At 57.2% G+C, this 121,896-nt stretch overlaps 5 protein-coding genes across 11 annotated transcripts; 1 reads left to right on the top strand and 4 right to left on the bottom strand.

The window, feature by feature from the left end:
* Positions 1–5,747: 5,747 nt before the first annotated feature.
* GPR142 (G protein-coupled receptor 142) lies at positions 5,748–11,642 on the bottom strand. Its single transcript, XM_036079034.2, has 3 exons — positions 11,510–11,642; positions 7,339–7,497; positions 5,748–6,708 (listed from the first exon to the last, which is right to left on the bottom strand). Exons 2-3 carry the CDS (start codon positions 7,472–7,474, stop codon positions 5,837–5,839), a joined length of 1,008 nt encoding a protein of 335 aa, XP_035934927.2. The 5' UTR covers positions 7,475–7,497; positions 11,510–11,642; the 3' UTR covers positions 5,748–5,836.
* Positions 11,547–18,719, top strand: BTBD17 (BTB domain containing 17). Of its 2 annotated transcripts, XM_036079030.2 has the most exons (4): positions 11,547–12,041; positions 12,195–12,295; positions 14,802–15,078; positions 16,609–18,719. In XM_036079030.2, exons 2-4 carry the CDS (start codon positions 12,205–12,207, stop codon positions 17,681–17,683), a joined length of 1,443 nt encoding a protein of 480 aa, XP_035934923.1. In that variant the 5' UTR covers positions 11,547–12,041; positions 12,195–12,204; the 3' UTR covers positions 17,684–18,719. The 2 variants fall into 2 exon arrangements, with proteins under 2 accessions (XP_035934923.1, XP_035934924.1); XM_036079031.2 differs by lacking the exons at positions 11,547–12,041; positions 12,195–12,295 and adding an exon at positions 13,146–13,345.
* Positions 18,645–44,680, bottom strand: KIF19 (kinesin family member 19). 5 transcript variants are annotated; one of them, XM_036079028.2, is made up of 20 exons: positions 44,396–44,680; positions 42,448–42,528; positions 31,635–31,745; positions 30,903–30,990; positions 30,437–30,573; positions 29,278–29,403; positions 28,756–28,950; positions 27,316–27,462; positions 25,671–25,793; positions 24,020–24,185; positions 23,199–23,373; positions 22,884–23,082; positions 22,016–22,271; positions 21,801–21,922; positions 21,313–21,446; positions 20,949–21,054; positions 20,660–20,756; positions 19,723–20,120; positions 19,368–19,527; positions 18,645–19,130 (listed from the first exon to the last, which is right to left on the bottom strand). In XM_036079028.2, exons 1-20 carry the CDS (start codon positions 44,432–44,434, stop codon positions 19,000–19,002), a joined length of 2,991 nt encoding a protein of 996 aa, XP_035934921.1. In that variant the 5' UTR covers positions 44,435–44,680; the 3' UTR covers positions 18,645–18,999. The 5 variants fall into 5 exon arrangements, with proteins under 5 accessions (XP_035934921.1, XP_077922152.1, XP_035934920.1 ...); XM_078066026.1 differs by having other exon boundaries at positions 19,368–20,120; XM_036079027.2 differs by having other exon boundaries at positions 18,645–19,527.
* Positions 44,681–49,810: 5,130 nt separating this feature from the next.
* DNAI2 (dynein axonemal intermediate chain 2) lies at positions 49,811–71,313 on the bottom strand. The gene is made up of 12 exons (XM_036079039.2): positions 71,019–71,313; positions 69,392–69,553; positions 68,278–68,399; positions 65,389–65,531; positions 64,310–64,423; positions 60,371–60,510; positions 59,195–59,317; positions 56,769–56,992; positions 53,278–53,413; positions 52,645–52,791; positions 51,637–51,864; positions 49,811–50,545 (listed from the first exon to the last, which is right to left on the bottom strand). The coding sequence occupies exons 1-12, from the start codon at positions 71,199–71,201 to the stop codon at positions 50,459–50,461; spliced, it is 1,809 nt and encodes a 602-aa protein (XP_035934932.1). The 5' UTR covers positions 71,202–71,313; the 3' UTR covers positions 49,811–50,458.
* Positions 71,314–81,786: 10,473 nt separating this feature from the next.
* Positions 81,787–118,499, bottom strand: TTYH2 (tweety family member 2). 2 transcript variants are annotated; one of them, XM_036079040.2, is made up of 14 exons: positions 118,294–118,498; positions 110,588–110,760; positions 106,301–106,412; positions 101,285–101,505; positions 97,216–97,311; positions 96,593–96,665; positions 92,004–92,073; positions 91,687–91,742; positions 91,317–91,409; positions 90,997–91,089; positions 89,247–89,389; positions 88,382–88,567; positions 87,860–87,938; positions 81,787–83,430 (listed from the first exon to the last, which is right to left on the bottom strand). In XM_036079040.2, exons 1-14 carry the CDS (start codon positions 118,420–118,422, stop codon positions 83,350–83,352), a joined length of 1,605 nt encoding a protein of 534 aa, XP_035934933.1. In that variant the 5' UTR covers positions 118,423–118,498; the 3' UTR covers positions 81,787–83,349. The 2 variants fall into 2 exon arrangements, with proteins under 2 accessions (XP_035934933.1, XP_035934934.1); XM_036079041.2 differs by lacking the exon at positions 91,317–91,409 and having other exon boundaries at positions 118,294–118,499.
* Positions 118,500–121,896: the final 3,397 nt, after the last annotated feature.

Here is a 121,896-nt window from a genome sequence, read left to right as displayed (position 1 = left end):
GCTGAGGAGCTTGCCCGTGGGCGTGACCACAGGCCCCACCTAGTCCAACCTCCACACCCTGAGGTTGGAAATGACTTTCCCAAGGTCATGCAGTGCACTGGTGTCAGAGAAGGGTTAGCTGTCTTCATTGTCTGTAGAGAGGGCACTCTGGGGAAGGGGTTTGGTTCGTTGCCTCCATGAGAGTTTGTGACACAGAAAATTCTAGACGGGTGCTACCCCCTGGTCAGGAGAACCAAGACAGACTAAAACCAGTAACAACTGGCATGTCTTGGTGGCAGGCAATCCCTGGATCTTTTCGAGCCTGCTGCTCACTCCGGCAAAGTGAGAGCCCATCCTCTGCTGGCAGGGGATGCCCCACTGGGAGGGAGCCCTTAGAACCACTCTTCCGCCCCAGCCCCGCCATATCTGCACGTCCCAGAGTGACAGTGCAGCACCCAGCAAGGCGCTCACTAGCCGTCTCGCCTCTGGCCACCTCCAGCCAGCCGGGGCGGGGTGGGGGTGGGGTGGGGGTGGGAGTGGGGAGGGGCACCCAAACCAGGATGTACTCTGGGGCAGATACTCAGTTCCCACTTCCCCAGGCCTGGGGCCATTTCAGCAGGTGGTCGAAGGAGCTCTCTCCCTGCAGCCCTGTTCCATCGCCCCTCACCGGGAAGCCCTCTGATCCCAGACCTGTTCTCCAGCAATCCTCCCACGTCCCTGGGAGACTGGGTCACCCGGGTCCTTCTCCCACAGAAAAAGAGCAACACCCTCCCCTCCTCCCCACCTGGGCCTGGATGCCCCGTGAGACCACAGCCTTCCTTCCAAGCCCACTCGCACATCCCTGCCCCCGTCGTCCAGTGGACCCTCTCCCCTTCCACCATCCCACCCCCATGGCGCCCGCCCCCCTCCTCCCACCGCACTGCCCTCCCCCCAGCCTCCGAGGGGTGTTGTGGCGAATCAGGGGCTGCCGTGCCAGGGCATCTTGGCATTCCTAGCTTTAGCTGGGCCTGCTAAATATACATCTAGGCGAGTCCGGGAAGGAAACACAACAGACCAGTTAACTCTTTCACCTCCAGCAGCCACCAGAGGGCAGCCAAGGGGGGGGCGGTGCCCAAGGAGCCTCTGCCCAGGCTGAGCAGGAGGGCAGGTGGACCGGCCCCTCACAGCAGGCCAGAGGGATGGGGTCTTGGGGCCAGGACTCCAGGGCGTTGGAGGGGGGAAACTGTGGGTAAGAGGCCAGCTGTGCCCTCATGCCCCTGGCCCCCAGCAACACTCCTGCCCAGTAGGAGGGCAGGTGGGGCTCCCTTGCTCAAACCTCATGGTGGCCTGGGCCTAAGTCAAGCTCTAACCCACTTAGCTCTCTTTTTACAGAGAAGGTGAGGGAGTGCCAGGCAAGCGGCCTACCTTCTTCCGGGCAGGGGGCGTGGGGGGGGGAGGTCCCCTTTCCAGGCTACTTGGACAGAGGTGTGGAGGCCTGGGAGGAGCCTCCAACAGGAGGCGGTGGGAGTCTCATGGTTGGCTGGCCCTGGATCAGCCTCCACCTTCCCTTCTTCCCTAAACGGTGGGCGAGCGCCCCAGCATGGCAGCCCCAGCCTAGGCCTGCTACCCATGCTCCCAGAGGCCCCCCAGGCCGTCCTAGCTAGGAATGGGGGGCTGCAGGCTGGTGAGGTCAGTAGGGCTGGCAGGGGTGGGGCGGGCAAAAGACACTCCCTCCTGCTTTGTGATCAGAAGGAGGAACTCAGCGGGCTCCAGGGAAGGTTCCAACCACCCTGGGTCCCACCTCTGCTCATGACTCACTGCAGGGTTTGGCATTCTCCCTCCTTCCACACCTCCCCGGCCCCTTTCCCTCCATCTTTGTCATGTGGGGCCGCTGCCAAGGCTCAAACTCCCTTGGATGCCCAAGTGGCTGCCATGGCCAGGACCCTCTGGCCAGGGGGTGGGGCCAGGTGGAGCTGGACTACGGTGGGGTGAGCGGGGACCCCAGAGGCACTGATCGCGGGGCAAGCTCCCCACCGTGGGGAAGGCAGTTCCCCTGACTGGGAGGCCAGTGGGAGGGGCTGGCTGGACCCTGCCATGGGTGGAGGGAGGAGGCCAATGAAAGGGCCCTTTACACAGTGACACGCACAGGAAACCATTCTAACCACCAGAATGATCTGGGAAAACTGCAGTGACCAGTGGGCCCTCTGGGCTCACCAACCCCAACGTGGCAGCTGGCTCGGCTTCAGGGTGGAGGAGAGTGACAGGGAGAATGGCTGATCCCTCCCACCCAGCCACTCCCCAGGCTGGCTGGGGGCCCCAGGACAAGCACACTCTCTGCAGTATCTTGGATCTTTCTACAAATCTGGCTTAAAGCCCTGCCAGTCGGTTTCTGTGCTGCCAGTCCTGCAGCGCCCCCTGCTGTCTGAGCCCATAGCCACAGGCAAAAGGAGGGGGTGGGCCCCAAGACCCTCTGGGGAGCTCAAGCTTCATGGTTGACAAAGGAGGTGGGCGTGGGGAAGGCCAAGAGCCCCAAGACTCCCGTGTCAAAGACCGTCCCATTGTCCCTGCCACCACATCTATCATCTGGCTGACCAAAGGGCTCAATGTTTAATTCAGTAAGTCCTGCTCAGGGTGGGTGGGGGACGGACCCCTCCCCAGCGTGGTTGCTGAAAACAGCAGGTCCTCCTAGAAGCCTTTCCCTTTGTCCCCATCTTGCCCGCTCCCACTCCCCACCCCAGCAGGACGAGGACAGCCGTGGGCCCCTTTTACCCAACCCGTGTGTCCCTTTTTGTGGACAAAAAGAAAAAGGGGAAAGAGCGGTGGAGCCCCTCAAGGGGAAAGCTGGACGGAGCTGGAAGTAAACCAGCAGAGGCGGCACCAGGGCCGGGGCGGGGGGTGGGGGGCGGTGAGCACGCTCTGGAAGCCCCGAGTGCTGACCCCCACTTGGGAGAACGCAGGACGTGGCTGCAGGAAGCAGGGAAGCGCGGGCAATACTGGAAAGCGGGGCGAGCCTCTGAGCCCCAACTGGAGACGCTCTGGGGACGGTGGACTTGACAGAGGGGACCCGGGAAGCCTGGCCAACAGCACATTTGCTCTCCTGCCGGAGCACAAGGGAAAAGGGGGGCCAGCATCCCAATCAGGAGTCGGAACATAAGGAAAACTCTTCTGAACTAAAAACTACGCTCAGTGTGGAACTGAGGCCATCTGTAGTAGGCTCTGCGGATGGGCTGGCCAAGGAGAGAAGGGTGAGCCACGCCACCGCCACCGCAGTCTTGTCCTCCTTCCCGAAGCCGTTGAGAGTTAATAATAAAAATGCACGAAGGCAGCTGCAGGAGCAGTTTTAATAATACTTTGCACGTCAGTGATCTGCTTATCAAAGCGATGAGCTCTTCATTTTGTTAAAGGTTACAAAGACTTTTAAATGAACTGTTGCTCCATGGAACACTACATCAAAACTAATGATGTAATGTATGGTGATTAACATAATAATAATAAAAAATGAAGTTGCTCAATCCATCTTATTGGGAAACTATGATCGTGGTTTCCGAATCTAGTAAGTCCAGGACCAAAAAGTTGTAAGTGACACAAAGCATCCCCGAAGCGCCTCTTCCCCCAATCTGCTGCCCCTGAGAGCCCCTGAGAGGCACTCGGAGAAGCAGGATCCGGCAGACTCACTCCTCACCAGCGGAAGGCCATGTGCTCAGCATGTCACCTCTTTAGGCTCCCGTGTCCCTGGTGTAAAATGGTGACTATACTCAGGACACAGGGTTGTTTGGAAAAACTGATGTCGCTCCAGCTTGTGGGTCCGCGTGAGGTCACATTTATATTAACACCCTGGTTCTGGTGGCTCCACGCCCCTACCCGTACAAAGCCCTATCTGCCTCCACGGAGCCTCCCCACCTGTTTCTGGAAGTTCTTGGTTTCCCCAGTGCTCAGGAACCGGTGAGTGAATGGGTCTTCTCGAGGACAGCCCACTGGCCAGGTACCGCCTTCCACGACAATGCTCTTTTCTGATACTGGAGGGCTCTCGGAGGTTTCTTAGAGTGGGAAGAAGGTCTCTCCTCCATGGTGTTCCATTTGGTTCTGCATCAGAAAGCCAATTTCTTCCCAGTGCCTCCCTCTGTAGGGCAGACTTGGCCCCTCCAGTGGGCTGGGAAGCATTGCCCCAACCTATAGGACCTGCTCTTCCCCGGGATACCTGTCCTTGCATGCCCTCCTCCTTAAGCAAGGTAGGAAGCCCCGGCGCATCCACTCCTGCCCACGGGCGCATCCATGTGCACATGGGGGGACCCTCTGCGCCCCTGGCACACTCAGGGTCAGCCTGGACCCCGCACCACCAGCAGTGGTGGTGCCTGGGGGTCCCCCTTCCTCTCTCTGAACTTGGGACCAGATGGGTCCCAGAATTCAGAACTTTTCAGAACAGAGAAGGGTCACGCATGGCCTGTCCCACGCGCTCGATCTTGGTTCCAGCAGCCACGCCCGCAGAGAGTCGGCAGGGAACCACTGTGTCCACACTCCCTCGTCCTGCCTCAGGTCGGGTCAGGTTTTGCCACTAAATGTGACCGTGGCAAACCTGGGACAAATGTTTTGGTTTTCAGAGCTCTTTAGAATTACGGATAAAGTTTAGAATTACGGATAAAGGATGGAGGGCCTGCCTTTTCCCCTTTTGGGTATGGCTGAAAGTCCCCTCCTGGACACCCCTGTTCTGGGGAGAAGAAGAAAGCCGAGCATTTATTTTGCACTGACGGTGTGCCCCGTGCATTTCTGGCTCTTTCTGCTAGGCCATCCCACTAAGGGGTTGGGTGCTGGTGGGCCCCGGCCTGGACCTCCCAGTCAGGGGGAAAGGTCAGCTCAGCCTGACTGACTGGGAAGCAGAAAGCGGCGGCTAATGTGTTTACCCAAAGCCCAGAGCAGGTGGGAGGTCCATCTGCTAATCTCTCCCAGCTGCCTCTCTGGGCTGGCACCCTGGCGGAGAGAGGGGCCCAGGAGAGGCTGGGAGGGGCCGGGCAGAGCCCCGGGGACCTGATCTGCTGGGCCTTCCCTTTCCGTGGTGGAGAAAGAGGCCCTCCCCCAAGTGGAGTGGGCTGAGTCCTCCCTTCCCATCCCCCACCCCCCCCCCCCACCCCGTCCAGGGCTGAGAGGCACTTCCTGTCTCCTCAGCGGCAACAATGAAAACCCTAGGGCTATTCTGGGTCCCTGAACCTGGCCTCAGGGCAGGGAGTTAACTGGAATGGAAGCAGGATGCTTGAGACTCAAGGGGTGGTGTCTCCCCAGGGCTGGGACACCTAATCTGCTTTAAGATCACCCCTTTTCCCAAGAAGCCCCCCTCCCCTTACTCATGGCTTCCCCCAGCCTCGAATATACCTGAGATCCTACTGATGGCTTCCTTTCATCCTGGCCTTGCCACTGGAAGCCAGAGAAGTGATGACTCAGGGAGTGAGAGGTAGGCTCTGGGGGACTGGGGGCGGGGTGGTGGCTGGAGATAATTCCTATCCCTCTGTCCACCCATCCATTCATCCATCCACCCATCCATCTTGCCTTTCATTCATTCATCCAACTCACGTTAATCCAGCCTTCATAACGTGCCAGGTGAAATGTCCCCCCCAGAGGAATGCCCGGAGCCGCTGACTTTATTAGCCTGTGCCTCGCAGAGCCCTCTCCTTGGGCCAGGAAGTCGGAACTGCTGGTGAAGCTAATGTGAGAGTTGGATAAATTGGACGCCCCCGCACCTGGGGAGCCGCCCCCACAGGAAGGAGCCTTCCCCGCCCCACCCTCAGATGGCGAAGTAGGGTGTTGATAAAGTCTTGCGGGCACACCACAAAGGCAGCAGTAAGTCCGGCCCCGAGCCGCCCCCAAGCACCCTGGCTGGGCCCTGCCTCTACCGTTCTGCCCCTTTGGGAAGTCCTGGAGGCTTTAGCGCAGGGTCCACCACCGTACCCTCTGGCCGTGACCCCAGCGTGCAGGGCAGGTGGGCATCGTGGACGACCTCTCGGATGGTGGCCCGGAAAGTCTTGCTGACAAAGCAGTAGAGGCCAAAGTTGACTGCCGTGGTGAGCATGGCGGCCATGTTGGCCACGTCCAAGGCCAGGTGGACCCTCCAGTCGCGGTGGACGGGGGCCACATACAGGTGGTAGAGCATGACAAAGATCCGGGGTGCCCAAAGGAGGGCGAAGAGGGTGGTGACGCCCAGGAGGATGGCTGTACTCTTGCCCACCCGGGGCCGCAGCCCACTCTGGCTCTTCCTCCGCAGCCGGCAGACAATGGCCAAGTTGGTGACCAGGAAGATGCCACAAGGGATAAAATAGACCGTGAGGCAGTGAGCCCACTTGAGGACCTCGTCCAGCATGCTGGGGGGGTCCGCGTCCCTCCACACATCCAGCCACCAGTAGAAGGGGATGCCCGTCAACAGGGCGGCGCCGAGGACAGTGGCGATGGCCCGGCGGGTCCGGCCTGGGGACGAGGCGGCCCGGTGACGCAGCGGGTGGCACAGGGCGCTGTAGCGGTCCACCGTGAGCAGGACAGCAATCCAGACTGAGGCATGGTTGGTGGCAAACTCCAGGATGTTAGCTGAGCGCACCACAGCCTGGGGCACCTGCCGGGCCAGCATGGCCCCCTGCAGGAGGAAACCCACGAACACGATGACCACCTGGGTGACGATATCCGAGGCCGTGAGAGCCAGAAGGTAATAGTAGGACGGCTTCCTGGTTCTGGTGGCCAGCCGGGTCAAGGCCACTGTGGTCAGGAGGTTGACTGATGGCGACAGAGGTCACAGAGGGCAGAGGCATTAGAAGGGCTGCTTAGACTATGTTTCCAAGGTCTTCTCTTCATCCCTCTCCTCTCCCTGGCTTCTCTTTTCCTCTTTCCAGACCCTTCTTAAAGCTCACTTTATCAGGGAGACTAACCAGGTCAGCCCTGCCCTGTCCATCCGTCCACCACAGGCCATTGACTTCACCCGGGGGCAAGGCCCTACACACGGGCAGGGGTGGGTAATTCCCCAAGGCTGAGACCATCTGTCCTTTCCTGCCTCCACTTCCCCACCTGTCCCCTAGCTCTGCTGCTCTCAGAAGCAGTGGACCGTAGCGGAAGATTTCAACCGAGCTGAAGGCAGTCCTACATGAACTTAGCCTAGCACAGTGCCCACTGCCAGGGGGGTGGAGGGGGCTGTCCCTTTTGGTGAAACCTTGGCTTTAGCCATGAGCACCCCAAATCCTGGCCCCTCACTTTTACTCCCCACGATGCTTTGCTCCCCAATGACCCAGATCACCCTATAAAGTCAAAGAGTGTCCTGGAGTCTAAGATTCTGGGTCTCAGGGGCACCCATCGAAGGAGGACCCCCATTTCCGCCTATCCCCAACTCCCAGACCCCAGCTTCCCACTCACCAGGCAGCCCCAGGCCCAGCAGGATGCTGTAGTAGATGACAGGGATGACACCAGCCACACACGGGGACCGCTCTGGGATTTCTGGCCAATGGCCTTCCAACTCCTGGCTTGGCCCACTGCCGTTGGCTGTGGGCATCAGGGTCGCTCGTGGTGGACCATCTAGGGAGGAAGCAAGGGTCGGGTTAGAGTTTTAGGTCTCTCTCCAGCCTGCCCCTGCCCCTGAGATCATTATTCCCCCCTATTCTCTGCACATCCCCTGGTCAGGCCCAGCAAATGGCAATCCCCATTGCCAGGTCCACCCCACCCCACCCCTGACTCCCCCATTAAAGGGAAGAAGTCCTCCGTGGCATTTCTTGCTGCCATGGACACTATTTCTCCATTGCATTGCTCGAGGTGCATCTTCTGCCTGGAAGGCAGGGCCCTGAAACAGGCTGGACGGCATAGTCAGGGGGCTGGGGGGCGCCCATTTGAGCATGCAGATTCCTGGGCCTCGCCGCAGGCAGTCTGAGCCGGGGTCCGGAGTGGGGCTTGGGCAGCTGTGTTTTTAGCGAGCAGCCTGGGTGATTCTCACCCCCGGTGCTTCACAGGAGCCCCTCGGCTCTACTCAACAGCCAACTCGTCTCTAAGGGGTGACACTACTAGGTTTCCTGCTCTTCTTCCCTAAAGAGCAGCCCTCTTTCTAAGGTTAGCACTACTGGAGCTGGGATGGCCCTGGTTTTCAGATGGGGAAACTGAGTCCAGAGAAGTAAGGTGACCACATACTCTGGTCCTTGCTCCTCTCAGCCCACACTTTATTTTATTTATTTTTTTTTAAAGATTTTATTTATTTATTTGACAGAGAGAGAGACACAGCGAGAGAGGGAACACAAGCGGGGTGGGGGGGTGGGAGAGGGAGAAGTAGGCTCAGGGAGCCTGATGCGGGGCTCGATCCCAGGACCCTGGGACCATGACCTGAGCTAAAGGCAGACACTTAGCAACTGAGCCACCCAGGCACCCCTCAGCCCACACTTTAGATCTTTAGGTTTCAGGGTCCAGCTTTTGATTTCCTGCTGAAGTCCCACCCCCCAGTCATCTCTGCCCTCCCCCCCCCCCCGCATGTTGTCCCCCTCCCCCACCCCAGCTAAGCCTAGTTTCCCCGCCCACCTCTCACTGGTGATCAGCTTCAAAATTCTGAATTCCTCGCCTGTCCCTCACCTGCCTGCCACTGTCCTCTCCCCTCCCACCTTGTTCTGGATACTTTACCTGCCTCCCGCCCCTCAAGCGTCATGCTCCTGGGTCCTGAGTCCTAGGTCACCTCGTGGCTTTTCTGGGAGTCCCTGCAGCTCCCTCCCAGCATCACCAGCTCTCCAAGGGTTGGTTTGCCCTACGATTCTTCCCGCAGCACTGAGACTGAGCCGGTCGAGACTGAGCCTGAGCCGGTCAGTGCAGAGAGGTGGGGTGGTGGGAGGAGGGAGGAGGAGGAAGGAAAGGGTGGGGCCGAGGCTCAGGGGAATGAATCTCCACAGTGGATGCTGCCTGGAGCAAACCAGGATCCCCCGAGGCTGCACAGGCAGGGGTCAGGCCCAGAGGGAGGCCTGGAGGAGGGGACTGGACTGGGGCTGTGGATAGGCTGCGTTGTGCTCCAGGGCACTCTGGGGACTGGTCTGGGCTCAGCCAGGGCATTTACATCCTGAGGATGAGGACTTCTGGACAAGGCAGAAGGATCCCATCTGTGGCGTCAGACAGGAGGGCATAAGGGGAGTAGGGGGGAACCAGTGCAGGGCAGGGGTGAGGCCGCCATGGGCAGGGCTCACATCTAGAGGGAGGCCGCATGGGCCAGGTTTGAAAGCAGCGGCGGCAGGCAGTGGGACAAGGAGGCTCCCCGGGGGGCTGTGGGGGTGGAAGGCAGGCAGCCGTGCGCAGTGGTGGCAGTGACCACCCGGACAAGCCTGACCAGGCCACCAGCAGCTCTGGGAATCGAAGACCCAGTGGCCCCACGAGCTGTTGTTTTCCTAGCCTTGGTGAAATGGACCATCCCCCCGGGAATATTAGTCACTGGCAGATAAACAGCTGCAGGTGCAGTGGGCACTCTGGAGAGACTGGAATCTGTGCCCACTGGCTCCCCCCACCCCCTTGGGGACGTGACCAATGCAGCCCACAGTGGGCACCAGGGACAAACGTGTGGCCTGACTCCGGAGGAGAGCCGAGGTCCAGCCTGGAATCACTTCCCATGCCCATCTCTGGGCATGTAACAGAGCTGGCTTCTGGGCTCCCTAAGATAGATCCCACATCTGGGGCTGGGGCTACCTGGACCCTCAGCCCCACTCCCACCTTCACACCCACCTGGGCTATCACAGAGGACTTGCTGCCCCCTGGTGGCCTTGTTCTGACCCTGCAGGCCTCCAGGGAGTCCACGGGCTTTGGCCAGGTCCTCTGGGTGGTAGAGCAGGACCAGAACAGGCACGACCCACTCAGATCCCCAGGCCGTGTTCCAGGACCCCAGCCCCAGAGAATGCAAGAAGCACAGATAATTCTGCTTCTGAGGGCACCACCTCCCTGCACCACGAGGCTATGGGGCAACGAGGAGCTGCTTACAGTCAGGTTGAAAAGACCAAGCATGTGTGAGGGGCTCCGGCAACATTTCCTGAGCTCTTACTCTTGTTCCTACACTTGTCACCCTCAAGGCAGCTCCACAAGCTAACTCTGGTGACCTCCATTTCACACAAGAGGGGACGGAAGCTCAGAGAATTTCAGCAACCAGGCTAGGGCCGCAGAGCCACCCTGTGGCATGGGAATTTGAACCCCAGAGCTGTTCACTTGTCACCCCCTCACACAACCTGCCCCCGAAGAACAGATGCACAGGCAGGAAGAGGCCACTGTGAGCTCAGGCTTTAGGGAGGAAGGGGATGTGGGTCAGACAGAACACTCAGATAGGGAGGGGCATTGCTGTGGGGGGTGGATATCACCGTAGCGGGTGCCGGGGCAGGAGAGTGGATCTGCCACTGTGACGGCGCAGCCTGGCTTCCCGGAAGCTTCCAGTAGCCTGTGACTTCCTTCAGGGAAAGATTCCTTCTTGTTTATTATTAGTGTGCCCCCCCTGAGTACACTGGCCTGGAACCTAAACTCAGGATCCCCTATTCCCCAATCTAAGCGTCTGAAGGCACCCTCGCTCAGGAAGGGAGATGTTACAGATCTAAGGGAGTCCACACTCTAGGTAGGGCTGGGTCTGGGGACCCACCACTCTGGGGTGGGTATTACCCCCATCCAGCGTCTCATCACCCATTCTGCAGATACAGAAAACTATCCTGCCCCAAGCCTGCAAGAATTTTCAGTGGCTTTTACAGCACTAGAGATTCCTTGCCCAACGGGGATCGTATCTGTCTGAAATAGCTTCCCATGTAGGGACCCAGTGTAGGGTCATGGGAAGAAAGTCAAGCAGAAAAGTGGCATTTGAATCCTGGCTGCCGTGAGAGCTCAGACAAGTCACTTAGGTTATAAACACTCTTTGTCTCAGGCAGGAAGTAGCACTCCTCTCTGGGAATTGTTCTAGCTTGTGAGCTCATCAGACTTGCTCTCAAGGAATGATGGAGCTTCCAGATCCACAGGGCAAAATAAAATGGAGTGTCTCAGATCCTCTATCTCAATGGCCGTGCAGGGCAAATGCCCTCCTTTCTCTCTCCTGCTCCAAGACTCTCGCACACGACACTCATGCACGTATGTGCATACACACACACACACACACACACACCACACACACACATGCACGCACTCCAACAACTCTCAGACTAAGAAACCGAGAAAAGAGAATGCCTATTTCTGGAAAGTCAGCTTCTAAATCGTTAGAGGAGTTTCAGGGACAATGAAGTTAGCAATTGTAGGAGGTGGGGCCTCTCAGAGATGGGGGGGTCAGAGGCGACCCTTCCGAGTCTTCTTGGTCATCTGGGTCCTCCCGATCCCTGCACACTCGGAATGGCATCCATCTTACTCCGGGGGGTAAATCTTAGCTTGTGCGTACATGACAATCACCCAGCGTGCTTAGAAAATACTGGTGTCCTGGCTTCTAAGTAGAGCACGGGAGATTCCAACACAGATGGACTCTACCTTCTAGAAAAGCAGATACAGCCCCAAGGAGGCTGGAGTTAAGAAAAGAGTTTACGGAAGGCCGGGTTTCTGAGTAAGTGGGTTCTCTTACCAACGTCTCTTTATCATCAGATAACGCTCCTCCTGAAAAGGATTGCACATGGAAACAGGGGTGCTCTCGGAGGCCCGGAACCCCATCACACTGAGGCTCTGTCTTGCTGGTCCGGGCCGGGGAGGTGGTACAGTCCATGGGAAGGGCAGGCAGGCAGCCAAGGGATGGTGGATCTGGACGAGGGGAGCCAGGCGTGAAGGTCAGGGCACCCGGGAGGGGTTTCCGCTGCGCTGGATTGCTCCGTCTCTGCCAACCCGGACGAGGCAGGTGCCAGACCCAATTCTTGCTCTCTCTGCAGCTCTGGAGAGGGGGTGGAGCTGTGGTGTGTCTGTGCGAGCCCAGAGCAGCAGAAATCAATGCATGGAGCTCGTGCCTGGGACCCAGAGAGCAAGGGAGGGCAGGCTCCATCCCCAGTCAAGGACCCAGCCTCGGGGGAAACGGAGCTGGATCTCTCAGTCCATCGGTTCGTCGAGCTTAAAGCAGAGTCCGTCCCAGGAAGAGCTGGGCCAGGCCCCACTTGCTCCCCAAAAAGGTGAGGCCTCAGCAGAACACACGGACCCACCCACTCCCCTTGGGCTCTAGACCCCACCCTCCTCTCTCTATTCATTTGGATTTAGAAGAACACTCCTCCGCACTGACCCAACTGAGACTGTGACCTAGCTCTCTGCCTCGATTTCTCCTACAGTTGAGGCGGGATGCCGGGTCTGCTGTGTGTCTCCTTGGAACTCTGGGAAGGGGAACATTACATCTGGAAGTTAGAAGCTGGTAAAAGAAGCCTTCCAAGAGGTAAGCCTAGAGACCTGAGGCATTCAGGAAGGCGAGTTAAAGGAAGCGACAGGGCAGCCAGGTGCCCACTTCAGCATCTCCAGTCCCCGAGCCCAGATTTGTGCTGGTTGGGCAGGGGCGGTGGGCTGTCTGCTGAGGGCCAGCCTCTTGCAAGGGGGCCAGCCCTGCTCTGGGCAGAGGGCCTCCCACGCAGAGGGGCACGGTGCAGTGTGTAACTGCTCCGGGCCCAGCCCTGCCATCTTGGTTCACCTTGATCCTGGGGGATGATGGTCATAGTCCCCAGGGGACCTCCCTAAAGGCCCATCACCCTCCCCAGAGCAGGCCAGGAACATGCTCGACAGGGAAGAGGAAATGATACCAGTTGTCCCATGGGCCCCTATTCGAGACCCTTGCCCTGCTCTCTGAAGAGCTAGCCCACCCCAAAATGGAAGAAGGGGAGGGATGGGGGCCTGAGCTGCTCCTCCTCTCCCCTCTTCCAGACCCTTCCTTTGTAGCCTGCTCACCATCGCACTTTAGCCAAGATGCTGCCAAGAGCGCTCTGTGCCAGGACGGACACTGGGCCAGGGGGCTGGGGCTGGGGACTGGGGACCCTCTGGGCCAGCAGCTGCCAGAGGTCCTGGAGTCCCTGGCCTGCCCTGTGGAGAGCCTAAATCCTCCCAGGAGAGAAACGACTAGTTCTGCTGGGTGGTGGAAGACGTGGGGGAGGGTGCCGGATCTGTCCCCCTCGGGGGCCTGCGGGCAGCACAATAGCCCCAGGCTGCCACTCTCTGGCTTAAGTGGTTGCCTGGGCAACAGCTGGGGCCAGTTTCCACCAATCCTCAGCAGAGGCAGGGTGGGGGGAGGGAAGCTGGCCGGGAAGGGGGGTGCCATCCCCTTGTGCTGAATCCTATATAAGGAGGAGGGATGTGAGCACAGTGGTCTGGGCTTCACTGTCCCTCCAGGGAGCTCAGGGGCGGGGCACAAAGATGCCTCGCTTGGGCTCTGCCAAGCCTGGGTCCTGGGCCAGCTTCTGGGCCATCCTGACCTTGGTGGGGCTGGCCACTCGAGCAGGTGAGTGGGCAGTGGGTGGGGTGGGAGTGGAGGGCAGGGGAGAGAGGCAGGACCTTTCGGCCCTAGCTGCACGAGGCCGGGAGGGGGCGGTGTCCGGCTCCACGGAGGAGGGCCGCCTGCCTGGGGGAAGGGCTGGGGAGGCAGGCGGGGCTCTTACAGACAAGACCTTTCTACCGTCCATTGTCCATTGTCCCAGACAGGTGGGCCCAGGCACCCAGGCCGCGGCAGCCGGGTGGAATGCCACCCGTCAAGTGACAGTTTCGGGAGGGGAGGGCTGGGAAATTAACTGCCCACCCACCTCTCACCCTCCCCTTCTCCCTCAGTCTCCCTGTCTCTTATACACAGATGCTCTGCTCTCGTGTGAGCCTTCTCTCTGGTAGTCCACATGGCCTGTGCGTGCGTGCGTGCGTGTGTGTGTGCGTGTGCGCGTCGGGGCAGGTGCTCGTGGTTTGCTCTCAGACACCCACCTTGTCTCCCTCCGAGGCTCCTCACACTGTTCTCTGTTTGGGGAAGCTGTTGGCAGCCTTTTCGGTCCCTGAGTTTTCTGTAACAGAGTGCATGTCCCCATCTGACCCTCACGGCATTCCCTGGAAACACGAGAGAAGGGCCCAGGGTGGCCAGCCTGGCAGGCTCGACACACAGGTGCCCTGAGAGTCCCCTTCCAGCACCAGCTCACCCTCTGTGTTTTCTCTGGTCCCCCACCAGCCACCTGCTGCCAGTGGACTTCAGTCTCAGAGGTCAGGACCCAGGAGGGCAGCTGGGCCAGGAAACAGCTTCTCCTCCTGCCCGCAGCCCTCTTCTCACGCTCGGCCTCGCCCCTCCCACTCAGTGCTCTGGCCCCCCTGACCCTCTCGCTGCTCCCAGCACCGCCAGTCCATCCTTTTCAAGGGCTGGCGCCTGTCCTCTGGCTGGCTCCTTCTCGTCACTTCCTCAGGGAGCCATCCCTGATTTCTGCCCCTCAAGTAGCCCTATCCTGACTCTCACTTCCCTTATTCATCACAGTCCCAAACTAGAGTGCTTATTTGTGCACTTAATGCCCGTCAAAGGAGCTGGTTGGTGCTTGTCTCAGAAGGTGAGAGGGGTGGGGTGCCTCAACCCTTGCCTGGCTCTCTGGCGTCATGGACACCGGTTCTGGGGCATTCTGTCCCACACTGGTTCATGATCTCTCCTCGCCAGGAATCTAGCCCCCTTGCAAGAGCATCCTCTCGGGGGCCTGCTCAGGGTCAGGCTGACAAGCTTCCCCACCCGGGAAGTGCTTGTGCATGCACGCGCGCGCACACACACACACATACACGCATGCATCTGCGTGCTCCACGGGCACACACAGGAATGCACGCGGCCTCCGCCCGCACCCAAGCGCACGCGTCTCCAGCTGGTCCCTCCGCATCCCTGGCTGGCACCCCCGCCCCGGGCCCAGGGGGCCTTCTCAGCCGTGCCGCGTTCCCTCCTGCTGCAGCTCAGAGAGCCGATGTGGGCGGCGAGGCCACGGGCACCCCCATCAACCACTCCCAGACGCTGCTCCAGCGCTTGCAGGAGCTGCTAAGGCAGGGCAACGCCAGCGACGTGGTTCTGCGGGTGCAGGCGGCGGGCACCGACGAGGTCCGCGTCTTCCACACGCACCGCCTGCTGCTCGGCCTGCACAGCGAGCTGTTCCGGGAGCTGCTGAGGAACCAGAGCGAGGTGGCGCTGCAGGAGCCCCGGGACTGCGCTGCCGTCTTTGACAAGTTCATCAGGTGGGCAAGGATTAGGGGGCGCCTCCCTCCCTTTCCCAGGCCCTGGCTCCTCGGCTCCCAGGCTCCCAGAAGCGCTGGCGCCTCAGAGGACACGGTGTCCCTCCCTCCACCCACCCAGGTCATCAGGATGAAGGCGCCACCGCCTGATACTCATCCCTTCTCCCGCTGCCCTCTCGCGTGACCCCTGCCCTTGCCCGCAAGCTCTGTTTCCAGACCTGGTCTTGAGGGCTTTGCAAAACTGCAGATTCCTGAACCCCGCTCTGGATCGTCCGCTTCGGGTCTGGGGTTGGGCCCAGCAGTGATTTTTTATTTTAAAGCCTCCATGTGGCTTTAGTGTCTGGCCAGGTTTCTGAGCCTCCGGGCCTGGGGGGAGTAAGGCAGCTCTCTCTCCCATCCCCTGCTCCCGGCCCACCGCCTGGGGCACCATTCACACTATCGTTGGAGAGAGGAACCCGGTTTTCACAGTTTATTTGTTTATTAAAGATTTTTATATGTTTATTTGAGAGAGAGCAGAGCCGGAGGGAGGGGCAGAAAGAGAAGCAGGCTCCCCACTGAGCAGGGAGCAGGACATGGGCTCCATCCCAGGACCCTGGGATCGTGACCTGAGCCGAAGGCAGACGCTTAGCTGACTGAGCCACCCAGGCGCCCCTGTTTTAATGGAGTAGACAAGATGGCTGCAGAATACCAGGCAGTAGGAAGAGGGTTAACACAGAAGGGCACAGGGTCTTCTGCCCAGGAGTCAGATCTATCAAAGCAGCCTTCCCCCAACCCCATCCGGTGCCTCTGCTGACATCTGATTGGCTAGAATTTAGTCACATGGCCATGCCCACTCTAAGGGAGGCCGAGAACCATCTTTATTCCCAGAAGCAAATAGTGGGGCTAAAATGCAGGGGAAAGGGGAGACCTGGGTGTTGGTGCAGCTATGGGCAGCTCCTGCCACACTCCCATGGAGCGTGTGCCCGTAGGGGCCTGGCAGGAAGGGTGAGCCGAGGGATGGGAGCAGATGGGGACAGGGAGTGAGTGAGCAAGACCCACAATAGAAAAGATCCAGTGAGAAAGATGAGCTGGCGAGAAGGGGAGGAGGGTGGAAGGAATTAACCTGTTTCGATGGCCTGCTTCCTAGCAAGTCCAGTTCACTCTCCCCCAGCTGTCACAGTGACCTTGGTACCCCCTTTCTCCGATGATTGGCATAAGGTTCAGTGCAGTTAAATGACTTGCCCACTTCCAAGTACGGTATGGATCTGAGGCCGGGGTTATAAAGCCCACAATGGCAGGAGCCTCGTTTGTCTTGTAGCCTAAACCTCGGCGCCTAGTAGATGCTCAGTAACTACGTGCTGTTTCCACGTCCCCACAAGAAACGGTCCTTGAGACGAAGACAGGAAGCCTCGGGGCCCACTGCGCCGCTTGCACCCCTGACCACAATGCTCTCCACCCAAGGCCGGGCGCCCCTTGGGGTGTGTGAGTGTGTGGGGTGGGGGCAGAGCGGGCCCCGCCCTGACCCTGCCCCATCTCTGCGCGCCCCTCCCGCAGGTACCTCTACTGCGGGGAGCTGACCGTGCTGCTGGCCCAGGCCATCCCCCTGCACAGGCTGGCCACCAAGTACGGCGTGGCCTCCCTGCAGCGCGGCGTGGCCGACTACATGCGCGCGCACCTGGCGGGCGGCGCGGGCCCGGCGGTGGGCTGGTACCACTACGCGGTGAGCACCGGGGACGAGGCCCTGCGCCAGAGCTGCTTGCAGTTCCTGGCCTGGAACCTGTCGGCCGTGGCGGCGAGCGCAGAGTGGGGCGCCGTGAGCCCCGAGCTGCTGGCGCAGCTGCTGCCGCGCTCGGACCTGGTGCTGCAGGACGAGCTGGAGCTGTTCCACGCGCTCGAGGCGTGGCTGGGCCGCACCCGGCCGCCCCCCGCCGTGGCCGAGCGCGCGCTGCGGGCCATCCGCTACCCCATGATCCCGCCGGCGCAGCTGTTCCAGCTGCAGGCGCGCTCGGCGGCCCTGGCGCGCCACGGCGAGGCGGTGGCCGACCTGCTCCTGCAGGCCTACCAGTTCCACGCCGCCTCGCCGCTGCACTTCGCCAAGTTCTTCGACGTCAACGGCAGCGCCTTCCTGCCCCGCAACTACCTCGCGCCCGCCTGGGGCGCCCCGTGGGTCATCAACAACCCGGCCCGCGACGACCGCAGCACCAGCTTCCAGACGCAGCTGGGCCCGAGCGGCCACGACGCGGGCCGCCGGGTCACGTGGAACGTGCTCTTCTCGCCGCGCTGGCTGCCCGTCAGCCTGCGGCCCGTCTACGCGGACACTGCGGGCACCGCGCTGCCCGCCGCGCGCCCGGAGGACGGCCGGCCGCGCCTGGTGGTCACGCCGGCCAGCAGCGGCGGCGACGCGGCGGGCGTGAGCTTCCAGAAGACCGTGCTGGTCGGGGCGCGTCAGCACGGCCGCCTGCTGGTCCGCCACGCCTACAGCTTCCACCAGAGCAGCGAGGAGGCGGGCGACTTCCTGGCGCACGCCGACCTGCAGCGGCGCAACTCCGAGTACCTGGTGGAGAACGCCCTGCACTTGCACCTCATCGTCAAGCCCGTCTACCACACCCTCATCCGGACCCCCAAGTAGCCAAGCGGGGCCGGGGCGGGGACGCCTCCGGAGTGGGAAACAGAGGGCTGGCATGGGTGGCCCCCCGGGGTCTGGGGGGGGGGGTGGCGAATGGAGGTGTCTACACTGGCCCCCTGGGTGGCCAGGTGCCATTGGCCTTGGAGCTGGGGTGGAGGCCAGGTGAGGGGTGGTAGAGCAGGTGCCCGGTTTCAGGAGCTGAGTTCGCCACTGTCTTGAAGGCCGCGCTCTTGGTTGAATAAACCGATGCTCAGAGAGCTGAGGGGATGATTGAACCACCCAGCTCCCAGGTAGAAACAGTCCCAGGAGGGTCCCAAAGGTGTGGGGGTCCTTTATCTTTCATTAGCTTTTCCCCAGGGTCCCCCACCCCCACATGGAACAGGGCAGGTAAGAGCAACCTAATGGACCAGCCTGGGAAAACTGGGGGGACTCCAGGACCCCTTGCTGGAGTTTTCCCACCTTGAAGCCAAGAGGCTTACTTAGCTGGGCAATTTCTGAGCCCTGACTTCCAGAGGGTATCACCCTCCAACCCCCATTCGGGTAATTAGGCTTTTTATGGTCTGAGCCACTCCAAGTCTCTGACCTCCCATGGGAGGGAGCCCAGGCAGGTGTGAAGGCGGGTGGGATGGGGCATGAACAGACCTTGCCGGGCCCACCCTTCCTGGGGACAGTCTAGAGAAAAACCCCTTTCCCCCAGGTATTTGTAGGTTGCTTCAGTGTAACCAGAGGGAGATGGGGTGTCGGGGAGGGAAGAGGAAGGCGTCGGCTTGCCTCTTAATCAGTCTTGGCCACCCCACATTCCAGACAAGGTCTAGTTTCCAACATAACCATCAAGACCCAAATGGGATTTTATTGTTACACTGCCAAGTAACAAAACCAGATTCCCTCCTCTGCCCCAACCATAGGATGTGAAGTGACTGTTGGCTCCTTCCCCAACCATCCGGGATGCCCTTGCCCCAGATGTAGGCCCAGGGGCCCAGTCCTATGAACAGCTCCCTTCCCCCTCCCATCTCCAAGGCCGAGTCCGGCCACAGGTCTCTATAGGGTTTTGGCAACAGGGTTCTATCCAGGGCTGGGAGGCCAGGAAGTCCTGTCATCCTGGCCATGCCTCCTGAGTTCACCTACCTTCCCCAGTGGCACTGAAAGCATGGAGGTGCTGGGCAGGCACCCTCATAATTTCTGGGTCTCAGGGACCCCAGCCTTCTGAGATCCTGAGCTCCTGCTCGCAGATGACCCCCCTCTGCCCAGCCTCTGTCTCCCATTTTCTGCTACACCCCATCCAGTCTTGGGGGCAGGAGGGCTGTTCCAGGCAGGGCCCCTCAGGTATGCCCGAAGCGTATGTCTTTGCCATGGGTGCTTGTGCTGTGAGCCAGGCGGGGCCCACGGGCAGCCCGTCGGGAAATACCAGCTGGGTTGGACGGAACAGCGAGGTGTGAGGAGTCCCCAGGGCCTGCAACAGGGGAAGGGCCAGGAGCAGGGGTTTAGGAATTCCTCCCACTCCCTCTCTGTTCACCCAGTGGCCTTGAACTCCCTAGGGGCACAGCCCCAAGATGCCAGTCCCACGAATATTCTGTGAGAACCCGGTTTCCAGCAGTGGGTAGCCCTAGGTGAAGGGAGCTCAACATGCCTCCTCCCTGGGCTGGCCAAGGGCCCCCCCCTTCCCATTCCCTCCCTTGCTGGTACTGACCTGTGCTCTGGCTTGGAGGGAGTTTGACCTTGGCCAAAGGCAGCATGACCTTCCCCAGATGGCGGATACCAGGTGCTGGGTGTCCACACAATGGCACCCTATGGTCCGAGATGCTCTCCATAGGACGGGGCCCCAGGAGGTGTGTCTTGGGGCGGGAGAGCTGTGTTGGTTGGAGAACAGTGAGGTGAGTCAGAGCTGTATGGGATCTGCTACAGGGATCTGTCCTATATGCCAGTCCTGTGTGCCCCCTATGCCAGCCCGGGGGACAGAGGCATGGAGGGTGGTGCAGGAGCCCCCCAGACCCCCATCCATAATGAAGGAGCGCAGACACCCCATCCCCTGTCTTCTGCCTCACCCCTTGCCCCGTGACCTCAAAGGAACGGGACCGCCGCTTCCTCTTCTTGGCCTCTAGTGACTCTTCTCGTTTCTTGCCTGGGTTTTTCTTCTGGCCACGCATCCAGGGCCCGGTGCCATCGCCCCCGTGCCCGACTGCCTGGGATGGGGCCTCGCCTGTGCTGCTAGACAGGTTATCCTCACTGGCAGCATGCTGCAGCGTGGGGCTGGGCGGCCGCTTGCAGGCCAGAGGGCCCAGTGGCTGCGAATTGTCAGCCTTGGTCGGCAAGTGCAGAGACAGGCTGCTGCGCTCCCCGGGAGGTGCCAGCAGGTGGCGCCCCTCGGTGCCCAGAGCCTGCGAGCGCCGCCGAGCAGCCTTCACCGAGATGCACTTGGTGCCGGTAAGGATCTCCTTCTTCTCTGTAGAGCACCCAATGTAGGGGTCAAGACCATATATTCCTCCCCCTCCCTTACCTCCCACACCCACTCTCCTGCCAAGGCAGGGAAATGAGCAGAGCCAGAAGGCCTGGGTCCCAATTCCAGCCCTCCCGCTTGCCTGCTATTTAAGAAACTTGGGGCAAGTTTTTGAGCCTTACCTTCCTCTGTAAATTGGGAATGGTGAAACTAACCCCATAGGGTTATTGTGAGGATTAATTGAGAAAATGGGCTTAGGGGGTAGGGATGCCGTCTGTATTTGCTCTTAGAATTATTACTGGGTGGGAAGGGGGAACAGGATCCTAAGTGTCATGTGGTCCCCATTCTGACTTCTGATTGTGTCCTCAGCTCTCTGTGTGTCCTTGAGCAGGTGGTTAATCCTCTCTGGGCACTGGAGTCTCTTTATAGAATGGGTAGCACCAAAGGTGTGGGTGCACTCAGCAGTGCAGGAGGGCATGGACTGGGTGACCCGGAACAGTTTAGATGATGCCGGGCTCACGCTGACAGGGCTGGCAGGGGCACACCTTTGTAGGACAAGGAGATCTCTGACAGATTCTCGCTGCTGTCAGGGGAAGAGTTGATCCGGCTGCTCAGGCTGACCAGGCTGTCCTGAGCGGGGGCCTGCGGGGGGAAGTGGTTGAGAAGACAAAGGCATTAGACCCAGCACTAGACCCCATGTCTTACTCAGCAGAGACAGCGGGGCCTCAGGGGTGAGGGCCATTTGGGGAAGGCTCCATCCCAACCCCTGGGTGTCTACCCTGTGCTCTCGCCCCCCAGCAGTGGAACCCAGGGCAAGCGGTGCTCAGTGCTCACCTCCTGGGTCACCAGGCCGCCGATCTGGATGGGGGGTGGGGTGGGCACAGAGGAGCTCTTCACCTGCCAGGCTCGGGGACTGGCTTTAAACACGCGGTTGGCTTCACTGAGGTTGGCAGAGGAGGATGGATGGCTACTGACCTGGCTGGTCCCACTGAGGTCCCAGCCCCACCCCAGGGGAGAGCTATTTGTGTGAAGGGAGAAGCCAGGCATCCTGGCTCCAGACTCGTGCCGTCTCCTCCCTTTCTCATTCCTGCCCCATCTTCCCCAAGCAACCCTCATCTGGGTTGGCATCCCTGGGACATGGCGGAGCAGGTGGCGGCTCAGGCTGGCAGGACTGGCTGGAGGTGGTCTCTGGCCTCACCTCTCCGTGCTGAGGGGAGGGAGGACACTGCTCTGCAGACGCTGCACTTCGGAGCTCAGCGTCTTCACACTCTCCGGCTCAGACTCCGGTGTCAGCGTGGTTCCTGCTGGGGTAATTTTGGGCAAGGAGCTGTCCTGGGGAGGGAAGGGTGCGGGGGGGGGGGAGGGCAGTCAGAAGATTTGTCCTGGACCAGGGGACAGCACAGGGTGACAGGCACACAAGGTGGCCAGGGCTGTAGCCTGGCTTAGGAGTTTGGGGAGAGCAGTGGGTTTGTGTTCTGGCTCACACGGGATACACAAGTGCCAGAGAAGAATGCCCTGGGACGGGAGCCTTCCTCGGGTGGGTAAGAAGGACGGGAAGCTGACTCCCTGGGGCGCCGGCCTGCCTGGTCCCATCCCCCCCAGCTCCCCGCAGGCATTGCCTAGGGCATCAGCCCCTCCATCAGTACAGGTGCTCAGGCCCAGGCCCAGGCTTGCCCACGCTCCCACCTGCAGGGCCCTCGAGGCCACCCGGTCCATGATGGTGGCCTGCTCCAGGCTGCCCTCCTCCAGCTCCCGCAGGTACACTTCATACAGCTCCTCCAGGTGCTGCGGGACGGCCAGGTTGTAGTCTGCGGGGGGGAAGGGGCAGGGCTCAGCGCGTGCCCTGGGACCCTCCGCGGGTCGAGGAGGGCCCCTGGGTGGCTCGGCTGCGGGGGGCCTACCGTCGATGATCTGCCGCTGGCCTTGGATGATCTGGTCGCAGAGGCTGCGGTGCTGCTCCTCGCGGCGGTGGCGGAGCGCGCCGTCCCGGAGCAGCGCGTGCGACTGCATCTCGGTGTTCTCCACCTCGAGCTCGTGCACGCGGCACAGCAGGCTGAGCACCTCGCGCTGCTCCTCGGAGCCGATGCGCCGCGGCAGCGTCTCCTCCAGGCGCCGGCCCCGCGCGCGCAGCTCTCGGCAGCGCTGCTCCAGCGCTAGCTGGAGGCGGCTGGGGGTCAGCGCCAGGCTGCGGGCGTGCGAGGGGGGCTGGTCCCCCCCCACCCCGAAGCCCTCCGCCGAGCCTGTCCGCGCCCCTCCAGCCCCCGAGCTCCCCATTCTGAGGCTAACCCTCGAAGCTGTGTCTTGGGCCTTGCAACCAGGGGCTGCTCCGAAATGGCCCCTCTGTGCCCACCTTCTTGCCACCCGGACCACAGCCTGCCCCTGGAATCCGCCCCATGGATATCTGCCCCACCCCAGCCCATCTGATGCCCTCAGAGCTCATCATGGCGCCCCGAAGCCCTTGGTTTGGGTATGCTCCAGAAGAAGGAAAAGATCCTGTTATCTGGAAAGCCCGAATTAAAATACTGACTACCATTTTTTGAGTCCTTGGTATGCAAAAGGCATTGATTTAATCTCCCCTACAACCCCACTAGGGCCGCACCATGACTACTCCCATTTTATAGATGAGTAAGCGAGGCACAAGAAGGAATTTAGCAAGGTCACAGAGGATCTGAGGCCTGAGCTCCCAGGTCTGAGTCCCCCTGCACCCCACCCCCAGCCCCTTCTGGCTTGGGCCTCCAAAACCATTCCCCTGCCCCCAGCCCCAGGCACCTTCTGCTTCCGCAGCTTCTTCTGCTCCCCCACCAGGCTGGCAATGCTCTCCCGGGCTGAGGCCACCTCTGGGGGCTCCAGGGTGTCTGGCTGGTCATCGCCCGTGTCCGAGTCCTTCTCGCTGTCATCCTTGGTGTAGGATTCCTTCCGCTGCTCCTCCCGCCATTTGAGCGCCCTGCGGGACTTCTCGTGCTCCCAGCTGCCGCCGTCCCACCCCAGGGAGACAGGGGAGTCAGACCATAGTGGGCATAGTGTGCGGCTACTGTCCCAGGCCCGGGGTGGGACCTGAACAGCCCCGGAGCAGGGGCTGCTTACCCGGCAATGGTGAGCAGGTGGCGGGAGGTGTCGATCTGGACCTCCATGGCATGGTTCTCCAGCTCCAGCAGGCGTCTCCGCACGTCCATCTGCTCCTGGAAAGCGCTGATAAGCTGCTCCCGCAGCTGCCCCATCTCGGCCTGCTCACCCTGCCCACTGTGCAGTTGGACCTCGGCTGCCCAGCGGGTGGGGGGGTAGAGGAAGTCAGTGGAGGAAGCAGGCTCAGGCCAGGAAAATCTGGGCCTACGTGGGGCCCTCCTTCATCCCTTTCTTCCCAAACCACTTCCTGTCCAACCACCTCCTCCCAAAAGACCTCCTAGATTACTACCTCCTCCCACACCCACTTCCACACTGTCTTCCAGCTGTGGTCCGAAGGTGATTTCCAGCTCCTCTGTATGAACTGGGCTTCCACTAGCCCATAGGTTCCCCTTAGACACTTTACTGCCATCTGTTGGGAAACCATCCATAGCAAATACACAAATCTACAAGAGAATGGTACCCATTCCAGTGATGCTGGGCACAGCCTCACAGCCCGGAGCGGGCCCCCCCCCCCCCCGCAGCTAAATGCTCACATGTCTCTCACTTGTGTGATCTCACATAATCTTAATTAATGTTAAGTCTCTGAAACAGAGATCACCGTTCTATTTGACACTTGAAAAGAAGCCTCAGAGCAGTTGAATGATTAGCCCAAGGTTACCTGCCCAGAAAAAGCCTGAGTCTGGATCTGAACCCAGCACCATCTGACCCCTGAGCAATGTGATACAGGCTGGGAGGGCTGCCTGAGATGGGCTCCCACGAACACAGGGCTCCCACGCACACACCTTGGATGTGGCGGATGTCACCCCGCTCCAACCGGCCCTGGGCCTGGCCCCGCCCACCCTGCTCATCGATCTTGCACTTGAGCCTCTGGATCTCGCCCCGCAGGTCCGCAATGATGCTGGTGTACTGGGCGATGTGGTAGGAGACGTTGAGCAGGTTCTGCTTCACCTGTGGGGAGCACAGCACGGGGGCAGGGCAGGTACAGTCATCCCAGGTGCTGGGGCCAGCCTGCTGGGTCTTCTTTCTCTTTCTGCCCCCTAGTCATTCTGGATGACGGTCATGGCCCCCCTGGCTTCCGACCCCCAAACCTATCACACTCCATGCCTCTGCCGGACCCATACTCCTAAAATGCTGCTTCCTCTGCTCATCAACCTTCAGTGGCTCCCTACTGCTCAGGAGAAATGCTCTAATTCCTTCACCTGGGCCCACCACTATCTCAATTTTCATTTTCTAAAAAAAGATTTTATTTTATTTATTTTAGAGATAGAGAGTGCATGAGTGAGGGGAGGAGCAGAAGGAGAGGGAGAGAGAATCTCAAGCGACTCCATGCTGAGCGCGGAGCCCAATGCAGGGCTTGATCCCACAACCCTGAGATCATGACCTGAGCTGAAATCAAGAGTCAGATGCTTAACCGAATGAGCCACCCAGGCATCCCTCTCAATTTTCATTTGATCACTGCTCCACCGGGAACATTCTGCTCTGGTTGAGGAACCGTCCTGTTGTCCCCATCCTTATCACAGATACCATCTCCTTCCTGCCCTTGAAACCTCTACGTTTACTGCTACCGCCCCCCCTTTCTAGAGTGTCCTCCCCATCCTTCAGAGTCCCACTGACAGTCCCCAAAGAGCTCTACTAGATCCTGCCAGCCCACCCCCACTTCCTGTTTCCTCGCTGCCTCAGCACCTACCGTTGGCATCACTTGCCAGCTATTAATAATATTCTGAACTATCAATATTCAAGGACATGTCTCCTCCTCCCATTAAGTTCCTGGAGGGTTGGAATAGCACACAAAGCCCCCTGGGACAGTGGCTAGCAAAGTGCAGTGTTGCGGGAGTGTTCGTAAGTCCTATCTGGCGAGTGTCCATTCCCACCCTTCCATGCACACGGGTCCAGAGAGGCTTCCTACAGCAGGCCGCGGGGATTCTAACGCCTTTGCCCAAGGGTGACAACGTGGGCTTGGAAGCTAGGCAGGGCCACTTCTAGTCTCAGGGCCATCCATCACTGGCCAGCTGGGAAGTCACTTAACTTCCTTCAGCCTCACTTCTCTAAACCGCAAGATGGGAGCATAGGAAGTCTGGCCTCGCTGGAGGAGTGAAGGAGGGGATGCATGAAAGTGCTCAGAATTGGCTGCCGCTGGCCTGACAGATTGGGGGCTTTGAAAATGTCAACATCTGAATGGGCATCTGATAATGAAAAGTGGGGCTGGGAGGGCATGAGGCACGGGGCGCATGACCTTGAACAAGGGGGAGGGTGCCCTTCGGAGCAGTGGGCTTCCTGGCAGGTGCACAGGTGTTGAAGGTGCGGGGAAGGGCACAGGGTGACGTGGGTCTGGGGATGGAGGCCAGTGCCACAGTGGCCAGCTCCAGAGAGAGTGGAGTGGGGTGGCAGGGATCCCTCCAGGGGCTTCAGTCTTGGCCCAGGAAGGGCCCTCACCCTGGTCTTGATGTTCTTGGCCCGGCCGGCGTAGGTCAGGGTGTTCCGGGACTCCTCAAAGGCACTGCTGGCGGGACTGATGTGGGCGATCATCACGGTGCGGCTGTTCCCGCCCAGGGAATCCTGGATGGCGGGGAGGGTGGGCTGCGCTCAGCAGGGGACCACCTCCCTGGGACCCTGCTCCTACCAGGCTGTGCGCTCTCGCTCGCTCTGTCACACACACACACTCACAGACACACTCACTCACAGGTGCTGGGGTTGAGCATCACATGGACCCCCCTGGGTCCAGATATCCCCCCCTCCTTCTGTTCCTCCTTCGCACTTGTGGTTTCTTTTCCAAATTTCCATTTGAAAATTTCAAGTATCTGATCCAGGTCAGGGCCTCCTGGCTTCCCCTTTCCCTCCCCTCATATGAGAGAATGAGGAAAGGCGGCAGCCACGGTGGCTGGGAACCAGAGTGGGAAGGTGCCCTTTGGGCTCCCCCTCCGTCCCATCCCCTCTGGCCTCTCAAGTGACCCCCCAGATCCCCCATTTCTGACTGCTGATGGCACTGCTGTTTCGGCTGGAGTGAGAGATGGGGGGACGGGGACCACTGTATGAAGGATGAATGTGGCCTATGGCCAGCCCCTCCCTTGTTCCATGTGAACAGCCCTGGGTGCGGGGTTGGGGGGTAGCAGGGAGAAAGCTCCAGGTCCCACAATTAGCAGCAGGGTGATCTCAGGCATGCTCTTCATCTCCCTAATCCTTGGCTTCCTTGCTCTTAAAAAACGGCAGCAATCATGCCACTGTCCCCCCTCCCAGCTTGTGGGCACACTGATGGCGGCAGGCTGGGGGTGGGCTCGGGTGACACCGCACTTATACTGGACCACAGACTCTGTCTTCCAGCACTTACTACCGTGGGCCCTCGGGAAGGCTACTTGGCCTCTTTGTGCATAGTTTTCTCATCTGCAAATGGAAATAGTATTCCCCCGATGCCTAGGGTTGCTTCAGGAAGAAAGGAGCTAGTCGGGTGAGGCCCAGCCAGGGGTGGGCCCCCAAACAGCAGACACTGTGAGCCATGAGGCTGATGTCCACCAGAACCCCCAATCCAGGCAGCTCTTAGTTCCCTCAGACCTGCAGCCCGGCGGGGGGTGGGGGGGGAGGGTGTCAGGTGCAGCGCCTTTCCCTCCCTGCTGCCCACTCTTTGGTTAGGGTCACCAGGTAAAATACAGGACACTCAGTTAAATCTGAATGTCAGATAAACAAAGAATGATTTTTTTTTTTTAGTATAAGTATGTCCCAAATGTTGTATGGGACACACTTATACTAGAACAAATTTTGTTGTTTATCTGAAATTCAAATGTAGCTGGGTGGCCTATATTTGTTTTTAAAGACTTTATGTATTTATTTGAGAGAGAGAGAGAGGGAGAGAGAGGGCACGAGTGGGGAGGGAGGGGCAGAGGGAGAGGGAGACGCAGACTCCCCGCGGAGCAGGGAGCCCGATGCGGGGCTCGATCCCAGGACCCCGAGAGATCATGAGCTGAGCCGAAGGCAGATGCTTAACGACTGAGCCACCCGGGCGCCCTTGGGTGGCCTGTATTTTCATCTGCTAAGTCTGGCAGCCCTCCTGTGGGTGCCCAGCGCCCGGGCCCGGCTGCAGCGCTACCTTCAGGAGCCGGGTGAGCTTGCTGTCGCGATAGTTGATGTACTTGTTGCTGCTCTTGTCGCTCAGCGCGTTGATGCAATTGCCCAGAGCCAGCAGGGAGCGGTTGATGTGGGCGCCCTCCTTCATGCGCTGCCCACGGTTCTGCGTCTGGGGGGGAGCAGTGGGCAGAAACGCGGCCTCGTGGGCCAGGGGACAGGCTCCCCCACCGCCCTGGGCCGTCCTGGGCCGCAAGCCCCTCCCGCTCCCTCAGGGCTCTGAAATGTGCAGGCGACCGAGGGCCTGGTCTCGCCCTCTTCCCAAGGGTCGTGGAGGGCATTCGAGAAGGTGAGAGAACCCGAAGGCCTCTGAAGACAGTGACGGACTGAGGGCTTCTGAGGAGGGCTGAGAGTCTGGCTCTTTGTCTCCCCCAGGGGCTGGGCCCACGGCGCCAAGAATGACACGGAAGGAGGTCGAGGCTTCCCTGGTGGCTCAGCTAAGAGCTGGCATGACCACGGGCACGTGGCTCCAGAGGGTGCCCCGGGCTTCAGGGGAAGGCGGGAAGTCTGTGTGTGTGTGTGTGTGTGTGTGAGGGAGAATGTGAGGGATGTGTGTGTATGTGTGAGAGAGACTATAAGGGAGAGAGTGTGTGTGCGTGTGTGGAAGAAAGAACGTGTGTATGTGTGAGAGTGTGTAGGGAAGAGTGCACGTGTGTGATGTGCTGGGTTCCTCTCCGTTCCCTGGGCCTGCAGGGACACCATCAAGGCCAGGGAGGCTCTGCTCAAAGCTGCCTGGCCCTCCAAGGCTGGGGCCTCGGGGCACCCCCCCCCCCGGCTGCTCAGGCCTTCCTGGGACAGAGGGGTGTACTTCTTGAATCCCCCCTGTTTAAACCCGATCCCACATGTTCTAACATGAAACCCTGTTAATTCTCCCTGGCTGCTGTCCTGTCCCTTGCATTTGCTAGCAGTGACATCACCTGGCCTCATCCCTTGGGGGATCGTGAAACCTCCCAGTTTGCCTGAAGGAGGGGGGACCTGGGCCTACCCAGTTGGGCAGAGGCTGCAGAGCCAGGTGAGCAGGGCTTAGTGTCGGGGACAAATGCTCTGAGATGGTGATGGGTCTTCCTCTGTCCTCGATGTGGTAGACAGGGCCTCCTGAGTCAGGGGGGCGTTTGTCTCCCCCCTCCCAGCTCCTCATCTGGGCCTACTCACTCTCATTCCCACTGACCCTCCTCGAGGGCGGCCAGTCTCCTTCCTGGAGAAACCCAAGCCCTTTCCCATAGATAGCCTTCCCGTCATGCTCCTCTGTGACATTCCTCAGTCCCTTACCCAGGCGGCCCCCTCACCCCACCCTGCCTAGGATGGCCTCCCCCTGATCTCCTGGGGAAGCTGGGAGGTCATCATCCCTGCCCTCTCCCCAGCCCCCCAAAACCATTCTCCCCAGTGCTGGGGGAGCTGACCTCACCTGGGAGGCACGCTCAGAGCCAGCCAGGTCAATCATGAAGAGGCGGCCCTGCCGCACCTCCTGCAGGATGTTCTTGACCCGGCTGCGCTGGCGCACGGCCACCTGGAGCACGGCGTGGGAGCGGGACGACGTCTGGTTGGCAGCTGTAGGCTCCTGGGTCCTCTGCCGGTTGCCCTTCATCAGCAGCTGCATGATCTAGGTGGGTGGGTGGGAAGGACACCTCTCTGGGGGATCCGTCGGGTTGCCCCCACGTCCTGCATCTTGGAGGTTGGGAAGGGGCCCAGGTTGGGGGGGGGCCATCTGGAGGCTGGTGGCCTCATTCGTCCCCCAGGGTTAGCGCAGCCAGGGGGCATGGAGGCAGGTGAGAGCCCCCTGCTTGGATACAGGACTCTCTGTGTCTGCCCCAGCCCCAGCCCCAGCTGAGCGGGCAGCGCCGCCTTAGCTGCAGTCCTGTGTCCCCTCCTGCCCCCCAGGAGGGGTGAATGGCCCTCTCCACCACCCCGCTGGCAGCACAAGACTTGCCTCTTTGGCATTGATGGTGGAGACCTCGGTGATTCCAGCCACCTGGATCACCCCTTTGGAGTCCTCCCTCAGCTCTAGGTACCCCAGGGCGGGGTTCAGCAGGTCCCGGATCATCTCATTGTAGATCTGATGGGGCCAGTGGGGGAGGGGCAGGGGACAGGTGTTAATGGGAGACTAAGGGCAGGAGGTCCAGACAAGGACCAGATGCCCCATCTTTCCCGAGCACAAAGGGGACAGGAGCTCCCACATTCTGAGCCCCAGCCTGGGAGCTCCAATCTCCTCTCTGGGAAACTCTGGTTAAGGAGAAAGACCCCTTCCTTTCTATGGGGTGGGGGTAAAGGGGGCTTCAACATCCACAGGGAAACATTGGGCTGCCAGAACCTGGGATGCAGAAAGCTTCAGAACCAAGTGGGATCCCCTTTGCAGCCGGGCTGGGCCCTGGGCAGAAGATGGGGACCTGACCGATGGCCAGCCCTACTTGTTGCTAGGCAACCCTTACGCTACTTCTCCCTGCACCACCCCCCACAAGTGCATCTTGCTGGCTGAGTGAACGCCATGCTGGCTGGAGGAGTGTGGCTGGCAGCAACGCCTCACTGCCCTTCCTGAGCTGTCACCCCGGAGATTATCAGCTCCCGGAGGGAGCCGGGGCAGCTGGGAGCCAGGTGGAGTGCAGCCCACTCTCTTCTGGCCTCTGCACGCTCCCACCGCTGATGTCTCCTCGCTGCCCGGCGCGAGCACTCCCACGGGGTGGGCACTGGGGGCTGAGGCCGGGTATCGAAGGCTGGCAGGTTCAAGCCTGTGCATGCATGCGGGTCCCACCGGTACCCATGCACACGGAGTGCCTGGAGGCGGCGTGGCAGGGCAGACATGGCTTTTCAGGAAGGAGCCCTTGATGATAGCTAGGTGCTGAGCCGTCTGGGAGGGTGGCTGAGGTCTTTGCTCAGGGTCAAGGCTACTTTGAAGTGTGGCAAAATAGGCAGGGCTTGGCTTTCAAGGTCTAGGATCTCAAGTTTGAATCCCTGCCCCCTCATTTACTGTTTGATGTTGACCTAGTTGTGTAACCTCTCTGAACCTCAGATTTTTGCAGAGTGGGACCAACAACATGCGTGTGGCTGTCCTAGGGGCTGCTCACCTAAGCTGCGGTCAGGGGAGGGCTCACCTCCAGGTAGGACATGGACACCTCATATTCCATGTCATTGCTGGTCTCCTCAATGGCACGGAAGAGGTCATTGAGGGTCCGAACGTAGATGCCAGGCTCATGGTCTGTGCCCAGCATGGTGTAGGTTTTCCCACAGCCTGGGGCAGAACAAGGTGGTGGGTGAGCAGGGTGGGGGCCAGAAGCGCGGCTTTGCTGGACAGGGGCTCCTGGCACACCCGGGTCTGTCCTCAAGGCTGGGCACCCCCTAAATGGCCAAGGATGTAGGGGGCAGGGAGGATGGCGTTCTTGGCTGGGGATGGGGCCTCTGGGGCCAGAGGGCCCTGTGGGCGTTTGGATCAGCTACATCCTTGATTCCAGCCTCAGCTGGGGCCAGAGTAATTCTCTGATGGAGGGTGAGGGGGCTTATTCCTCCAGGGGGACAAATGGGGCATACTGTCCTGTCCCACGGTCTTGGCCCCTCCCTCACCTGTGGGGCCATAAGCGAAGACAGTGGCATTGTAGCCTGAGATGACACCATCAATGAGGCTCTTGGTAGTGGCCTGATACACCATCTCCTGCCGGGAAGAGCAGACCCATCAGGGGCCTCGGGTACACGCAGGGCAGAGCACACATGCCCACTGGCCGTCCAGGCCCCCAGCATGAGCAGTTTCCGTTTCTGGGGCTCTCGGCCCAAGGAGTAGGGGCGGGGAGTCGGGGGTTGGGGGGTCTCTGCTTTCACCCCATGGGGGACACCAGCTTGAAAAAGAGCTCAGGACACCTGAGACGCCTGCCCCCACGACTGGCTCCCCGCCCCGAGGACGCATTACATCTGCTCCCGGGAGCGTCCCCCAGATGGGCAAGACAGGGGTCCCCGGGAGGGTGTCAGCTTCCCCGCGACTCCTCCCTGCACCAGATGGGCTTCACACGCCCTCCTCCAGCTCCCGTGGCGAGCGGCCTGGGGGTGTGCTTTGGGGGTGCCTATGTCAGGCGGCGTCCACGCACTGACTTGGGGGTGTCCGTGCGGGAGGCTGGGCACGAGCCATGAAGGTGTGCGCACATTTGCACGCATGGGGACGCGGTAGAGGGGAAAGCCAGAGAGCTAACGGTGGAGGGAGGGCTGCGGGTCAGTGGCAGGGTCCCCTGAGGGCTCCCTCCTGGGGGGGCAGGCAAAGGTTGGAGAGGGGCTCCTGCATGTCCCTAGGCCCAGGCCCTCCCTCACCTGGGTGGCAGTGAAGTCAAAGGCCACGTCAAACAGGTAGGACTTCTCCCGGGAACGGTGTGCCCGCAGGACGTCGTCAGGGTCCTCCATCGGGTCCATGAGAACCACCATCTGCAAGAGTCCCCGAGGGGGGTCTGGCAGTCACCAGGGAGCTGCAGGCCCACACCGATGTCAACGCTGGCCTCAGCTCTCCTCACCCAGGACGCGGGGCAAGCAGTGGGGTGGGTTTTGCTGGAGGCTCTGGAGCTGAGCAGCCCCGGGCCCCCAAGCCCCAGGCGCAGCCCTGCCCCATCAGCTCTGGGGTGTCTGATCTGGGTGCTTGGCTCTGGATACCCAAGGGGAAGCCTCTCTAACCACTGACAATGCCCCAAAGGAGCTGAGAGTGCCACGGTGCCCCAGGCCACGTGGGCCCCAGACCCGGGGGGGCCTTCCTCTAAGGACAACACCACGCCCCGTGTGCCTCTACCAAAGAGGGAGGAACAGTAACAATGGCTTGCATTTATGACACATTTATGGTGTGTCAGGACCTGCTTTAAGTTCTCTAGACACATGGACTCACTTAACCCCCCGCTCCAAGGCCAGGTGTTGAGGCCCATAATTATTCCCACTCGACAGATGAGGAAATTGAGGCCCAAAGAAGTCACTTGTCCAAGCTCACATACTAGCAAATGGGGGATCTGGGACTCAAAACCTGGGATCTGAGTTCAAAGTCTGCAGCCCCTGCCCTCCTCACCCCCTGTCCCCTGGCCTCAGCCAGGGGGTAGACCCAGGGGTAGAGCACTGACTGTGGGGTGACAGGGGTGAGGAAAGTGGGCTGGGCTTGGGGACTGTCCATCGGTGTCAGAGAGGGGGGCTTGGGGTGACTTATCAAGGCCCCTGCAGCCTTGAGCCTGAGCTGGGGGTGGAAGGAGGGGCCCAGGGTTGGAAGGTAGGATGATGGTACAGGTTGGCCATGCTGGCCTCCCCTCCCTGCAGGGTAGGGGTCTCTGTGCTCTGTATGCATGTGTGTGGGGCTGGGAGGATACACACGGGACCTCACCAGGCTCTTCCTCTGCTCCAGAGGTGATCAAGGGACCCATTTTCCAGAACAAACTCCAAGCCTGCTCCACATCCAGCTCCACTCTGCCCCTTGAACCAGGTGTCCTGGGTGTGCTAAGCCTGGTCCTGGACTGAGGGAAGGTGCAGAGGAAGGAGGCTGGGTCTTGGCCAGAGGTTCTTGGCCTAGGGAAGTTGTGGGGAGAGACAGTGCCCAGACTGATGAAAATGCAGAAGACATTCAAAGGTGCATGGGAGGGCTGGAGTCAGGAGGGATTTAGGACAAGGCAGGAGAGGTAAGTCAGGGCAAGGTCCGCATGCCCATCCTACTCTTAGCAGAGCGGACTTGTGTGAGCACTTTAACCTGCCTGGGCCTGGGTCTCCTCCTTGGCCGGATGGGACAGGAGTATTATCTGCCTGCCAGACTATGAAGGTCCCCTGAGCTAATGTGTACGGCGTGTGGGGGCAGAGCACCAGGCATATTCTAAGTGCTCAAGGGTCTTCATTCCAGGGGAAGTGAGGAGGGACAGCGGGGGTGATGCAGGTGATGGGCCACCCCACCCTCACCGAGGAGGGGGCCACCAGGTTGCCACGGGCTCTGCGCCTGCCTGAGTCCCCTCGGGAGCTGAGCCTCCAGGTTGGGTCCCTGTCCTCCGCCCCAGCTGCCCCATCAGGGTGCCCCGTGAGAGTGGGAGCACCTGTTGCTCATGCTGGACAGCGAGGGCAAAACAAGTCTCGGCTGTGCTCCAGGGCTGGACAGCGGTCGCAGCCAGCGTGGCAGCCTCATGGCACCCTCCACTCCCAGTCGGAGCGCAGGTGGTAAAGACGAGGGAGTGGGCGCCCTCACACCCAGCCCCTCCTCCCAGTATGTAATAACGGTAGCTCATCTTCACTGAGCCCTTTCCCATGAACTCATTACCCTCAGATGGGAACCTCGAGGCCCAAAGTCGCATAGCTAAGGAACGGTGGGGCCAGGACTGGAGCCCTGGCGGTCTGGCTCCTGGGCCCCCTGTCCACCATTGTGAACCTGCTCCCACGCATGCCCTCTGCTGGAGTGGGGTGTGGCGGTGGGAGGGTGTCCCCCAGCCAAGTGAGGCCCCAGCACCCACTGTGCGCACTGGCCCTACCTAATCTGACTCTGTGATGAGATGCTGACCAAGGAGGTAAACTGAGTCCTAACAAAGGCCCAGGCACTGAGGAGGACGGGCTGTCCTAGTGCCGTCCCAGGGTGCACAGATAGTGACTGAGCTCCCTTCCTGGGCCAGCAGGGAAGCTGGGGCCAGTGACAGCCCTGAAAAGGCATGAGTGGCAGTCACCCCGAGGGACAGAGGGGGCCGACAGCGAGGCAGCAGGAAGCCAGCCTGGAGCCCAGCCCAGCTCTGCGGGATTGGGAGATCCACAGTGGGTCCCTCTGGGTGTGCCCCCTTCGAGCACCAGGATTTAAGAGGTGCACTCCTGGGGGGGCCACTGTGTGGGACTCCCACCAGACTTCTCTCAGCACTTAGGTGTGTGCTGAAGTCAAGCCCTGCTCCTTCACTCCCTGGACGCGTGCAGTAGGTACACACCTGTGCTCACGGCATGTAGACTGGTCTAAGACCCCCGGGGTCCCAGCAGGGCCCTCTCCGCGGATTCTCATGGAGCAGGGAGGACGGGGGCGCGGGGGTAAGGCAACCCTCCCCCCTGGAGGCCTGGCCCCAGGAGTTTCACCTGGAAGTCTCATCCAACCAGGGAATTTCAGGTAAGCCAGTTAGGGGGGACAGCTCCAGACAGGCTGGGTAGGGGCTTTGTGCAGGGAAAGAATGAGGCCACTGACTTGGTCCCCTCACAGCTTGCCAGAGGCTGGGTGGCCACGGTGAGCTGAGTGCTGGGCATCTGGGCCTGCAGCTGTTACCTGGGGTGCCCACCTGTCCCCAGCCATCTCCCCAGGGCTTCAGCGCCAATGCCCTATCAGCCTCCTCCAGGATCCAGTTCCCGTCTCAGGCCCTAAAGCCAGCAGCATAAGCCCTGATCAAGTTTCAGACCCAAATGAAGATAACGCTGCCTACGAGTCCCCTGGCACGGGCCCCAGTGGGAGGCAACAGGAACCCGGCCAGCCGATCCCACTCTCACCCCTCGGGCACCAGCCCTCCTGCTGACGCGGGCAGGGCCGGCAGCCGGAGGGGCACCCTCTGGGGGCCTTCGGTGCAGGGGAGGGTGAGCAGCACACACTGATGCTCATCACCCACTGATCACCTTCAAACAACCTCCGGGCACTGCCAAGTTCATGGCACCCTGGACGTTTGGTTCCTTTGATATCCGGGCTCCTGAATCAGTATATTGTCAGCACAGCTGCCGTGACCCCTCTTAAAGAGGTCTTTGTCTGGGTCCCCATCTACCTGGGTCCCCAGCCCACGCCCCACCTCCCGAGCATCACCCCCATCCCTGTCCACCCTGGCATACAAGGAAGGCCTTGTGCCCCTCAGCCAGGTGAACTGGGGCTGAGCCGGGGAGGGGTGGGGAGGGGGGGGGCTCTGGGTTGCTGTCCCAGACAGTGGCACAGGGCATGCAGGGCAGGGGAAGCTTCTATGTCCCAGGCAGTAGGCGAGGCCCAGGGAGAGAGGAAGTGAGGTGTGGTTTCCCCAGGTCTGACTCTGCAGGAGGCGGTCAGAGTGTAGGGAGGGGCACTGATCCACAGTACCACTCCAGGAAGGCTTCCTGGAGGAGGTGGTGCCAGCACTGAGTCTTAAAGGATCAGCAGGAGTTGGCAGAGATGTGAGGTGAGGGGAGCATTCTAGAGAAAAGCGTGAGCAAGGCCATGGGGTGAGAGGCAGGCTGTGGGCAGCGGTTCTCGGCTCAGAATCCCCGGCGGGAGGGCGGTTCCTGTGAGAAATGCAGGGTTGGGAGCAGAGCTCTGGGAATTTCCCACCTGTCCTCGCTCCCCGGATCTCCAGAGCTCGGGCCCAAGATGGCCATAGAGGTGAGCCGTCTGGGCCCCCTCTGTGAGCACATGCTGTCCCCGGCCCCTGCGCAGCCTCCAATCACCCCCTAAACGTCATCCTGGCTGGCGCCCAGCGTACGCCTGAGCAATGTTTGCTGAATAAAGCTGCCTTTGGGGGAGCTCTGTGCGTACCAGGCGTGGTGCTAAGTGCTTTGCACACATTTTCCCAGACACTCCTAGGATCCCTCCGTCGTAATGAGGACTCATATTGGTAATGTCCCAAAGCTGCGCAGCCAAGGACAGAGCTGGCTGGCCTGGGAGCTGTCTGGTCCCAGAACCCAAGCTCCTGACCACCCCTGCCTCCCGAGTGAATGAGCGGACCAAAAGCAGCCTGGCTGGGCCAATGCCCACCTGGTATGGGCTGGACTGTGTCCTCCCCAAATTCAAATGTTGAAGTCCTAACCCCCCAGAACCTCAGAACGTGACTTTGTTTGGGAGCAGGGTCATTGCAGAGGTACCTAGTTAAAATGAGGTCACACCGGAGTAGGGTGGGCCTTAAATCTGGTATGACCGGTATCCTTCTGGAAAGGCGAAGTTTGGACATAGACACACATCAAAGGAAGAGGACCTCAAGAGCCACAGGGACCAGAGAGCCATCTGCAAGCTGAGGAGAGAGGCCTGGACGGACCCTTCCCTTGGGACCCTCCAGACTTCTGGCCTCCAGGATGGTGGAAGAATCGATGTCTGTGGTTAAAGTCGCCTAGTCTGTGATACTTCATTACTTCAGCCTTGCAAACCCTACACCACCCAAGGCAGTCTCACTTGCTGCGGGGAGGGGAGGGGGATGGGGCTTGTAAAGGTGGGTAGCCTCAGCCCCTCCCTCAGCCCCCGAGGTGGTGGGCTCAGCATGGGGGCCCTCTCTTTCACAATCCCTGGGTCATAAATGTTCCCGCCCATGGCACACTGGCCACCTGCCCCTAGGAGGCTTCAGTGGGGACGTGGATTGCACCGTATACACAGGGGCCTCCCCACTCTGGCGAGAGGGCAGGAGGCAGGGCCAGGAGCAGGGAAGGTGGGCTCTGCCCCCGCAGAGCCAGGCCTCCTGACTCAGCAGAGGCCCCCACTGCCTCCCTCTCAGACCTGCTCTTCATTCAGTGCAGATTTTGACCGTTCCATAGTTCCAGACTTTGAGCCCGGACACCCAGGATCCATAGGGAAGTAGGGGGCCTCAGGCTAGGGGGACAGTGTCTGTAAACTCTGTGCCCGTGAAGAACCGGGCTCCTCCCCAGCATCTCCTAGGTGAGAAATACCCCGAACAAAGCGTAGCAGTTCTTCCTGCCACACACCACTGAAGCTGCTGGAGCTCTGATCCGCTTTGCAGTTTTAACTGGCTCCTTCCTGGCTTCCAAAGGGCGAGACGTAGGCCAGGATTGCTCAGTCTTGGCACTACTGACCCTCTGGGCTGGGTCACTGTTAGGGGACCTGTCCTGCGCCCCGCAAGTAACACATGCCAGTAACACAACACCCTCCCAGCTGTGGCATTCCCAGATGTCCCCTGGAGGACAAAATCGCCCCCGGTTGAAAACCTCCGACCTAGATCCTTCCTCTTTGAGCCTCCAAGACTGGCAGTGAAGATCTTCAAGGGAAGGGGTGCCCTAAATTGGGTTTAGGGTCAACACTGCTGTGTGACCTTGAGGAAACGGCATCGCCTCTCTGGGCCCAAGTTCTTCCCGGTTGGAAGTCAGGGAGGGCCAACGGGGCCGCAGCCTTTAAAGAAGAAATCATACCAACACACCCAGCCTACTCAGGATTGCCGGCAGAGAATCGGAATCTGGGAAGGCCCCAGTCTCAGAGACTCCATCTCCTGTCCAGGGAACCTGCATGCAGCCCATTTATTCTCGGGGTGTAAACAAGGCAGAGCCAAACGAAAGCCTGACTCCAGGTGGGTATCACCCCTGTGAGGCTGCTTCTGGATTTTTGTTTGCTTTTTCTTTAAGAAGGAGAATTTGTTGCTGGTCATATTTCTAGTTGTAAATGTACGGTGCTGTTAGTGCTCAAGAATGGAGTCTTTGATCCCAAGAAGGGTGTCTCCTTCAGGCTAGCCGGAAAGGACCAGAGAGGAGCCCGCTGAGCTCATGAACCCACCGAGGCCCAGCGGGCTGCTCAGCACTGAGCCACACCTGGCCAGCCCCCCCCCCTCCCCGGGGCTACAGGACTCTGAGGGCCCTGAGGCTCAGGAGGAGGGGAGGCATGACCTCGAGGATGCAGAGCATCTCTGGGGGAAGTGAGGCTGCATATATCCGCCTTTTGAACTGGAACCTGCCTCGCACCCACCCAGTCACGAGGTGTGAGGATCCTTACATCCTGGCAGCCTTATTCACAATAGCCAAGAAGTGGGGACCACCCTTGAAAGCATGATGCTCAGTGACAGAAGCCAGACGCAAAGGACCACAGAGTGCAAGATTCCATTTATATGAAGTATCCAGAATAGGCGGATCCACAGAGACGGAAAGGAGATGAGCTGTTGGGCGGGGAGGGGAGGGGCTGGGGAGAGGGCTGGGGAGAGGGCTGTGGGGGGCAGCGCACGGGGGAGAACTCGCGGATCCCTTCCCAGTCACTCCCCACAGGGCTCAGCTCTTTGGGGCAATGGGCGGGCTGAGAAGCATCCGGAGGGTGGGTGTGTAGGGAAGCGGGCTGGAGGCGGGCTGCCCCCCGCAGCACTCATGTCTGACCCTCGGCCCCTGTCACCCTAGTGGGAGCTGTGTGTGTGGCTGGGGCTCTCCCTCACACCATCTCCTGTAAGCCTCTCAACAGCCCTTTGGCGGGGGTGGGTGAGGGCAGAGGAGCAGGTTCTTAATACCCTGTCTTCTGATGAGGACAAAGAGGCTGGAGGCCGGCCAGGGCCCCAAGGGCCTGGGTGTGGCTCCTCTGACAGGACCCCAGGAGCCCAGGGGTGACAGTGGGACTTGGAGCTGATAAAGGCCAATTATGGGATTACACATATTGTCAGGTGACTTAAATCCTGTAGGTAAATAGCCTGGAAAGCTGGGAGGAGGCTCAGCAGGCTGGGGTCTTGGTTGGGGGCGGGGAATAGAGGGGAGGAGATAGAGCTGCTTCCATCCGGGAACTTCGGGGCCCCAGCAGCCTCTCGGCCTGCACCTGCCCTCCCTTTGTGGTCATCGATGGCATCCCGGAGAGCTCCGCTGTCAGGGTCCAGCCCCACCTCAGGTGCTAGCAGCAGTCCTCCCGGGACACATCGGTGGGGAGGTGACCATTCAGGGACCACTGGGCTGAGAGCTGACACAGGAGGCGGGAAGGCGGGAGGTGGGCCGAGTGTCACTCACCTCTAGGCTCGAAACCATCCTGTATTTCAGTCCTTACGTAAACTAACATCTATTAAACCCCTACTGGATGCCAGGCACTTGGAAGCACTGTGCATACATTAGCCTCCAAAAACCTCCGAAGGTCTTACGATTTTGGTCCTGGATTGAAAGGGGGCCTTCAGACCACAAGCCTGCCAAGGCACCCAGACCATCCCCTTTACAAATCTACACCCTCACTCCAGCTTCCCCAGAATCCAGGCGCACCGGCCTCCTATCCCCGGAGTGCACCTTGCCTGTGGGAGTGTCCAGCTCTGCAGAGTCTTGTCGCCACACACTTGTGCGTCTCCAGAACGATGCCTAGCTCTAGGGGAGGCTGTCCTAGGACCCTTCCAGTGGCCCATGCCAGTGGGTGACCGAGTCCTCGGTCTACCTCTCCCAGCTCAGAACCCACTGATGGTGGGCTGTGGCAGCGTCCGCCTTCCCGCTGACCACCAGGAGGCCGGGCTCTCAACAGTGACCTCTGGGCTTCCAGAGGCTTGACCATGCAGCGGCTTCTCTCACCCCCAGGCCCGCAACGGCACCAGCAGGGGAAAAGTAACCCACCCAACACAGAGGAGAGGCACAGCCCGAGCCCCAGGCCAGAAGCTGGGTTGGGGAGCCCCTCTGTGGCACCAGGCCACACAGGCCATGATGGTCACAGGCAAGGGAGCGAAGGAAAGAGGTGGGTACAGGGCAACTCTTCATTCCAAGCACACGTCTGCTTCAGAGGATGCAGGGCACTGTGAGGCTGCTTGGACCCTCCTGCATGTCCGCCAGGAAGAGACTCCATGGCCATGGTGTCCTGGGGATGCTCCCAAAGTCACCCCGCAGGCCCTCCAGGCTCCAGACCTCAGGGGAAGGAGCAAAGCTATAACCCACCAGCTGGCGCATCAATGAAGCTGGCCGAGCCTGCATCCCCGAACCTCCCTCAGGTCGCTGGGGAAGGACAGAGGTCTGGGGGTGGGAGACAGGTCAGAGTGGGAGGCAAGGGAAGTGGGCTGTCCATTCTGTTTCTTGGACTCCTGTGTCTCACCTCCTACTTGCGAGGGCCTTCTCTGTCAGCTGAGGGATGGCAGGGTTTTAGGAGGTTCCCAGCCTGCCAATTGCTGCAGCTATTCCAAAAATGCAGGCCAGGCAAGCCATCTTTGGAGGCAGTGGGGACAGAAGGTGCCCGAGGGCACAAGCCCAGAGCTTTCCCTGCAGGCCCCGGAGTCTGTGCTGACAGCCCTGAGCCCACGCTGCTCAGGGGACCCTCCCTGCATCTCTCAGCTGACAAAGGAGCAGCCCTGTTCGGACTGCCCAGCCCAGAACCTTCTCAGAGACACAGCTCGGCCAGATCAGGCCGGACCCTCCCTCTCCACTTGCAGGGACAGAAAGGAGCCAGTGTTTGACGCGTGTGGGCACGCAGTGGGCTCTACCCTAGACCAGAGCGTTTCCATCAACATCAGTTAATATCTCTCAGCCCCCACGCCGGCCAGGAGCCAGGAGCCGCCAAGAAAGAGAGCCATCATTGTCCCAGCCCTGAGGACCTGATATTCTTGGGGACAAGCTGGATAAATAGGGAGTGGTCCTTGCCGGGAAGGAGGTTTCTGGCTCATCAGGCTGGCCCCTCTCGTCGGCAAACCCAGCAGCTCTGGGGAGCTTTCAGTCACTAGTTAATGATGTCCACTCACAACTATTAAACTCCTACTGTATGCCGGGCACTGGGGAAGCACTGAGCATACATTAACCCGCAGAGACCCTCTCGAGAGAGCATTATGGTGGCCGTCCCCACTTACAGATGAGGCGGCTGAGGCTCCGAGAAGCAACCTGTCCAAGGCCACAGTTGGCAACAGCAGAACCCACCCTGCATGACTGTCAGGTGTATTCACCCTACTCCCACCTGGCCTACCCAGACACATAGGGTCCACCCAGTTATCCCCTGTATTTCCGAGGTCTTTGAGGAAGGCTACCCTTTCCCAAGAGTGAACAGAGGAGGGGCGCCTGGGCGGCTCAGTCGGTTAAGCATCCGACTCTTGGTTCGGCTCAGGTCATGATCTCAGGGTCCTGAGATTGAGCCCGGCATCGGGCACGGAGTCTGCTTGTCCCTCTCCTTCTGCTCCTCCTCTCTCTCTCTCAAATAAAAAAATCTTAAAAAAAAAAAGAGAGAGAGAGAGAAATCAGGAGGCTGGTGCCACCGGGCTCTGCTGTGCCCACCAGAGCTGAGGAGAGGCTGGAGGGGCACCTGTCCCTAGGGGAGCCCAGAGGGAGGTGGGCACTGTGGGCTGGACGGTCTGCCTCCAGTTCACTTCTCATGGCCCTTGGGCTTCCTGAGTCCAGCCCGCCGGCCCCAGGCCCGGGCCAAGCAGGTGCCCACGTGTGCCCTTCTCTGAATGGGGCAATGCCACTGGACTTCTCAGACTCGCCAGTGTATATTGCCATCTTGATGAGCCCTGACACTCAGGAGAAGCCAGCAGAGGCAGCCACCGAGCCGTCCTCACCACTGTGCCCACCCAGACCCAGACCACACCACCCCCACCCCAGCACCTGCGTCCTCACCTGCCCACCCAGACATCCTGGCCATGGTCTAAGAGCGTGCGGTCGGGCCCCTGCCACGTCCCCCACCTCACCTCATGCCTCTCCGCCCTCTCGCTCCTACTGGAGCCACACAGGCCTTTTCTGTTACCCTTTGCCTTTGCACCTGCTAGTCCCTCTGGTTGAAGCGTCTCCCTTCACGCACGTCCAAAGTACCCTCCTCCTCTCTTGTTTTAGCTCAAGCACCATCTCCTAAGGGAGCCCTCCCTGACCTCTGCGCTGGCTCAAGCCCCCCTCACAGCACCACGCATTTCTCTGCAGCCCTTGTTGGGGTTAATTCTCTGATTAGCGCTTTGTCTCCCTGTGAGGGACTGGAAGGTACTGGAGCGAGGGCAGGGTCTGCTCACTGTGGTTTCCAGCTCTGAGCACTGCCCCAGTGTGTTGTGGCTACTTGGTAAATATTTGCCTCCTGTGCAGATGGGGGTGGGACTTACCCTGCCCACCTCATCACAGTGACATGAGGACCAAGAGAGCAACCAGATACCCCAAGACTTTACAAAACACGAACAGCCTTTGCAAAACATGAACCGGAGGTAGGCTCTAGCTCTAGACCATGTAGATCCGTGCTCCGTGAGCAGCAGACATGCTCCACGTGTAGCGGACCTGCTGAGCGGGGGAAGTCATGTCACAGGCACACGGAAGGTATGTGACAATTTTACGGCTGGACTGGGGAGCTCAGGGCCCAGCCCCACGAGGGAAGCTTTCAGCTCTCCTTGGATCAATCTGGGAAGGCTTCTTGGAATAAGAATCCTGGCTTCCTTGACAATGTCATCAATGACATAACCAAGAGTTTGGTGGATGGAGGAAGGGTGATGCTGCACTGCAAGCCACAGGGAGCCTTCCTGCCCCACCCAGTGAGCAGGTGCCTGCCCTGCCACGTGTGAGCACCTCTGCCCTGCGGCTCCTGGCCACAGCCCCGGGGTACCTGCTCGTCCACCTTATGGGCGATGAGCGTGGCTCCTTCCTCCAGCTCTGCCACGCTGATGGGCCGGACCCGGAGTGCCACCTACGAGGAAAGGCCAGACCCCTGAGATTAGAAGGAGAGGACCTGGCTGGACAGACAGAAGGATGAGAGGACCCCAGGATTCCCCTGGGCAAGCCCCCTGGGTTCTCTCCCCTGTGTGGCCATCCCAGGCCTCCTTGGTCTTAAGGAAAACTCAGTGGTTCAAGGCCACCGCCAGGGTGGAGGGGAGCAGGTCCACGGCATGCAGGCTACCTCGGAGTCTGAATTTCCCCGGGGAGCCCGGGGCTCAGGGAGAGCCCCAGGGGAAAGAGCGGTCTGCTCCTCCAGCCTGCATCAGTCACACGCCCAAATTAAGCACCTGCAGCTCCCCAGGGCTTTGAACTTGGAGCCTTGGCACTGGAGTAGCCTGTGTGTGCATCTGTGAATGAGGCAGGTGCAGGCCTGGCTGACGGCAGGACGGGGCCGGATCCCCGGAGCTTCACCTTGACGTCCTAACAGCCCCTGACCACATTCCTACCCAGCACAGTACCATGGGGTGCTCCCTTCTCTCTCGATTCTCCAGCCAGTAGGAGCTGATGGGTCTTCATCCTGTGCATGGGGCTCCCCAGACAACAAGGGGGTGCATTTCTTCTGCTGACCAAGGGGAAATGCCTGCTGAACGTGTCGGTATCGCTGACGGACCCTCATGCTGAGTGAGAACATCACTCTCCGAGGGACCTCTGCTGTCTGTCAGATCATCTTTACCGGCCTCCTCGGCCCAACCCCATGGGTGGGAGAGGGAGGACCCTCCATCCCTGTCCTGGGGGCACACCACTCAGGCCAAAGTAGCCATTTTCAAGAGACACATTATAAACTGCCAAAGAGAATATTCCAGAGCCTGAGGTTTTCCTGGAGCTGCGGTCAAGCTCCTCTTTGGAGCCCCGGGCTCAGCCTATAGAGGTAGGGTTCCTGGGGGCGGCATTATCCTCCCATTCCATTATGACCCACCTGCTGGTGACGAAGCCTTCCCTTCCCAGGCCTCAGAAGTTAGGGGATGGGGAGAGGGGTGGAAGGGGCAGTGGCTTTGGGGCCACTGAGCCTGCCCCTTAGTGCTTTGACATGGCACTACTGATAATCAGGGGCCTTTTTTTTTTAAGTAGGCTCCACACCCAGCATGGAGCCCAGCGTGGGGCTTGAGCTCCTGACCCTGAGATCCAGACCTAGGCTGAGATCAAGAGTCAGACGCTTAAACTGAGCGAGCCACCCAGACGCCCCCAGGGGTCTGTCGTGAGTCTCTACTTGCCCCGGAGACCCCCACTCACACCACTTCATCTGTCCCAGCCCCCAGGGCTCAGGGAGGGGGTACATCTTGGTTGCTTCCAACACTTGTCTGAAATATTGGACAGCATCTGTGTTGTAACCCAGTAACCAGCCACTCTCAACCCCATGCCAGCAACTCTGGCTCCCGGGGCTCCTGTCTACCCACCTGTGATTCCCAATCCCTTTAAACTCCTGACCCCACAGCGCCAGGGTAACTCTGGCTCACCGGGAGACTCCCACTTTCCTTCTCTGGGCAGGTAAGTCAAGCCCGCCCTGCCCCCGGCTTTTCTAGATCAGAGAGCAGTCCCGCCCCAGAGACCCATCTGCACAAGCTTTGGGGATGGGGGTGGGGGGCAGGCTCCCCTGGTGGGAAGGTGTAAGGGGGAGTGAGGTTGAAGCTAGGCTGACTTCAGGCCTCAGCAGCATGGCCACGAGACCTTCCTTCTTGATATCCAGGACTTGTGGCAAGTTTCTCTGACAGTCCCATCCCTGACCCTCAGTGTCCTCTTAGTGGGGTGAGGGGACAGGACAGCTGTGACCGCGGCCAAGTCAGAGGCTGGGTTTCCGGGACTATGAATGGGGGGCGAGGAGGAGGCTGTCGGGGTCTCACCGTGAGCTGTTGGTCCTTGGAGTCCCCGCTGTCCTTCATGCTTGCGGCGGGTGGAGGGGCTCAGGCCGCGACAGCGGGCATGGCCGAGCCGCACCCCCACCGCCGCCGGGTCCCTCGCAGCCTCCCTGCGCCGCCGCTGCCTGACAACCCGAAACCAACAACGCGCCCGCGGCCAAGGGCGCCGACCGGGGGGCGGGGCAAGGGGAGGGCCCCGACGGCGCCGCCCGCCTCTGCGCCCCCGCCCCTCCCGCGCTGCGGGCGAGAGTTGGCCGCCTCCGCCGGGGAGGCGCCCGAGCCTGCGCCGCTTTCCGGGCGACTGCCCGCCTGTGCGTCCCTCCGGCCCTCTGCGCGGCCCTGCGTCCGCCCGGCGCAGCCGCTTCCGTTTGGGAGTTTCTGGGCGCCTCCCCGCGCCCCCCCCCCGGCTCGCGCCCAGGGCCCCTCTCCTACTGCCCTCCAGGGGGCGCCCGGCCGGCTGCGTGGCCCGCGGGCAGCCGCGCTCCCAGTGCCTCCGGCCGCGCGCACCTGCGGCCTGTCTGCCCGTGTCTGTCTGGGCGTCTGCGGGCGGCGGCGGGCTGCCTGGTGTTCCCAAGGGCACAGCGTGCATCGTGGCTGTGGCTGGGGTCTCTGGCGCCGTGTCTCCAGCCACTGTCCGATGGCAGAAGGGTACAGAGTTGTCTCTGCCCAGGCCGTCCCCCGGAGTGGTGCAGGGGAGCACCTCTGTAGGACTTGGGGTGTTTCACATTAGAGCCTGCCTCAGTGTACCCCACTAGCAAACAAGGCCTTATAGGTAAACCAGAATCTAGGTCAAGACGGTTGGGTCTGTGTGCCCTGCTGACTCCCTGCCGGCTGAAAGAGCCACAGCCCCGAGCCGGAAAGTGCAGGTTGAACGCGGCGGTCTATACTGCTGGGAGCCAGACAGCAATTACACACTGGAGGAGCACGGTGGATGGGTTCCTGGCCTCAGGAGGCCCTAGGAAAACAGGGCTCAGGGCTCGAATGTGCATCCAACTTGCTGAACCACCGAGAGCCAGTGTTTCCAGTCCCTGCTCTGGGCCTTGATTTCCCCATGGTGGTGGTGGAGCTCCTCCTGGTCCTGGTGGTCCGTCTTCCTTGTGTTGTCCTGCACCCGCCAGGGGGGAAGCTGAGCCAGGCAGGCCCCCTGCAAGGACTTCGAGAGGGAAGCACACGGGCGATCTCTTCCCATGGAAGGAGCTGGGTAAAGAAGAGCCAGCCGTTCATTCCCCCAGGGCTGTCTCAGACAGCCTGGCACACATCCAGGGGCAGAGCATGATGCCAGCCTGGGACTGGCTTCCCCGGCTGCCCCTGAGGAGCTAGTGTTAGGTGTAGTTATTAATAAACAGTGGCAGGAAGCCACCCGTGGCCTTGGATTGGATACATAGATAAACCAAGTGAAGCTTGGTGGAAACCAAACACTCCTGCGTTGGGGTGGGGGTGGGGGGGAATGGTCCCCTAAGGTTTTGTCCTGTTCTCTGGCCCAGGCTGCCCCCAAGGCTGCACACCAAGGCTGGCTGGCTTGCAAATGGGCGTGCTGCAGCAAAAATCAGGTTAAGTCTGAAGATGCTTTCTGTGGATAGAAACCACCCTCCTGGCTTGCGTACCAGACCCTGAATCTAATCTATTTGGATCAGCCACAGGAGACCCCCAGTCATTTGGCCTATAGCTCTTTTTTCTTTCTTTTCTGTTCCTTCACTTGCATGAATCCCACCCAGGATGGCTCATGGAGGTGTAAAAATAGGAGAAGCTTCTGAGCAGGAGGTCACAGCCCATCTTACTTAGAGACTCGTCACAACGTTGTCTCTGTTCTCAAACTGAGTCCTCCGCTTGCCTTCTGTGTTTCTGCTAAGCCACCATTCACGCCCCCTTTCCCCTCATCCTCTCTATTCAGATCCTGGGGACTCCGCTTCTGCAGGTGTTTCTCCTCTCCAACCACACCCCCGGCTCCTGCTTTTACCTCTCCTCACCTGAGCAGCACACGGCCCCTTGCTGTGCCCCCTGCCCGCGGTCTTCCCCGCTCTCTAATGCATAAGCAAATACAACTACCTCTCTCTCTACAGCTCCTCCCTCCTGCTCCCAGCCTCATCACCCTGATCCGCTCCACACACGCAGGTTCCCACCCGCGCTGACTGCTTGTTTGTTCCCAAACTCACGCTGGTGCTGGGTCCTCCTTTGCGCACAGGGGTCCCTCTGCCCAGTGCACCCTTTCCGACTCCGTCAAATTTCTGTTCGTCCTCCATATCCGACCCCTCTTCTCCTCCACAAAGCTCCGACTTAAGCCCTTAAAGACCCATCAGAGGAAGCTCCACGAGGACAGGGGCCAGGCCCTTGGTGAGAGCTCAGTACGTACCCTCCACACACTAAGTATTGGCCCGATCTGATGACTCATCCACTCCCGTTGCTTCTGTCCCTCCTCTGCATCCCCTCTGCCACTGCCCACAGGCTGGCACCTCCCAGTGTCCCCTCTGGATGGCCATAGCAGCCTGCATGGTCTCTCTGCCTTCCAATCCACCATCATCGTTCTAAAGGATAGATTGGCGTCATTACCTCACTTGAGATCCCACCATGGCTCCCCAAGGCCTTCCACACGGAGCATGCCCCTTCGCCTGGAGTCCTGACCTTCCCTGGCTCATCTTTGGCCCGTCCCCTCGTCCCACCCCTGTTCTGGCCATGCTCAATCTTGGACAGCCTTCTGGATGGGCTGCTCCCTTCAATCGTCCCTGGCTTTGTTCCCGTCTGTCTGTCTGTCCTGGAGGTCTGTCTTTCACTTGCTTGTCCGGCTGGCAGCACAGACAAACGGCTTCTTCAAAACTCATATGTCCTTTCCCCCTTTTCTGGCTTTTCTGAGCTTTTGAGATCTTCATTCATATACCTGAAGCTTCCAGCGGGCAAAAGCTCCCCTCTGAGGGGGCCATTGCTGCTCTCTCGAATGGTGATGTCATCCATGGCCATTATTTCCACGAAGCAACCGTATTTTCAATCAGAGATCTGTGACATTCTCCTCCTCCCTCCAAACCCTCCCGCAGCTGGAATCCACTGGTTTCGATGAGCCCTGAGCACTTTCTAAAGCCCTGTGACCCTCTGGGGCCCAAGGGACCGAAGTCCACCAGTGCTTGTGAGGGGCCGTGGCTACTTCTAGCTCGGGAGGGGAAATGAAAGGGCCCCTGGGAAACAAGACATCCACCGAGGGTTTTCCTCTTAAGAAGCCCTTCCTGCTCTCATCCCCCTCAGAGCACCCTGTACTTCCCGGAAGATGTCACTCTGTGCAACCATGTTTCTATATTTCCCTGTGTACCTGTCCGCTCTTGTCTCTCCCGTGGACATACAGGCTCCCGGAGAGCAGAGTCGGCATCGGCTTGCTCGCCGCTCTGTGGTTGGTACCCAGCACGGTGCTGGACGCAGACCTCGGAGCCCAGCCCTCTCCGCCTGCCGGTGAGCTCCATAGAGCCCTGCCTCTGTCCACCGTGTTGTTTCCATCCCGTAGGCCCTTAGCACATGGAGGTGCCAGCTGCTGGGTCTCTGGTTCTGAGAGCCAGGGAAGAGCCAAAGGGGGTGCTGGTCTGACCCTGGGGGTGACCGGTAGTCACCTTTGCCTTGCCTGACAGTCAGTGTCACCCCAGGGGCCTCTAATGAAGGGTGAGGGGGCCCATCATACCCCATAGTAGCCAGAAGTGAATGTGGGACAGTGCCGTCCCCTGTAGCCTGCTGGGCTGTCACAGCTGCGGGCCGGAGCATCATCAGCTAAGCGGTGTATCTATCAATCACATCAGCTGGGCAGAACAGGACCCAGAGAAGGAGCACAAGTGTGCACCGACTGACGGGAGGGACTTCACTGTGCCATGGACCCCGGGGTCTGGCCGCCCTTCCCCACTTCCTGCACCCGGGCCCGTCAACGACGTTTTGCATTCCGTGCCCATGGAGGTGGGTTTTTCCAGCAGCCTCTGGTTGTCCAGTGATGCTTTGTGGTTTCGTGTTGCTCCCCTTGCAAGAGACTAAGCAATGGGTTCTGGGTGAGGCTGGTTTACGAGGAGGTGAAGTTCATGGCCGTGAGGACGGGCAGGGCTGGGCATCACCTCCACAAAGTTCCCACTGCCCTCTGCCCAGTGATGTTGGTGGCTGTCCTGTCCTCGGCCATGCCCACTCCCCAAATACCATCGTTGCCTCAGGGTGCTCTCTGTACCCACAGCTAAGGTGTTTTTAGGCCCCAGGAGGTGGTCCACCTTTGCAAGCACATGCCAAAGGCCCAAATCCTATTACATAAAAGAATGTTCTCCCTTGGAGCTCCTTGTCCCAGCCACTCATCAAGGGGTTGGCAGTGTGCCTGGGCTGTTGTGACAGGGAGTTGTGACTTTCTCCCTGGACATTTCATTTGGATAAATTTTTTTCCTCTAAGTCAGGGTTTCTCAAACTCAGCACTATTGACATTTGGGCCGGATCATTCTCTGCAGTGAGGCCTGTCCTGTGCACAGCAGGATGTTGGAAAACATCCCTGGCCTCTGTCTACCCACCGGAAGCCAGGCGCACCCCTCCACCAGTTACGTCAGTCCGAAATGTGCCCAGACATTGCCAAATGTCCTGTCGGGGGCAAAATCACCCCCAGTTGAAACCACTGCTCTCCGGGCTTCCCGTGTCCTCACACAGTGAGGCACCTGTCACAGGAGACAGTACAGAGTGAGACACGAGGCGTGTGGGCGCCCTCTGCTCGGATGGCAATGCTGGGCAGGGGGCAGAAACCCAGCCGGCCCACTCTTCTTCCTGGGATTTGGGCATTGCTCCCTCTCTGTGCCTCACCTGGCGCCTTGGTAACTTGGGGATTGAAGATGGGGACAGCGCTCCTTCTGGGGCTGTTGCGAAGATCAGGCATTCGATAAATATGTCCCACAAGGATTATTCTACCAGGGTCTGGCCACAGTGGCAACTTAATGTTTGTTTTTCCTTTGGTCACAAAGGGTGGCTGGCCCTGCGTCCCTCCCCAGTAAGATTCTTAACAAGGGCAGTTTTTTACAGGGCACTTTGGGTCCCTGTTAGCACCATCCCACACCCACAGAATGAATGGTGGTTGGGGGACTTCAGGTGCAAAGCTGGTTCTGAGGTGCCCTCCTGGCTACGGACGTCTCTGGTAATGGTCGCGGAGTGCTCTGCTGCACCACAGTTCCTGGTGTCCCCAGGGGCCCTGCAGGTGCCCGCTGTGCTGGGCGGAGACGGAGCTGTCTGGACTCCTGTCCCCGCTCCGCCCTGTGCTAGCTCTGTGACCCGGGCCAGTCCCCACATTTCTCCCGGAACCCGACTGTTCCTCTGGAGAGTAAGGACAATCAGAGAACAAACCTTCCAGGGATTCTGCACAAAGAATTAGATAACACGGAAAGCTCTCGGCACAGGATGTACAATAAGCACTCAGGGTTAGCACCATTGTTATTAATTTAATTTTGTAAGAATTAAGAGAGCAGAAAGCTTGCAGGCGTACAAGAATAATCAACCTCGTTCGTGCATCTCCTCTCAGAGGTAAAAGTGCCTGGGGGTCGGGGTGGGGGTTTGCCCAGAGACATTTTAGAAGCGGACGGACTGTGTTTCCGAGGTGTATGTGGAGGGGAGGTCAGGATGGGAGGAGGAGAAGCCCCTCTCCCCGCGCACCGGTCTTTCTGAGGCCCCGCCAAGGCTGAGGCAAGGCCAGCTGGAAGCTCTGCAGGCTTTGCAAGAAAATGATTGCCCGAAAAGCCCTGGGGAAGCTGAGCCCAAGGGAACACGCAGGGCCAGGCTGAATGGCGGGGTGTGCTCAGCTGGCTGAGAGGAGGGGTCCCCAGCTGGGGCATGAGCCCTGCCCCTTCCCTCCCTCCAATGGGTCCCTTGGGACTGGGCTCAGTGAGTCATGGGGGCCAGCCCTTTGTGGGGCATCGGGTCGGGTCAGGGACCCTCTGCTTGCCCAGCCCTACCTCTGCTGACACTTTAAGGGGGGGCTCAGTGCCCACTTGTGAAGCCAGCGCCATACCAGGAGGTGGGAAACAGAGGCGCAGAGCAAGTGGGTCTGCGGGCAAGGCCGACCTGACCCTTCTAGGTCGGAGTCTCGGCATGGTCACCTTCTTCCTCCCCTTGGTCTTCTCCTTCCACCTCCTCATCTGTCTCCAGATCCTGATGTTTCTGCAGAAACAGTACAGAATCATTGACGGGGGGCAGGCCTCCCCTGCACCCTGGGAAGTTAATCCCCTGAGGCCAAAGCAGCCCGCTGGTGGAGGCCTGGGTTGCCAGGTACTCGGGAGACCGCTACCAGCTCCTGGCCTCGAGGATCTAGTCGGTGCTCAGAGCCAGCGGGTGCGGATGGCGGGCACGGCCTAGGGCATCTGACAGACTCGGGTACAAGTCCTACTTCTGTCACTTTGCTGCCCGGGTGACCTCGGGCTAGCTCCTCCTGAGTCTCTTTGGTCCCCTCACAGGGGACCTGATTCCTCGCAGGGCTGTGACCCGGATTACAAATAATGGGCATAAGGACCCCACACTGCTTTCTCAGCCCTGAACCCAGAATTTCTGGCCAGCTGCAGAAAACTTAAGAGAAAGGCAGGCAGAAGCGAGGTTGTTCTGTGCACCGCACTGCCTTCTGAGGCCCAGCTTCTCCAAGTGCAGTGTTCGAGCAGCGGGAGGAGCACCTTTGGGGACCCCCAGCACCAAGCCTGCTGTCTGCCAGGTGCACTGCGCCACAGAAAGTGGCCATTGTCAGCACTGCCTTCTGGAGGCGGGGAGGGTCCGAAAGCTGGGACTCCAGTCTCGCCTCGGCCATAAGCGGAGGGGGGTCTGTGCCCCCGCCTTGCCACACAGACAGTGTGAGAATAAAGCCTCTCATATCCAAGCGCTTCCAAATGCAAAAGAAGCTGCAGACATCACAGCCGGGCCCCAGCCCCAGTGGAGGGAGATGGAGCGGGGAGAGCTCATGAGATGGGACAAGTTTATCCCCTCCATGGGCTGGGCTGTCTTCCACCAGCCCGTCCGCTCTGTCGGCACCCAGGAGCCCACCACCCACTTCTCGAAAGCGGGGCAGTCCCCCTGGACACTTAAGATTCCTCAGGAGGAAGGGAGTCACTCCTCCCACTTGCTGGATGGACAAGTTAAGGTCCACCTGCTAAGGCCACTTGCCCGAGGTCACCCAGGAGGTCAGAGAGCAGGAAGAATCCAGGCCTGGGGCTTCCCCACCCCCTGACTCCCCCTCCCCAGCCGGTGCCCCCTGCTTGGGGCCCTACAGGCTTCGGCTTCTTCTTCATGGCTTCCGCCTCCTTCTTCTTCAGCTCTGAAAAGATGATGTCGAAGAACTCCTCTTCGGCCTTGGTGACCAGCTCCTCAAGGTTGAGGGTGGTCTCCTCCTCCCTCTGGTCATCGTCCTTGCCCTCCACCTTGCCCTTCTCCTTCAGCCGCATCTCCCGGTGCCTGGCCTCCAGAATCTTCTCCCGCCGGGTCTCCCGCTCAAATATCTGGGGCACACGGGGACAGGGAGGCTGTGGGAGGAGGGCGGCGGCCGGCGGCCCCAGCGTGGGGCTGGGCTGACGTCTCTTTGCTCAGTACAGCCCCAAAGGGGTCTGTTCTCAGCGCTAACGGCAAGAAAGGAGGGCTGGACATTGAGGTCGGGAGGCAGGAGCGGAGCTGCCCAGTCACCCAGTTCCGAGGGGTTCCCAGAACAGAGACAACAGCCTGAAGAACGCCCGTACAGCTGCGCACTGTGGGGCCCTGGGCCCAGGGGCGCACCTGCCCGGGGGCCGGCCCACAATCCCAGCGGAGCCAGGGGGCTGGCCCAGGGCCTCAGCAGCAGGCCTTCAGTTCCCTGGTGTGCTCACGGTGCTGGGGAGATGCAGCAGGGGTCCGCCGGGGGCGCGGGCTGGGGGGGTGTAGGGACGGATCTCAGCCTCCCAGCCCCCTTCCCCAGGATCTCCGCCTTCCCTCTATCTTCTCTAATGGCATCTCTGAGCCTTTGTTTGACAGGGTCTGCTTCAAAGAGATGTCATCTGTGAAGCCAGACAAACTGACCTATCAAACCACTTTGACCGTGACAAGCCCAGGGGGTGAGGTGACTTGCCCAAGGCAGCTGCACCACCGCGTGGGTAAGCCAGGGTGGGTTCAGACACTCCTGACCCCACTAACCTGCTCATTTTGGGGACACCACGCCACCTCCCCAAAAGTCCATGCATTTCCCAGGAGGCAAAAGGGAGGGCCTGACGTTTCTCTCTGGCTAGCGTGCTCTGCCCCGGGACACTTACTGAAGAAGCTGTGTTCTTCTCGTTCCTCTGGAGCGTGCACAGCCCATTGGAGACCTCCAGCAGCGTGGTGGTCCCCAGCTGAGAACCACAGGCGATGAAACACCCGTTGTCCTGCACCCGGAGGCAGAACAGGGCCTCGTCACACACCTGTTGGACCCGGTTGGGGAGAAGAAACTTGTTGACGATCTGGCCCCCGGGGAGGTGGGCACTTCGCCAAACTCTGTGTTCAAACACCCTCGGTGACTCCCCTGACCCACAAAATGAAGGTCACACTCTGAGATTGGCTGTCGACACCCTTTGCCCCCTTCGTTCATCTTCCACCCCCTCAATCCATCCCCCACCCTCCACCCCCTCAGTCCAGCTCCCCCGGGCCATCCTGCTGTGTCCCAAACTCCATGCCCTTCCATGGCCCAAGCCAGCAGGGCTCGGCTCCAGCCATGCAAATATGACCTTAGCTTAGGCTGGAAGGGTCAGCTGCCAGGAACCCACGCCAGGGCTGCCGGAGGAGTAGGTCTGGCAGGAGGAGAGACCAGGCTTTCTGCTTCTCTTTTCTTTCTAAATTTCCCCCAGGTGATTCTGCTGGGCCACCAGACCCTGAGGGCCAGGATGCGTGGGGAGGGGGATATATATGACCTTCAGGCTGAGGGCAGGGTCACACTGCTTGAACACAAAGTCCCAGATGTCCAGGGTCCCGTCCATTTTGGTGGTGAAGAAAACCGCCGGCCTCACTGGGCTCCAGGCACCGTCGGTGAGGTAAGCCATGTGGTACCTGTGGGGCACCAGGGGGTCACTGGTCAAGGACCACTGTGGTTGAGAAGGACAGAGAAGCCGCTGAGCCACGGCTCTGCTCATCCAGGCCCGCCGGACTCCAGGGTCTCATTGCTGGGCAGGAAGTTCTTTCTTGTGTCTGACTTCTAGCCATGCCAACTTGCTTACCAGCAGTTCACAGTCTGCATTTTATTTTATTATTATTTTTTTAAATTTATTTATTTGACAGAGAGAGACACAGCGAGAGAGGGAACACAAGCAGGGGGAGTGGGAGAGGGAGAAGCAGGCTTCCTGCGGAGCAGGGAGCCCGATGCAGGGCTCGATCCCAGGACTCTGGGATCACGACCCAAGCCGAAGGCAGACGCTTAACTAACTGAGCCACCCAGGGGCCCCACGGTCTGCATTTTAAAGGCTCTGGTCCTGGGGGCCTGGGTGGCTCAGTTGGTTAAGCATCCGACTCTTGATTTCGGCTCAGGTTATGATCTCAGGGTACTGGGATTGAGCCCCATGTTGGACTCTGCGTTCAGCAGGGAGTCTGCTTGTCTCCCGCTCCCTCTGCCCCTCCCCCGGCTTGCACTCTCTCTCAAATAAATAAATAAATAAATCTTAAAAAAAAAAAAAAAAAAGGCTCTGGTCCTTCTGAGGGGCTGGCCCCTGGTGTTTTCCCACAGCAGGCTCCAGGGAACAGGTGCATGCCGCTGGATCTGGGCCCAGTCTTCCAGCCGTGGGACTCACTAAAAGGAGTCGGAGGAAGTGTGCCCAGAAAAGTTCCTAGTATTGACATTGGAAGAGTGCTATACTTCCTACTTGGTGGGATCTAGATTTTCGAAGATTTCTGCTGTGAGGAATGAAATCAGACCCTTATCTTCCACCATATGAAAATATCAACTCAAAATGAGTTAAAGACCTAAACATAAGACCTGAAATCATAAAATTCCTGGAAAGAAACAGAGGGGGAAAGCTCCTTGACATTGGATTTGGCAGCCATTTCTTGGATATCACTCCAGAAGCACAAGCAACAGAAGCAAAAATAAACAAGTGGGGTATATCAACGTAAAGAGCTTCTGCACAGCAAAGCCAAAAAAAATGACAAAGCAACTTATGGAATGGGAGAAAATATTTGCAAATCATATATGCAATAAAGGGTTAATATCCCAAATATATAAGGAACTCATGCCAAAAAACTTAATAGAAAAAAACCCAAATAACCCAATTAAAAAATGGGCAATGAGCTTGAAAAGATAATTCTCCAAAGAAGACATACAGATGACCAATGGGTTATTGAAAAGGTGCTCACCACCACTCATTATCAGGGAAATGCAAATCAAAAGCACAATGAGATTTAAAAAAAGAAAAACAAAACCATACACACAAGGAGACAGCTCCTCACACCTGTTAGAATGGCCATCATCAAAAAAACAAGAAACAGTGTTGGTGAGAAAAGCGAATCCTCGTGCACGGTTGGTGGGAACGCAAACTAGTGCAGCCACTGTGGAAAACAGTATGGAGGTGCCTCAAAAAATTAACAGTAGAACTACCCTATGATCCAGCAATCCCACTTCTGGGTATTTATCCAAAGAAATTAAAATCAGAATCTCAAAGAGATACCTGCACCCCCATGTTCACTGCATCATTACTGACAATAGCCAAGAGATGGAAACAACCTAAATGTCCATCAGCAGGTGAATGAATAAAGGAAATATGGTCTGTAGGGTCCATGGGATATTATTCAGCCTTAAAAAAGGAGATCCTGCCATTTGCAGCAATGTGGATGGACCTGGAGGATGTTAGGCTGAGTGAAATGAGCCAGACCCAGAAAGACTAATACTGCATGATCTCACTTACATGTGGAATCTAAAAAAGTCAAACTCACGGTAGCAGAGAGTAGAACACTGGTTGCCAAGGGCTGGGGGGAGGGGAAAAACAGGAAGGGGATGGTCCAAGGGTACAAACTTTCATTTATGCAAAATAAATAAGTTCTGGAGATCTAGTATGATCTAGTAGGGCCTCTAGCTAACAAAACTGTACCAAATAGTAAAATTTGCTAAGAGGGTAGATCTCATGTTAAGTGTTCTTAACCCCCCCCCCACCACACAAGAATAATTATAATAAAGGGGGTAGGAGAGAGGTGATGGGTATGTTTATGGCTTTGATGGCAGTCATGGTTTCACAGGTGTAACTTACCCCCAAACTCATAGAGCTGTATGCATTAAGTATGTACAGCCTTTTCCATGTCAATGACACCTCGATAAAATGGTTGAATATATATATATATATATATATATATATATATGACAAAAGAGTCAGAACCTGGGTAGGTGGTGTGGAGCCCTCTAAGTCACCATGGGACCTGGAACAAAGCGCTACCCTCTGGGCCTCCCTCTCTACCCTGTAGAATAGGGAAATTGGACCAGATTTCTGCTCCAAAAGCAAAGACAGGCTGAATCATAAAGCCCCCGGGGAAATCCTTAACATGCCCCTTCCTGGGTCAAATGCAAGATCCAATACAGCAGCCCTGGAGTCTGGATTAAAAAAAACAAAAACAAAAACAAAAAAACAAACAACTCCTCCCAGGAGATCCTGATGCGCCCAGATTTGGGAACCACTGGAAGAGAAGATGCCCGTTCGGGTCCATAGTGGCTCCAAGACCACAGGACCTGTGACTGTGTGAGCTGGAAAGGAACCCCAGATCGACACACATGAAGACTGAGGGGGCACCTGTCCCCCCACCTCATGCCTCTGTTCTGGTCTCCTGGCCCTGCCTACATTGCGACATGTCTATGGATGTGGCTCTTCCCGGCTCACCCAGGGGCAGTGGGACCACGCTGAGGGTCTGTCTCACGCACCCCTTGGGCTCTCCTCTGGGCAGACTGGGTGAATCCACAAGCTTCTCTGATCCAACGACAGAGCTCACAGCTCTGTCCCTCTCTGCTCCTACATGTCCACCCTCACAGGAGAGGAGACCCACCAAGCCGTCCTGCCAAGGTGCCCGGATTCTTAATCCAAGCTTCCTGGGTTCAAATCCCACCTCAGCTCCTTACCAGCTGAGGGACCAGGAGCAAATGGCTTTGCTTCCTCGTGGCCCTGTCCCCCGACACAGACAATGAGGGACAAGAGGCTCAATGTTACCTCCTTGTAGGGTTGTCCTGAGGTCATGAAAATTAACCCAAGCCTGTTATTCTTACCAGCCCAAGCTGTTTGAAGCACATTCCTTCGTGAAGTGGCTGGATTAGGCGGCTCCTAGCACAAGCTCAGGTGGGTGTGGAGGGGTGTTCTCTCCATTTTATGGGTGGACACATGGAGGCTCAGGGCACTCCTGGGCTGGCCCCCTCTGTCCCTCCCACTCTCCTTCTTACTTGGTCCACATGATGGACGACTCCCGGCTGTCCTCGGACCAGATGCGGGTGGTCCAGTCACCGACGGTCAGGAAGTTCTTCGGGTAGAACGGATTTCTCTGCAGGGCATAGATGGGGCCATGGTGGCCTGGGAAGGTGCACACGATCTTCTCAGCTGACGTCTTGGCCTTGCGGTTGCAAGAGATGACAATGCCCTGCTCGGTGCCCACCATGAACTTGGTTGGCTGTGGAGGGGGTGACACAGGAGTGGAAGGTGTCATGAAACATCAGCTCAGGGCTTCACTGTCATGGCGAGCAGCCTTCTGGGGCCAGGGCGGAGGGGTCCGAAGGTGCTGGGAGGGCCTTTGGTTTAAGCCTCCGCTCAGGCTGTTCCCCAGCCCTTCCTAAGGAGCTGCCCCCGCCCGTCCTGGCTTCATCAGACCCCACCCGCCTCTAGAACCTGCTCAAGGGCCCCATCTTAATGAAGCACTCTTGACTCTTCTAGTCCCTGGAGAGACTCAGCAGCAGCCTCATGATGAACACCTCTTCACGTAGCACCATTGTGTCCACTAGACATTTAGCCATAAAGATCCTGAATGTCTGTTTATTCACAGATAAAGTGAATGACTGAAAGAATAAATAGTGTAAAGCATGAGTCTAGAAAGCCCCTCACCCAGCCTCCAGCCACTCTCTGCAAAACTGGGCCGTGCTGTACACCCCTGTTCGTGGCAGCTTTATTCACAGCAGCGAAGAGGTAAAAGCAACTCAAGTGTCCCAACCCCAGTGACATTGGAGGGATGCACAAAATGTGCTCTGTACATACAGTGGAATATCATTTGGCTTTAGAAAGGAAAGAAATCCATGGCTTTACAAAAGAAGCACAGGGGCGCCCGGGGGGCTCAGTCAGTTAAGTGTCCAACTCTTGATTTCGGCTCCGGTCATGATCTCAGGGTCTTGAGATCGAGTCCCGCATGGGGCTCCGTGCTCAGCGGGGAGTCTGCTTGAGATTCTCTCTCTCCCTCTCCCTTTGCTTCTTCTTCCACTCACGCACATGCGCGCACTCTCTCTCTCTCTCCCTCTCAAATAAATAAATAAATAAAATCTTAAAAAAAAAAAGAAGAAAGAAAAGAAACAACTGGACTCCAGGTCGGGGGTCAAAGAAAAGTGAAGAGACACAGCTTGAAAGGCCCAGAAGAGTGGGTGAGTGACGAAGTAAACCGCAGGGCTCCTGCAAGCTAGTAACAGGCGGAAATACCCAGATCTGGAGGGCCCGCCATGCCTCCAGCCTCCTCCAGCCTCAGACTTCTTGGTGGGGTTGGCCTGGCGAGCCTGGGCCTGGAGTCGGAGTCCTGGGTGTGAGCCCCGTGTTCTACAGAGCACGACTTACCACACTAAGATTGATCTGTTTAGCTGGAAAGTAGGGATAATAACATCACCTCACAAGATGGTCGTGTGTGATTACGCAAGCTCATCACGCAAGACAGTTACTAGCGTCCGGCACCCCGCCTGCGCTCAGTCACGGGTGTGGGAGAGCCGGGGGCTAGTGGCGGCACGGTGACCACACCCCGCACCTGCCCTAGTCGTCCTCTCCACCCTGACTACCACGCCCAGGGGTGAGGGTCAGTTCGATTGTCTTCCACCTCACGTCACCAGCATTGGTTCCCCAGCGTTCAGTGAGGACTCCCAGCGCAGGGGTGAGGCCAGGGCACCTCCACCTCCCAAGGGCCCGGGAATGATGTCACATGACCTGAAAGCAAACAAGGGATAATTCCCCAGGGAGGGGTGGGGGGGTGGAGGGGAGAGGAGTCAGGCCTGGGCTTCAGCGAGACATAAACCAGGAACCAGCCCAAGGCAAGAGTCATCTGGGAAAGTTGTTTTCTTGCTTTGGAGGGAGGGTGTCTTCATTTGCTGCTTCTAGAAGCTTCCGTCCTCTGGTACATTCACATTACTGCTCAGCTTCGATATTTCTTTACTGTTCCTTCCCATCGCTAAATTCTCTAACTGTGCCTGTGCTCTGGGTTTTCCAAGGAGCCTCCTCTGACCTCATTTTCTTCTCCAACATCTCTTCCTGCCCTTCAGAAAGCGAAGCGACCCACACGAGGCAGGGACAGAGCCTGGCCTCTCCATGTTGGTCCTGGGCAGGGCTCTTCCCACAGAATGGGGCCTTTCCGGAATCCTGTCCTCTGCAAAAGCTTGCCTTCTGCTCAGTGCAGCCACTAGCCAAGCGGTGACTGTGGGAAGGAGATGGCGCGGCTTCTTTCTGCAAGCAGCTCTGCTGCCCCCTGCTGGAGGGTCCTTGGAAACACCACACACGTCCAGGAGGACCGCAGTGGGGCTGGCCCTCCATGGAGCTGCCTGGTGCACACTGTAGTCCTGGCCTGCCCTGCCCTCAGCTCTGGCTGCCCCAGCGATGGAAAGCTGGCAAAGGGAGAGCTGGGGACACTCACCAAAGTAGACTCGAACTCCAGGGAGATGGCCCCCAAGGCGCTCTCCAACTGCTCCTTTCTGGTAATGTCCAGGATCACCACCTCGGTGGGTTCGCTCATCTTTCGGATATCCCACCACATGACCTGATGGTAGGACGGGGCAACTGTGAGACTGGAGGTCCTTCGATTCTCCTGGCTTTTGCCTTCCTTACCCCCACCGCCCTCCTGGGGCCAATCACTGGAGCCAAAGGGGTGGGTGTTAGAGGTGCCCAGTGACCTGCACGACAAACACACTTTGGAGAACCACTGCTCTGGCCCACAGTCTCAAACCTGGCCGATCACTAGGGTTATGGGCAAGCTTCATAAAATCCAGATGCTGGGGCCTCGCTCCAGACCTACTGCATGAAAATCGCCAAATGTGGGCTCTGGAATCTGAACTCTTAAAGCCTCCCCACAATATGGCAATATATCGCAGTGTTATATATGCCCCATATGCTTTGATCCAGAAATCCCACCGTATGGTATAGGCGTGCCTTCACACGTGTGCAAAAACCCATATACAAATACACTGCTTGCAACATTATTCTTAGAATGACAACATATTGAGATCCATTTAAATAAATTATGGCTTACCCAATGCATTTCTTTCTTTTTTTTTTTTTTTAAGTAGGCTCCATGCCCAGTGTGGAGCCCCACGCAGGGCTCAAACTCATGACCCTGAGATCAAGACCTGAACTGAGATCAAGAGTCGGACGCTTAAGCGACTGAGCCACCCAGGCGCCCCCCTAATGCAGTTCTTGACAGGCACAGGGCAGTGTTTTATGAAATATGAAACCATCTTCAAGATATACTAAATGAAAATATCAAGTGCAGATATTTACCTAGGTGTAAGGTGTGCAGAAAGGGAGTGAAGAAGGCGGATGTATTTGCTCCTGTATACGGAGACTATCCCTGAAGGCAGCCGTAAGAAGCTGATGCAGGTGGGCGCCTATGGGGAGGGGGGCAGATGTGGGAGGAAGGTGTTTCCCTGTCTGCCTTTGTGTACCTTTTGGATTTTGTTCCATGTGCACGTATTACCTACTCCTCAATTTTAAAATAAAATGCAAAAAGGAAACGTTCTCCCGGGGATTCTGAAGGGGAACCAGGGAAGTGTCACTGTTCCCCACAACCCTGCCCTCCACAGTGGCTGGCCGGTACCTGCCCGTCTGTGGATGCCGAGAAGCACTCAGTGCCCGTCTTCGATTGCAGCCAGATGGAACCATACACAGGGTCTCGATGGCTGAACTCAATGGTGGACAGCTCCGCCACCAGGCTGCCCTTGCGGGTGTCCCAACAGGCTAGCGGGGGGGGGGGGGGAATAAGGGAAAGGTGAATGGAAGTCCAGGCTCCCTTCCCTGGTGCAGGGAGCAGGCGACGGAGGGATGCTGCTTCTCTTGGTTTGGCAGGTGTGTGGTTTTTTAGAATCAGGGCTCGTTCCCAACCTGCCTGAGTTTCCTACCGACCCCTGAAGTTCCCACACAATCTCTGTGGGAAGACTCCCAGAGTGCAGGCTTCACTCATTTCTGTTGAGCCCCTACCATGTGTTGAGCACTACACTAGACCCTCGGGAAGCCTCTGGGAATAAGAGCGTCCGTGTCCCTGAGAGGCAGGAAGGGGGATGGGCAAGCAGAGCTCGTGCTGGGATTGCTCTGGTGAGGGACACGTGGGGCTGGTCAGGGCAAGCTTCCTGGAAGGAGTGAGAAGGAGCACGGACTGAAGATGAGCCTAGGATGGGGGTGGTGGGCCAGCCAGAGAGAAGAGTGTCTCCACCCCAGAGAAAGGCTCCTGAAAGTAAGAACACTGAGGCAAATCTCTCCTGCTACATAAACTCCTTCCCTTTTATCCTCTGCACCTTGGCTGTCCCCGCTGGGAGATGGGAATGCAGCTCACAGACCCTTTACTCACACTCATTACTGGGGCTTCAGCTCTGCTGCTTTACCAAGAAAGCCTCAAAACTTCTCTAGTTCCTGTCTTGACAGATTTCGTTCTTACTTTGCCACGAGTGTGCAGCAAGGACCCACTCTCTTACACAGAGCTATTTCTAGGAAAGCAACAAAAAACATGATCCATGTTTTGATTTCGGGAATCGAAGTCCAAAGCATTTGCCCCTGGGCTGGCCTGGCCCAGATATGGGCTTTCTTAGCTAAGCTTGCTCTGCCTGGGCAGAGCAGCGCTCGGGAGGGGGGCTCCCCCAGCAGCCGAGCCCCAGAGCTGCTCTCATCTAGTGTGAAAAGCCCTGAAAGGGGTCATGAATAATGAGCAAGGCAAGACTCCTGAATAAATCATGCACAGTGGCTCCGCTCATCTTCTAGAGCCCTGGCACCAGGTAATTTGGCAGGAGACTTGTGGGAACCCGTGTCTGTTCCCGGGGAGGAGGCGGCAGGTCTGAGAGAGGGGGTCAGAGGCCTTAGAAGAGTGTCTAAGAAGTTTCCCTGCCATCCTGCTCCTACTCTGAGAGGAAGAAGGGGAAGGAAGAGAACATGTGAAGGTAGGAGGGTAGGGGGCCCTTTTCAAGCCCAAGGTCAAGTCAGGCCTGGGGTGCAGCCACGGAGGCTGAGTGTCTGCTGCCTGGGGGCCAGAGGTGGAGGACGGGCAGGCGAGCAGGGCCCATGTGGGCAGCTTCCTTCCAGGCTCTCCAGGGATCCAAAAACCAGTTTTCTAGGTGTTCCATCAGCAAAATCAGCAGACTAAGGACCTCTGAAAATCTCCTCCATAAAAGCAATGAGAAAACCAGCAACAATCGTCAGTCAACTTTTTCAGAACAAATTAGCCAAAATCTTGCCATCATCCAGAGTGTTTAGGAGAAAGCTGAATGTTAGTAAGGACACTGAGTTTTGTGGCTTTTTTAACTTGCCTTAGTTAAGACCCCACACTCTCCAAGTCCCACGGCAGCCTCAAAAAAAAATAATAATAATAATAATATTTTATCTTCCTGGTGAAAACCTGCAGCCTGGCAGCCACAGGAGGGGTAATGTGGCCGGAGCTCATTCAGAGTCTCCTGTCCAAAGAACGGTGACTATCTGACCTGTTTGATGGTTCCCCTGCAAGTTGTCTGTATTCGACCTGACTTGGAGCTTGCTGAGTGAAAAAAAAAGTCTTATTACGGAGGCAACTCTTGAAAATGATGATAATTACAGGCAACTGATTAACTGTGCAGCTTCCTGAAGTGGTGGGTAACAGGTGGGCAAATAGCAAACTAACCACAAAGCTTAAAAGGCAAACCTGGAGAACAAGATGTCCATCAGGGCTTTGAAAAGCTCCGACATATTCCACCTGCCTGGGTGGGGCTGTGTGCGTGCCCAGAGCCGTGCACACGCTCAGGAAAGAGTAGAGGAGGTCCTAAGCCCCTGCCTCTGGCTGACCCCGAGGCTCTGCGCAGAGGCTCAGGTGGGGCTGACAGCTGCCTGGCTGAGTGTTGCAGGCATGCTCAAACAGGCACCCATGGGTTCTCAGCAAAGACTGGTTGGCTGCAGGTGCTTAAGGAAATCCCTGTCCAGCCACTAAGCGAACCAAGCAGAGACTGTGGCGGCCACACACGATAGGGTACAGACTTCACAGAATTGGTTCAGGAAATTCACTGAAGAAATGAACCACTCCAACAAATAGCAATGAAAACAAACCCTGTGCAAGTATAAGCATCTGATTTCCAAAGCTGTCACTTTATATTATGTAAAGAGAGCAATTTCCAACAAAAAAAAGTTACAAGATACACAAAGAAATGAGAAAATATGGCCTATACACAGGCTAAAAGGCAATAAACAGAGACTGACCCCAAGGAAGCCCAGCTGTTGGACTTACTGGACAAAGACTTTACGTCACTGATTTTAAAGATGTTCAAAGAACTACAGGAAACCGTATCTAAAGAAGTAAAGTATGAGAGTGATATCTTGTTAAATAAAAAATATCAATAAGGAGACAGGAATTATAATTATTATTATTATTATCAGAGAGAGAGAGCATGAGCAGGGGAGGGGCAGAGGGAGAGAGAGAATCCAAGAAGACTCCACGCTCAGCATGGAGCCTAATGTGGGGCTCAATCCTACGACACTGAGATCATGACCTGAGCTGAAATCAAGAGTTGGACACTTCACTGACTGAGCCGCCCAGGCGCCCCAAGAGACAGGAATTATTTTTAAAAGGAAGAACAAAATAGAAATTCTGGAGTTGAAAAATATGTTCACTGAAATGAAAATTCAGTGCAGGGCAACGTACTTGAGCAGGCAGAAGACCCCCTGAGCTGGAGGTAGGTCATTGAGATGATCTGTCTGAGAAACAGAAAGAGAGGGGAATGGAACTACCAAAACTGATTCAAGAAGACATAGAAAGTATGAAGCAATCTAGAACAAATAAAGAGGTTGCATTAGAGGGGCACTTGGGTGGCTCAGTCAACTTAGCCTCCGACTCTTGATTTCGGCTCAGGTCATGATCTCAGGGTCGTGAGATCAAGCCCTGGGTTGGCCCTGTGCTCGGTGCAGAGTCTCCTTGAGATTCTCTCTCTCCCTCTCCCTCTGCCCCTGTCCCAGCTCGTGCTCTCTAAATAAATAAAATTTTTTAAAAAAGAGGTTGCATTAGCAATTTTTAACTTCCAATAGGGAAGGACCAGATGGCCTCCCTGGTGAATTCTACTGAACATTTAAAGAATTAGTACCAAATGCTCCCGATCATCAAAGGAGGAGGGAACACGTCCCCACTCATTGCGCATGGCAGGGATCGCTCACATCCATCTCCGTACAGGAGTCTCCACCTGCCTCTCCGGAGACGGAGCTCCTTACGGGTCTCATTATCCCTTTGCCCCCAGGTACTCTATCCCAGCTGGAGGCAGGTGGGCAGTAAATGCTTCTTGACTTTATACTTGACCTATAATTTTCTTAAAACTTTTTATTCTGAACTGGTTTCAGACTGACTTGAACTATTACAACTGGAGACGCAGCTGAGCTATCAGCAAAATCCGACTTGCCCGGATGTCTGGAGTTCATCCGCTGTGGGAAGTCCCCACCTCCCTTTGTGCCCCGCGGGAGGCCCGGGCAGGCATGTGGGCCTGGTGGACAGCGGCGGGGGCTGGGCGGGCTCCCGCTGAAGCACCGGGCCCCTGCTTACCAAGCTGCCCATTGTAGCAGCCTCCCAGAAGCACGTGGGAATCTTTGGGGTTGTACTCCAAGGTGACAAGAGAAGAAGATGGCTTCAGGACAATTTCAGGCCTGTTGGGGTTTTCTATAAAACAAACAAACAAAAAATGGTCCCACTGGGTCTAGAAAGCAAAGGACAGGGTCAAACAGTTTAACCCTTCTAGAGGTAGGCAGTGGGAAGTGGCGGGGGTTGGGGGTCGGGGGAAGCCTGGAAGCCCCTCCTGTCTTTCTCCAGGCTGCAACCTCTAGGCCTTGGTGACCAGAATCTGGCACTCTTTACCCTAGGGACTCTTCTAGTGGTTTTATTTCTGGTAATCAGGAATGTGTGTGTGTGTGTGTGTGTGTGTGTGTGTGTGTGTGTCCATTTTTCGGGTTTGGTAGGAAACCAGGTTAGACCACAAGGTTTTTACATAAAGCCAACTCTCCCTGACTTCCCCAAGTCAGTTTCTTTGTCTGTATAGGGGGGCTAATGATGGAGTCCACCCCCCAGGGTTGCTGTAAGCATTTGTTGGGCTGCTCAAGAGCATCATGTGCTCAGTTCTGAGCTGGGCACATACACCTACTCGTAATGGCTAATGTTTATTTTCACACTGGTGACAGTGAAGGGACATCTGACAGCATGCAGTCCCATCGCCAGCTCCCTGCCAGGCTCTCGCTCTTAGAGTGAGTGCTTCTGTCAACAAGGGTGTGTGCTCCCAAGTAGACACACTGCCCCTCCGGGCCATGGGTGAAGGACAAATGCCAGGAAAGTTGGGACAGCGGTGAGTCTGTCTGAACTGGGATTTGGTGGGGTCTGGTCTTGAATGCCCTGATCAAGGATCTGGAAATGAAGGGAATTTCCTGCTTCTGATATGGTTCCCATTTGGCTGTGCTTGAACCCAGACAGGGAAGGGATGAGAGGCTTCCTGGGGTCCCTGGTCCCTCCCTATGAGGGACCAGCCCTGTGAGAATCCCCCCCACCCGTGGCTTCTACCTTCCACTCCTGTGCTCTGCAAGCCTCTCCCCTGCCCCCTCAGCTTTCCCGGCCACCCGGACCGCTCTGCTCCTCACCCAGGTCCCAGATGTACGATTCGTGGCTCATGCCCTCAGGCGCCCGTTGAAAATTCAAGCAAGAATACGCCACCGCCAACTTTCTGTTGCCATCAGGGTGCCAGGAGAGGTGTGTGGCTGACCGCTTGATCTCCTGGGGATCCCTTCACCGGAGAGCAAGAGGGCAGAAGACTGGAATGGAGTGGAAGTCTCCCCACACCTCTTCACCCCTTATTTACTCAATTATTTCTTTATGAAAACTTTCTTTTCTTTCTTTTTAGAGAGAGAGAGAGAGCAGGGGACGGGGGAGAGGGAGAGAGAGAGAATCCTAAGCAGGCTCCATGCTCAGTGCAGAGCCCGACATGGGGCTTGATCTCGCAACCCTGAGATCACGACCGGAGCCGAAACCAAGAGTCGGATGCTCAATCAACTGAGCCACCCAGACACCCCACAGAGAAATTTATTTTAAGAACAAAGTTTAGAGGACTCCCTTAATCAAAAATCCACTCTAGCCAGCCATAAACAGAAGGCAATGATAAACACTAAACCCATGGAAATAAAAAATATTAAATTCCCGTCCGATATTTTCATTTGCTGAAAGTTTTGAGCCTGAGGCCTGATTTCCTATTGCTATTGAAATTAAAGGGAAAGTGGAGAATTCCAGAAATCCTGCTGCTTGGCATTTGCCCAAAAGAATTGCAAACTCTTGTCTGCACAACATATTGCACATGAATGTTCCCAGCAGCTTTGTTCATAATCGTCCAGACTTGGAACCAACCAAGACATCCTTCAGCAGGTGAATGGATAAATAAGCTGGGGTCCATCCAGACATGGGAATATTATTCAGCATTAAAAAGAAATGAGCTATCAAGCCACGGAAAGACAGGGTGGAAACGCAACACACATCATTAAGCAAAGGAAACCGGTCTGTAAAAGGCCACATACTGTATGATTCCAACTATGTGACATTCTGGAAAAGGCAAAAGCATGGAGACAGTAAAGAGATCAAGCGTTGGCCGAGGGTCTGGGGGTAGGGAGGGATGAAAAGGTGGAGCACGGGACTTTGAGGGCAGTGAAACTATTCTGTATGATACATTTGTCAAAACCCACGGAGTGTACAACACACGGAGTGAGCCCCAATGTAAACTGTGGATTTGGGAGCGCCATAGGCTGACCGTTGTGTCCCCCAGATTCATATGTTGAAATCTCATCTCCAATGTGATGGTATTAGGGGGTGGCTGTGGGAGGTGATTCGGTCCTGAGCCATTCAGATGGGATTAGCGCCTGATAGAGGGCTCCAGAGAGCTCCCTCACCCCTTCAGCTTTGTGAGTTCACAGTGAGAAAATGGACGCCTGTGAACCAGAAAGTGGGTCTTCACTGGACGCAGAACCCAACCACCCTGAGCTGGGACTTCTGGCCTCCAGAACTGTGAGAAAGAAACTTCTGTTGTCTATAAGCCTCCCAGGTTATGGTGCAGTATCAGAACGCTGGCTCACGACGGTATGACAAAGGCCCCACCCTGGGCCGGGGCGTGGATGGTGGGGAGGCTGTGGGGGTGTGGGGTGGAGGAGGCGTGTGGGAACTCTCTGTACTTTCTAATCAGTTTCGCTGTGGGCCTCAAACTGCTCTGAAAAATAAACTCTTAATTAAAAAAAAAAAAAAAGAGAGAGAGAAAGGGGAATGAGCAAGAAGTAGAAAAGGCCCAAACTGAGACTTTGTCCTTGAAGTAATCAGAAGGAATGCAGGAAAGTGGGAAGCCACGTAACTTTCTCACCCCCTGATTCTTCCACTTCACTCCTCCCCTGGGAGCACTGTTAGAGTGAGAAGAGTGCAGGCTGGGATCCAGAAGACCAGAGTCCCATCCTTGATTGGGTCGCCCACCCACTGTGTGTCCTGAGCACCATCCCCTCCCTGGGGTCAGTCCCCTCATCTGTCAAACGTAGAGGTTGGACAGGATGATGTCCAACCCATCATCCTGCTAAGGTATCCCTACGGAAGATCAGACCTCAGCAGGGAGGGCAGTCCCCCCACCCCGCCCTGGCCCCTTCTCTTCGAAGCCCTTGGTCCTGCTCTGCACACCACGACTCAGCCCTGGATCACAAAAGGGTCCTTCCTGGTTGTGCTGGGACGCGGTCAAGTACTTCCCAGGACCCTCAGTGGGTCATGGTAGCACAATGAATCCCCCAGGGTTGGCATTTGAGGCTAACCACTTCCAAAATCATAGGTACATATATATATTATTTTTAAACAAAAAATAGTGCTACCCTACATACTGTTCTGCACCTTGTTTGTTGTGGTTTGGTTTCACAAAGTAAATCTTGTCCCAGAAGGGGCTGTCTCCTCCTTCATTCTGACAGCTGCGTGGTATTCCACTGTGTGGGCCTACCAGAATTGCTAGAAGCAGTCCCCTACGGATGGATTCATCTTGCTTCCGGTCTTTGGCTAGCCCATGCCCTGCTGCAGTGAATGTCCACACACACAGTGATTCCACACACACATGTATCTATGGGAGAAAGTCCTGTGGTCAAACTCTGTCCTTGGAGGTTATTACCAGGTACACTCCCGTGAGTGTGGATGGGGGTCCTGTTTGCCCACAGTGCTGCTGGGTCACGGATGTCCCGTACTTTGTACTCATTGTGCCCTGCATGAATTGACCCGGCTTGCACACAGCTTCACAAATTCCCTTAGTCTTTCCCTTGAGTCTGTCCTCCTCTTCCATCAACCAGACCACCCCCAAGGTAAGGACCAGTTGGCTGCTGGGTGTTCTATTGCTCTGCTCCTTACCAAGTTTGGAGCACAGAGGACTTTGTACCCACGGCATGGGGTGATCAGCAAGGAGTGACCTTTGGAAGCACCCACCCAGAGGGGTGACAGAGATCGGCCAGACACCTGCCTAGCTAGAGAGGTACCTGAAAACATTGATGGTTTTAGCTGAAGGGGCCTCCTCTGTCACCTCCACCGCATCCTCGTCATCAAAATACTCCTGGTAGATGTCAATGGCATTATTCTGCTTGATGCAGTGCTCCATGATCTGAGGGAGACACGTCGGGAGTTCTTAGGGAGGTCCCTGCAGCCTGACTAGGACTGAGATGGAGGCTGGCAGGGACAAGACATATCCAGTGGTCTCTCCCATCCTTCCAGCCCACGCATTCTCCATGGGGGCACCTTCACCTCCAAGGGGGTGAAAATTGGTTTTGGGGGGTAAAATAATATTACTTTTTATGTATAAAGCACAGATATATATATATACATACATGTCATGGGGAAGGCAATTAGGAAAAAATGTCTAAAAAGGCTCATTGAGGGACAACAATGAAAAAAAAGGTGAAGAAACACTGCTCCAGTCAAACAGAACTAGTAATCACTCCATATATAGCACCCATCTTCTGGTTCTGCTACCCAGAGGGCCCTCCCCATTTTTCCAGATGTCCAACAAGGAAAAGCCCAAGCTCAAGGGCTTCCTTTTCCAGGAAGCCTTCCCTGATCCCTTCAACAGGAAATCAAGTCTCCCTCTTTATGGAGCAAAATAGCAAGTCATCCCTCCTCTTACAGCATGTCTTTCTACATTATACAGAGTTATCTCTGTATTTGTCTTTGACCTCCAGCGGACTATAAACTCTTTGGGTCAGGATGTATGTGAATTTTTGCAATTTTTTTTGCAATTCATTTTTGCAATCTCTGCTGTGCCTGGCAGAGGCTAGCAGCTCAGTCCAAATGTGCTGAATGAATGAATGATCCCTACTGGCAGGTGGTTGCTGGGAGGGTTCTTTGGGGTCCTCTTTGCTCAAGGGGAGCACTTGTCAGAGTCCTCCTAAAGCCTGCCTAGCACTTGTACCCTCCCGTCTTCCCCTATGGTCTGCTGTTATGGACTGGGTCTGCCTGCTCCCAGATAGAAGGTTCCTGAAGGTAGTCAGTGCTCTTGCCCCAAGTAGCCACAGAAGCCGAGCACAGGGCCAGGCACACCCAGGGCTTCACATGCAGGCGGGGAACCCGAGTGATGGCTGGGGCTGAATGAAGCCTCACCGAGCCAAGCTGCATGATGGCGTTGATGTAGTTCTCATCCTTCTCCACCTTCTTCCGGAACCGGATCGTCTGCTCCAGCTCCAGGGGGTTCACATCCTTGGGCCAGCCGCCCTCAACATGGTTAATCCCCCGGGTCTCCATCTCAAACCGCTCTGTGTTGGCCTGAACAAAGAGCCGCGGGTGAGAACATGCCTGCCCCAGGTGTAAACATGAGGACATTTCCGCCAACCAGGATCGGGGGCCCCCTGCCCCTCCGGGGCCCCGAACACACAGGGATGGACCGATGAGGTGCTTCTGGCCAAAGCCATAATTCTGTCAGGTTCCAGCAAGGAACTTTCTGGTCCTCAGATGGTCACTGGTAGCCACGGAAGTGCTGCCCTACAGAGCTAGCCGCTTTGCGGCCGATGCCGCTGGCCGTGGGAAATCCAATTTTGACTCTATGTAAACCCTAATGACCAGAGGAGTCCACCCATCTGTTCTGTGCGGCCCCAAAGGAAAAGAAGCAAATGAGCCTGCTCTGCCTTACCATTAACAATGTCACGGGTATTGAAACAGGGAAATGATGTAAAGGTGGGGATTGCTCTGCCCGTTCTCTGTGGCAGGAAGGATGGTAGATACAGATGTAGTTTATCCCTTAAACTTGTCACTTTGCCTCCTTTCTATTCCCACCCCCATTTTAAAAATTGTGGTAAAATACATATAAAATGTACTATTTTAACCATTTAAAAGTGTACGATTCTGCGGCATTAAGGACCTCCCCGATGTTGTGCCACCATTGCCTCCATCTAGTTCTAGAACTTTCTCATCACCCCAAATGGAGAGCCCAAACCCAGTAAGCAGTCACTCCCTTTCTTTCCTTTCTAAGCCAGGGCTCACAAAAGCAACAAGTCTTCACGGGCTGGAGACCCTAAGGCCATCCTGTTTAGTTGGCTACTCCGTGGAAAGCATCACCCCGGTCCCTGTGACAGCAATCAGCTCTGGGAGAGCAAGGAACTCAGTGCGTTTGAACCGTGAGTTACTGGAACCACCCACGAAGTGTTTTTGGCCAAACAAGTGTGATTTTCACTGGGTTGATTTGGGACATGACCAAGTGGCTTCTCTCCTTCAAACTAGTTTTCTCTGAGCGGCGCTTAGCGTGATCGAGGCGGCTCACCCACCCGCTTTAGACAGGCAGGGAGCTCGAACTGCAACATGACGCTCCGCTCTCCTATCATGGAGGCCCCTTTGACCAGAACTTTCCGTGGCACCCTTTCCTTTTCATAAGCGGGACAGGTGCCTGTAGATCCGAGTCCCCACTCCCTCAGTTTACCTCTCCCAGCTGCACCACATGCCTCAGACAACTCTAGTAAGAGTCTTAGAGGGTAAGACCAGAGCCCACGGGAGAGAGAGCATCCTGAGTCACATTCACCTGGCCTGGGGAATGGCTGGCTCAGGGTCTTTTCCTGCCCCTGGGCACCGTGGTGGGTCATGGGGTCATTCTGCCCTCATACTTCCAGCATCTGCACTGGGCCACTCTAACTGGCTACCAGTCACCCAGATGGAGCCACCCTGTCCTCCTTACCACCCTGGCTGGCCACCCTGCCCAACTACAGCTCCACCGGCCCAGTGCCCCAGGGCAGGGCCCCACCTCGTGTTCTGACATGCTAGTGGAGCACTGGATGCCCGTGTCCACCGGGTTCCTCTCCACAAACTGCTCGGCCAGCTCGGGGTTGGGCGGGATGTCGATGTTCAGCTCCGCCTGGCGGTCGGAGAAGTTGCATTGCTTCCCGAACTCGCTTCGCTTCTTGACGTACACGTACACGATCTCCATGGTTCCGGCAGCTGCAGGGGGACAGAGGGAGGGTGTGCAGTAAGGAGCCCCACCTGGCTGCTTCCCCGTCCCCACGGGCCTCACCAGGGTTGGCTCCAGATTCCCAGTCTGGTTGAGGGGACGGGTCCTAGGGGATTTGTTCAGAAGCCACAGCTGCATTAAAAAAAAAAATCATTTATTGAGTAATGACTACGTGCATTATCTGGTTCCGTTCTTGCATTTGCCCTCTGAGGTGGACAATAGCATCACCATTCTACTTTGGAGGAATCTCATACTTAGAGATGCTCTGAGTCCCCTGCCCAGGACCACATGGCTAATAAGGGGTCCAGCCACTCTGCCTGACTCCGTGGGTCTTACTCACTAAATGATAGTGTTTACTGAGCTAATATGGTTATTGGGGGGAAGGAAGAAATATTGAGGCGATTATGTTGGACTAAATCCCCTGCCACACACTGGACCTGGTCATACAGCACACGGATTTGAGAGCCCCAGGCCCCTCTGGAAACTCCCACCCAACCACCTGATTGTCCACAACTCCCTTCCCAGAGTTCTAGGTTACTGGACTCTACCCTCCGCCACGCCCGGGGGCCCCACTGGAGCCTCTTCCCTCTACATCACTCCAACCATGACGGGGCTGGGAGTCCTCCGGAGAAGGGGAGAGAGCCAGCCCACTTCCCAACAGGCAGAATAGTTGAGCCTTTGAAAGACTGGTCACAAAGGGTACAGTGGGGAATTGGAAAGCAGGCTGGGCTGGGCGCTGACCTCAAGGTCTGGTCCTGTCGCTCCCTAGCTGCTTGACCGTGGCTAGACCACTCAGTCACTCCGACACCTGACGCACTCAGGCTGCAGCACTGCTGGAACGCAAGGTTCCGCCGCACGGATGCTAACCGGAAGTCTTCGAAACGCAGTGGGCAGTTCCCACAGATGGCTCTTCTCTTCACTGACCCCTGTCACACCAGGAGACTCTGTGGGGTCTGAGAGCTCCTTGGTGACTTCCATGGCTGGCCAGCTGATGAGTCTATAATACCGTACTGTGGAGGTAAACACAGTCACCCTTTGTGGCCACACCTAACTCTTAGAAAGCGTGTCTTTGATGGCAAGTTCCCCAGAGCTCAGACTGTGGGTCTGTGAGGCTCCTGGGATTGCACAGAGCCCTTGGATGAGTGGGTGGGAGCCATGGGAGGACAGCTGGGCAAGAGCCTTGCCATGATCGGATTTACAACAGAAGGTCTTTGGTCACCCAGAGTTTAGGTTTTTGCCTGTGAGCAGGTGTTGCTAACTTCGAACTGAATGGGGACCTTGTGGGAAGGTACTTGGAGGACATGGGTCCTGCTTTCAGTAAAACCCACAGACAAATGTCCAAACTTAGGAAACAGATGAATAATGCAAGAGATGCTAGGGGAGTCCCTCATTTTACCAAACAACGTTGTACTGGAGTTTTTGCCCAAGAATGTTTTTTTTTAAAAAAGAAATCTAATTACACAGACTTTTCTAGGAATTTATAGGTTTTGTGAATGCCAGACTTCATGCCTTATATATAGTTTCCATTCTTTCACTTACTCATTCAGCAAACATTTGCTTAAAGCTGAATAATCAAGAAAGCTTGGTACTGGCATAAGGATGGACATATGTATCAATGGAAAGGCATCGAGAGTTCAGAAATAAACCTTTATATTTATGGCCAACTGATTTTTGTAAAAGGTACTAAGGCAGCTCAAAGGAGAAATGATGGTCTCTTCAACAAATGGTGCTGGGCCAACTGGGTGTTCACACGGGACAGAATGACATTGGACCCCCTACCTCACACCACACACACACAAATTAACGCAAAATGGATCGCAGGCCTTAACATAAGAGCTAAAACTATAAAACTAAGGGGGAAGAACACAGAGGGAAATCTTCATGACCCTGATAGACCAGATTCCTTAGATAATGGCATCAGAAGTATGGTCCATAAAAGCAAACACAAGGGGCGCCTGAGTGGCTCAGTCGGTTAAGCGGCTGCCTTCAGCTCGGGTCATGATCCCAGGGTCCTGGGATCGAGCCCCGCATCGGGCTCCCTGCTCGGCGGAGAGCCTGCTTCTCCCTCTCCCTCTGTCTGTCGCTCTGCCTACTTGTGCTCTCTCTCTATCTCTGTTAAATAAATAAATAAATCAATCTTTAAAAAAAAAAAAAAGCAAACACAATAATAAATTGGACTTCATTCAAATTAAAAACTCTGCACCTCAAAAGATAACATTGGAGCTCAGTTGGTTAAGCCTCCCACTCTTGGTCTTGGCTCAGGTCTTGCTCTCTAGGTCATGAGATTAAGTCCCGTGTTGGGTTGCACACTGGGCGTGGAGTCTGCTTAAGATTCTGTCTCTGCACCTCCCACTCCCACCTCACATACACATGCTCTCTCTCTCTAAAAAAAAAAAACCCAAAAAACATAACATTAAGAAAATGAAAAGCCACAGACTTGGAGAAAATACCTGTAAATCGTATCTGATAAAGGACTTGCATCCGGAATATATTGATATATGCGGGTCCCGAGTGCTGTGAACAGCAGTTTGCAGGTACCCTCACTGCTTGCCCCCCACAGCCCCCCAGATACAATTCTCATTTTGCATATGAAGAAACCAATGCCCAGAGAACTTAAACACCTTGTCAAAGGTCACAGTTCTTTTTTTTTTTTTTTTAATTTATTTATTTGAGAGAGAGAATGAGAGAGAGCAAGCACATGAGAGGGGGGAGGGTCAGAGGGAGAAGCAGACTCCCTGCCGAGCAGGGAGCCCGATGCGGGACTCGATCCAGGGACTCCAGGATCATGACCTGAGCCGAAGGCAGTCGCTTAACCAACTGAGCCACCCAGGCGCCCAAAGGTCACAGTTCTTAAGTTGAGGCAGAGCCAGGGCCCAGGGCCGTCTGGCTCTAAAGCAGTGATTCTTAACCTTGGCTATAGGTTTAGAAACTCCTGGAGGGCTTTATAAAATCACAATGCAGGTTAAACTGCAGACAAATGAAATCAGAGTCTCTCCATGGGATGTTTCAAACTCCCTAGGTAACTCCAGCGTGCAGCCTGGGTTGAGAACCACCGACTTAAAGTGAGGGTTCTTAATCTCTCAGCCAGCATGTCTCAAACCTGGGATGTTTGTTTACAATATGGAGATTCCCAGGCCCCCTCTTGCAAATGCTGACCCTGTGTCTGGGGCGGGGCCTGGCAATTTGTTTTTTCTCAATTTCCCCAGATGAATATTATGACCAGAGATATGTCTAATCTGCCTCCCCTCACCTCCAAGGCTGCAAGGAACCCGACCAATGGGTCCTGGCTGCTGGCCCCTGCAATATAGGGCCATGAGCTGTGTGACAACCCAGGAGCATGTGCCTGGGGTGGCCTTGGCCTTGGAGCAGCTGAGGCAGGGGCGAGGGGGTGAGAGTGGGAGGGTTAACTTCTAGGTCCCTTTCCATCCACATCCATTGTTGCTCCAAGACAGCGCCGCCCAACCCACTCCCAGCCCCAGAATGGCTGGACCTGAATCAGACTTGCAGAAAACAGGATTTCCCCGCTCTTTCTCACGGTTTGGAAACTCTCCTATACCAGGACAGGTAGAAGCGACGGCTTGGACAGCAGAGGGTGGGAAGAGAAACACGACTTGCAGGAGGTGGCCCTAATGTGTTCATTCTACACGGGCAAGTGTTGAAGGGCCACAGGGCGGCTCCGGGGTCCCCAGAGTCATGGGCTGCCTGGCTCTCCCTCTGTGAAAAGACAATTGCTGAAAAAGCCAGCTCTTTGGAGACACAAGGAGGTTTAAGAGCATGAGGAAACTCCAGGGGCACAAAAATAGCCTCTTTAGCCCAGATCATATTTTAAACAGCTTTGCTTTCCTTCTTGGTGCCTCCCAAGGCCAAGCCAGGAGTGAGAACAGAGGCATTGTTTTCTATCTGGAGGCAGACAGAGGGGACATTTAAAGGCTGGCCCGGTGACGGGAAGACAGCTCATTCAGGGACCCAGAGCAGGCTCTTTCTCACAAGCTGGCAGGACCCAAAGATGAATAGCGGGGTCAGCATGGGGGTCTCAGGAGGTCTTTCCCTGCTTGTGAGACAAGCACCACTGGCTGGGCTTCCCCGGGCCCTGCTGTCTGTCTGCAAAGGGGGCTTCCGAGGGGGGTGGGGGCGGTATTGCTGCCCTTTGGGAGTTTGGGGAGGGGGCCCCCACCCGTGGGAACCTAGAGACCCAGGGGCAGGCAGCACTCTGCTGGGAGTCTCAAACACAAGAATGCACAGGGCTGGAGATGTGTGGGCCCGAACATCAAAACGAAGACTGTCTCCTATGTCCCAGGACAGTCGGATTGGAACCTTCACCAATTGTGCTCGTGTGCAATGACCTCTTGTGCAATGACCTCGAGCAAAGTGATTCCTGGCAAGAACCTCCCTGACTTAAGAGAAAGTGTGTTTTCCAAGCTTGGGGTGGGACTGAGGGAGGGGTGGCGCTGGGGAGCTCAGTTTGGGTGCTTAGTAGGGAGGCAAGAGGGGGGCGGCTGCTTTCCCTCTGTGCTGGACTCCACCTAACATAAACATGAGAACATTTTCCTCGTCCTCGTGGTCCCTGGGAGCCCCCTGTCTTTGCGCCTCTGTGTGACACCTGGCCGCCGGGCAGAGGAATGCAGGTGGAGAGCTTCCTTCCCTCTTTCTTATGTCTTTGGGCACCTTCTAGAATGTGGGGTCCTAAGGGACTCATTTGCTTTCAAATGAGGCAGATCTCCCTAGGAATCCACCCGGCCCCCTACCAGGGCATCCTACCAGGGCAACACGAGGCACACTGGGGTCAACCTGGGGTGAGCTCCAAGCACGTGGAGGATGAGGCCAGGCAGAGGTGGGAGGAGGTCCCCAGGACTGAAGGGTGCTGCGTTGGTGTTTACCTGCTCTCCCCACTACAACACTGTCTCCTTGAGGGCAGACTATGGACTTTTCCCTCAGCCCTGTCCCCAGCGCCTGGTGTAGGAAAGAGCTCAACACTCCCTCTGTCCCATGCCGAGTACCAGCCCGGTCCTGGCGTTCTCCCCTAAAACTCTCTGCCCCCTCCTCTTCCATTTCTGATCAGAAAAACAAAGCACAGCTAGGTAAAGATGTGAGAAGGGGAAGCACAGGGTCTAAAAGCCAATAATACACTTCTGTGGTTCCAGAGATTGTGATAAACTTTGAACGTGTTGCAGGAAGGTGAAACTAAATGTGTGACCTTGAGCATGGTATCCAATGGGCATAAGAATGTCCCCCTCGGGTTAAGGAGTAAATAAAGCCATGCATTTAGGAGAACTGCCGCCTAGTCAGTGATCAATAATTATGAATTCCCTTCCCTCCCTTATCAGAAAGCCCACCTCCCGCTACTCCAGCCCAGACTGTACTTTCCAGCCAGCCAGCTGAGAACCCTTTAGAGGTCTCCCGCCCCTCCAGGAGACTGGTGGATCAGGACCAGACTGACTGGGAGCACGGGGTGTAGGAGGCTAGGCGACCAGAACCTGCAGGGTCCTGTGACTCAGAGTACCGAGGGCAACCCGGACGGATGGGGCGGGGACACCTGGCACCCACCGTCCGGTGGAGCTACCCCCGCAGGCTGCCCCCACGAGGAGCTTCTTGCGCCATCGCTGATTACTACCCTCGGGGGCTCCCCGTTTCACTCTCCTCTCCTCTTCAGCCTTCGACTCCTCCCGGCCCGCGCCCTTACCCTCGGTCTTTTCCTGTCGCCGCCAGGCCGCAAAGGAAGCACCTGAGCCCCAGCGCCGACCCCAGCGCTTCTCAAACGGCTCAGACCCGGGGAGTTTACCTGTTGCCTAGCAACCCTGGCCGGGCCGGGACGCGGGGCGGGGCGGAGGGCGCCCCGGAGCACGTGACGGCCCATCCCGCAGCATCCTGTGGGAGATCTCCCGGAGTTAGGAGAAAAATTAACCAAGTAAGTCAAACACCGGTGATAATAAACGTTTGTGGGATCTCTGCCGAGGTGCTTGTCCAAATCTACAAAAATGCATTGGGCAAGATCCTGAGAACATGCGAATTACTGTAGTAAGCGCTTCGGAAGTCCTGCGCCCAGGGTGGGATGCCCGGCTCTGCTATTTATTTGCCTGTGGTCTGGCAGGTTGTCTTACTGCTCCTTCCTTCGGGTTTCTCGTCCCACTCGATGGGAATTAAACCTCCCAGTCTCCCCTGTGGTACCCTATCCCCCGCACATTGCGGAAGAACCAAGCCTGACTACACACACAACCAGGACAGACACTCCTGGACAGCAGGGGCTGGGTGTTTCCACAGCTTGGCTGGTGGTTGGCACATTGTAAACATGTATTAAGTGTTCACTGAATGCATGAATGAAAAAAATGAAGTTCCTCCTGGGGCTAAGGCAGTGAAGCAAGGTAATATAAACTGGAAGCAGGGGATTGGGGGCTAGCACGCACGGGTTTGAATCCCGGCTGGGTCATTTACTAATCATATGACTTCGGGAGAATTACTTTCCTTTTCTAAGACTCGACCTTGTTCATCTACAAAGTGGGGGTACAGTGACAAAATTGGGAGGCCCGACTGAGACAACAAGGCAGAGTGCCCGGGCTGGTGCTGATAGCAGAGTCTGCACCCAAACATAAGCCAGCCCCGTACTTCCCACCACAGAGAAGCAGGCTAACCAAGTTCAGGGATGGGCGCTGGAGATCTGGACTGGGGTAGACAGGAGACGTGTCAGCCAAAAAATGGGATTGGGGGTCGGACCTGGTCCTGAAAAATGGTGATGAGTTGCAAGGGAAGAAGTGGGGAGAGCATTCCAGATTGGGGGGAGGGCATGGTGTATGGGAGGGAGGGGTGGTTGCAATGGAAAAAGACATTCTGGGGAGGGGGATGCATCATGGTGGTGGTAGCTGACAGTCCCTGTGGGGGAGAGAATGAAGGAGGAATTTGCAAAGGTCAGTTGGGGCCAGTTTGTGGGGGTGTGCCGAGAGGCAGGCTAAGGCACCTGGATTGCTTCCTGTGGGTTTTTGGAGCTGTGAAATCACAGGAAAGAAAGCAAATCTTCCCCCACTCTGGTTCCCCAACTTCTCCATAAATGTGTCTTCACCGCTACCCATCTGCCTTTAACTGGGCAGGTGCAACAAAATTCCCAAGATGGCACTTTGCCCAACCATACTAACAAGCCCCAAAGATGGCTGCCACCAGCCCCCCTCCCCTTGGCTCCTGTTCCCACCTGTGCCTCCAAGCAAAGGGCTCTCTTGCGGTGGGCACTGAGGGCGGTGATGGGGGCTGGGTGCAGGAGGGTCTGAAAGCCCCACTGAACTGGCTCTGTGCAGTCAGAGGTGAATCAGACCCCAACAAAGCGTCCAGAAGAAACAGATCGGCTCCACAGTGGAGCATTGGCTGGTTGGGACTGGAAACATAGACATCCTCCTCCCCCTCCCCCGAGCCCTGGAAAGCTAAGACCCTCCACACACACATTATTCCCTGGGTGGGGAAGTGGGGCAGTGGGTAGGGAAGAACAGGGAAATGGGAGAAGTTGAAGGCATCCTCCAACTACCTTTCTCATATTATTGCAATGATTTCTTACAGGTTCCCCACACCACCTGCACTCAGAAGGCCTGCATGCTTGCAATGGCCTTGAGCTCTGTTGTCTGGCAACACAGCCATCACCCCTGGGCAGGCCCATGTCAGCCGCCCTGGGAAGCCAGCATGAGGTCATATAATTAGGAGTATGCCCAGGCATCCGGATAAAAACAATTTTCAGTGTCTCTCTGATTTCTGCCCAATCACAGGGGAACTGGCTACTGAGATTCTTTGCTGAGAGCAGCCCCTGGCCGTGGCCTCCTCCCACCCCAGGCCAGTCCACGATCCATTGCACTGCTGTCCACCCCCTACTATTCTTTTTCCGATTTTTTTCTATTGCAGTAAAATACACATAACACAAAACAGATTGCCGCAATCATAGTTCAGTGGCATGAAGTATATTCACACTGTTGTGCCGCCATCACCACCATCCATCTCCAGAGCTTTTCCATCTTGCATAACTGAAACTCTATACTCATTAACAATAACTCCTCATTTCCCCCTCCCCCAGCTCCCAGCACCCACAATCCTACTTTCTGCCTCTATGATTTTGACTACTCTTAGTACCTCATATAAGGGGAATCACATATTGCCTTTTTGTGACTGGCTTATTTCACTTAGCACAATGTCTTCGAGGTCCATCCATGTGGTAGCCTGTGTCAGAATTTTCTTCCTTTTTAAAACCGAATAATATTCCATTGTCTGTATAGATGGCATTTTGTTTATCCACTCATCTACTGACGGACACTAGGGTTGCTTCCACTTTTTACGATTGTGAATAATGGTGCTGGGAACATGGATGTACAAACATCTCTTCCAGACTGCTTTCGATTCTTTTGGGAGTAGAATTGCTGGATTCTGGGGTGCCTGGGTGACTGAGTCGTTAAGCGTCTGCCTTCGGCTCGGGTCATGATCCCGGGGTCCTGGAATCGAGTCCCAGGTCCGGCTCCCTGCTCAGCAGGGGGTCTGCTTCTCCCTCTCCCTCTGCGACTCCCCCTGATTGTGCTCTCTCGCTCTCCAATAAATAAATAATTAAAATCTTTTAAAAAATTGCCGGATTCGATGGTAATTCTATTGACTTAATAGAATTTCTTGAGTTTTAATTTTTTGAAGAGCCACCGTACCTTTTTCTACAGCAGCTGTCCCATTTTGCATTCCCGCCGATAGCGTAAAGGGTTCCAATTTCTCCACATCCTTTTAGGCTGCAGGTTTAAGAAGAAAATCAAAGACATTTTGTAGATATTTACATGATAAGGGAGAAAACAATTCCCACACATTTTTGATTAACAAAATTCAAACTACTATATTGAGTCTAATTTTTCTGTCATACAGGTCTATTAATAAGAATGGAATTCTTTGAAGGGAGGACACTTTAACTGAAGTTCAGAGTTAGTGTTCTCTACTGTCAAAATCCGTTGCAAATATTTTATTTAAAAAAAAACCATTGAAAAATATAAAAGCCCTACTCACCAGCTATACAAGGCAGCAGGTCAGATGAGGCTCGCCGGTGGTGGTAGTTTGCTGGCCCCTGCGCTAAGCAATCGGTGCACTTTTGAAGGGGGAAAATAGACATTTGAAAGGGAGAAGAAAGGAAGGGAAATGCTCCGGATCTGGGTATACCTGTCGTGGACACACAAGGCGCCCTGAGTGTTGTTACATCAGCAGTTTAGAGCCAAGAGGCAGCGATATTGCCCCCGCGGCTCTGAAATCTGAGACCTTGAAGGTTTGGAAGAGGGAAAACACACCACACAGCAGAGTTTAGGAGATGAGTCCGCTTTGGAGCAGGGACCCACTCTGCCGCTGCCCCCCGTGGCTAAGGTGGCCCTGAATGACTGCCTCAAACACATGCCCCTGTTCCCGGCAGAGGCTCTGCTGCTTACAGAGGGGGCCTGATGGAGTTCATTATTTTCCCTCTGGGAGTGGGCTCCTGGGTCTGGGGTGGGGGCTGTTCGGAGATGTTTAGAAATGGTAAGGCTGGCAGGCGACTGCTTGCTTGGCAGAGAGGCCTATTCACCCCACTCCTTTCCTTGGGTGAGAGATTGGTGCACCCAAGACAGGAATGCAGGTCGTGAGGTGACACACGTGGGGACCCAAATCGCCCTTGAGCTGTGTGCGCTCTCATGTGGCTTCCTTCCTACTTCATGCAGGGCCCACCTGCAGCTCAGGTCTTCTCTGCAGATCCCAGAGATGATGAATGCCCTCAAAGTGAATCTCATTTGAGTACGGAACTACAGTTACCTTTAAAAAACATCAGATTTGGCAGGGGTCGGGGGGGTGGGGGGGAGGCGCCTGGGTGGCTCAGTAGGTTGAGTATCTGGCTATTGATTTTGGATTCGAGTCGTGAGATCGAGCCCCATGTCAAGCTCTGTGCTCAGCGGGAGTCTGCCTGAGATTCTCTCTCTCCTTCTCCCTCTGCCCCTTCTCCCCTCTAAAATAAATAGATAAATCTTAAAGAAAAACAGATTGGTTTCTCCATTGCTGCAAGCCTTTTTCCCACTGCTCTCGGTCTCCTAAGACGAGGGAGAAAGGCACCTGTGCTGCTAGATGTGGGGGGGGGGCACTCCTATTTCAGAAACGCCCTAGTTCTGATGCTCAGCTTTGAGGGATGAGCAGTTCCGAGTCTGGCATTTTCTACCGTACAGAGCCCTCTGTATCACGCCTCAAGTACTCCCAAAGGATGCACAGCTGCCCCCTTCAGGAAGTTCCTTGAAACGCAGTCAATTCTGGGAGCCTAGGCTGCCGCACAGAGGAATTAACAGGGCACAAAGCCACAGGCACCAAGTTGGAGTCTGCCCTGCAGGGTGCAGAGCATCTCGGGTGCCCCTGCCCAGAGAGGCACCCCATGGAGACAGAGTTTAGGTACAGAGTGCAAAGCTGGGGGAAGCCATCAGCTGGGGGAGGTGGTCCGTCTTTTAGTCCTTGCCCTGAAATCCCTGAGATTTGTGGGGACGCCCTCCGGCCCATGGCCCAGCCGGCAGGGAGCGTGCGGGACCCTCGTTATGGCCGCCGCGGAGGAAGTTAGACAGACCGCACGTTTTAGTACAAGTGGTTTATTTCTTCCCAGGCGAGGATGCACATGCAGCAAGCAGAGCCCACCTGGCTCCTTCAGGGACCACCCAAAGGATTCTAGTTTAGTTTACATGCATTAAAAACAACGCTACGGTTGCCAACAACGAAATGTTAAGAAGCAACATCTTGACATCGCGGGGTTCCTATCTGCACGCGACGTGGCCATACACAGACATGTTTATGGTACACGGTACTTCTAGGTTAACACAGGTGAGGCAAGAGTCCAGGCTGCCGTGGGGCCCTGTTCTGTCCTAGAGGCTTGGCTGGGCGCCGAGAGTCGCTCTGCTGTCAGCGTTCTGATGGGAAAGGAGCTCTTCGAAAACGGAAACGGAGCCCTTGTTCCCAGCCAGGTCACCCCGTGTCCCTGGCTTTGGGTGTGCAAGGCTGCGGGGGGCATCAGTGTTGTGCATTCTGAGTTGACAGGAGATAAGAAGCACCAGAGACCCTAACCCTGGATCCTCAGCAGGGAGGATGGTGGGTCACTATTTCCTCCTGGCCAACAAGCTCCTTCTCACCAAGCACGTGCAGCTCAGGGGCCCAGGACAAGGGGATGGGTACAGGGTTGGGGGGATGAGGGAAGAGGCCTGTCTCAGGTCAAGACATGACCCCCTTCCTTTGCCAAAACCTTTAAGACAAACTTGCTTGCAGACAAAAGGGAGAGGCAGTTCACCTGGGCAGTCCCCAGAACAGGGGAGTGTGTTCAGTTGTCCCTCTTAGCTTCTTTTCTGTCTTAAAGGGCCTCCCTCCTTGAATGGGATGAACCCACATCCCCATCAAGCAGCAGCTTGGGACCGCAGGTCTCAGTGACCTGTTGTTTAAAAATCCTCTTCCTCCAGATCCTGAAAGAACTGGCTGATGCCAGCAAAATCTGCAGAAGAATGGGATACAACCCAGGGGGAAGGCATGAGCCCCAAATCTCTTGTAAAAACTGGATGTGCTCTGAGTTTCAATTCTTTGGATAATCAAAACATTTAAAACACTTGGGGGGGGAGAGTTAGTGTTGCTTTCAAAGTGTCTATTAATACCTGAGACTGTCCCTATCTGTAGTGAACCAACTCACAGCATTGATTCTGGGATGGAGGAGAGGCAGTGGAGAGTGGCAGAAGGCGGGTGGACCGTGGTAGCTGTCACTCACATTCCCACTGGGTCTCCCTGCGGAAAGCCTGCCGGGGATGCAGCTGGGGCCCCCCCAGCCCTGGGGCCACCCCCTGCACGGCTCTCCAACACCTTCAACATGGCCGAGCACCCAGGGGCACTGCCGGTGTGGACAGGAGGGCAGAAGAGGGAGAGGCTGTTCCGAGTCATGGGTCTTGTCTGCCTGGGCCTTGGGGCAGGAATCTCAGCCGAGCTCAGGCGGATTCTCCCTGAATCGCGGATGCCCCGCTGCAAGCACAGCGGCCTGCCAATCCCGTGGCCCTGCACCCAGCCTCCAGGCGCCTTTGGTTTCTATTAAAGAAATGCAGCTTGTGCTGGAGTTCGTTAAAAACCAAAACGGATCAAGGAGGCAGGAACCTCTGCAGAAAGTGTGTTAGGCTGGAAACTCATTCCCGTAGTGTCTCAGGTGCTCATCCGCCACGGACAGGTAGGTGGCCCTCATGCTGGGAGAATACTGTGGGAGAGAGGAGGAGGGGTACGGTCAGAACAGGGTCACACGGTACAGTTAAACCAGACGCTGTGCTCGCAAAGGTGCGGGAGCTTCTCGGGGAGTGTGAGCGGGGCCAGTCTTTGTCACAGGCATTGTGGGGACACTAGAGTGCTTGGGCAGGCTTCGTTGTTGGCGATGCCCCCAGTCCTGGGGCCATCAGGACGCCTGGCCCCCAGCCTCAAATGCAAGACGCACACACAGACCAGTCACCCTCCCCCTACCATGGCTGCTATGTCCAGCCCAGGGCACACCAGCGACACCAGGGACAGCATCAGGGCGCACCAAGGCACTGGGGAGCCCGCCTTGTGGGTAGGTTGACGGCACAGGCCCCTAGATTCAGAGATCCACGTTCAAATCCCAGTTATGCGTCTTACTCATCCCATGACCTTGACTAAGGCTTTCCAACCTCTGCGAGCCTCAGTTCCCCCATCCGCAAAAGGGACCCAAGAGCCGTCGGCAGTTACAGTGAGAGGATGGGTTGAATACTACCAGACAGGCGAGACCCCTCACACGGCGGTTCTCAAACTTGGCTGTGCATTACAAACACCTGGGAGTCTGAAAAAAAAAAAAAATCCTGATGCCCAGGCCATACCCACCAGTATTTTTTTTATTGAGGTAAAACCCACATCACATAAAATTCAGCATCTTAAAGGGCCACCAGCATTTTTTTTTTAAAGCTCTTCCAAATGCAGCCAAGTCGGAGAAGCAGTGACCTGACGCAAAGTAAGTTCTCAACAGATGTTAACTAGCTGCCACCTGAAGCAGGAAGACAGGACGCCCCACGTTACCGCTCTCATATCCCAGGACCTGCTTCTGCGTTTCTTTTTCTTTTCTTTTTTTTTTTTTTAAAGATTTTAATTTATTTGACAGAGAGAAAGAGAGCACAAGCAGTAGAGGGAGGGAGAAGCAGGCTCCTCGCCGAGCAGGGAGCCCGATTTGGGGCTCAATCCCAGGACCCTGGGATCATGACCTGAGCCGAAGGCAGATGCTTAACCATCTGAGCCACCCAGGAGCCCCTGCTTCTGCATTTCAAACGGGCTCCAGATGCTGCCGGTCTGCTGACTTGGAATAGCAGGGTTCAGCAGGACCCTGAGTATCTCCTGGCTCCAGGGAAGGTTTGGGGGTTCAGGTCCAGGCCGTTCACACCAGAGGGGGAACATGTGCTCCCAGCTGGCGGGAGCTCGGGGGTGGTGGTGGGTGTTAAACTCTTTAACCCAGCAGTTCTTAACCAGGGGTGATTTTGTTCTCCAGGGACATTTGGCAATGTCCGAAGGCATTTTTGTTTATCACAACTGGGGGGGAGGGAGGGGGGAGTTACCAGTATTAAGGGGGTAGAGGCCAAGGATACAGCTAAACATCCCATGGTGCCCAGGACAGCCCTCTCTTCCAGAATGACCCGGCCCAAGAATAGTGTGGAGGGTGAGGAAGCCTGCGTCAGACCCGAGGTTCTCCACGGGGCTTCCCGGACCTGCAGCCTCAGCTTTACTGTGAACACGTTAGAAAGGCAAATCCCCCACCCAGTCAGAAAGGTGGGGGGGGGGGGGTGAAGCAGGCGCCTGTGTTCCAGCAAGTCCTCCAGGCGATTCTGATGCACACCCGCATGTGAGCATCTCCTTGAAGCACTATTTCCCCAACTTCCTTGATGAAGGAGGATCCCCTGGCTGCTCGATATGCTGAGAACTTCCCAGGCGCCTTCCCGGGATCGTCCACTTCAGGGAGTCTGGAGTGAAGTCCTGGTATTGGTATTTTTAACAATTGTCTGGGTCATTTTTGTCTGTCAAGTCTAGGACATGGTGCCTGAGAGGACACAAGGGGTTCCTCGAAGGTAGAGCTGGGCGAAGGCACGTTTCCAGCCAATGGGACAGGCCATCCATTCCGACTGCCTGCATGCTATCACCCCCCATGGTGAAATCCCAGTCTGTTCCAGAGATGGGGCTGGCAGAGGGAGCGATCCATCCAAATGTCACACTTGCCACTCACCCAGTACAGAGCAGGTGCAGGGGGAGGGTGGGGAGCGGCCAGCCGTGCTGTCTATTGGGGTGGATGTCCACAGCCTCATGCTGGGGGTTCCTCGGAAAGCAGCCACCCGCCAATGCCTCTTCCCGCCCCTTGCACGGCAGGAGGTTGGGGGGGGCCCGCCCTGGGGCAGGTAGAGCTGGGTGGGGCAGGGCAGCCAACTCAGCCAAAGCAGTGAGAGTCCCTGGGCAGGTCTTAACTCCGGGGAGGAAAGTGACCTCTGTCCTTGAGCCTCTCAAATAAAGTCAGCTCTTGATGATCTCTGCTAATGGCAAGGAGAGTGGCCTGGGTCTTTCAAAACGGAAGGTAATCCCAAAACCATTTTTATTTGGCATCACAGTGCACAGAGTAATTCTTCATTCACAGCAGCAGATTTCCCCCTCATTATGTTTTGCTCAGATTATTATTAAAATCAATCTGCATTCCTGGGTCTATAGCAGCTAGGGGGAGGAAAAGGGGCCCAGGAGGCTTCTGGGTAGAGAAAGCTGGGTTGGGATTTAAGAGGTGCCTACTCGGAACGTTGGCTCCGACCAGCCCCGTCCCTTCCTGAGGACCCCAGGAAGCGAGGGCTAGGCCTGGGTCTAGGGCTGTGCATAAAAGGATAGCAGGTGAGGCGCTCTGGGCGAAAAGAGCAAGGTGGGGTCATGGCGGGAAAGATGGGGGACTTGTCAACCACGGCGCTGTGGACATTTGGGGCTGGATCATTCTTTGTGGTCGGGCTGTCCTGTGTGCGCTAAGATGCTGAGCAGCATTCCTGGCCCCCGCCCACTAGATGCCCGTAGCACCTGCCCCCCAGTTGTGACAACCAAAAATGCCTACAGACAGGCTAAGTGTCATCTGGGGGCAAAAGCGCCCTTGAGTGAGAACCCCACTCAAAGGTGTGGCTCAAGTACCACTTGCTGCACACGACCTCCTCAGACCCCACAGCGCAGCAGGGACAGCTCCCCCCTCCAGGTCCCAAAGCACTTATTACAGGAGCCGCTTTCTTGAGCTCCCCCCCCGCCCCCGCCCCGGCAGGTTGCGCCCTTGCTGAAGACGGGGGCTAGGTCTCCGCCTCTTTCCCCAGAAGCACCATCTGTGTTTGGGGCTGACTCACTGGATGTGCCTGCCTGGTTCTCAGGGCCCAGGCATGTGTCACTGACCCCATGTCCTGGAGTCCCCAGTGCTTCTAGTTCAGCAGCAGGATGGCCCCTTCCAAACCCCCTGAATTCAAACGCCTTGTCCAGCCAGGGGGAAGCAGGGGCGCCCTCCCCGACAGACAATTGGCTCCAGAACTCTGCTGCGTACCCATCCCCATCGCAGACTTCCGACCTTGTTTTCCACCCCCCCATGTCCATTTCATATAAATACGGTAACTTGTGGAGAAGGTGGGTGGAAGAAGGGGGTAAAATAAGCAGCTCCCTCTTAGAGCACCTGCGCCCACCCCCCCCACATTTACAGTGACTGAGATTCCAACGCTCGCCACCATCGTGAGGTGTGTGCTGTCACCATCCCCATTCCACAGGTGGGAAAACTAAGGCACACAGAGGTCAAGTGCTTGTCCAAGGTCACAGAGGTCATAAGCCATGAGCTGGGTGTGAACCCAGTCATTTGGCATAGGAGCCTGGGTCTTTGAACTCCACAGTTTACTGTCTCTACTTGCAGCAATGTCCTCTGGGAGAGGACAGAGCCTTTTCTCTCCAACACGACCCCCTCACGCCACCGGCTCCTGCCCTGACACAGCGTCTCGGTTCCCTGGCTGGAGGCGGGCGTGGGCACCTTCCTAAGCGATGGCAAGAGCTGAGCGGGTTTGAGGAAGGCTGGTGTCCCAGCCACCACTGGGGCTCCAGCCCGAAGCCCAGGGTGAAGGGGTTAACACCGTCGAAAACCCAACAACTTCCCTGGAGCAAAAAGGGATGCTCTCTCTTCTTAGATTATTTACTTTAGCAAACTTATCACTATAAACCATTTCTCGGTCCCTTTGAGATGTATATAAACGTTTTTAAGTCTCAATCGGGCTCTGCCAGCTTTACAATCCAGGAATGTTCTCGTAAGGGTCTGGGAGGCATCTCACTGGAAGGGAGGCATCAAGGAGGACTGCCCCCATCGCTGTGGCAACTGGGGACACCCTAATTAGCATGGACTTAGGATGGCCTGGTGTGACAAAGGTGCTGGGTCTTGCTTGGGGACAAGCGTGCCCTGGGGTGAGCTTTCTGTCTCTGCAATGCCTTTAGCGGACTGCCCGTGACGTGTGTGGCAATCTGGTCCAGTAATAGGACCGTATCATTTTTTTCTACCTTTGTGGAGGGGATTCACTGGATTGGCAGGAGGTCTTATCTTTTTAATCATTCCTCTACAAGGGCCACAGCTGTGATTTTGCCCGGACAGCGCAAGTTACCGTGGGAGGAGGGGAGCCTCTTCCGATGAGGGGCACGTTCTCGTAGCGTGGGTTCCCGCCGAAGAGCATGGCCTGGTTCCTGCAGGGGTGGAGGGGAGAGCTCAGGAGGGGGAGGCGTAGGGGTGGGGGTGGGGGTGCTCGGGTTTCTACAGGAGGGGCCCGTGAGTATGCATGTGTGAGCAGGGGGATGCAAACGGACCACGGGAGGGAGCGTGAGCAGGAATATCAGGGAAAGAGCGCTTGGGGAGGCCCAGGGGAGAAGCAGCGGATGGGGTGCCAGGTGCCAGGAGCAGCGTGGCCTGGAGAAATGCAGCTCCTGGGCCCTGCGATCTGCTCTGAGGGTCTGTGGCTGTGATGGGGGGACCGCTGCTGGCCTGTGAGGTCTTCCTCCCAACCGGGCTTCCTGGACCCAAAGGTGCTCTCCTCGAATCTAGCTCCCCGAGGGCTAGGCGGGGCGGCGCTGCCCCAGCTGCGATGTGTGGGGGCAGGTGGGGGGGGAGGCCCGGGGAGCCCCCGCCGTACATGTACTCCGAGACCGGGGCGTTGGAGATGGTCTGAGCGGGGGGCTGCAGGCTGGTTTGGCTGCCCAGGCCGCTGCTGTAGCTGCAGAAGCTGCGGAGCTGCCCCCGGGGCGGGTTGTGGGCGGCCATGCGTCGGGCCTGGGGGTTGAAAGGGTCATCACTGTCGATGTCATCATAGTCTCTGTCCCTAGAACAACACACAGGACACAGCCGGCTGTGAGGGCTGAGGCTCGGAGGCCGCGCGATCCTGGCCTGCTTCCCAGTCTTTGCTCCCAGGACTCTTCTCTGGCCACGTGTCCCCTTCAGGTTCCTGTAAAACACGGTCCTCTGCCCTGCCTCACACAGATCACTCCACCAGTTCCCAACTCATGCCCACCTCCTCCAGGCAGCCCACCGTGCTGACCCCGTCAAACGGACCCTCCCTGCTCTGCTTCCTTTTGTCGGATCTATCCATAGGCACTGAAATACCATCTCATTTCTACCTCCTCAGTGAGAGCGTAGGTGTCCTGCTAACAGTGTTACAGTCTATCCTTCTTGGTATTCTGGGGGTGCCCCTCCAGCACCCAGAGCCCTCATCATCTCACACCTCAAAGTCCTACAGAGGAAGAGAGGACAAGCAAGGGATGCCAGGCTGCGGTATGACAATGTTACCATCCTCAGCAACGCTCCTGCCCCGGCCCCTTGGAACCTCCTTTTGGGAGTCTGTCTGGACTCTCAGGGATGCTTCTGCAGCAATCCAGCCAGCCTGTTGGGGCTGAATGCCCGGGCCCCCTGCTGCCATCGTTCGCCCCAGATCATCAGCTCCAGGCTCAATCTCAGAGCAGAGGTTCCTGCATGCTCCCCCAGGAAGCCCCCGGGCAGCCCACCTGGTAGTAAAGTGCTTCCAGGCCCTCGGCCCAGTGCAGATCATGGTGGAGAAGGCCAGGGCGGCCAGGAGGGAGAAGAGGCCGAGGTACAGCAAGCCCTCGATGCCATCATAGCAGATGCCAGCAAGGGCGTCCAGGTAGTCCTGCAGGAGGAGGAGGGACACGTAGCTGGAAGGCAGGTCGGGGCACAGCCTGGGGTCTGAGCGCGTCTCGGGTAGCCCGTCTCCTTGAGCCTGGGCCTGGGATCGCCCACTTTTCCCCATCCCTGGCACTTTGTACAGCCTGTTAAGGGTCCACACTCTGGGGCCCAACAGAAGGGGCTTCTTGGGTTCACTCCATAAGCAGGTGCTGACCACCTACTGTGTGCTAGGCATGCGACGGTTGCTCTGAGCAAGACAGACACAGCTGCAGGGTTGGGGGGCCAGAAGACAGGGGACATTTAATCTAAGACCAGCATGGCAAGAAGGAGTGGATTGTGCCTTGAGCAGATGAAGGAAGGGGACAAGCGGGGCATGTTCAGGAGAGAAAAAAGGCGAGCAGGAGAGAGGATGGAGTGGTGTCAGGTCACGCTAGGCCTTGCAGGCACGTGACGAGTTTGCATTTGATCAGAAGGTGGTGGGATGTGATGGAAGGGATGTGTACCAACTCACTTCTACAAAGATCACTGTGGTCGCTGTGAATGAAAGGTCATGGGAGGTTAAGGGGGCGAGAGAGAAGGAGGGGGCAGTCAGGAGGCCACGGCTGTCACCCAAGGGAGCAGGGCTGTGCTTGGATCATGGCAAAAGTGGGGAAGGAGAGAGAAGTGGATGGATTCAGGATACATTTGAGAGTCCAGATGCTAGGATTTGCTGAGGGATTGGATGTGGGTGGTGCGGGAGGGAGAGAGGGGTACATGTTCTTGGCTCTGAAGTCAGAGTGCCAGGGTCCAAAGCCAAGCCCTTGACTTGAGGGCTCTGGAAACTTCAGTGAGCTACTTTATAGATCTATAGATCTATACATATAAAAATATCTATCTATCTATCTATCTATCTATCTATCTATCTATCTATCTATATCTATCCATCCATACATGCACAGTTTCCTTACCTATAAAATTGCCCATGAAATAACATGTATTTCACGATAATAACTGTGACAACTAATGATATGATGGATACAAACTGCACAGAACAAGGGTGAGCACTTGTTCTCAACAAACGGCAGCCGGGATCATCATATGACCCTTCATGCTAGATCCGTATGGGACATGAGAAGTGTCCACACGCACTGGCTTACTGCTTGCCGGGGGTGGTGCACATACTCCCAGAATGTTCCCTGCATTTGAGGCTGTCTGGTATTCCAAGTACTTGGAGAGGTGACCCTGGCAATGAGCGGGGGATGTCCACTTGCAGCCAGGGAGATGGATGGGTTGATCAGATGGCCGGGAGTCTGGACACTGGAGAATAGCCTTTCTCATTTAGGTCAGGATCCCCCAACGTTCTAGAGCTAACCTGATCCAATCCTCCTACCCCCATCCCCTGGAACCTTTCACTGACTCTCACTGTCTTAACTACTTGGGAGAATCAAGAAGCCAGACACCCTTCTGCCTTCCTGTTGTTCGGCTTCTATGTCATTCTGGGGCCCGCAGGGAGCCCCGATAATCACTCTTCTCGACCCTACTGGCTGCTCTCTGGGAAAATGTGGCCTGCGGGGGTACCCAACCCCCCCCCCCCCGCCCCATCCTGCTTGCCAGCCAGGCCCACCCCGGCACCTTATGCAGCCCTCGGCAATCCAGCATGGCCGTCAGCTGGTGGAGGCTGGACTCCGATGAGTTCAGCAGGAGCTGGATTCCAAGCAGGTCCTTCTGAAGCAGGAAGAGGCAAACACGCAGAGAGGCAGACAGTGAGCGGCAGGCTTGTAGCTAAAACCACAAACCACAGGCAGCAGCGTGTGCAGAGGCCAGGGAGCGCGCTCCACAGCCTGGCTCTGCGAAGCCTCAGGGGCTCAGGAGGGGTGAGGTGCAGGCAGGGGGAGGGTTGTCCGGGTCCAGCCCCTCTTCCTGCACAGATGCTGTGGGAGGCAGCGCCTTACCTCGGCCGTGGGGAAGAGGGGCACGGCGAACTGCAGCAAGCCGGCCACCTGGATCTGCATGGTGGTGAGCGAGCGCTGGAAGATGGTCAGTGCCTGGCCAGGAGAGACCGCAGCCCCACCCTGAGGCTCCGCTTCCCAGGAGCCGCTCCCCCTGCAGCCCCGCCCGATTCCCACCCTGCCCGGCATCCCTCAGGCTTTCTGAGAGCCGCACAGTCCTCTTGCTTCCTGCTACTCCAAGTGGGGTCCCCGGACTAGCAGCGTGGGCTTCGCAATGAAGGGAAAAGCACCCAGCCAGCCACCCACAGGTGCAGGGGCTTCGGGTCCAGAGGGGGCGAGCTGACAGAGGGGGCTGTGGGCAGGGTGGGCGTACCTGCTGGAAGGGGCTGCTTCCGCTCTGAGTGCAGTACAGGTAGTAACGGGTCACCTCTGCAAGGCAAAGGAATCGACATCAGGCAAGAGCTGACCAGTGACCAGGCCCTCACCGTCCTCGGCGGCCCAGCCAGTCCCCAAACTCCCCAAGGAGGGCACTTCTAACAAATGGCCCAGAGGTCCAGCTGGACCGAAAGTGTGGGGGGCTGGGGGTGAGGAGGGGTTAGGTGACGACAGGGCTGAAAGGTCCGGCCGGCCACGGGCCTGGTCTGAGTATCCAGAGCGGCTCCAACAGCAGAGGCCCCGAGGGTTCGTTACCTGTGCGGATCTGGCCCTCTGTGATGTTCAGGATGAAGGTGTCGGGAGCTGAGCAGAAGTCACTGGTGCCCTGAGCCAGGGAGAGATGGGGAGGGGTGGAAGAAAGTTCTAACACCAGGGCCCTGGGTGGAGCCGGTCCCCTCAGGCCCAGCTGCTTGGAGCTCTCCGCTCAGTCCTCCCTGGGCTCGAATCCTGGCCCTGCCCCTTCCTAGCTCTCTTAGCTCTGTCACTTTGGACAAGTGACTTACTCTTTCTGTGTCTCAGCTGCCTCATTTATAGCATGGAGAGAAAAATGCTACCTACCTTGTGAATTAACCTACGTAAAACACCCAGAAGGGTGACTGGCGGAGGGCAGGCTCTCTGCGGCGTTGGCTCTTACTCTATTTCTTTTTTTTTTTTTTAAAGATTTTATTTATTTATTTGAGAGAGAGAGAATGAGAGACAGAGAGCATGAGAGGGAGGAGGGTCAGAGGGAGAAGCAGACTCCCTGCTGAGCAGGGAGCCCGATGTGGATTCGATCCCGGGACTCCAGGATCATGACCTGAGCCGAAGGCAGTCACTTAACCAACTGAGCCACCCAGGCGCCCTCTTACTCTATTTCTGAATGCTGCCTCCGGGACGGACCTCAGGGGCCCGAGCACCCACACCGTGCGTGTCGGGGAGTTATTGCACCACGGCCTTCGTTCATCTCGGTTGTATTTTTGGCCGTCCTGTTATCAAGCCCCACATGCTTTTGAGGTGCTGATCTATGAAGCATCCCCCAGACTCTATTCCTAAAGAATTATGTTAGGGGCGCTGGGTGGCTCAGTCATTAAGCGTCTGCCTTTGGCTCAGGTCATGATCCCAGGGTCCTGGGATTGAGCCCCGCATCGGGCTCCCTGCTCTGTGGGGAGCCTGCTTCTTCCTCTGCCTCTGTGCTCCTCCTGCTTGTGCTCTCTCTCTGACAAATGAATAAATAAAATATTTTAAAAAACCACCACCAACAACAAAAGAATTATGTTGGCATTGAATCCATCTCTGAGCCTGCGGGTACGGGTCCTGCTCAGGATGAGATGGGGGGCTGGCAGTTAGGGGACACAGGCTCCAGGCTCTGCCACTGAGGAGCGGGGGGGCCTGGACCCCACAGCATGGCCTGGAGAGGTGACAACTAAGGGCCTATGGGCCATGTGGGAGCAGAAGCCAGCCCTGGGATTGGTGGCAGCAAGGACCCATCCTCTGAGCCAGGCCCTTCTCAGGTTCAGCCTGGGGGTACAGTGGGGCCACCGGGTAAAGGAGGCCTCCCATCTTTCAGAACAGTCAGGGGAAGCTCTGGTGCTCCAACCCATTCCTAGGGGTCCCCTCCCCAGGGCTCTGCACTGCTGGTGCCCTGTCCTCTTTCAGGAGTGGTGGCCTCAGGCTCCACGCTGGAGCTTCACACATTCATTCCGAGTTGATCAATATTTATTTAGCACCTACTGGATGCCATGTGCCATTCTAGGTATGAGATAAAGGTGTGAGCTGTATCATGGTATTTATGGGCTAGAACATGTGTGCATGGGGGGGTTGGGGAATAAGATGCCCCCCTAGGCCCAGAGCTCCCACAGAGCCACATTTGTATACGCACGCATGCACATACACACTCACACACACAACCACAAGCTCAGGACCCTGGGAGAATTGCTCTATATGCAAATCACTAACATACATCACTCAGACTGATTCATTACCATAAATCAGAGCCACAGGACCAGCAGGCCTACCCCTGTCGCTGGAGTGGTGAAAAGGGAGGAGCCAGATCTGAGTGGGGGGATGGGAGGCCTTGGGAAAAATAAAGAGGGAGGCCGCCATCTTGGCCTGGGTCCCAAAAAGTTTGGAATCCAAAGAGGGACAGGAGGCCCCTGTCAGAGAGGCTCCCCCAGGGATGCGGCCTCCCACCCCACTCAGGCCAGGTCTGCCCTTCAGCCCCTTCAGTGAGGATCTAGCTTTCTCTCCCTGTCTGTGTAGACAAGGGCCCCGGTGTGCATTACTCACACAGTGGGGATGGGCATGGGGGAAGAGGCGGGGGGCAGTGAGCGCAGGCAGAGAAGCCCAGTGTCCAGCCCAGCTGAGGCAGCTCTGGAGAGCAGGTGACCGTCTGAAGGCGTACCCCTGTGGCCCTCACATAACGACATAAACACGTGGCAAACCAATGAGGTTACTGCTTATTGGACATTTCCTATATGCCTCCTGGGAGTTACCGGACCCACGTGATCCATCAACAGTCCTCTGGGGCAAGTGCTACACTTCTCCCCATCTCACATTCGAGGAAACTGAGGTCTGGAGAGCTTCAGAACTTTCCCAGGGCCCCCCCCCCGTTGGGAAGGGGCAAGGTGAGGGGACATGGACCAGGCAGGAGGTTCCAGAGGCCACCCTCCTACTCCCCCACCCTGACTCAGTGAGGTGGGCCTGGCCTCCCCCTTGGAGGCTGGATTTACAGGGAGCACTCTGCTCAGTTGCCCCAGTGTGTCTGGATGACCCCCCGTCCCCAGCCTCCATGGCCCCCTTCTTTCTTCTCTGGCGCTTTCTCTCCTCTCTGCCCTCAGCCCCTCACCCTCTCAGGGCAGTCAAGCGGGTAGGCAGCACGGCTGGGGTGGCCAAAGCCCAGAGCTCAGCTCCCCAAACTCCCACTCGGAGCAGAACTCCTTCCTCGAGGAGGTCTTCTCGCAGGGACAGAGAAGGGATGGGGGGGGAGGGGCTCCGTGTCTGTCCTCGGGGGCCCCACAGTGGCTCAGAGAGAGCAGGCCTCCCAAGGCAGGGGCAGCAGGACCACACAAAAGCTCCCACAACGGCCTGTGCCGGGCTGCCTCCCGCCCCGCTCGCTCGTCCTCACCCCACTTCCCATTAAAATGCAGCCCGGTCCGTGGCCCCCTCAAAGGCGCATTCAGCTCCCTCACAGCCCTCTCTCACACAGCCCTGACTCAACAATTAGGGAAATGGCCTTCCTTGCCAGCGCTGGCAGCCCAGGGCGCCCAGCTGGGAGATTAAATCGCCCCCGGTCTCCCTGAACACTGAAGCCAGGGGAGAGGGAGAAGCCCCCACTGGGAGGGAGCTGGCTCCCAAAGGGCAGCTCAAGGCGGCAAGCTGGAAACCTCCCCAGCTTCCAGAAGGCAGAGGCTGCGCAAGGGGCAGGAGAGCCCCCCTGGAAAGCTTGCCTTCTGCAGGCTTCCCTGTGCTTACACTCGTCCCCACAGGAGAGGCTGTTGGCCAGGCAGCTGTGCGTGTAACTCTGGCCGGCAGCCGCTCCCTGGGACTATGTACCCGCTCAGCTCCTGATGACACCTCCTAACCTGCCCTTCCCTGCATCTGGAGGGGCCCCAGCCCTTGGGACAAAGGCTCATGCCTGGCTAATTCTCCCTCGTGCCCCAAGTGGACACCGCGCGGTGGGCGGAAGGAACAGGAGACACCCACCCCGTCTCCCTCCCGGACGAGCTCGGCCAAAAGCTGCTGTGAGCCAAGCAGCACCAGGGTCCGTTCATTCTGTGGGCACCATGGAGGCAGACTGCCCTGGGCCAGAGTGACCAGCCGGCCCCCAAGTGCCTGGGCAAGGTGTGAGTTTGGCGAGAGGGCTTCAGGTAGAGTCCTTGTTCGTTATTTTATCCCCAGGTAGCTAAGGCAGCACAGATGTAGGCCATGGGCTTACTTTGTGGCCCCTGAATCAGGCAGGGGTTCCCTGAAATCCCCCGGTAAATCCTGACCGCCCCCTTACACACACACACACACACACACACACACACACACACACACACACACACGAAGCATGCACCTCCCTGGTCTCCATTCACACAGGGTCACAGTGAGCTGCCTACAAGCGTTTCTTCTGCAGCCTGAGACTATGTCAAGATCGAACATCATGTCCTCCTGGTTTCTGCATCCTTGGACACCTGGCGCAGCCGACAGCCACAGAGCCAGTCAGCTGAATGAATGACCTGTGCACCGCTTCGCCTGAGTGTTAGGTCTATTGACGACCAAACATACCTACATAGGGAGCTTCCGCCGCCTTGTGTGCGTGTGTTTTAAAAACATTCTGGGGCACCACATCCAGAAACATACACCACTGTGTTTCAGGCCGTGTGTGTGAGTCCAAGGCAATGGGACGGAAGGCAAGCTAAACACCACATTCCACATTCCCAATGTCCAGGGAAGCTGGCCAAAGAGGGCGCTTCGGAAGCCCGAGGCTTCTCCAGCCTGACGTTTAGACCCCGCCCATCCCCATCAGACCCAGTTAGTTCTTCACACCCAGAGACCTCACCTGGCCATCCAAGCTTGGCCTTACAAGCAGCGGCTGGGAATGGGTCAATGGGGTGGGAAAGGGATCAGTCGTCTTATCTTGGCTTTGCCCCTAAATACCTCATGATCTTAGGTAAGCCTCTTCCTTTTTCTGGGCCTCTGTCCCCATAGGAAGGGCAAAGGGACTGGTGTGGATGGTCCAAGCCCTCTCAGTTCTGATTTTCTAGGTTAGGGACAGAGACCGGAAGCTGGCCCTGCCCTGGGGGCTCTGGACAGGACACATCAATGTGCCACCAGACAGACGGTCCTGGTCAGACCACCCCCCACGCCCACCCCCAACTCACCACTGCTGCAGCGCTGTCAGCAGCCAGAGACGTCCAGCTGAGGAACAGGCCCAGCACGCCACAGCACAGCATCCTAGGAGAGAGACATAGCCCGTGGGATCCAGGCGCGGGCTGGCAGGGGGGCACCCTGTGAGGGCTGTCACCCCACCAGCCTCCAGTGCCCTTCCTCCGAGCCACCAGCCTGTCCCCCCTGTGGCCCGAGACTCTTGCAGTGGCCCCTAATATCAGCCTGCTGATTGCTGGGCGAGAGGTATGGAGCCCAGCACCTGCAGCATAGGTCCCTGGGCCGGAGAGACAAAGCTGTGCGGGCACAAGCTATCAGGAGATGTTGATTAGAGACCCTGGAGCCTCTAATGCTTGGCCAATTCCTTCAGCAGCTCAGCAGTCAGGCCCGGGGACGGTGGGGACACACGGAGGCAGGCCCAGTCCTTGCTAGGTGTCCAGATGGTAAGTCAGCGGCTGCCGTCTCCCTCGGCTGGGGGCTGAGGAGGGCTCAGATGGTGGCTTCAGGCCGCTGCCCCCACCACACTCTCCGAGCCTGGCCAGGCCCCCATCTCTCTGATGGTGACACTGTCACCCCGCATGCTTGCCCGGCTGTCTGGCCTGCAGGCAGGGATACTCACGAGACCAAGAGACACCTGGAGCGCCTGGCCAGTCCCAGGCAGGTGACGAGGCAGATGACCAGGTCCAGGATGAAGAGCAGGAGGTAGGAAAGCCATCTGGGTGGATAGGGAGAGACGGTCAGGGGAGGGGGAGGTGTCACCACACCGGGTGCCCAGCGGGGAACCCTGCACAGCAGCCCCCAGGCCTGCTTAACCCTTCGTTGTGACGAGCTGCCCCGAGCCAGCAGCTGAGCGGAGTAGATGAGGCTGTGCCCTGCTCCAGGCAGGAAGGACCAGTGTGCACCGCGGACGGGCTCTTCAGGGGCTCCCAGGGCTGCACCCCCGATTCTGCCTGAACAAAGGGGTCACGCTCGCCCCCGCCCAGGCTCAGGGTCTAAACCAGCACTGCCAGCTAGAACTTCCTGCAGTTCTAGATCTCTGCACAGCCCACTGCATCTGCCCGGCCCATGCGTGGCTCTGGAGAATGGAGATACGGTTTGTGCAATGGAGGAGACTTGTGTCTCATCCTAGCTGCTTTTGATTCATTTAAATTCCAGTGCCCTGTGTGGCTAGTGGCCACATGCTGGACAGGGCAGGTCTATGTGGTCTCTGCAGCCTCCCACAGGCACCTCTTTGGACCCTGGTCCTGCTGCTTTGAGAACGCTTACTGGCATCAGATCAGGCCTGACATTTATGTCCACGGATCTAAGAAAGCCCCTAAGACGCCCGTTTCTGTGATGAAGGCTCAGCCCGGCCTTCCCAGCTCGCCCTCCCAGCTGCCTGGGACCCACCGCTTAGGACACGTAGGTTCCTCTCAGCAACATTTCTGCCAGGCACGGGGTGCCTGGATGCGGGGGGCTCATTCCCAGACCACCAGGGAGCTCAGGTGGGGCAAGGGAGCCCCACATCACCCCTCACTCCTCAGGCCTTTCTGCCCCCCACCCCCACCCCCGGGCCGCGCTGACGGGAAAAGGCAGAGTCACATACTAGCTGGCAGATCCTGACAAGTTGCCTCCCTCCTTTGGGCCTCAGTTTCCAAACCTTTACTGCTGGAACCTTCTCAGGGCTGGGTGAAAAGTTAAATGCTCACTAAGTGCCAAGGTTAATAAGGGATGCTGCTGAGGCATCTCAAAGTCCCCACATCCCTGCTTCTCCAAAGCAGGGGCCGAAGAATCCAGAGTGCCTAAAGTCCAAAGGCATTGATCTGATCCCAAGCAAAGCCCCGGGAGTTCCTTTCCCTTCCACACGGGATCCCAAGGAGGGGCCTTACAACTGAGCACCAGCCTCACCTAGCAGCCACTACCTAGCAGCCCTGCGGTGTGGGACTGGGGGACACAGGAGGCGGGGCGGGGCGGGGGGCAGACAGACAGGACTGCTCCAAGCCCCTGAAGAGGGAAGTCTTTGGATCATTATGATTTCTCTTGATGGAAGAGCCACATAAGCTCATGGACCCCTCCTCTTTGGCAGGCAATGCTTCACTAACACCATAATGAGGGTGAGAAGGAGTTTGGAGTGTGGGTGGGAGCAGGGTGGTGCTGGAAGGAAGTACGAGGCTCCCAGAGGGTGGGGGCACGCTAAGGCCACCTGGCAGCCAAACGAGGTTCTTCCCACCTTTGTGAGTGGAGGCTGAGTGCCAAGAAAGGGGGCTAATCAAGAACCCCCCCCCAGTCCACCAAGGAGCCAGTTTTCCTAAATCGGAGCCAGGGCAGGAAGGGATCTCAGGAACGTCTAGTGCTAGGACCCCATTCTGCTGATTGGAAAACAGACAGAGGCCGTTGGGAGGACAACTCGGCCCAGGAATTCTGGACTTTGCCCGTCTGAGTCTTCCTGCAGGAGACACGGCCAGCCACCAGGCACCTCTCAGAATCCTGGTTTCATGTTTCAAACCTAAAGATCTCTTATTACGTCTCTCCCTGCTGCACACAGCAGCAGGAAATCAGGTTAGGATTGCTTCTAACTCACTCTACATGATCGTGTTTCAGTGCGTTTTCTCTGCCTCCACACCTCATGTTGTAAGGAGTTCCTGGAAACAGCTCTGCGAGGCGGATGTGTTTTCCCACAGGAGCCCAGTGATGACCCGGGATGTGTTTCTAACCAAGAACTTGGCTCCAGCAGAAGCTGTGCAGGCCCTTACTCCCAAAGCTCTCCTGGATCCGGCCTCCGCAGGTGCCTTGGTCACACCCCTTATGAGCCTCTCACAGAGGCTTGGCTTTTTATTGCCTCCAATACTTAGCTGGGCCTTGTATAAAAGCACTAAAAAATATGAGCTTAGCTGAATGGCTCTGCTCTAGAATCATCTGGAAGGCAAAGATGGGGAGTCTGTTCAGAGGAGCCCCTAAGGCTGGTTAGCTCGAGGAATGAGGGCTCTCTCTGTTCCAGGACAGCCCAGGGGACAGAAGGAGCTGGCAAATAGCAGATGGAGGAAGGAACACCACCGGTTTTCAGGGGCCAGGGGGTGCTAATGTCCTCGGACTAGGTCTTTTCTGCCTCAGCCTGAACAAGGGAGCTGGGGACGGGGGGATCAGAGGGCAAACCTTGGTCACCCACACTAAAACAGCTGTTAGGCTTTGTCACCACCCTTCCTCACATTTTTAATGAAATCACCCTAAAAATAAGTCCCCTTTGATATGTAAATTCTGACTTATTTCATTTTTGTCGGTGTCTAATGCCCACGTGAGGTCCTTAAGCGTACACGGCCCTGCTCCAGGTCCATTCACAGAGAAAGGCAGGGCCACCACGGACACCCACTTTCCACCTGCCCCCGACTCCCCGGACCAAGTTTCCGAGCACTCAGATAATGAACGGCCGTCAGATCACAGGACTAATCAGATGCCACTGTTTTAGGTCACGAGTCACAGCCTGTCCTCAGAGTTGGGAGTTTCTGTTGCTGGGGAGAAAGGCAGTTTTGAACGTGAGCAAAAAAAAAAGATCTGGTGGGAAGCTGGATCCGTGACATCCTGGCCATGCAGGGGCTGGATGGGCTGCAGAGCCGAGGGGTGGGAGCGCCAGCCAGAGCTGGGGACTGACTTCATGCGCTTCCCTTGCCAAGGTCCGGCTTTATCCTCCCCTGGAGGAAGGGAGAGCCCTGGATGAGTTGGGGTCCCACCAGAAGCATTTCCTCTGTGTCCTTATTAGTCAGCCTAGGGTGGGGTTTTCTCATAAAGGAGAAATGAATCCAGAAAACCAGAGTAAATTGTGCAACGGGGAGGGTAAAGCCTCTGATCTTTGTTAATGGCTTGAAGGGGAACCATGCATTTGGGGGAGGGGGTGGGTCCAAAGAGCTGATACTTGTTCTTCAGCACTCATTTATCCCTTCCTCCCCAGGCCCCCCTCCCTCTGTGCAAGGCGCTGGGCCCTGGCGGCAGAGACCTGCACTTCAGGAGTGTAAGTCCCCCTTTGGCCGGGAGGCCCCGAAAGCCCAGATTGCTGCCTCCTTCCTTGGCTCGCCCCAGAACGACCTTCACCAGATCCTGCACACAGAGGGAGGCAGCCGGTCCCTGGTCAGCTTACCTCTGTCCAGCGCCTTCACCTGGGATGGGGTCTGGGGAATGGGGAGGCAGGGGAGACGTACACGGACTCCCAGAGGTTATGGAGGTGTGAGTTTGCATTTCTGAGTATGGCAAAGGTGGGGTGGTGCCCCTCAGCCTCCCATCCCTTAGGCTTCTACCTAAGTGAAGCTGGGGCACCTCTGGGTTTGCTACGAAGTTGCCATCAGGGGACGCTCCATGCAGGCAAATAAGCCACCGTCCCTCTGACCCCCTGCACCCCTGTGGCTGAGTCTGCAGGGGAGAGAATCCTGCCCCCCCAACCCTGTATACCACTAGCATCTTCCCCAGCACCAGCCACGGCGGATGCTGGTCCTGGAGGGGTCCCTGGAGGCCAGCTTCAGCCTCTCCAACTGGATCTTGGCACGTCACCGTGCCTTTGCCCCTTTCTGGGTCTCTGGGGCCTGCCTGCACAGGGACGCAGTTCTACACGCCCACCATTCAGCACACAGACTCCTTCGTCTCAGGAATGGCTCATTTAGGCCCTGCCTGGGCCCTAAGATGCAGGCTGGGACAGACCCGCGGCCCTCCCTCTGGCCCCTTACCTGTAGTACTCCACGTAGCCAGTCTGATCAGCCAGCTCGGTCAGCTCTACAGTGACCTCCCTCCACACGGGCAGCCCTGAGAGCTGGACAATGACGTTCCCTGCCATCTGCTGCACGAACTTCAGCGTCTGGATATAATCACCCCGAGCAGCGAAGATCTCACTGAGCCGGGCCAGGTGCTGCTCGAGGTCCACCTTCATCTTCTGGGTGGTTCCGGATACCTGCGGAGGGGCCGGGATTGTGAATCTGGCCTCCAGGGGAGGAGGAAGCCAGGGCGCTACATATTCTGACTAACTCTGGAGGGGAAGGCCTGCAAGCCGCAGGAGGACAGAGGCCCTGACGTCCTCCAGCATCCGGGGGAGGCGGGGGGCAGGGGGGAAGGACACAAGCCCGATCTGGTCTTAACCAGGACCCAGGCTCCCAGATGGGGAAACAAACAGGAGAATCCATTTTGCTTCCTTGAAGATTCCTTAAAACTTGAGACACCTTGGATTAGAAATTCTTTTTCAGACCGAGGGATAGAATGTTTAACGGCAAAGTTCCTCTGTTGCCGCCTGACTTTCTGTTCCCACAATGGGATTTCTCAACGCCTCCCAGGAGAAAGGCTCTGTTGTGGACCTAGCAACAGCTCCCGGCGTCCGGAGCCTGCGTGAAGCCTGAACAATGACACTTTGAAATGACACAGAAGGACCGATCCTGCCTCCAAAGAGCCTGGACGTGTGGCAGGAGGAGATCAGTGCCTGCTCTGGGGGCTCACGCCGTCCCCCCCTCTGCACAGCTGTCCTGCCAGGTGGATGGATGGGCTCCCTCCCTCGGCTGGGCCGCAAGGGCCTGGAGCTGGGCGCTCCAGAAGGAAGGAAGCAACTTTCTTTCCAAAGGTACAGAGGGAAGGAAGCAGGCAGTGACTGTCCTTGGCTTTCCAACAAGGAGCCCCAGGAGGGCCTGGTCCTGGAAAGGTGCTTCCAAACAGCCCAGACGCAGGGTCCCCGCCGGACCCAGGGACGCAGCCTGGGAACCCCAAGCTTGCCCCTCCAAGCCTGCTTGGAGCCGTGTGTCGGCAGCCAGGGGAAGAAAGGCTCTGTTGTCGAAACTGTCACGCCAAACCGACCAGTACTACCGGCTGGAAGGCGGAGGAGTGTGCGCTAATCGTCCCCCGGGTCTGGAAGGAAGATAAAATGCCACCGAAGGGCAGGAGCTTCCCACGGACAGCCCGGCGAGAGGCCAATGAGATGACACTCCCTGTGACCAATGCTGGTGCATTAGGGAGACTCGAAGGCAACTTTGTGACTTTTCACATCTGCACTCCTCGGCGGGCGCCCAGTTCCAGAAAAGAGAATGGCTCTCTTTGTTCTGTTTTGCTTTGTTTTCTCAATGTCAGCAGCTTGTTCCATTTTCCGGCTTGTTCTCGGTTCTTCCAAGCTGGGTAAGGACTAAGAAATACTCTAGGTTGGGCCGCTTCTAGCTTCATGCGGAAGAAAAAAAGATATAAAAGCAGATTCTCGATCACCCCAATCAACTCTCCTTTCAGTTCAATAAGATCAATGTATAAGCGCTTTATAACCATTGCTCCAAAAGGCACTGTTACTAAGTGCTGAGATCAGGATCTTTTTATATTCCTGTATTATATACAACGAACTTTAGAGCAAAGGGCTGCTAACAGTGATCTGTAAACTTTTTCTGCAAGACGACTTCTCCTTCCCTAGCTTTACAATTTTAACTTCTTCATTTCTTAAATCTCTCCTTGAAAAAAAATGAAAGCCAATAAACCTCTGCCGGGCCCTCTTTTTCCCTCCTGACGTCCTCCCAAAGGAAACAAACAAACAAACACTAAAACCACAACACTGACCTACATATAGCCCCCTGTTCCCCACTCCACCACCGTTCCTCAGAGGCTTACACGGAGCCCCCAAGAGACAGGGCCGCGCCGGAGATGGGGGAGAGTTCTCCCCCTGGGGAAGAGCTCTGTGCACAAGAGGGACAGCTCAGCGACTCAGGCTGGGGTGGGAGTGGGGCAAGCAAGCAGGTGTGGAAGTTCTCGTCCCCACAGGACAGAAGAGTGGTCCTCCAAGTGTGGTCCTGTCCCAGACCTACAGAACAAGAAACTCTGGGGAGGGCCCAGCGATCTGTGTTTATCAGGCAATCCAGGGGATTCGGATACACACTCAAGTCTGAAAACCTCCAGGTGGGGAGGAAGCTTCTCCACTTACTGAGGTTTTCTAGAAGGGCAGCCATACCAGGGGACAAAGGGGTGGAGACTCTGCCTGTTTGGGGAGGGCCCCCATCTCAGATCCTGAAGGGAAGGGCGAAGACCAGAACACCTGGGTTCGGGTTCTTACTCCAGAACACACTAGCTTTCAACCCTGCGACAGGAACGCAACGTCCCTGTGCCCCAGATTCCTCACCCAAGGGCTGCCCACGTGTTTTACTGCTGGCTCTCCCGTGAGAGCCCAGAGGAGCCACACTGGCCACTGGAACGTGTAGCTCAGATCCGAGTCAGCCAAGCTCCTGAGGCCCTTATTTTTAAACTAAGACCCTGAGGGGTTAGAGGTACGCCTGGTCCCCTGAGTGAGTCACTCCCTAGAGCCCAGGTCCCCTTCACTGATGGGGGGGAGTTGGATGGGGGGCAGTGGACCAGACAAAGGACCCACCTGACACTCCCAAATGACCCTTTCTGACCCCCCAAATCAAAGTGTGCAGCTGATCCAGAACCCTGCCAGGCGTGCCTGAGCCTGGAGCGGCGGCCCCCACCCACTGGGGCCCTCAGGGTGCAAGGCTGCAGGTGTGGGGTTTCTGGTCCAGGAAGGGGAACCCTGAAAGGTCCACCTCACTCTGACCTGTCCTCCGAGTCCTGCCCTCCCCACGCCCCAGCAGCCCAAGCCTCCTGTCTCCTTCAGGGTGATTACAGGAACATATATAATGATAGTAATTCTAATAAGGGCACACAATGTCATAGTCACCCCCACTTGGGGGGACTTTGTAGATTACCAGGCACTCTCACCGACATTATCTCATCGAACATCGTTTCTCTGGTATTTGGCCTTCACCCCTGGGATCTGGGGAGCCCTCCAAAATCTGCTGCCTCCCTTGCAGCCCTTGGGACCCAGAGTGTTGGGTGCCCACTCCGAGGCCCAAACTAGCCTCACAGGTCCCAGCAAGGGCCCAGAGCCCTGCCTCTCTGCGGGCAGAAAATGCCTGGCTCACTCAGAGGAGGCGGGCCGTGGTGATCATCAGGATGGAGGCAGCTCCTAGCTGGCTGGACCATCACAAAACCCTGGGACTCCTGTCCTTGACTTTCAGAAATGGTGCAGAGACAATGAAGGGGCTGACATCCAGGGAAACATAGAACCCTTCCCTTTGGGAACATGGGAGAGTTTGGAGATGTGGGGCTTGCTTTGGAATGTCCAGACCTGGCCTGGAGCGCTCAGCCCTTGCGGTGGATGGGCCAGCCTAGGGGCTTGTTCTAGCTGTTTCCCCGTATATTCTATCTCATGGGATAGGACACGAAGAACTCAAACTTTGCATGAGGATGGCTCTGGGGTTCTCTCTTTCCTTAGTCCTTCGGGGAGACAAGGGCCATTCCTTATGGTGGTCACAAGGTAAGAAGTGCAGGTCATGGCTCTGGGGCTTCCCCAGGCAGGGGACTCTCTCTCCTTTCAGAGCTGGGTTCCTCCTCTAGGGAGTCTGGTGCTGGTGGGTGGAGGGAGAGCGGGAGGCAGAGCCTAGAGGTCAGAGCCCCTTCCCGGAGGGCAGAGGTGGGGTGGGGGGCCCAGAGGGTACGTCCCCCCATACCTCCAGGGCTGGTCAGGCTGTATTCGGGCTCAAGGCTGCCCTCAGCCCCCCATCCCAGCTGCCCCCACCTCACCCCACAGAGCTGCCTCCGCCCAGTGTCTGCATGACTCAGTCTCCCAGCGATGGGTACCAGCAGACAAGTGCTGCAGGACAGGTGGGCCCCGGTCTGGCCTGTGACCTTCCGCTCCCCAGAAGGGCTCTCTCTGAGGCCAGAGCCCCATCGGCAGCCTTCCTGGGTGTTGAGGAGCAGCAGGGCTATCTCTTCACGGTGTGCCCCCCCCCCACCCCAGGGCTGCTGACGGATTAAGGCCTTAGAGGAGCTTAGGGAGAAGGAAGGGGCAATGAGGTCAAATCCTCTTCCAGAATCCTCTTCTAGCAAGTACCAGGGCAATGTCCAAATGCTCTGGCTGGGGCGGGATTCTGTGCTTGAGGCTGCCCAATGACACAAACTGGCCATTTGCTGAGGTCCCCCTCCCCCTCCCCCTGGCTGGGGAACTGGTCCAGAAGGGACGGGGAACAGTGTGGATGTCCAAGGACCAGCTTCCCTGAAAACTGCCCTTTGCCTTTTCCATTGGAGCCCGGCTCCTGTGGGCGCGGGGTCTACCTGGAAACAGGCCAAAAACACCTGCTGCTGATGGCGAAGGTGACAAGCACCTGGGGGCCAAGGTCAGTGTTTGAGAAAACCCCGATCCCCACCGCTTGGTCCCTCTGGCCAGCCGGCACAATCCTCCGCCCTGAGCCCCCAGCTGGAAGCCAGAGCCCGGACGACACCTCGCCGTACCACCCCTCAGGGTGTTTCACTTGGTTTTGAAGACTTTCACACCTTGACATTGTCTGGACCCCGTGATACTCCATATGTAGCAGTGAGGTGCACAGAACACACCGTGGGGCTGCTTTTCCACATTCAGGCTCCCCTTTGACCAACGGGGAAGTGCTCAGCCCTCCCAAGTCCACACGGCTGGATTCCACGGCCGCTCCCAGGTCCCCCCAGGACCCAGTCCGCCTTCCTCCTTTGGTCCTCAGCCCTGTCCTCACCACCCCTCCCTGCCTGAAGAGCAGAAATCGCCTGTTTACTCCCAGCAGGACCAATTGCAACCTCAAGGGCAGTCCACTCCCCCACCCCACCCCGGGGCCAAGCTGGTTGGGATGTGACTGGGGCCCTTGTTCTGAGCACACTGACCTCACGGGCCGTGCTGACCCCGGCCCACTGCTGCCCGTGAGCCTTACCAGTTCGTCTATCCCGGAGAAGGTGTGGTTCGCGTTGTCCAAGGAGTAGATCAGCTGGTACACCCCATCGTTGGTCTCGCTGTTTCCATAGAAACCAACGCCCACCGCAGCACTACAGGCAAGACCCCAAACAAAGTTAGAAGTGACCCGCAGAAGAGAAAGTTGCTCGTTGTTGTTTTAAATACGGTATTTTTTAGAGCAGTTTTATTTTATTTTTTATTTTAAGTAGGCTCCATGCCCAGCGTGGAGCCCAATGCAGGGCTTGAACTTACAGCCCTGAGATCAACACCTGAGCTGCGATGAAGAGTTGGATGCTTAACTGACTGAGCCACCCAGGCGCCCCTGGGGCAGTTTTAGATTCACAGCAAAGTTGAGCAGAGGTATAGAGATTTCCCATACAGCCCCTGCCGCCCTAACAGCCGCCTCCGCTCCCACCATTCCTCACCACACCGGTACATTTGGTACATTGATACACCTTCATGGACACGTCATTATCACCCAGAGTCTGTGGTTCACCCTAAGGATCACTCCTGGTCCGGTACATTCTGTGGGTTTGGGCAAATGTATGGCACCCATCCACCATTAGAGTATCCTAGGCTAGTTTCGCTGCTCTAAAAATCTGTGCTCAACCTTTCCATCCCTCCCTCCCCCACAACCCCTGATCTTTCCACTGCCTCCAGAGTTTTGCCTTTCCCAGAATGTCAGATGGTTGCAATCATAGTATAGAGCCTTTTCAGACTGGTGTCTTTCACTGAGTGATATGCATTTGAGGTTCCTCCGTATCTTTTCATGGCCAAATAGCTCATTTCTTTTTAGCGCTAAATAATAGTCCACTGGTTGGATGGACCACAGTTTATTTACCCATTCGTCTACTGAAGGGCATCTTGGTTGCTTCCAAGTTTTGGTGATTATGCATAAAGCTGCCATAAACATCCATGGAAAAGCGGGTTTTTGACTAAGGAGCTCTGTCCTGGGGGTATGGGAGGGGAGGGAGCTCTGGCAGGTGACCCAGGGGGTAGGGGTGAAGGTTCGTGGCCACCTTGTCCCTGGTCTGGCTGGCTAATTTCCTTTGGGCCGGGAATAATACTCCTGTCTTCTAGTCCAGCACCTCTGAAGGGGGGAAGACCGCTGGCTGGGCCTTTGGGATTCTGCTGCAGTAGGTCTGGAACCCGTACCTTCACCAGCTCCCCAGGTGACTGTCATGGGGAGGTGCGGGGACCACCGAGGTCTCTCCTGAAACCTCCAGGAGCTGGGGACTCCCCCTCCATTCTCTACCCTTTCCCCCTGCTTCCCCACACCACCCATGAGGTGGTCTGCCATACTGGTAGAAAGTTCTTTCCTCCATGGAGCTGAAGCCTACCTCCTGGTTCTTGACTGTCTTTGGGGGCATCCCAAAATAAGCCTCTAATTCTGTGGGATGCCCCTCAGACGACAGAATGTGGCTCCCTGTCCCCCTTCCCTCCTGCTCTCCCATGTGCCCTTCAGACCCCGGTCCCCATCATCACTGTCCACCAGGTTCAAACTCTCCTCCAACCGGTCACTGTCACTCCGGGTGAGGCCCCCACGGCCAGGTGTCCATCCAGCTCCGAGCACTGGGGGCTAAGCCCTGGCAGCCCCTCTCCGCCCCGCTGACCCCGTGGTCTACAACACCCCTGGGTTTCCTCACAGGAACTGCCGCCAAGCCCAGCCTATCCTCTTTCCTGTAGCGCTGCGCTCATTTTTGTTTTGTTTTAAGCAAAAGCAGAACTTTTAAATCTATCCCTGTGAAACTGCATCGAGTTGGTTTTCGTCCAACATTCCAGCCTGGACAAATCATCTCGAATCTCGCCTACATCATCCGCTGTATTTCATCGGACGCGCGCCACTGGGGCCGGGGGGCGGGGGGGACATGCATCTGGAGGTTCACTAAGCAGCCTCCTGACTCTTCACCCAGAACACTAACTTCGGGGGTGGGGGTGGGAGAGATGAATGCACACGTGCACACACTTACATGTTTTCTTTTTTTGTTCAAGAGGAAGGATCTAGGATGGAACCCCTGGGAGATTTTAGAGAAATCTTCTCCCACAGTGAGCTTGGGCCCCGAGCTCAGTGTTTCTCGGGAAGTGGTTCATGGAGCGCAGGACAGAGTCACTCAGAGTGCCTGCTATCAGGGTAGGTAAGCACCCGCCCCACCCCGCGCCACTGTAGCCTTGTGCTCTGAGCATGTGCATTTATTTTAAAACAAGGTTCTTCTATGCTTCTTGTGTATAACACAGACATGCGCACGCACTGGCTACGCTCTGGTGTCCCGCTATGTATTCTGTGCATTCAACCAGAATGTTCAACTGGCTTTGAATCCACTTAAGTGCACCACTGTCCATTTGGTGTTTCTCCACAGCACCCATGGGGACCTCATGTCCAGCGGAGATGCTCGTATGTGAGATGCACTGTAGTTCTATGATCTTCTATTTAGTGACTTTATTATTTTTAAAAAATTTTTATTATGCTCTGAAAAACACCTCTTGTTTGCTCCTTGTGTTTATAACCTTCTCCTCTAGTTCTCTGTGTTATGATCTAGTGTTTTCTGAGGATTCAACATCAAGCCAAAGCCTTTCCAACCCTTGCCCTGTTTTTGAGACTGGAGGTATTCTCATTTTCCGCCTTCCCCTAGTCTGGATTTATCGGAGCTGGCCCAGGAGGGCACCTGGTCTTCCAAGACCAGAAATCGCCCATCACCCAGGAATGCCCGACTCCAGTAGGCCATTGACTTTATGCTTGTTCCTTTCCTCCAAACTTACTCCTTAGTTTGTAATTACTCAAATCAAACAAATGTGTGATTCTCCAACTCTCCAAGAGCCACAAGAAGGCAGAATCAGTGCCTGTGCTTCTTACCGCGGGCTCTCGCTTGCCTGGCACAAATAGCCTGCAGAATTTTGGAGAATGAATCATGCCACATGTGTTCCTTCTGTTTTGAGCTTTCCTGAAACGGCCGGTAATTATTACTTACTGGAACTGACCCTCCAAAGTCATTCTTACTGTTCCCAAGTATTCTTCTGTCATTTTCAGCATTTTTTGAAGAAATCTGAGTTCATGCAGAGAGGGCTTGCTGTGTAGAAAGCACCACTGGTTTCTTCGCTGTCTCCCGTCTCTCCCTGCCCACCCCCGGCAGGAGGCTGTTTTTCCAGCTACTTCGTGGGAGGTCCTCTCTGCTGGGAGTCAGACTCGTCTTTGAGCTCCTGACTTGGGCTACAACTCTCTCCTTTCTGTTTATGATTTAGGACCCGGTGGCATGACCCCCCCACCCCCACCCCCTGCAGCCCTAGTGCTCAGCGCTTTGGCATCACTGAGACCCTGCTTCTGGCTCCTTCCTATCTTGGCTTAAGTGACCCTGAAGCTGCAGGCAGGACAGGATGTGAGCATGCTGTAACAGAGAAGAAACCACAGGAGCGAAGTGAGGCTAACAGCCCAGGCGTCCTCACTCCCAGCACCGCTGTGCCCCGCCTGCCTCTCATCCTGCTGCCCAGACAGAGGGCCAAGTCCCGCTGTGGGATCTTGGATGCAACGGGACACTTAGCAAGGAGGGTCTCTACCCTTTGACAGTGACCACCCCCAGGAGCATCTCAGGCTGGATCCGAGGCTTTTGGAAAAACCTCCGTAGACATGAGAACAAGAACAATACAACCACCTCCCAAAAACAGAGCCAGCAAGCGTGTGGATACTGCCCGGGCAATGTGGGCTCTTGCATGGGGGTGGGAACCCTCATTCACCGTCCAAAGCACAGAAGGCCCAGCGGAGGGCACTAAGAGCTATGGATCTCTTGAGAAGAATGGAATTGATATAGACTGCAGTTGAATTTCCTCTGACCTCGCAAAGCAGCTGGGAAGGCCCCACGATGCAAACAGAAGATGCCCCCTCTGTCCAGGAATGCTGTCCGGGGCTGCCAGGCATGCCCCCACCAGGCTGAACAGGACTGCACCGGGGCAGAGGCACTGGGGAGACCCCCGTCACCACCCCGTGCATCTGACCCCTGTTGCTGGGCAAGGAAAGGGACACCTTTTGCCCTGGGAAAGCCTCTGCCACAACGGTACCCGGAGCTCGGTCAGGAGAATGTGGCCACACAGCAGAGGAACCACTTGGGGTTCGGTGGGGGGGTGCTGGTGGCAGAGGGAGAGGAAGGGGTGTCATGGCCCAGGGGCTAACCACCAGGAAGACCCAGATGGGCAGGCCCACACAAGCTGACTTCCCCCACTGTGGGCACCGGAGAACCCCCGGAGCCGCCCCCTGAGCCCAGCGCAGAGGGACACTCACCAGCAGACGAGCCCGGCCACCACCGCCGTCCAGGTGACGCAGCAGGAGTCGCGCCGCTTGGTCTGCACGGCCTCGTCCTGCCGGCAGCAGCACACGCAGACCACGTAGGCCGCGAGGACGATGAGGTTCAGGCCCAGGCAGATGGCGGCCACCAGCCCCAGGAACAGCAGTGACTGAAGAGGAGAGGCCCGGTGTCAGCACTTGGTCCCATGGCAGGGTTCGAGAAGCACCCTGTCCTGGGGCCCTGAGCTCCCACTGGGGCTGTGGGGGGCCTCTAGCCCTCCTCTGCCTTCCTCCCTCCTCCCTCCTCCCTCCTCCCGTGGTTGAGGCCCCGGCCCTGCACGCACAGTGCCCGGCGCTCAGAAGGCGCGCAGAAGGCGCTTCGACGCGGGCAGGCCGGGCAGGGGCAGGAGAATAGTGGATGCAGTGTGGGCAGCAGAGGTGAGGGAGAAGGAGCAGCTCCAGGCTGGGCCCCGGCTGGTGGCTTACACGCCTGCGTGAAGTTATGGACCAGGCCCTGCCTGATGAGCTACTCTGAGCCGTTCAAGAGACGAGGCAGGAACCGCCAGCCGGCAGTGGGGGCTGTGGGTGATGAGCCGCGTGGCTGGGGTACAGACAAGGGGAGGGACATCCACGAGGATCCGAGGGCCGTGGCCTCCTGGAGGACACCGGCTTTGGGCAGGATGTTTTGGAAGCTGAGAGGAACCTGGGACAGGGCCAGGAAGGGATGCCTGGTGCACCCGCTTCCTCCGAGCCTTGTTCTAGATGCTGGGGTCCCTCCAGAGACACAAGAAGCCAGCTCTGTGCTGGAGGGGCAGGAGTGGGGGAGGGGGAGTCAGAACATGCACCGTGGGGTCCCTTTCACTGCAGCCAGAAGGGGAGAGCCGTCCCCAGCCTCAAATTCTGAAGGGGGCAGGAGGTGCCGTCTCAGGTCGGCCGAGCACCTTGGGGTCCTGCAAAGCGAGCTGCTGTCTGTTAGGAGGCCCAGAGGCAACCCCCTCCTTGCCCTCCAGTCTCTCGATTCAGCCAGATGGACACCAGATGGCACCAGGATTGGTGGCTGCCAGCCAGGGCTGGACCTGGCCGTCAGTCAGGCTCCTGAGCTGACAGCCAGCCTCACCCTGCTCCCCACATGTCCCCCTGGTAGTTCCCGGTCCAGAGCCCCCAGCACTCTAGTCTGGGCTGTTGGGGTGGGAGCCGGTCTCAGGGAACCCTTGTGCTGGTGGTGGCAACCAGCAGAGTCGGGTAGATGCCGGGACCTCCCGGTCTAAGCGAGAGACCAGACTGCGTCGGACCACGCACACACAGAGGAGACAACCCTGAAAAACAGAGGCTGGGGGGCTCTGCAGTCCTCAGGCTAGGGCCATTTTCGGGGGAAGGGGAGGTGGGGGTGGGGAGCCTCACAGTGGTGAGGCACCTGCTGGGTCCGCCCTGTCTCACCAGGTCTGCGAGGGCTCGAGTTAGCCTTTGGACCCCTGATTCAACCTGCTCCTCTGGTCACCTGGACCTGCAGGCTTCTGAGCCTCATGGACAAATGGCCAAATTGGTGGGGATAGACCAGAAGAGGTCAGGAGATGGCTCATTTGGGAGTGGGGATGGTGGAGGTGCCATGGTGTGGCTTCACCACCACCTGGGACAAACACGTCACAGGTACTGTAGGAGCTTGCCTCCCCACTCGCCTCCCCCCACCAGCAGCATGGATGCCCTAGTGACCCGAACACATCAGCCCAGCTGAAGTGTCCCTGATGGCCTCATGGCCTGGCCGGGCTGGGGCTCTTGGCCTGGACCACTAGGCACCCCCACCCTGCTCAGAAGGTGGAAAGGAGCCGCTACCTTCCTGCCCTCAGCCCATGCCCTCTCACCAGAGGGCCCTGGAGCCCCAGGCCAAGGAGCACGGGTGTTAGGGGCTCGCTACTCAAAGTGAAGTTCACCGACCCGGCACAATATGGACATCTCTTAGAATGCAGACCCTTGTTAGAAATGCAGGGTCTCAAGCCTCGTTCTGGGCCCTAGCAAATCAGAAGGGCGTCTAGAGATGATCACAGGAGATCAGTATCCCACAAGTCTGGGGGGCGCTGATGAGTGTCCACAGACTTTCTCAAACCTTTTCCAGCAGCTTAAGCTTTTCTTCAAAGACTCCCTTAGCGGAGCCCTACTCTCCAGGGCCTCCTCTGACTGAGGAGGGGACTGACATGCCATGCTGTGTCCTGGCCACCCTCAAGGCCCCTCTGCTAAAACCCTGGGTTCTCCTGACCAATCTGCCAACCACTGCATGACGCGCCTACCCCACGGGCCAGCAAAGCCACGCCTGCTCATTTACCTTACAGAAAGGAGGCCCGTGTCCCACACCCCCCAGGATACGCACATGAATGTCCCCAGCAGCTCAATACGCTGGTAACAGCCCCAGAGCAGAGACAAGACAAGTGACCACCAACAATAGAACAGATACATACAACGCGCTGTGGTCAGAAGCTGGAATACCACGCAGCCACGGGAAGAAAGCCACGCCAAAGGGCAGACATGTAGTGCCGTCAGAGAAGTGCACCTACAGTGAGTGACAGGTGGGCACAGGAATACTCTGTCAGGATGGCCTCTCTCATGCACGTATTCAGGTGCACACTTAAAACTGTGCACCTTCTGGGGCACCTGGGTGGCTCAGTCGGTTAAACGTCTGCCTTCGGCTCTGGTCATGATCTCAGGGTCCTGGGACTGAGGCCCGCATCGGGCTCCCTGCTCAGGAGGAAGTCTGCTTCTCCCTCTCCCTCTGCCCCTCCATCCCACTCATTCTCTCTCTCGAATAAATAAAATCTTAAAAAAAAAAAAAAGTGCACTTCCCTGTAAGTTGTTCCTAATGGAAAAAAAAAAAAGCAACAAAAAGCCAGACAGACCTTTTGTATACACTAGAGTGGTTCACATCCAGACCTCCTCCCAGCTACCCTTGACTTCCAGCTGGTCTGGACAGTCCCAGTCTTTCCCCAAACAGGAAAAGCCACGACTCTACCACGTGTCCCCACCTGGCAAGGAAGGACCGCCAAGAGTGGTCTAGACGTGGGTTGGTGCCATGTCAGTCCCCCCAAACCACGGCCAGCCACCGCCCTCCGTCTGTGTCGTGACTCCCCTACTTCACACTCTCAGAGCCCCCTCGGCCCCCTGTGAGCCCAGTCCCGAGGGCAGGGCCTCCCCAGCTGGGCAGCGGGCCTCAAGGAGGTGCACGTCCCGCCTGAGAGAGGCCAGGCCTGGGAAACCCAAATGCAGGGCCCTTTGGTTAGCAGTTCACCTCCAGGTCTCTGCCCTGGGGTGCTGGGTGACAAGGATGGGGCAGGCCTGGCAGGGGGGAGCGGGGCAGGGAAGGAAAGGAGGAAGTTGGGGAGCGGAGGGGAGGAGGAAGGAGGCGCTGGAGGGAGGAGGGAGCAGTAACCCAACTAGCAGAACCGCCCCCCCTCATGTCACCTGCCAACCTCTAATAGGTAATTATTTTCCTGTCCCTAATTAACACTGCAAGTCCCCATGTGTGTGGCAGGTGGGGGTGGGGGAGAGCCAACCTCCCTTCCAGAGGGAGCTGGGAGCTCTGCTCACAAGTCCCCTGCTCGGACAGAGCCTGGAAAGTAGTTGCCCACGTCAGCCGCGCCCCCACAGCACCCAGCAGCCACCCCCTCCCCGCCCTGCCCAACACCGAGCCACCACCGTGCCCACAGCTCCACATCAGGGCTCGGGCTCCAGCCTCTGTCCTCAGCACAGTGACTTCAATTAGTTCTGGCTTGCCACTTTGTAAGGAGAAACCCAGAGCAAGAAACTGGGACCCAAGCTGGGGTGAGCATGACTGATTTGCATGCTGGGGACGCTGACCACGAGGGGCTTCTGCACTAGGCGTGGGAGGGGGCAGCAGCCGGAGGAGATAGCTAGAGAGTGGGCCAGCCTCGGGGTGAGGCCCCAGGGAGGGGAGCTGGAGCGACTTGGGAGGGAAGGGTTAAGCCCCGCCACGGCCCCCCAGTAGGGGAGGGGGGCGCAGCGTGATTGTCCGATGACCATGACTCAGTGTGCAGGCTGCATGAATGGGGCTTCCTCATCCAACTTGGGCTCCTCGGCTGGGCTCCCAGCCTGGCCTTTCCTCCTGAGACCTGCCCCCAAGGAACGGGGTGGGGGGAGCCCTGTGGTTCTGGGGCTGTGGCCCCATCCTGTCCCCTCCCCTGGCCTGAGGACACACACTCGGGACTCTCTGGGGAGCCTAGAAGCTGAACCACCCAGAGTTAACAGGTGAAAATACACGTCTGAATGTAAAAAGTTAAAAGCATCTCGTCTATCTCGTCACGTGTGTCCCAAAAGAATGGCTGGCTATGGAAGCCGGGGAAGGACCCGTGGACAGGAAGCACCGTGTAGTTCCTGCACTTGGATGGAGGCAGCTGCTAACATCTGCATGGCGTTTTGGAGCTTACTAAGACATTTCCAGCACATTCGTTCATCAGCGCCTGGCCTCCCTGCAATGGCGGGGAGCCGGGTGGTGCCCATAGCTGGAGGAGGGAACTCCAGTGACTTGTTCTGGGAAAGAGTCACAGCTGGATGCAGGGCCAGGGGTCCTTTCTGTGTCCCCAACTCCGCCCAGTAGACATCTGGCCAGCTGGGGGCTCCTCCCCAAGCAGTGCTTGCGGCAATTTATGACGTGCCAGTCACTGGCCACATGCTCTAGACCCCTTAACTTATCAGGTCCTTTCCTTCTCTCCTTGATGGGGGTGGGGGGGTCTCCATCTCTACCCATCACCCATCAAAGGTGAGAGACTCAGGCTGAGAGGTCTGGGCTGCTTCCCCTCTGCACACTCACAGCCTGGAGCTGGGGTGCAGCGTCAAGTTCACTGGCAGGGGATGGGTGCTGGTGGTGAAAGGGTCAACCATCGGTGGGCTTCTACTGCTCCCCAAGAGTCCAGAAGGTGAGTGGGAACCCCTGCTTCCTCAGGAACGTTCTGGGAGCTGAACTTCCTCAGGATATTCCAGGTCACCAGGCAAGCTGCTCGTCTGTCATTTCCAGTCTTTAAGACCCCCTTTTTCTTCCAGATCCCTGCACAGCTCGTCCCTCCTGAATTTTCCTCGGGGCCTGCACCTGCCTCTTTCCATCCCCACTGAATCTTTGGTACACGCACACACACACTTCCCCACAAGCCGTTATCGTTCATTTGGACACTTCGGGCATGAGTTAGTTCTCTGATCAGGGTCTGTAGAAGCAAATCTCTTCCCTCTCTATGGCCCGAGGAGTACTGTCTTTGGACACATTACTGAACCCAAAGGCCAGCCCGTCTAATAGTTTGTATCACTGGTCCTACTGCAAAAGCTCTGGGACCCTCTAGGTACCAAGCACATTGCATGGAATGTCTCGTTTAATACTTGCAGATGAGGGAAGTGGGGCTCAGAGAGGTATGGACACCTGCCATGACACACAGTAAGTGATAAAACAGGGATTCCAACCCAAGACAGCTGGAGGGCAGAGCCCCAGCCCCACCTACTCAGCTGCTGTAGCCTGGAGCCGAGGCCCTGGCAGCCTTGGTTATCACGTGACCCCTCGTCTGGCACAGCATTTGGCCTCAATCAAGTTTGCTCAGTACTCAGATGACTGACAGCAGAAGGTGCCCCATCCATGGTGTTAACTGGCCTGCCAGCTGGGAGGAAGGGAGCTTCCAGGAGAGACCCATGGTCAGACAACAGGGGGACTCACCCAAACAGGAGCCACCTTAACTAACACCCAGAGCCATGGTCGGGCTGCCCAGGAGCAGTGGCCCACGGGAAGGGGATGCCTTCTGGAGTCATTTGATGCCCCACACAGTGTGCCAGGGGCTACACCCCAAGAGAAGAGGGGCAGGGACTGTGAGTGGGTCCCTCTGGCTCAGCTGCCACCTCTCCAGGGGACTGAGTGGGTGGGGGAGGTTCAGGCCCCCCCAGCCACAGCTGCTGGCGGGACAGGCGCTGTCTCTGGGGCCACCGGGGTGGGGGAGTGCCCTACCACCACCCTCTCGCCCATCTGGAGGTCTTCCTGACCCAGCCAGTTTAGATTTCCTCTCGTGGAAAGAAGAAAATTACAGCTGGAGATCTCCCCCCCCCCCCCCCCCCCGCCCAAGATCTGGGGCGCAGGGTTAGGGACACACCAACAAACACGGGCACGTGCACGCGCGCGCGCACACATACACCAACACAGCTGTCTCAGAAATCATATCCGCCTCTTTTCATGCATTCATTGGGAGCGGAAGATTCCCTGGAGCTATCCCCAGGCGGCCGCATTCTCCGGGAACGCTGACTTCCACGGGCAGAGCTCTGGGAGAGGGAGGGGCAGACACAGATTAGGAGGGAGCCGGGCTAACCCACCCAACTGCCTCGCAGACAGCAGGAAGGGGTCCTGATTCTCTCCCCTTTCTGGAAGGGCAGGCACCTTGTGCCTGGAGCCTGAGGGCGACAGGGACACTAGGGGCTATTATTAGACTCCCTGTCCCCGGTGCACTGCACACCCTGCCAGATCAGGATCCCTCGGGCCCTGCAGGAGCAAGGGCTGTTCAGAGAAGGCAAACAGCTGACTCCCGGCTCAGCCACCCCCTCAGCCTCCCGAGACTCAGCCGAGGCCCTGCTGTGCCCTGACCTGCCCCACACGGGCAGATCAGGCCCAGGCCAGAGAACCTGACACTCTGCAGGCAGAGGCCACCAGGGGTCAAAGTCCCAGCATCGGCGCAGAACTCTCAACAAATGGGCCCCGTCCTGGGCTTTTCAGCCTGAATCTTTGACCCAACAGTGAACTGACTCAGCTGGGCCACAGGGGCTGGAGCAGGCTTGGCCAGACCTCAGAAGGCTGGGAGAACCTTTAGTTCTGCCTCGGTGGGGAGGTCTGGGGAGCCCCTCCCCCAGGGGGAGTACAGAACCCGCAGAGGGAAGGGCCAGCGGAGCGAGGAAAGGGCAGAAGTGCAAGGATGAGGGGAGTGGCCGGCCAAGAAGCCAAGACCCCAGAAATCCAGGGCCTCGAAGTGTATGTACGCAGCAGGAGGCTGAAGCTGGTGTGAGATGGGGCTGGCCGGGGACATGTCCCTTCCCCCAGACCTCCATATGTGGCTGTAGGCTTTGGGCGCACGGGAGGGAAGTCACCCCCACCCCCACGCAGCCGCCTCCCCCGGCCCTGCAGCGGTCCAGGAGGGGCCCAGGCAGAGGTGCCCAGCGGCTCCCAACCTGCAAGCAGGGGCTGGGGAGGAGGGGGGCTGCGGAGTCGAACTCTGGAGACGAGTCAGTTTCTGCTCAAACTTCTCCCAGGCCACATACACCCGGAAAGAGAGCGCCCGTCTTGGAACCGCAGACGGAAGAAAAGCCCGAGGCGCCCTTGGCATCCCCACAACTCGCGCGAGGGAATTACCCGGGTACTGGCACAAAAGCCCCCCTCCTCCAGCGCTCGGGCCCCCACGCCCCGCACGCAGCCTCCGCGCCCCTCCCCCCCGTTCCCCCCCGTTCCCCAGCGCTGGCAGAACTCCCATCTTTCCAGCTTTCCCGGCCCACGAGGTTCCCAGACGGGAGCGCCGGAGCCAAGAGTCCCGGGGGAGAAAGGGAGAGGGGTGACGAGGCTGCGGGGCAAGGGTGGGAGGCGGGCCGGGGAGGCGTGCGGACCGCGGCGGGCGGGCCGGGAGGGGGACTGGGTGGTGCGGGGACTTGGGGCGCCGGCCGTGGCCCGGGTCTGGGCGGCGCGGACTCACCTCCCGGTAACTCTCATCGCGGGGGTTGAATGTGCTGTTCACCGGCTGCAGGCGCAAGCCCAGGTGCGGGACGCTGTGCAGCCACGCCACCCACCAGGGCGCGACGTACTCCACGCGCGCGGCCGGCATGGCTCGGCCCGAGCGCGCCCGCCTGCTGCCTGCTGCGGCCGCCGCTCCTGCCGCCGCCGCTGCCGCCACCCGGCCCGGGACGCGCGCCCCGCCCCGCCCCGCCCCGCCCCGCCCCGGCGCAGGCCCCGCCCCGTCCCGCCCCGCCCCTCCCGGGCTGGACCACCGGCCCTGGGCGCGCCCTCGGGCTGCAGCGGGTCGTGCTGGGGAGCCCGCAGGCTTTTCCTGCTCGGGATTCTGTCTTGGCCCCGCGGGCGAAGGAGATGGAAGAAGTGCAAACTGCCCCCAAACGCCCCTGTTTCTTCACAGCTGTCTCTAGGTCCCCGGGCTTCTCGTTAGTTGTTATCAAATCAGGATGTAGATTGTCAATGTGTGCTGTGAGCAGGGCAGTCCCGGCGCCGGAGGCGACACGGCCATTCCTAGGGCTGCCAGGGGGTAGTCAGTTCACAGTTTGGCGACGGCAGGGAGCAACAGTCTGCCCCTGGGTCCCTAGTTCTAAATTCACTCTCATTTATTGAGCACCCACTGTGTAAACCACGTGTACTCAGAGCAGTAAGACGCGGTTCTGTCCCTCGAGCGCCCAGCCTATCTGCCCAAACAACTAACGGATGCTGCTTTGGAGGCCCTGGGGACTGAGAAAAGCAGTTTGATTCTGCCTGGCAGGGGGCACGGGGCAGGCCTCCTGGAGGAAGGGACCCTCGAACTGACCAGAGGGGTGGGTAGGAGAGCACTGGAAGCGCCGGGAAAGGCTGGACCTCTCTGGGAGACACAAGACCGTCCACAGCACACATTTACTGAACACTTACTATGTGCCAGGCACTGAACAGAGCGGGGGCATGGCGCTTGGTGGGGGCAGCTGGTAATAGCAGCACACACAGAAAGATGCAAACTGTTGTCTTCCAAGGGGCTTTGGAGAAAAGCAAAAGCAGAGCAGGGTCAGTGGACCAGGATGCGTTCAGGTGCAGTCGTTGATCTGATAAAGCCTTGTGGACACCTGGCCCTGAGTATGCTGAGCACTCACAGAAGCCCCAGGCATAAAAGCCTGGTTTTGGGAACTGCAAACAGCATGATGTGATGGGAGGACAGGTTGGGGCTGGCAAGTAGTGGTGAGGCTTGAGACAAGGACAAGGTCAAGGTAAAGGACCGCCTGAGGTTTAAGTGAGAGTGGAGGAGTTAGGGGTCCTGATGGATCTGGCTGGAATTGGACACAGTCTGGGGGTGGTCATGAGGTGGGGAAGAGACATGGGTGAGAAAGGGGACTCCGGAGAAACTCCTGAGTTTCTGACTTGGGGAGCTGGGAGCAGTGCCCTGAAAGCGTGGTTGCCAGAGGGGGGTGGACCACAGACGTCCCTACTATGACTGCTATCAGAGGTCCAGGGGCCTGGAGAGGGAGTCCCAGTTCCCTGGGCTGACTGGGGCCATCTCATCTGCACATGCCCAAAGCTGAGGCACTGAGGGGGGTGCAGAAGGCCAGAGACTGCTTCTTTTCTCGTAGGGGTTTTCATTAATTCAACAAACTTTTGGCAGCACACCTTCTCCCTTCTAGGGAATACAGTGACCAATAAAACACCCGCGTTCCTGTCTGCATGGGGTCTAGAGTTTACTAGGGGAGGGGAGGAAGCTTTTACCCCAGTGAGGAGTTGCAAACCCTGTTCAGTGCTTTCAAGAGTCTGGTGTTGGTAGGGGGTGGGGGCGAGCTACTCGGGGTGTCCTGGGCGAGGGTTCTGAGCGGAGGGACAGTATATGATGAGATCGGGGACCGCGATCCGGGTGGGGGTGTTAAGGGTGTAGAAGAGAATCAAATAGGTACAGCACGGGGGGGTGGGGGGTGGCAAGGAGAGACTGTCAGACTGCAGGGATGGAGAGCAGAGGCTGACTGGCCCCCGGAAGGGGCGGTGTAAGAGGTAACTTTTCCAGGTGATGAAACATTGGTTGCAGTGGTATTTATACAAGTATAAATGTTTGTCAAAATTCAGAGAATTGTACATCAAGAAGGGTGAATTTCACTGTAAGTTTTGCCTCAATAAGCCTTATTTTATATTTTTTAAAAGATTTTATTTTAGGGGCGCCTGGGTGGCTCAGTCGTTAAGCGTCTGTCTTCGGCTCAGGTCATGATCCCAGGGTCCTGGGATCGAGCCCCGCATTGGGCTCCCTGCTCGGCGGGAAGCCTGCTTCTCCCTCTCCCTCTCCCCCTGCTTGCGGTCTCTCTCTCGCTGTCTCTCTGTCAAATAAATAAAAATTAAAAAAAAAAAATTTATTTTAGAAAGAGAGAGAAGGGGGGAGGGGCGGAGGGAGAGGGAGAGAGAGAGACTCAAGCAGACTCCCTGCTGAGCACGGACCCCCCCCCCCCATGTGGGGCTCGATCTCACAACCCTGTGATCATGACCTGAGATGAAACCAAGAGTCAAATGCTTAACGGACTGAGCCATCCAGGGGCCCCTCAATCAGCCTTACTTTAAAATAAATACCTTTATTTTAAAAAAAGGTGGGGGATAGGAAATAGGCAAGGGCCATTTCACACAGGGCCTGGTAAGGATTTTGGTCTTTGAGGCGGGCCCTGCTGCCTGCTGAGAAAAATGTACCTTTGAAGCAATGTCCTGGGGCCCTCGGTAGGCGGGCTCTGACAACTGGCATGAGGATGCAGCCTGGCACCTCCGTGATAGGCCCTGCTGGGTGCCACATGCACCGTCTCCCCTCCCCATCGACAGCACAGAAGGCTCCAGCTGCTGATCCTGCCTCCTGAATGCCGGAAGTTTGGGGATTTGGCATTCCTCTAGTAGATTAGAGTCACAACAGTGATTTTAAGTGCTCCAGGGGAGAAGGGAGGGCAAGATACCAGAGATCCCAAGCCGGAGGGTCTGCCTCCGGGGAAGGGGCGTGTCTCACCCTGGGGACTGACCCTGAACCTGTTACCGGGGAGTCCTGCCAGCCCCAGAGAGGGAGGGGGTGGGGGGCAGGGGGCAGGCCAGCAGACAGGCTTGAAGACAAACACCAAAGCTCACCCTCAGGGCCAGCGTGGCAGCCATCTGGGTGCAGCAATGAACACCCAAACCTGCTCTGCCAGTCTGCACCCAGCTAGACAGTGATCCTTCTAGCTTCTTCCCCAGAGGCCTGCTGAGCTAGGCAGTGGAGCCCACGGAGCAAAGCCGCAGAACAGGAACAGGAGACTGCCTGGGGACTCTTAATGGGAGTTGAAGTGAGAACAGCCCAATTGCCCATTCCAAACCAGCAACTGTGGCCCACGCCTCACCACTCAGCCGGTGTGCAGCAGGAATGGGCTCACCCAAGCCGACACGTGGACCTCCGCAAAGCAGTGGTTGACCCTGGCCACCTTAGGGCTTAACACGTACCTAGGCCCCCAACCAACTTAATCAGAATCTCTGCCGTCAGCCTTGGCCACCATGGCGAATTTTGAACAAGCGCCCCAAACGCTCCAAGGCACAAGCCGGTGCTGAGAACCGTGGCGGAAAAGGGTGC

The sequence above is a fragment of the Halichoerus grypus genome, chromosome 2 (assembly GCF_964656455.1).
Source record: "Halichoerus grypus chromosome 2, mHalGry1.hap1.1, whole genome shotgun sequence".
In the NCBI taxonomy this organism is placed as follows: Eukaryota; Metazoa; Chordata; class Mammalia; order Carnivora; family Phocidae; genus Halichoerus; species Halichoerus grypus.
The sequence above is the reverse complement of the archived record's forward strand: the minus strand, read 5'-3'. Positions and strand labels throughout refer to the sequence as shown.

Coding starts and splice junctions, on each gene's coding strand:
- BTBD17 (XM_036079030.2), top strand. CDS start 12,205: ATGCCGGGTCTGCTGTGTGTCTCCTTGGAACTCTGGGAAGGGGAACAT. Junction 12,296..14,801: donor TAAAAGAAGCCTTCCAAGAG/GTAAGCCTAGAG, acceptor CTCCTGCTGCAG/CTCAGAGAGCCGATGTGGGC. Junction 15,079..16,608: donor GTCTTTGACAAGTTCATCAG/GTGGGCAAGGAT, acceptor CCCCTCCCGCAG/GTACCTCTACTGCGGGGAGC.
- TTYH2 (XM_036079040.2), bottom strand. CDS start 118,422: ATGCCGGCCGCGCGCGTGGAGTACGTCGCGCCCTGGTGGGTGGCGTGG. Junction 97,312..101,284: donor GGCTACGTGGAGTACTACAG/GTAAGGGGCCAG, acceptor CTATCCACCCAG/ATGGCTTTCCTACCTCCTGC. Junction 89,390..90,996: donor ATTGCCGAGGGCTGCATAAG/GTGCCGGGGTGG, acceptor CTCCTCCTGCAG/GACTACCTGGACGCCCTTGC.
- DNAI2 (XM_036079039.2), bottom strand. CDS start 71,201: ATGGAGATCGTGTACGTGTACGTCAAGAAGCGAAGCGAGTTCGGGAAG. Junction 68,400..69,391: donor CCATCATGCAGCTTGGCTCG/GTGAGGCTTCAT, acceptor TGTCTCCCTCAG/ATCATGGAGCACTGCATCAA. Junction 65,532..68,277: donor AAAACCATCAATGTTTTCAG/GTACCTCTCTAG, acceptor TCTCCGGTGAAG/GGATCCCCAGGAGATCAAGC.
- KIF19 (XM_078066025.1), bottom strand. CDS start 44,434: ATGAAGGACAGCGGGGACTCCAAGGACCAACAGCTCACG. Junction 21,923..22,015: donor CCAGCGGCAGATCATCGACG/GTAGGCCCCCCG, acceptor TCCCCCCCGCAG/ACTACAACCTGGCCGTCCCG. Junction 21,055..21,312: donor CCTCCCCTCAGCACGGAGAG/GTGAGGCCAGAG, acceptor TGCCAACCTCAG/TGAAGCCAACCGCGTGTTTA.
- GPR142 (XM_036079034.2), bottom strand. CDS start 7,474: ATGCCCACAGCCAACGGCAGTGGGCCAAGCCAGGAGTTGGAAGGCCAT. Junction 6,709..7,338: donor GCTGGGCCTGGGGCTGCCTG/GTGAGTGGGAAG, acceptor TGTCGCCATCAG/TCAACCTCCTGACCACAGTG.